This window comes from Mercenaria mercenaria, chromosome 14 (assembly GCF_021730395.1).
Source record: "Mercenaria mercenaria strain notata chromosome 14, MADL_Memer_1, whole genome shotgun sequence".
NCBI classification, from domain to species: domain Eukaryota; kingdom Metazoa; phylum Mollusca; class Bivalvia; order Venerida; family Veneridae; genus Mercenaria; species Mercenaria mercenaria.
The window spans coordinates 53,300,988-53,445,166 of NC_069374.1; the positions used below are offsets into that span (position 1 = coordinate 53,300,988).

At 34.7% G+C, this 144,179-nt stretch overlaps 3 protein-coding genes across 6 annotated transcripts; 2 read left to right on the plus strand and 1 right to left on the minus strand.

Annotated features, from left to right (window-relative positions):
- Positions 1–40,326: 40,326 nt before the first annotated feature.
- LOC123527580 (uncharacterized) lies at positions 40,327–100,624 on the plus strand. The gene is made up of 6 exons (XM_045307147.2): positions 40,327–40,887; positions 48,902–49,343; positions 49,530–49,601; positions 63,324–63,696; positions 76,837–76,923; positions 88,650–100,624. Exons 2-6 carry the CDS (start codon positions 48,957–48,959, stop codon positions 91,268–91,270), a joined length of 3,540 nt encoding a protein of 1,179 aa, XP_045163082.2. The 5' UTR covers positions 40,327–40,887; positions 48,902–48,956; the 3' UTR covers positions 91,271–100,624.
- A 7,185-nt stretch (positions 100,625–107,809) lies between these two features.
- LOC123527579 (uncharacterized) lies at positions 107,810–115,285 on the plus strand. Of its 4 annotated transcripts, none has more exons than XM_045307143.2 (4): positions 107,811–108,629; positions 109,068–109,163; positions 109,553–109,637; positions 110,297–115,285. In XM_045307143.2, exons 1-4 carry the CDS (start codon positions 108,233–108,235, stop codon positions 110,823–110,825), a joined length of 1,107 nt encoding a protein of 368 aa, XP_045163078.2. In that variant the 5' UTR covers positions 107,811–108,232; the 3' UTR covers positions 110,826–115,285. The 4 variants fall into 4 exon arrangements, with proteins under 4 accessions (XP_045163080.2, XP_045163081.2, XP_045163078.2 ...); XM_045307144.2 differs by having other exon boundaries at positions 109,556–109,637; XM_045307145.2 differs by lacking the exon at positions 109,068–109,163 and having other exon boundaries at positions 107,810–108,629.
- An 8,163-nt stretch (positions 115,286–123,448) lies between these two features.
- LOC123527578 (uncharacterized) lies at positions 123,449–143,264 on the minus strand. The gene is made up of 5 exons (XM_045307142.2): positions 143,182–143,264; positions 131,833–132,063; positions 128,911–129,338; positions 127,734–127,853; positions 123,449–126,644 (listed from the first exon to the last, which is right to left on the minus strand). The coding sequence occupies exons 2-5, from the start codon at positions 131,954–131,956 to the stop codon at positions 126,111–126,113; spliced, it is 1,206 nt and encodes a 401-aa protein (XP_045163077.1). The 5' UTR covers positions 131,957–132,063; positions 143,182–143,264; the 3' UTR covers positions 123,449–126,110.
- Positions 143,265–144,179: the final 915 nt, after the last annotated feature.

The window sequence follows — 144,179 nt, forward strand, 5'->3', positions numbered from 1 at the left end:
AGGTTACTCTAGTACTTCCAGTTTATAAAACATGCAGAACTACCTTAAAAGTCTGAAAATTAACAGCTATACATTTAAACATTTCACATTTACTTTTAAGGAAAATTCTGGTTGTTAGCTCACCAGAGTGTCGTAGGGTAAAATAACTGTACATGTGAATCTCTTTAAAGTTTTGGTTATTTTACTGAAATACTTATACAAAATGGTACTTTTCGTTTTGTATGTTAAATGTCGGGACGCCATTTTCGAAGCAGGGGGAGTATGTCGTAGGGTAAAATATGTGAATCTCTTAGTTTTGGTTATTTTATTTCATTTTCCAACCCGCCCGCTTAGCTCAATAGATAGAGCATCGTTCTACGGATCTCGAGTTCAATCCTCGGGAGGGGCGTATGTTTTCCGTTTGATAAACAACATTGTGTCTGAAATCATTAGTCCTCCACCTCTGATTCATGTAGGAAAGTTGGCAGTTACTTGCGGAGAACAGGTTTGTACTAGTACAGAATCCAGGAACACTGGTTAAGTTAACTGCTCACCATTACATTACTGAACTACTGTTGAAAAATGGCGTTAAACCCAAAACAAACAAATTTCATTTTCCTGTTTTTTTTCCTGTCTGGTGTTCCTTACTTTGCGAAATATTCCAATACTTATGACTGGTCCCAGGGAAATAAATCATGACCTCCTATATTAATCTTCCCAATATTTTGGCATGTGACTCATTTTAACCAATCACGATCTGTTCACTTCAAAGGTCAGTCTTTTGAAACGTATATATTTTCATACTCTGCAAAAACAGGAAAACGAAGTAAAATAACCAAAACTTTAAAGAGATTCACATGTACCGTTATTTTACCCTACAACATGAGCAAAAGGCTAATGGTGAACTTCTGTTACCGCTCAATGTCCGTCGTCTGTCAGGTGTCGTACGTCCGTCAACAATTTCTAAAAAAATCTTCCTGAAAACCACTGGGCAGAATTGCACCAAACTTCACAAGAATGATCCTTAGGTGGTTCCCTTTCAAAATTATTCATAGAATTGAATTTTAAAACAAGGTCTATTCATTTAGTGATTTTGAACCCGTGGTAACGTGCCGCGTGGAAGTCCGACACCTTACTTCTACGCTACCATGTCATCGATTAACTTTACATGTTATTCTAGTCATGTAGGTACTTTCAGGACACTTAACGAAAACGCCCGAAAATATTGGCGAAGATTAATGAGTGCCAGGACAATACATCAATCTTTGAAGAAGTACAAAATTTACAATGTCATGCAATTATTTACACACATTTATTTTTATCTTTTATGAAACATGTTTTGTGTTAATTTTGTTCATTTATAGGCCGAGATTGGTAGCCGTGGAGAACTTTTCTGTGATTGACATTAATTGTTAAGAAATTACCCCCTGACCTCAACTGACCACAGCATGACTTCATGCTGTAACACATTCTCTCAGGGGCCTCCGTGGCCGAGTGGTTAGAGTCGTTGACTTCAAACCATTTGCCCCTCATCGATGTGGGTTCGAAACCTCATTTGGGGCGTAGAATTCTTCATGTGAGGAAGCCATCCAGCTGGCTTACGGAAGGTCGGTGGTTCTACCCAGGTGCCCGCTCGTGATGAAATTGTGCACGGAGGGGCACCTGGGGTCTTCCTCCACCATTAAAGCTGGAAAGTCGCCATATGACCTAAAATTGTGTCGGTGCGACGTTAAACCCAACAAATCAAAATAAAAATAAACATTCTCTCAGAAAATTAATGGTTTTATTACCTCCAAGAATTTTCTTGAATCTGTGTTTCCAGGTACATAGAATTAAACTGAATCAAAAGTACAAAATAAACAAATTTCAGAATATTTGATACAGTCATGTATATGGGTAGATGCATTTACATTTCACACATAATTTGCAGTGTTGATATTATAATGGATATTAAGGTGATGCATATATTATGCAGGTCAATCCAAGAGATTAATAGTACAGTTTGGATCACTATGTTGTCAGTGATTGCAAGATGTTTATAGCTCACCAGACCAAAGGTGCAGCTTTTAGTCTGTCTTTTTTCCGTTGCCTGTTGTTGTCTGTCCACAATAGTCCTGTGTGCACCATAGCGCGCCTATTTGTTATTTGATTTTGACCAAGATCTGTTTAGGTCTTTGAAGCAGTTATATCGGACCGTGGCCGCCAGAATTTTGGCTCCTGAAATGACATGATTGTATTACCCCACTTCCCCCACTCCTTAGGTTAAGATCCATGACAGTTTGTTCTTCTTTTATAATTGGCATATGCACAGTTTACATGGACTTCAATGATTATATCAAACTGGTAACGGTCTGAATACAAATTGTGAATTTGTATCTGTGACAGATGTGTAAAATGTAGACATGCTTCTAAATGAATAAAAAGTATTGTTTAAAAAGGGACTTATTTTCACTATAGACAAATGTCAGTCTAGTTTGGTTTTTATCTCAAAGAAATGGTGCAGCGGTTATATTGTAATCAGAATATAGACTAGTCAAGTATTAGAAGGGAAATGTACTAAAGTCTAGGAGCTAGTCTTGGTTTAAAATGTTTGAGACAAAACGAGATGCCTACATGTAGACAATATATATTAATTACATATTACATTTAAGGTGGAATGCGCCCCAAATTTTTTTGCCGAATTTAGTCCTGAAATTTATATTGTATAAAATTCAAGATATATGCGATTGAGCTCCGGTTGTACTTTGTCGCCATATTGTTCGTGTTTTTTTGATATTGTATCACAAACATGGCCCCTGACGTCACTTTTCGTGCAACGCCCAGTTTCGGGTGCTTCCGGTATTTTCCTTCCCTGCACTTTGAATGCCATATCAATGAAAAATATCAGAGACGATATTGTGACGTCAGAACGGAAAAACTCACATCAAGTTTTGTTACAAATTTTGCCTTAAAATGCAGTTTATAAAAAATTGACTCGATAAAAAAACGTAAAATGTTGGTATGTTGTTCCGCAGTGTATGTACGTCTAGTAGGCACATAAATACTTAGGGGTCACCGACTTTGATTTTTTTTTTTACTCACCTGAGCAATGCTCAGGTGAGTTTTTCTGACCGCTCAATGTCCGTCGTCTGTCGTCTGTCTGTCAACATTTAGCTTTTGTATGCGATACAGGCTGTATTTTTCAACTGATCTTCATGAAAATCGAAAATGGGTCACCTAGGGTAAAAAACTAGGTCACTAGGTCAAATCAAAGAAAAACCTTGTGTATGCGATAGAGGGTGTATTTTTCAATTAATCTTCATGAATTTTGGTCAGAATGATTACCTTGATGAAATCTAGGCAGAGTTCAAAAATGGGTCATATGGGGTCAAAAACTAGGTCACTAGGTCAAATCAAAGAAAAACATTGTGTATGCGATAAAGACTGTATTTTTCAATTAATCTTCATGAATTTTGGTCAGAATGATTACCTTGATGAAATCTAGGCTGATTTTGAAAATTGGTTATCTAGGGACAAAAACTAGGTCACTAGGTCAAATAAACAAGAGGGCCATGATGGCCCTATATCGCTCACCTGTTATCATTGCACTTGAGGACAAGAAGGTCCTCAGAAAAAATATCTAAGTCCGAAGGACAGGAACAACAAAGAGAAGAAATTTAACCAAAAAGAAAAAAAATTCTTACAAGGTACAGATATGTCAAAATACACCTAAAAATTGGAGGTACCATCCATGTTGTACCACAGAAAAGTGGTCTTGGTTTTTCCCTACGGCCAATAATAAAAAAGTTACTAAAAATAAGCTATTTATAGTAACGTAAAAGGGAAGTAATTAGAAAAATAAATATTGTAAGTGAATAAAAGAAGGATCTACCAAATAAATCTGTTGACATAAATGAAATTTCAGATCAGTATCTTCATTAGTTACGGAGATATACCCCTTTTAATTTGAAATAAAGGGAGGTAATTTGACATAAAATCAGGCCATAGTTATCTACCCTGATTGTCTCAGTCCAACTAATAACAATAATGAAATTTCAGATAAGTCCTATAAGTACTTACTGATAGAAATCCATTTTGATTACAATCAGGGGAGGTAATCAGATATAAAATAACTCTGGAACCTACAATTGGATCTGATTTGTCATGGAATCCCAGATTTATTGTTGTTGAAGATATTTTGGAAGTCTGTATCAAGTAAAACCATAAATGAAGTCTCTATATGGCTGCAAAAGCCAAAATAGCCAATTTTGGACCTTTAAGGGGCCATAACTCTGGAACCCATGATGGAATCTGGCCAGTTGAAGAAAGGAAGCAAGATCTCGTGGTGATACAAGTTGTGTGCAAGTTTGGTTAAAATCAAATTATAACTGAAGCTGCTATTGTGCAGACAAGGTCAAAATAGATAATTTTGGCCCTTTCAGGGGCCATCACTCTGGAACCCATTAAGGGATCTCACCAGATCAAGAAAGGAATCGAGATCTTATGGTGACACAAGTTTTGTGCAAGTTTGATTAAATTCAAATCGTAAATGAAGCAGCTATTGTGCGGACAAGGTCAAAATAGCTCATTTTGGCCCTTTCAGGGCCATCACTCTGGAATCCATAAAAGAATCTCGCCAGTTCAAAAAAGGAACCAAGATCTTATGGTGATACAAGTTGTGTGCAAGTTTGGTTAAAATAAAATCATAAATGAAGCTGCTATTGTGCAGACAAGGTCAAAATAGCTAATTCTGGCCCTTTCAGGGGCCATAACTCTGGAACCCATATTGGAATCTGGCCAGTTCATGAAAGGAACCAAGATCTCATGGTGATACAAGTTGTGTGCCAGTTTGGTAAAAATCAAATCATAAATAAAGCTGCTATTGTGCAGACAAGGTCAAAATAGCTAATTTTGGCCCTTTCAGGGGCCATAACTCTGGAACCCATAATGGGATCTGGCCAGTTCAAGAAAGGAACCGTGATCTTATGGTGATACAAGTTGTGTGCAAGTTTGGTTAAAATAAAATCATAAATGAAACCACTATCGTGCAGACAAGGAATTGTTGACGCACGGACGGACGCACGGACTGACGACGGACGACGGACGAAGGGTGATCACAAAAGCTCACCTTGTCACTATGTGACAGGTGAGCCAAAAAAAACCTTGTGTATGCGATAGAGGCTGTATTTTTCAATAAATCTTTATGAATTTTGGTCAGAATGATTACCTTGATGAAATCTAGGCCGAGTTTGAAGGGGAGGTTATCTGCAATCAAAAACTAGGTCATTAGGTCAAGAAAAACCTTGTGTATGCGATAGAGGCTGTATTTTTCAATTAATCTTCATGAATTTTGATCAGAATGATTATCTTGATGAAATCTAGGCCGAGTTCAAAAATGAGTCATATGGGGTCAAAAACTAGGTCACTAGGTCAACTCAAAGAAAAACCTTGTGTATGCGATAGAGACTGTATTTTTCAATTAATCTTCATGAATTTTGGTCAGAATGATTATCTTGATGACATCTAGACTGAGTTTAAAATTGGTCATCTAGGGTCAAAAACTAGGTCACTAGGTCAAATCAAAGAAAAACATTGTGTATGCGATAGAGGCTGTATTTTTAGCTCACCTGTCACATAGTGACAAGGTGAGCTTTTGTGATCACCCTTCGTCCGTCATCCGTCGTGTGTCCGTCCGTCCGTCCGTCCGTCCGTCAACAATTTCTTGTCTGCACGATAGTGGTTTCATTTATGATTTTATTGTACCCCCCGACAACAAAGTTGTAAGGGGGGGGGGGTATACTGGTTTCAGGTTGTCTGTCTGTCTGTCCGTCTGGCCGTCTGGCCGTCTGTCCGTAGACGCAATCTTGTGCGCACCATCTCTCCTTATCCCCTTGACAGAATTTAATGAAACTTCACACAAGTGATCAGTACCAACAGTAGTTGTGCATGGGGCATGTTAGGTTCTTTTAGAAAAAAAAATTGCAGAGTTATGGGACTTTGTTTTTTTGTTACTATACTATATACATAGACACAATCTTGTGCGCACCATCTCTCCTCATCCCCTTGACACAATTTAATGAAACTTCACACAAGTGATCAGTACCAACAGTAGTTGTGCATGGGTCATGTTAGGTTCTTTCAGAAAAAAAATTTGCAGAGTTATGGGACTTTGTTTTTTTGTTACTATACTATATACATAGACACAATCTTGTGCGCACCATCTCTCCTCATCCCCTCGACAAAATTTAATGAAACTTCACACAAGTGATCAGTAACAACAGTAGTTGTGCATGGGGCATGTTAGGTTCTTTCAGAAAAAAATTTTGCAGAGTTATGGGACTTTGTTTTTTTGTTACTATACTATATACATAGACACAATCTTGTGCGCACCATCTCTCCTCATCCCCTCGACACAATTTAATGAAACTTCACACAAGTGATCAGTACCAACCCTAGTTGTGCATGGTGCATGTTACATTCTTTTAGATAAATATTCTGCATAGTTATGGGACTTTGTTGTTTGTTACTATACTGTATACATACAGTCCACATAATTATGCAATCTTGTGTGCGTCAAATTGCAATGTACTGTGTCAGTGCATGCGGGGGGTACATTCATCACCTTTAGTGATATCTCTAGTTTTAACCAAACTTGCACACAACTTGTATCACCATAAGATCTCGGTTCCTTTCTTGAACTGGCAAGATTCCATTATAGATTCCAGAGTTATGTCCCCTGAAAGGTCCAAAATTAGCTATTTTGACCTTGTCTGCACAATAGCAGCTTTATTTATGATTTAATTTTTACCAAACTTGCACACAACTTGTATCATCATAAGATCTTGGTTCCTTTTTTGAACTGACCAGATTCCGTTATGGGTTTTAGAGTTATGGCCCCTGAAATGGCCAAAATTAGCTATTTTGACATTTTCTGCAGCTTTATTTATGATTTTATTTTAACCAAACTTGCACACAACTTGTTTCACCATAAGATCTTGGTTCCTTTCTTGAACTGGCCAGATTCCATTATGGGTTCCGGAATGATGGCCCCTGAAAGGGCCAGAATTAGCTATTTTGACCTTGTCTGCACAATAGCAGCTTCATCTTTGATTTGAATTTAATCAAACTTGCACAAAACTTGTGTCACCATAAGATCTAGGTTCCTTTCTTCAACCGGCCAGATCCCATAATGGGTTCTAGAGTTATGGCCCCTGAAAGGGCCAAAATAAGCTATTTTGACCTAGTCTGCACAATAGCAGCTTCATTTGTGATTTGATTTTAACCAAACTTGCACACAACTTGTATCACCACAAGATCTTGGTTCCTTTTTAGCTCGACTATTCGAAGAATAGTCTAGCTATTCTACTCACCCTGGCGTCGGCGTCGGCGTCGGCGTCGGCGTCGGCGTCACACCTTGGTTAAGTTTTTGCATGCAAGTACATACAGCCATCAATTAAAGGCATATAGCTTTGAAACTTATTTTATCTTTTTCTAGGTCAATAACCAACCTCTCTGGGTCAAGTCCCATAACTCTGACATGTATTTTGAGCAAATTATGCCCCCTTTTGGACTTAGAAAAATTTGGTTAAAGTTTTACATGCAAGTTACTATCTCCAAAACTAATGCAGATATTGATTTGAAACTTCACATGTGTCTTCGGGGTTATAAAACTAGTTGATAGCAGCAAGTCCCATAACTCTGACCTTCATTTTGGCCAAATTATGCCCCCTTTTGGACTTAGAAAATTCTGGTTAAAGTTTTGCGTGCAAGTACATACAGCTATTTCTAAAAGGCATATAGATTTTAAACTTATTTTTTCTTTTTCTAGATCAATTACCAACCTCACTGGGTCAAGTCCCATAACTCTGACTTGTATTTTGGGGAAATTATGCCCCCTTTTAGACTTAGAAAATTTTGGTTAGTTTTACATGCAAGTTAATATCTCCAAAACTAATGCAGATATTGATTTGAAACTTCACATGTGTCTTTGTGGTTATAAAACTAGTTGATAGCAGCAAGTCCCATAACTCTGACCTTCATTTTGGCCAAATTATGCCCCCTTTTGGACTTAGCAAATTCTGGTTAAAGTTTTGCGTGCAAGTACATACAGCTATTACTAAAAGGCATATAGATTTGAAACTTATTTTTTTCTTTTTCTAGATCAATTACTAACCTCACTGGATCAAGTCCCATAACTCTTAGATGTATTTTGAGCAAATTATTCCCCTTTTTGGACTTAGAAAATCCTGGTTAAAGTTTTGCGTGCAAGTACATATAGCAATTACTAAAAGGCATAATTACAGATTTGAAACTTTTTTTTTCTTTTTCTAGATCAATTACCAACCTCACTGGGTCAAGTCCCATAACTCTGGCATGTATTTTGGGCAAATTATGCCCCCTTTTGGACTTTGAAAATTCTGGTTAAAGTTTTACATGCGAGTTTCTATCTCCAAAACTAATGCAGATTTTGAATTAAAACATCACATGTGCCTTGGGGGTTATAAAATTAGTTGATAGCAGCAAGTCCCATAACTGATATGCATTTTGGTCAAATTATGTCCCCTTTTGAACTTAAAACTCTTTTAATATTTAACCTTTTTGGGTAATATTTTCCTGCTTCTGGGACAATATTTCGTATAGTCGAGCTTGGCTGTCTTACGGACAGCTCTTGTTTTTGAACTGGCCAGATTTCATTATGGGTTCCACACTTATGGCCCCTGATAGGGCCAGAATTAGCTGTTATGACCTTTTCTGCACAATAGCAGCTTTATTTATGATTTTGATTTAATCAAACTTGCACAAAACCTGTGTCACCATAAGATCTTGGTTCCTTTTTTGAACCGGCCAGATTCCATTATGGGTTCCAGAGTTATGGCCCCAGAAAGGGCCAAAATTGGCTATTTTGACCTTGTCTGCACAATAGCAGCTTCGTTTATGATTTGATTTTAACCAAACTTGCACACAACTTGTATTACCATAAGATCTCAATTCCTTTTTATACGCCCGAAGGGACGTACTTTGTTATCGCCTCGGTGTCCGTCTGTCTGTCTGTCTGTTGATTAGCAATTTCCCTTCCGCTCTGTAACTCTTGAACCCCTTGAAAGATTTCAAAGAAACCTGACACAAATGTTCACCTCATCAAAACGACGAACAGAGCGCATGTTTTGGATGGCTCACTTCAAGGTCAAGGTCACACTTAGGGGTCAAAGGTCATATGACTTTGTTTTGTGTGTATATTGCTCTGCATTTTTGTTGCATTGCAGTGCTCTTGTTTTTATTTGGCAGATCCTTCTTTTGTTCACTTACAATAATTTTTTTTTAATAACTTCCCTTTTTCGTTACTATAAATAGCTTATTTTTGTAACTTTTTTTATTATTGACCATAGGGAAAAAACAAGACCATTTTTCTGTGGTACAACATGGATGGTATCTCCAATTTTTAGGTGTATTTTGACATATCTGTACCTTGTAAGAATTTTTTTTTCTTTTTGGTTAAATTTCTTCCCTTTGTTGTTCCTGCCCTTTGGACTTAGATATTTTTTCTCAGTACTTAGATTTATTTTCAATTTCTTCACTTTTTTGTTCCTGTCCTTTGGGCTTCATCAGTCAAAATTTTGCTCCTATCCTCCTCTAATGTAATCCTTCGGGCATGTATTGCCCCGCTTGGCAGTGCTCTTGTTATGTTATTGTGTCATTGTGATGGTTCTCATTTGTCATTGCTTTCAGTGATCTTCTTGTTCTTTTCAGGAGTGTTCATGAGGGATACTGCCGCCAGAAAATAATGTTTTTAAAAAATCTGTAGGATTCTGCAAGGACAGAATTGTACCCATTTTTAGCTCACCTGAGCACGAAGTGCTCAAAGGTGAGCTTTAGTGATCGCCCTGTGTCCGTCCGTCCGTCCGTCGTCAACAATTTGACTGTTAACACTCTAGAGGTCACATTTTTGGCCCAATCTTAATGAAACTTGGTCAGAATGTTACCCTCAATAAAATCTTGGACGAGTTCGATATTGGGTCATCTGGAATCAAAAACTAGGTCATCAGGTTAAATCAAAGGAAAAGCTTGTTAACACTCGAGAGGTCACATTTTCGGCCTAATCTTAATGAAACTTGGTCAGAATGTTACCCTCAATAAAATCTTGGACGAGTTCGATATTGGGTTATCTGGGGTCAAAAACTAGGTCATCGGGTCAAATCAAAGGAAAAGCTTGTTAACACTCTAGAGGTCACATTTTTGGCCCAATCTTAATGAAACTTGGTCAGAATGCTACCCTCAATAAAATCTTGGACGAGTTCGATAGTGGGTTATCTGGGGTCAAAAACTAGGTCACCATGTCAAATCAAAGGAAAAGCTTGTTAACACTCTAGAGGTCACAATTTTGGCCCAATCTTAATGAAACTTGACCAGAATGTTAATCTTGAAGATCTTAAGGTCCAGTTTGAATCTGGGTCATGTAGGATCAAAAACTAGGTCACCAGGTCAAATGAAAGGAAAAGCTAGTTTACACTGTAGAGGCCACATTTATGACCATATCATAATGAAACTTGGTCAGAATGTTAATCTTGATGATCTTAAGGTCAAATGTAAATCTGGGTCAGGTGGGGTCAAAATCTAGGTCACTAGGTCAGATCAAAGGAAAAGCTTGTTAACACTGTAGAGGCCATATTTATGACTGTATCTTCATGAAACTTAGTCAGAATGTTAAACTTGATGATCTTTAGGGCAAATGTGAATCTGGGTCATGTCGGGTCAAAAACTAGGTCATGGGGTCAAATCAAAGGAAAAGCTAGTTAACACTTTAGAGGCCACATTTATGACCATATCTTAATGAAACTTTGTCAGAATGTTAATCTTGATGATTTTTAGGTCAAGTTTAAATCTGGGTCAGTTGGGGTCAAAAACTAGGTCACTAGGTCATATCAAAGGAAAACCTTGTTAACACTCTAGAGGCCACATTTATGACTGTATATTCATGAAACTTAGTCAGAATGTTAAACTTGATGATCTTTAGGTCAAGTTCGAATCTGGGTCATGTCGGGTCAAAAACTAGGTCACGGGGTCAAATCAAAGGAATGGCTAGTTAACACTTTAGAGGCCACATTTATGACCATATCTTAATGAAACTTGGTCAGAATGTTAATCTTAATGATCTTTAGGTCTGTAGGTCAGGTGAGCGATACAGGGCCTTCATGGCCCTCTTGTTCAATAAATCTTTATGAATTTTGGTCAGAATGATTACCTTGATGAAATCTAGGCCAAGTTTTGAAAGTGGGTCATCTGCGGCCAAAAACTAGGTCACTAGGTCAAATCAAAGAAAAATTTTGTGTATGCGATAGAGGCTGTATTTTTTCCATTAATCTTCATGAAGTTTGGTCAGAATGATTGCCTTGATGAAATCTAGGTCGAGTTCGAATATGGGCCATCTGGGGTCAAAATGTAGGTCACTAGGTTAAATCAAAGAAAAATTAGTGTATGCAAAAGAGGCTGTATTTTTCAGTTAATCTTCATGAATTTTGGTCAGAATGATTTCCTTGATGAAATCTTGGTCAAGTTCGAATATGGGTTATCTGGGGTCAAAAAGTAGGTCACTAGGTCAAATCAAAGGAGAAGCTTGTATATGCGATATAGGCTGTATTTTTCAATTGATCTTCCTGAAATTAAGTCAGAATGATAATCTTAATGAAATCTAGGCTGAGTTTGAAAATGAGTCATCTTGGGTCAAAAACTAGGTCACTAGGTCAAATCAAAGAAAACCCTTGTGTATGCGATAGAGGCTGTATTTAGCAATTGATCTTCATGCAGTTTGGTCAGAATGATAGTCTTGATGAAATCTAGGTCAAGTTCGAATATGGGTCTCGTACTCTGGGGTCAAAAAACAGGTCACAGGTCGAATCAAAGAAAATACTTATTTATACTCAAGAATTTTGCTCCAATTTTAATGATAATTGGTCAGAATATTTTTTCCATGAAATCACTAGGTCAAACATGTTTACACTGTTAAGGTGTGCTATGGTGTATTTCTCAGGTGAGCGACCTAGGGCCATCTTGGCCCTCTTGTTCAATATTTGACGATATTTTACCCCTACCCAAATAAGACATTACACGTTTAATCGTCATTTTTTTAACATAATAATCTAAAGAATATGCGTTAATTTAAAGAACATGCGAAGCTGCATGTATTAACGGTAAATTCGGAATGAATTGACATGAACGTATTGAGAGACATATGGTGAGATTCGCTAAGAAAGTGTTAAAGGAAAAAGTCGGTTTTTAAACAAGTAATAACATTCAAGTGATTACGGACCTGAAATATCTTAACGAGATATTTGATAAAGGGTGTAAATTATGTAAATGACATTTCGCATCTAAGGATATTATCGAAAAATACTTTTGATCATTGGTTAATCAACATGTATTATGTGTGTTGATTAATTGAAATGACTTATAATTATTTAGATTTGAGAGTTCAGATTGTGAATACGAAACTACAGTTTCTACATCTATATCCCGGGCATCCGAAGAAACGGAAACGGCTTTTACTTTTTCCGTACTTCTTAAATGTGAAAGCTGCAACTGGTGAGAGTTTTATGAAATATTTTCTAGCATTCATTATTCAGAAGTTTCCCGCCAAGAAATTAATTATTTGCATTAGACCAGCATTTGTGCTTGATTGTAATAAAAAGACACCGTCTCAAGAATAAATTCTCTGCGTCTGACCAGCTGCAATACTTTACAGTCATTTGAAGATCTTTTTTTTAAGAATAAAGTCTGTTTGTTGGAGTAGCTGCTCTGCCTTGCTATGGCCTCGCTGTCTTTGTCTCTTTGTCTCTCTCGTGCGGAAGGTCGGGGCTTTAATCGCGAGTCGTTAACCAAGGATATAAAAAATGATACCAGTTGCTAAGCATTATGCGTATAGAACAGACTCCTTTCTCATCTCGTAATCTCGTGGAGACTGGTGTCTAAATTGGTAGAATTTGTTTCATGATTTACAATAAATTAATACGTGTAAAAAATAGTAATTTCATATCAGATATAGGATCTGGTATACTGTTTTCGTGCTGATAATACATGTGAAATGGAGCAGCAGTCCGGCATGCGTCGATGAATATTTCTGGTAAAATCAGACAAACCCTCATATCATAAAATTACATAAGAACGAAAATTCTAAATGTTTAAAACATGTTTAAGTACCTATTTTCACGAAATTAAATCATCACCTGACCGCATATTAGCTTTTTTACAAAGCAAAGTTAGCATTTTGCCTTAGACTGAGAAGATTAGTAATATCTATTCTTCAAGCTGCATTTTGAAACCATCAGTAGGAATAACAAATGGATGATAAAAGTGGATATATTGTCCATAAGTATTTACCTGGCCCTCAATAGAGAAATAACCACTGCGTAAGTATTATTTATAGGAATTAAAAATATGGCATGTGCAAGTAGCTACGGGGACAAAACTATTAGCCATCAATCTCGGAGCTGTGTGTCCTCAGTCTAACATCCCTTTTCCAAATTTTATCTCCAAATTTTACAGGACGGAAAATTGATACACTTATTTCTTTTTTATGGTTCATTCATTGAAAGAAATATACTTGTGTTCAAGATATTTTGTAGTAAGATCTTTAAAGGTATCTAAGATAAAAAGACAAATTACTCGGGGACCCGAACATAGAAACTACAAGAGGAATCAATTAGAATTCGTGAAAATCGTCGCAAAAAAATATTGTAAGAATAAAAGCAAATACGGTGACACTTCATTATAAAAATGGTCTGCGGTAATTTCGTACCCGTGGTAGCCTGCGTGGAAGTCAGACGGTTAACTATAAAGGTTACATGTATTTGTGTAATTTTAGATCTTTTCAGGATACAATATTGCGTAAAGAAACGAAAACGGACGAAAATATTAGCGAAGGTTGATGAGTGTCAGGTCAAATACTTACGGACAATTGTACAAGATATACATTTTGTCAAAGGTGTTTTCTTTCACTAGTACATGGCATCTGAAGTTGAGATCGAATATATCGTGAAAATTTCTTATAATAAATACATCTCGTTTTTAACACGAACGTGAATCGTGTACGTTGAAACACATTTTTTTTCTAACGTCATATAGCCACAAACCATGTGGGGTGAGGGTAAAGTTAAGTTATATTGCAAAAAAAAATAAAGTCGGTGACCCCTAAGTATTTATGTGTCTACTAGACGTACACACATTGCGAAACAACATACCAAAATTATACGTTTTTTTTATCGAGCCGATTTTTTTATAAACTGAATTTTAAAGAGAATTCCGATAATTTTTTTCCTTTCATAGAATTTTTTTAAATTCATATATATGATAGGAAAATGTGTGCTGAAAACAATGAACAAATAAAAATAATAGGTCACCAGGCTTGTTTTTGTGAAAAATTGCTTTGAACACACCCACTGTTGCTGAAACTGCCAGCGATTTTTGAACATTTTCATAATTTTCTGCTTTTTTTATAAATACCAACCAAAATATACATCTAGGCAGCACAATACGGTTTTTTTCTTATTACAGATTTTATCATATACTTACTTGATATCATAGTCATATTTGTAATACTCTATCCTTACAATGATGGGTACAAATGGAAAAAAAATATTGTTTCATATTTACTTTTGTGAACTTTTTTCAATGAAAAATACCCATAGTGAAGAATATTTTTTTAAATTTTGAAAAAACTCTTTCATAGAATTTTTTCCTTTTTTTCTTGTGTATAGATAATTGTATTGTGAGCATAAAAATGGCTAAAAATGTATGGGGTCACCAGGCTAAATTTTATGTTAAGACCGCTAGAATACAAACACCTGTTCGGACGGAAATGGCGCGAACCTGCCCAAATTGATTACATGTATGTCTGCTAAAAGTTTAAAAAAAGTTTTAAAAATTCTTAATTCTTTCTATAATTGCATACTAAATAATCTGAAAGGTGATATTGTCTTATCAGTACTAAGTCAACTATCTTACATTATATGAACAAAACTGTCTTTATACTAAAATGCGATGTGAAAATACAAACACAAAAATAGCAAGATACCTGTCAGGCATGATACTTGTCAATACAACATAAACCAGTATCAACATCTGATTACTGATATAACTTATCAAAAATGTTATTTCATTCAAGATTCCTCATATTTAAGGTTGTCTGTAACATGTTTCAACAAATGTTGACTTCAGTTCAGTTTTCCATAGAAAGTGTCGGCTGCGCAGAAGGATGCGCATTAAAAACTATAGGAATTCCCTTTAAGGCAAAATTTATAGCAAAACTTGATGTATTTTTTTCCGTTCTGGCGTCACAAAATCGTCTCTGACGTCCTAAGCGTCAATTTCATTTTACTGGATTTTATACCATCGAGTAGTATTTTCTGCTTGCAAAATGAACATTATTTTGTATTTTTCATTTATACGACATTCAGAGCGCGGGAAGGGAAAAATGCCGAAAACACTCGGAACTCGGCGTTGCACGAAAAGTGACGTCAGGGGCCATGTTTGTGACACAATAGCAAAAAACACGAAAAAGTAAATCCGTAACTCAAATCGCAAATATCCTGAATTTTGTACAGTATAAATTTCAGGACAATATTCAGCAAAAAAATTTGGGGCGCATTCCACCTTAAGATTATTAATATTTTAATAACATGTATTCAATTCCATACAGTAAATGCATGATAACCTAGTTAGTAGACCGATTTCCAAAGAGAAAAATCTGTGAATGACCACAAGAATTTATACAGATGCTCGTATTCAATACCCTACAGAGCAAATTATAATGATTGAAATGCTGGAAGATCGAGAATTTCATCACCCGAGCCTAACAGGAGTTAATGATAGATGTCACTCAAAAGAAAGTTCTCCAGGGCTACTAGTCTCGGCCTTTAGATATCCAATGTACGTATACAAATATTTCAACATTCTAAAACATACATTTAGAATGTAGATTCAAGTTGTAGAGCAACACAATTTTCACCGGGTATATTTAGCTAACTGAATAAACGGAATGTCATCGTCAGACTCCTGATATGTCATAATTAGAATGATAATGATTATTTTCTTCATTTTCAGAAAAAATCACTAGCAGACGACATACATTGTAATTGTACTCTTTTGAAAACGAAAAGTCAACTGTAATAGGAACGAAACACAGCGGAGTTCGTCTTCTTTACATGACCGCATAAATGCAAACATTCATTTTAACAAGGAAACTAAGTATTAAAACAATTAAATTATAAAACCTAAGAAATAATAACAAGTATGAAAATTAATTTTGCATTTGTCAGAGGATTATCAAAAATTAACAAGTACATGACGCAATCAGTATGTTCTCGGTGCTGAGACTATGTATACTCGTCGATCGTATACTAGGGAGTCCTGGTAGCACATGTATAGGTTATAGCTTTGTATCGAGAAATATGCACGAGTTCTCAGCGGAAATATTGCGCGACTTTAGGAGAACGAGTGCATATTTCCCGATGCAAAGATAATAACCTTTTTATTACATGCACATTTACACGTATAAATATAATGTAAATATCATAATTTTGTTCAATAGCCTGAACAGGATTGACAATACTGAACTAAATAGAAAAAATAGTGCAAGAACAAACACTGAATTACGTCACGCACCTGATATGAAATTCAGGCTTTAGTACATAAATGAAATCAAAACGAAGAAAGATTCAACATCAGTAACAGGAAAAGTTTATGGTATTTTTTGATTTATGTAAGTTATCTACTCATGCAAAAAAAAAACAAAAACAAAAACAACAACAAAAACAAATTATTAATATACAAATAACGAATTAAGTGATTTATAGTTTAGAATATAACAGAACATAACATGGAAGCTGCACAGGTCGACCTAATTTATGTTGTATTTTTTTTTCTTTGTACATCAATGAAAGAAATATGTATGTTCGCAGGGATGAGGATACGATGATACATGAATGGTTCATGTATATTAACTTATTATTTAAGTAAAATACAAAGAACCAACGATTGGCAAAGATAAATATGTGCCAATGTGCTAATTATATACGTGTGCTAATATTGCTTCTTGCAATTGCTTTATGTTTTGCAAACTGACGTATATGTTATTTCTACAATAAAGACTATAATCATAAAAAGTAAAAATTATTATAACAATTATAGTGTTTTACGGCCAAAAAGTATTGAAATAATCGAAATATACGAAACAGAAATCATATACAATATCTAGAATATAGAAAATAGAATTTGAAACATTTAAATGAAATTGACCAAAGTATACTCAAAGTTCATGAATCATTAATAGCATGGCAATCTCATTTTGATATTGCATAATAGCATTCAGGTAAAGCATATTCCACACAACTGCTTTTAACAGAATAAGCTAGACTTACAAAGTCTGTTGAGATCAAATAATCTGTAATAATATTCATTTCTTCAAACTGACACTGATATTTTCTCAGAAAAAAAACAACAACATTTTCTCTCTAGGCTCATCTCAACGTTAGAGACAGAGGCAAAAGATATTGTAAATGTTTTTAGAAAGTGGTCAGAGAGGACTGATGAATATTTTCAGATCTTTGTATGTTTCACAGCATTTGTAAAAAGTAGACCGTAAGATATTACTTAGTTATTCGGTTAATCAAACAAGAGCTGTCCGTAAGACAGCCAAGCTCGACTATTCGAAATATTGTCCCAGAAGCAGGAAAATATTACCCAAAAAGGTTAAATATCAAAAGAGTTTTAAGTTCAAAAGGGGGAATAATTTGACCAAAATGCATATCAGTTATGGGACTTGCTGCTATCAACTAGTTTTATAACCCCAAAGGCACATGTGAAGTTTCAATTCAATATCTGCATTAGTTTTGGAGATAGAAACTTGCAGGTAAAGCTTTAACCAGAATTTTCAAAGTCCAAAAGGGGGCATAATTTGCCCAAAATACATGCCAGAGTTATGGGACTTCATCCAGTGAGGTTAGTAATTGATCTAGAAAAAGAAAAAATAAGTTTCAAATCTATATGCCTTTTAGAAATAGCTGTATGTACTTGCACGCAAAACTTTAACCAGAATTTTCTAAGTCCAAAAGGGGGCATAATTTGGCCAAAATGAAAGTCAGAGTTATGGGACTTGCTGCTATCAATTAGTTTTATAACTCCAAAGACACATGTGAAGTTTCAAATCAATATCTGCATTAGTTTTGGAGATAATAACTTGCATGTAAAACTAACCAAAATTTTCTAAGTCTAAAAGGGGGCATAATTTGCTCAAAATACATGTCAGAGTTATGGGTCTTGACCCAGTGAGGTTGGTAATTGATCTAGAAAAAGAAAAAATAAGTTTCAAATCTATATGCCTTTTAGAAATAGCTGTATCACGGGTATGAAACGTTGCCTGCGGCACAAAATGTGCCGCACTGAAATGAAGGCATTGCGCTTCCGACGGCGCAGGCATTGCGCAGGATGTTTACAAAAATAACGAGCAAGGTGAGTAGAATTGAAGGTTTTTGGTTATTGTCTTTTTACAGTAAAGTTTTTTTAGAAATCGGGGAATACAGCGGGATGTAGTTGTGTCTTGCCGACAAATCCATGCCCAGTTTGTGAAGAAATATGTAATATTGTTACTTTGCGCGTGTTTTTCAACAGATACAGTAACGTGAAAATTACAAAAGCAGTGAATATTCCGAGTCATTTCACCTCCTGCTGAAAAAGAAATGATGTATTTCTGTAGTATATTATATAAAGACATGACATCTGATTGATTGAGATAAACTACATGTCACGAAAAGGCATATCCCCTCGTTCTGCCGACTTTTCAGTCCAGTGCCGCAGGCATCTCGATGGTGCCGCAGACATCATGAGAGGCGCAGTCATCTTGAATACTATTGTAGTCAGTAGTACGTATAATTTCGACCTTCTAACATGTATTGAAGTACAAAAATATCAATAACAATGTTGTTCCTCCAGTTATTGTAGAAGTAAGACAAATCTTCTCAATCCGAACTTTGTAATATTAATAGCTATTTTAAGAAGTTTGCAATATTTTTTATTGCTCTTTTAGGGGATGGGACCAGGTGCCTCCCAGTTGAGAAAGTCACATCATTTTGTATCGAATTTGGATTATTTTCTGCTAAAAAACATTATTCAATTACCAAACATTCTCATTTGTAACAATTATTGATGCTTAGTTCAAAGCAAGGTATGAAAACCAGCATTGGAGCACAAAAACTGTCATAACTTTTGTCAGTTTTGATGTTTTTGTTTCAGCATCAAGTTTTGTTGTTGTTGTTTTTCTTTACAGTTTGGGCGTACTATTTTGATAAACGATGAGTTGAATTTCGCCTTCCTCCCCCAACCCCCGAAAAAAAAACAACAACAAAAAAAATGGCGAAAAATCACTGTTTTGGCTTTCCGAAAAAAAGGAACGGCAAAAAAGACACACACAAAAAAAAAAAACCCGTAAAAACATGAAACTTCCCTTAAAACGATACCGTTCCCAAGTTTTGTGTGGAAAAGAAGCAATGAAGTTATCTTGATTATATTATATTTTCAGATGGATGCACATGCATTCAGTGTATATTAAAAGGAAAAAGAAAATAATTTCTCCTTATGATTAGACGAAAACTTTATGTGTACAGTCGGTGCACAGACCTAAATCATAGTTTAACGACAAAGAGTGAGTAAAATACGTTAATATTTTTGTAGAATTTCAGAAATAATTAGAACAAGTTAAGCCCCATTTGGACAATTTTTTCATTGGTTCTTTTCTACACAAAACTTGGGAACAGTATCGTTTTAAATATTCTTCATTCGTATCTAAATATCTTGACATAACAGTAAAATTTGTGCTGATATAGTATGATATACTGTTACAGAAAAACATGGCGCGAGATGAGCGAGAGAAATTTCATGTTTTTATGTGTGTGTGTGTGTGTTTTGTCTTATTGTGTTCCTTGTTTTCGGAACGACAAAACTGCGAATCTCACCATTTATTTATATGAGCGGGTGGGGTTGGGGGGGGGGGGGGGGGGGGGGGGGGGAGTATTGAAATTCAGCTCACCGCTAATAAAAAAAAGTACGCCCAAACTGTAAAGAAAAAGAAACTCGATGCTGAAACAAAAACATTAAAATTAGTTGAAAAATGACAAAAGTTATGACAGTTTTTGTGCTCCGATGCTGGTTTTCATACCTTGCTTTGAACTATAAGCATCAATAATTGTTACAAATGGGATGTTTAGTAATTGAATATTGCTATTTTACGGGAGAAAATGAATCCCAAATCGATACAAAATGACGTGATTTTCCCTGGCCCCATTCCCAAAAACAGCGAGAAAAAATACTGCAAACTTCTTAAAATAGCTATTTATATTACAAAGTTCGGATTGAGAAGATTTGTCTTACTACTACAATAACTGGAGGAACAACATTGTTATTGATATTTTTGTACTTCAATACATGTTAGAAGGTCGAAATTGTACGTACTACTGAACTGACTACAATAGTATTCAAGATGACTGCGCCTCTCACAATGTCTGCGGCACCATCGAGATGCCTGCGGCACTGGACTGAAAAGTCGGCAGAACGAGGGGATATGCCTTTTCCTACGCATGTATTTTATCTCAATCGATCAGATACCATGTCTTTATATAATATACTACAGAAATACATCATTCCTTTTTCAGCAGGAGGTGAAATAACTCTGAATATTCACTACTTTCGTAATTTTCACGTTACTGTATCCGATGAAAAACACGCGCAAAATAACAATATTACATATTTCTTCACAAACTGGGCATGAATTTGTCGGCAAGACACAACTACATCCCGCTGCATTCCCCGATTTCTAAAAAGGTTTTACTGTAAAAAGACAATAACCAAAAACCTTCAATTTTACTCACCTTGCTCGTTATTTTTGTAAACATCCTGCGCAATGCCTGCGCCGTCGGAGGCGCGATGCCTTCATTTCAGTGCGGCACATTTTGTGCCGCAGGCAACGTTTCATACCCGTGTAGTTAGTAGACCGATTTCCAAAGAGAAAAATCTGTGAATGACCACAAGAATTTATACAGATGCTCGTATTCAATACCCTACAGAGCAAATTATAATGATTGAAATGCTGCAAGATCGAGAATTTTATCACCCGAGCCTAACAGGAGTTAATGATAGATGTCACTCAAAAGAAAGTTCTCCAGGGCTACCAATCTCGGCCTTTAGATATCCAATGTACGTATACAAATATTTCAACATTCTAAAACATACATTTAGAATGTAGATTCAAGTTGTAGAGCAACACAATTTTCACCGGGTATATTTAGCTAACTGAATCAACGGAATGTCATCGTCAGACTCCTGATATGTCATAATTAGAATGATAATGATTATTTTCTTCATTTTCAGAAAAAATCACTAGCAGACGACATACATTGTAATTGTACTCTTTTGAAAACGAAAAGTCAACTGTAATAGGAACGAAACACAGCGGAGTTCGTCTTTTTTACATGACCGCATAAATGCAAACATTCATTTTAACAAGGAAACTAAGTATTAAAACAATTAAATTATAAAACCTAAGAAATAATAACAAGATTAGTATGAAAATTAATTTTGCATTTGTCAGAGGATTATCAAAAATTAACAAGTACATGACGCAATCAGTATGTTCTCGGTGCTGAGACTATGTATACTCGTCGATCGTATACTAGGGAGTCCTGGTAGCACATGTATAGGTTATAGCTTTGTATCGAGAAATATGCACGAGTTCTCAGCGGAAATATTGCGCGACTTTAGGAGAACGAGTGCATATTTCCAGATGCAAAGATAATAACCTTTTTATTACATGCACATTTACACGTATAAATATAGTGTAAATATCATAATTTTGTTCAATAGCCTGAACAGGATTGACAATACTGAACTAAATAGAAAAAATAGTGCAAGAACAAACACTGAATTACGTCACGCACCTGATATGAAATTCAGGCTTTAGTACATAAATGAAATCAAAACGAAGAAAGATTCAACATCAGTAACAGGAAAAGTTTATGGTATTTTTTGATTTATGTAAGTTATCTACTCATGCAAAAAAAAACAAAAAAAAAAAAAAAACAACAACAAAAACAAATCATTAATATACAAATAACGAATTAAGTGATTTATAGTTTAGAATATAACAGAACATAACATGGAAGCTGCACAGGTCGACCTAATTTATGTTGTATTTTTTTTTCTTTGTACATCAATGAAAGAAATATGTATGTTCGCAGAGATGAGGATACGATGATACATGAATGGTTCATGTATATTAACTTATTATTTAAGTAAAATACAGAGAACCAACGATTGGCAAAGATAAATATGTGCCAATGTGCTAATTATATACGTGTGCTAATATTGCTTCTTGCAATTGCTTTATGTTTTGCAAAACTGACGTATATGTTATTTCTACAATAAAGACTATAATCATAAAAAGTAAAAATTATTATAACAATTATAGTGTTTTACGGCCAAAAAGTATTGAAATAATCGAAATATACGAAACAGAAATCATATACAATATCTAGAATATAGAAAATAGAATTTGAAACATTTAAATGAAATGACCAAAGTATACTCAACGTTCATGAATCATTAATAGCATGGCAATCTCATTTTGATATTGCATAATAGCATTCAGGTATAGCATATTCCACACAACTGCTTTTAACAGAATAAGCTAGACTTACAAAGTCTGTTGAGATCAAATAATCTGTAATAATATTCATTTCTTCAAACTGACACTGATATTTTCTCAGAAAAAAAAAAACAACAACATTTCTTCTCTAGGCTCATCTCAACGTTAGAGACAGAGGCAAAAGATATTGTAAATGTTTTTAGAAAGTGGTCAGAGAGGACTGATGAATATTTTCAGATCTTTGTATATTTCACAGCATTTATAAAAAGTAGACCGTAAGATATTACTTAGTTATTCGGTTAATCAAACAAGAGCTGCCCGTAAGACAGCCAAGCTCGACTATTCGAAATATTGTCCCAGAAGCAGGAAAATATTACCCAAAAAGGTTAAATATCAAAAGAGTTTTAAGTTCAAAAGGGGGAATAATTTGACCAAAATGCATATCAGTTATGGGACTTGCTGCTATCAACTAGTTTTATAACCCCAAAGGCACATGTGAAGTTTCAATTCAATATCTGCATTAGTTTTGGAGATAGAAACTTGCAGGTAAAGCTTTAACCAGAATTTTCAAAGTCCAAAAGGGGGCATAATTTGCCCAAAATACATGCCAGAGTTATGGGACTTCATCCAGTGAGGTTAGTAATTGATCTAGAAAGAGAAAAAATAAGTTTCAAATCTATATGCCTTTTAGTAATAGCTGTATGTACTTGCACGCAAAACTTTAACCAGAATTTTCTAAATCCAAAAGGGGGCATAATTTGGCCAAAATGAAAGTCAGAGTTATGGGACTTGCTGCTATCAATTAGTTTTATAACTCCAAAGACACATGTGAAGTTTCAAATCAATATCTGCATTAGTTTTGGAGATAATAACTTGCATGTAAAACTTTAACCAAAATTTTCTAAGTCTAAAAGGGGGCATAATTTGCTCAAAATACATGTCAGAGTTATGGGTCTTGACCCAGTGAGGTTGGTAATTGATCTAGAAAAAGAAAAAATAAGTTATAAATCTATATGCCTTTTAGAAATAGCTGTATGTACTTGCACGCAAAACTTTAACCAGAATTTTCTAAGTCCAAAAGGGGGCATAATTTGGCCAAAATGAAAGTCAGAGTTATGGGACTTGCTGCTATCAATTAGTTTTATAACCCCGAAGACACATGTGAAGTTTCAAATCAATATCTCCATTAGGTTTGGAGATAGTAACTTGCATGTAAAACTTTAACCAAAATTTTCTAAGTCCAAAAGGGGGCATAATTTGCTCAAAATACAGTTCAGAGTTATGGGACTTGACCCAGAGAGGTTGGTAATTGACCTAGAAAAAGAAAAAATAAGTTTCAAAGCTATATGCCTTTAATTGATGGCTGTATGTACTTGCATGCAAAAACTTAACCAAGGTGTGACGCCGACGCCGACGCCAGGGTGAGTAGAATAGCTAGACTATTCTTCGAATAGTCGAGCTAAAAAAGAAAGGCGATATTGATTCTATGTTTGAGTACTTAGAATGATCCATACCTGACAAAAGCATATTGTTATTTTCTGACCAGAACAAATTTGTACCAGCTATAATTGAGCCGTGCCATGAGAAAACCAACATAGTGGGTTTGCGACCAGCATGGATCCAGACCAGTCTGCGCATCCGCGCAGTCTGGTCAGGATCCATGCTGTTCGCTAACAGTTTCTCTAATATCTATAGGTTTTGAAAGCAAACAGCATGGATCCTGACCAGACTGCGCGGATGCGCAGGCTGGTCTGGATCCATGCTGGTCGCAAACCCATTATGTTGGTTTTCTCATGGCACGGCTCAATTATTCATGAACACATCAATGAATGGGTTTATAGGTTAATCATTATAATTCTTTTAATGAGCGATTCTCACACTGGTTGATGTAAGATATCAAAATACTATTACAGGGCAATTTCAGTGACAAATATTTCATCACGGATTAAATCCCGCCCATAGAGTACTATCCTGCCCCACGGCCTCTGTCTCAAGCTAAGGACTGCTTAGTTACTGCATGTAACAAAATATGTTCCGTGATTTTGTGCCATGTATTTAAGTAACTGCTTTTGCAATGGGATTAGTATCTCAACAACATATTATTTTTATAATGTTATACCCTGTGAAAAAGCAAATAATGTTGACATTGAGAATGTGAAGGAAAGGTACGACCACTCTGCGTAAATTTGCGCAAAGGTAGTACCAACAGTTCTGTGATGACTGAGAATGGCTCAACTGAATGTGTCGGGAAAGCCGTTGTTGATAAGCCTCAGTAATTAGCCGCCCCTAAGACTATAGAAGAAGTAAAAATATATAAAGTATATGTAAAGCAGAAAATTTTTAAATTGAGAAGTCATTTCGTGCGATTTGGCGTGTATTTGAAAGTTTACTGATGGGTAGATATGTGACTCATTTTGCGCTTTTTTCTGTGAATGTACATAATGTCTTTTAAGTTCACGCAGGTGGAGGTATGGGGGCGGCCCCCAGAAAATGTTTAAATTTAGAAGTCATTTCTTGCGATTTGGCGTGTATTTGAAAGCTTATTGATGGGTAGATATGTGCCTCATTTTATCGCTTTTTTAAGTTTCCGCAGGTGGGGGTATGGGGGGCCTCCCCCAGAAAAGTTTTAAATTAAGAAGTCATTTCGTGCGATTTGGCGTGTATTTGAAAGCTTACTGATGGGTAGATATGTGACTTATTTTTTTCGCTTTTTTTTCTGTGAATAGTACATAATGTCTTTTAAGTTCAGATCAGTAAGTTAAGATAATGATAATAATACAAAAGTAATATCAAGAAAGACATACTATTTTTTTTAAATATTTGACAGATGTGATGTGCATAGAATAAGGTCATTGTTGTTTATGAAATAAAGTTTACATTGTACCATCTATTAGAAATTAATGTAAATTTAAACTGTTATTTTTATGTATTTCATTCCACTATTGTGAAAAGGTATAAAGCTATATATAATCATTTTTGCATAAAAGTAATCCTCTGGGTTTTCTAAAAATCATATAATAAGATACAAAGAATAATTACATGTATATGTACACAGCTGAGAATATTTGGCAAGTAATGCCTAGTTTACATTTGACCTGCGATGTGTCTTTGGAGCCCGTAGACTGCCCGTATCCTCCTTTCCGTGCAGGAGGCGGCAGAACAATTTTTGTTCACGGGCTCCGCAGCCTCTACGATTTTGCTTAGTGAAAAGTTATACAAATTAGAAAATTCGAAAGCCCGTAACTCGTAGACGTGTTGCAGATGGCATTGCAAATCCCTGCACGGGCATCTTTAGGATGCCTTGCGCTGATCGTGCAGCCAACGCGCGATTTTTCGTGGATATGTTGCCCAAACGAAATCGTACGGAGATTGTAGACTCGTGGGACATTTGCACGGCCCTCGCACAGCCGCAAGGTTGTCGCTAGCTGCCCGTGCGGTACCCATGAAAACGCACGAATACTAAGCAATCATCGTTCGGCAACCATACAGCGGCCACACCATCCACATTTTTCAGATGGTTATATATAAATGGCCATCTCCGACATGTTTTCATTATTTGTCGGAGAAATGATAGTTTTCCTAAGACTCAGAGCGGCATACCTGCTGTTGCAGTTGAGGCAGGTCAGGAGAAGAGAGCAGATGATTACAAGCCTGGTCGTTCTTGATGAGCAGCAGGCCCGACAGAGGCACAGGAAGAGGACGGACACCCTGATGCAGGAGTTGATGCCGGAATCCTATGGGGACTTCTAAGCTTACCTCATAATCGAGCCTACCATGTTTCGGGAGATGGTAGACAGACTGACCCCCAGAATTTCTAAGCACGTAGACTGCCGTCCAGGCTTTTACCTTCTATCTTCTCCGCGCAGCCTCTTCATGCACGGAAGCAGTACGGGCTTCGTACGATTTCCGTACATAGAACCAGTACAAAAATGGCACGATGCTTGTATATAATGTAAACACATACGCCGTAGCCCATAGCCATCTACGATGCCCAAAAATCCGCAAGGAATTATCGCGCGCCGCCCGGGTTAAATGTGAATTAGGTATCAGCTATAGAAAGAAAAGAAATAACGCACGATAAAATAAATTTTCTGTTTTAGCAGCTGTAGCATGACACTGTATTTTTCTTACAATATATCTACAATTAAAAAAATATACTGAAAGGAAAAGGCACAGCTGTAAAATTTGATTTCATATGCAGTTCATGTAAAAATTACAAAATAACTTATGTTAGATTTATTTCTCATCAGGTTAGTTGATAGATACATCCAACCTTCTGTAAAATCGCCAGATTCAACATTGAAACGTTAGGTAAAAAGCTGCCGGTGCTCAATCCATTGATTTTTGAGATATAGACGGTAATCAACAGACTTTTTACAAAGGTTACAGCGTCAATATTAGTAAATATATGTAAATTGGCGAGCGTAGCGAGCCGAAAAAAGTCAAAGACTGGGCTTTCAAGGGTATTTTGGTGTAATGAAAAATGCAAGCTTTGCCGAAAAAGGGGGGTGCGATCGCACCCGTCGCACCCCCCCCCCTGGTTACGCCCTTGAACTTGTGAAGGTAGTGTAAGGATATTACAGACTATAGCTGGTAAAAAAAACACCGTGTTTGCTTCATTGTGGATAACATAATAATTATTGCGGCGAGACAAACGGCACATAATTCTTACTTGGAAATCTGAAACTACAAAATTTAATATTTTACAAGAAAGTCAGGTTCCGAGAACATATCCATCAAACCACATAGGAAAATGAACGAAATTCATAGTTGTTTTTTTTTTCGAGAAACGTAGTTTATCAAATGTAAACCATGGCTTACGGACGATATATTAGGATTAAAAATCAACTATGAATTTCGGATGTGGACTGCGTTAACGAACGTGAACCCCTGTATACGACCGTGAGCCTAGAACTTGATCAATAGTTTACAGACGTGACATGTATGGAAATCGTCCAATAATTACATGAACCCAGGTTCGCAGTCGAAAAACTAGGATTAACGATGGATAAACTAAGTTTTTTAAACTTAAAAGCATGTACATGTAAACCTATTCTTTCGAGCGAAAACAAAGGATAACACCGTAAACCATAGTTCACGCTCGTAAACATAGGTCCACGTTTGTAAACCCAAGTTAAAGTTCAATCGAGAATCCTAGTTTATCGAACGTTAACATGGGTTCAAGAGCGTAAGCTATGGTTAACGCCCGTTATCCTATGTTTTCGCTCGAAAATATATGTTAGTGTTCTATAATCCTAGTTTGTAATTGTCTGATAATTGGAGTGCGGCGAACCATTGTTTACGGGCGTGAACCTATGTTTACGACCACGAACTTGCGTTTACGAGCGTGAACTATAGCTTACGAACGTGAACCTAGGTTTGTTCACGTTCAGTAAAATTGGTTTCTTGAACAAAACTATGATTTTTGGTCGTAATCCTATGTTCATGAGCGTGAACCTTTGTTTACGGTCGTAAACCCGTTTTTCACGGTCGTAAACTTAAGTTCTCGATCGTTAAGATATGTTCACGTTCGGAAACTATGGTTTAATTTCGTGAACCCTGGATTGCGCCCATAAACAAAGGTTCACACTCGTGAACTTAGATCAACGATCGAAATTCATAGTTCAATTGAAAAAAAAAATTAAACCTGGGTTTACGGGCGTAAACTATGGTCAACGCCCGTTATCTTATGTTTCGCTCGAAAATATGTACAAGTATTTGAATAACTTGGTTTTACGTTCGAAATAACCTACTTTATCAAATGTTAATTCTAATTTTTCGACCGTGAATATGGGTTCACGTTATTATTGGGCGAATGAAGTGCCATAACCGTTTATATATGTCTATAAAGAAGTGATAATAAACTTTGTATGACATAATATCAGATAAAGTATAAAGGTTACAAACACAACATCAATACTTCGATATGCAAAGCCTTCCCCCCCCCCCCCCACCCCCCACTCCCCAACACACACACACACACACACACCCGCGCTTCCAACACACAAACACATCATGCATGAATGTATGAACACTGATCAGATTTTCTTGTCGGTATCAGGGAAATTTTGGGCTCGAACCCCGCTACAAACTTGACTGTGATTATTGTATTATTAGTCCTGTTCCTTCCCTAATACGATTATCAGGAAAATTGACAGACCCATTATAGTGTACCTTTTTTTGAAGTGTGTTCTATTCCACCATAAGACTATAACTTTTTTTCAGAGAGGCGTAGGTTCGAGCCCCACTAGGACCAAACTCTGTTCATTAAATTTCTTTTTTCAAGTAAGATAAACTGTTTTTTATTGTTGTTGTTTCAATACTTATTATCCATGTTGTATTTGTATTAGGTAATTTTTGTATTTAACAGTGACTTATAAGCCCATGGGGCTGAGTTTTCTTTTTTGTATATCTAAATGTACTTTATGTTTATATAGTATAACACAAGTCACTATAATAAATTACGTACTTACTTACTTACTTACTTATCCATTTCTTGCTGTTTAAAATTGAAAGGTCTTTGTTACATTTTGTAAAAGTTCTTCATTTTGCATTGATTCTTCAGTTTACAAAGTTTGGAAGATCTGTAGGTACGTTTTACTTCTGCCCTATGGTTCTTTTTGAATGCAGAGAGAAAGGCTATAATTCTTAAGAGTTGGAGCTTAATTTCTGTCCGATTAATTTCTCTTACTCGAGGCTCCCAAGAAAAATTGTTATCGGCAATTTCATTTTGTGCTTTATAATTGTTACGCAATACTTTGAGGTTTCATTTCGAAAAATATGAGGTAAAATGACTTCGATCGTTTTGCGCAATGGCTATCGCTTTGAAATTTGTCTCTCTTTCAGCTGGAGGAAACAAAACAACATAATTTATACAAGATTAACAAAAAAAAAAAAAATCAAACAACAACTGAAGCACAAGTTTTATATAAGCAGAAATTTGTATTTTAAATCTTTTGGCAATGTAGAAAGGGGTCTCTGTGAAGTTTTGTATAAATGAGGACAGCAGTTCTGAAGAAGACGGTGTTTACAAATTGTGGAGGGACACACGACGGACACCAGGCAATCACAAAAGCTCACTTTGAGCCTTTGGTGCTTAAAAGATACTAGCAGTAAGCAAACAATATTGAAATACGTTCTATACTTTATTTATGGAATTGTTGGAAGCAACATGAACCCGTATCCTATTTCAGCTTATTATCAATTTTTTCTATTGTTCAGAATATGTACAGTACCGTTTTGAACAGAAAGATTAATTTAAAATTTAGAGTCTAAAATGTAACAGTATCGGACATGTTGTTGCAGGTTAGTAGTGATTTGCACCGGTTAGAAATTGTTGCCGTAATGCAGGGTAAGAGTTAATGACTGTATAAAACAAATAACCTTTTTGTAAAAACAAAACTTAAGGAAAGGAAACTTAACAAAACAGAAATAATTTAACTTAAAAATAACTGTTCAAGTGGTACGCATAAAACCCGGTGGTGCTGTACTTATAGAGGTTATAGATGACGAACGCGTTGTCATTTTACTCAGTGTCACACATGACTCAGTGTGAAGTATTTTCAGCCTTTCCTGCAATCAGCACCACTATTACAAAATCTCTCATTATGGCTGAAAATACCGAGAATACCTTACCAAGCAATCCGACTGGTACATTATTCAGGCGGCATAAGGTCGTACGAGTCATAAAATCGTGCTTAATACGGCACGCCGAAAAAAGTATCAGAAAGTAAAGCCGTGTTTTATTTCTATTTATACACTCTGGTGGTTATTCGTCGTAGGAAATAATTCACTCGGGCTACGCCCTCGTAACATTAAATTATTATGCTCATCGTAACCGCCCATCGTGTATTAATAGTGTTAAAACACTGTTTTGCTATAAATCATTTCTTAAACCTATATCCTGCTTACAAGGTATACTGCAACCCTTAACATGATTTAATATTGAGTAACATTTTTGCAAGCATGACTTAACCGTGTTCTTATTTTCAAATTCAAATTTGCATTTATTTACAATTTATCTTGTTAAGGGTAACTAGAAGATGTTTATCATTTGCGAGAACATCATCTGTCATGCAAGACGTTGGTATTTTTGATTTTTTTCCAACAGTATCATTTGAAAGGCTAGAACGCTAGCTATCATGCATAAAAGTAGTACACTCAGACTGTGAATGGGAGATAATTAAATGTCACAAATGGCAAAATGGGAGATAATTAAGTGTCACAAATGGCAAAATGGGAGATGATTAAGCGTTACAAATGGCAAAATTGAAGATTTAATTTCTTACACAACAAAACAATTTAAAGAGATTTTTCTAAATTCTGTTCAACAATTTTAAATAATTGTAACTGTCAAAATTTATTTCGTATATCACTTAGAAAGTAAACATTTTTTTTCCTTTTCCTAGTTTGTGTGGCTATAATTAGATTGAGGTGTAAAAAAGTTTGTTATTTTAGACAGAATTATATTTTAACAACACTTCAAGATTTACTGCACTAGTCCATGGTTATACTGTTGTCTCCCTTTGCTGAGCTAAATGTACATACATTATAACCTAAATTCAATTTTATCCTTCAGTTACATTATAAATTAATCGAGTCATTAATACAAAACTTATCTCAATTTAATCTAAGTTTTCTTTTTGTAAAACTTTCTATATGATGTAAGGCATCTATTATAATATTTCGCATTTACTAAAATTAAATAAAAGGGTCCTTTGATGATGATATGTGACTCGTCACGTTATTTGAATAAGATGCATTCACAACAAAACATTGGAAAAAGAGACTTCCTCTCTGTACGTAAAGAAGCCCTATGGTTATGACGTATCGGTGTTATTTTCATGAAATAGCAAACCAAATAAATTCCCCTAAATATATTCTGTTTTCGTAAATCGGCTATTTAACACCTCAAAATTATTTAAACACAAATCAGTTTAAACGATAAATGAGCCGTGCCGTGAGAAAACCAACATAGTGGGTATGCGACCAGCAAGGATCCAGACCAGCCTGCGCATCCGCCCAGTCTGGTCAGGCTCCATGCTGTTCGCTTTTAAAGCCTATTGGAATAGAAGAAACTGTTAGCGAACAGCATGGATCCTGACCAGACTGCGCGGATGCGCAGGCTGGTCTGGATCCATGCTGGTCGCACACCCACTATGTTGGTTTTCTCATGGCACGGCTCAAATATCTTTTACGTTTTACATTCAAGAAACGAAAATAAGCGGCTAAGGTGTCTTCCTCTTTGCGTACGTATTCTACACCTGCGACTTGAAGTACATCTTCTTTTTGCCTGTACTTAAATAAGCCCCTAGGTTATCACCAGGGACGTAACTGGGTGATATACACATGTGTGTACAATTCAAATTTGGCACCGGGAAAACGCACACACGAACAAGTACACAAACCGTTGGCCATGTTATATCGAAGACAAAACGAACGGATAAAGGAATACATCGGGCACTGCCCAGGAAGAGCCAGTGGCAACACATATGGACGACACACTATTTATAACTTTCTTCTTTCTTAATCATATACTGCTAACATCCAAGCAATTTTACAGATGAAAGCTGGTCTTACTGACAGTGCTTTTTCTTTCTTTTTGTAGTTTGCAGTTCTCGTGATCATATGAGCCGTGCCATGAGAAAACCAACATAGTGGGTTTGCAACCATCATGGATCCAGACCAGCCTGCGCATCCGCGCAGTCTGGTCTGGCTCCATGCTGTTCGCTTTTAAAGTCTATTGGAATTGGAGAAACTGTTAGCGAACAGCATTGATCCTGACCAGACTGCGCGGATGCGCAGGCTGGTCTGGATCCATGCTGGTCGCAAACCCACTATGTTGGTTTTCTCATGGCACGGCTCATATATTTTCATCAATGGAATAAATATTATTGTAACCAATAGCGGAAAAGTGAACAAACCTCCATACTAATTTGTGTCGATAATATTGTACGAGGGGTGTTCAAATACGAATGCAACTAGGCCAATATCTCGCTTTTAACTACGATTTGCACAAAATATGTACATGTATCGCATAGAGGGCTGTGTAAGCTCTCCATTGATACAAGTTTAAATCTGTTCAAACTAGCTTTGACAAAAGCTCGATTAACACTATCTATTCGTGTAGGTTATAACACACTAAATAGTTAATCCTGTATTAAATAGACCTATTTCCAATGACCGCAGCACGCATCAGGACCCATTTTACATGTCTGTAACTTACATTTTCTTGAAGAATATTGTTAGTGCTAACTAAATATCAAAAGAAAAGTGGGGGTCATGTTTGATGCAAGAAAAATAATTTCAGTCAAGCACACAAACTGCAAAATCAGCTAAACAATGAGACCCCAAATTATACTGGTGGTGTATGATCTAAGTTTCCACGAAAAATTTTGTCATGTTGTTATTTCATTATGAAAATGCTACCTACATGTCAAGCATAGATCTGTCATGTGATTTTAGCAAAAATAAGGAAAATAGCTCTACAGAGCGAAAATGCTGAGGGCTATTTGTATCCGCCAATATGCGACTTACATTTTTTTCGCGCCATTTTTCTATTTAGTGTCTGTATGCATGTACACTAAAGCTAAAAATGGTTGGGAAAAGGTCTCCTTTCACTGACCAAATACAGTCCTTTATCAAGAACCGCTGTGCTCTTGGTATACAGGCGAAAGACATATCTAATGAAATATGTCGTGTTTATGGGTACAGTGGACTTTCCTTTTCATTTGTCACACGGTAGTGTAAGAAATTTAAAAGTGGTGTAGAGTCAGTAAAAGATGTGCCTCGTGTACGCCGTCCGAAAACTGCGACTTAGCCAAAAATAGTTGAAATAGTAAAGGATTTGATTGCTACTGATGCAAGATTTACAAATAGACAAATAGCTAAATGCGTTGGTATTCCAGTAGGGGCTGCTCATGCAATACTCAGACGTGATTTAAAAATGAGAAGGATAAGTGCCAGATGGATACCTCATCTTACAAAAGGGCAAAAACTTGCTGGGCTAAGAATCGCCAAACAATTGTTGAAACAGTTCCATAAATACAACAATCAGTCTTTCGTAAATATCATCACTGGCGGTTCACTTTTATGAGCCCAAGCGAAAGAAACAGACCAAAATATGGGCAACCAAAGGAAGCCAAAGACCTTGCATAGCGAAACGCACCACGAGCGACAACAAGGTTATGTATGTAATTTTCTTTACAAATCAAGATCCTGCTATTCAAATTGCCGTATGAAAGGGTAAATTTGTAAATGTCAAGTTTTACAAAGGCAAGACCCTTCATAAATTAAAGAAATATTTCGCAAACCGTTGACCAGCAGCTGGTCTCCGTGGTGTCAGGTTGTTGCATGACATTGCTTCGTCACACAACCTTTAGCATGCTTACGGCAAGTCATTTTGCTTTTGCGACATCAGTGCTATGCAATAGGTTTAAAATAAGATAATACTACTGAAAAAAAGTTTATTACCTGTTCATTATGAATTCATAATTATCAGGTATCGGCACATTAGTTAAAGTATCTCATTTTGAACAAGGTAGTTATGGATGTGCAAAAATTTATATATATTTTCTTTTGTCTTGCAGTGGAAAATTGTCATAACACAGACTCATTTTGATGGAATATAGTGAACTCTGGTATAATTCAAATGTGATCATGTCTTTTTGCCCTACGCGGAGTTTGCATGCGCGAGATTTAACTATCATTTCTAAGGATCGCGCAAAGTGTAAATCCATCTATTGTTTATGTTAACATACAAGTAACAGTATGATTCAATACGTTAAAAAAAGAAAACAATGCATGTATAGCTTAGCATAGTATAAATATTTATTACAAGTTCAAAATAAAAGTTTAGCCAATGATTTATATTTGATATGCATGTAAGGCCTAAAAATCTTTGTTTCCCGTAACATGCTCAAAATACTAGGGTAGGTAGGTCGGAATTTATTTCTTTTTATTAAGGGAGACTTTTCGGAAATTATTTTTGTGTAAAAAAATGAATACAAATACGGCGGTTATGCCTTTAGAGTTAATTTTTAACACCACTGACCATGTTTAAAGCATAAAAAGTGCAGTTTGGTAATTTTCTGTCAAAAAGTTGAAAAAAATTTTTTCAAGGCCATAAAAACATTTAGGGTCTTGTTAGGGATTTTATTTAAGGTGTGCCTTCTAAGTTTAAATTTCAACGTTCTCATAGATTCGAGACTTTGTTATACTGACTTTACAATATTAGATATATGTTCGTGCCAATGTCCATATTGTGAGAATTACGCCAAGATGTTGTGATGTACGACAAATTTTAACTGAGTATTTTCAAACAAAAGTCTACGAGCGAAAGATTAGGACATTGTCTACGAGCGAGGGAAAAGAGCATAACTTCTGTTTTTATAGGATTAAATGTAACGAGCCATTGCTTTGACTATTCTGATATTTTTCTAAGGTCAGAAGTTAGGGAAAGATCAATTTCGTGTATATCGGAAGATGAAATCGTGTTGTACTTATAAATGAGCCAGCGATGTCGTTAACATATATATTAGAAAAAAGGAGAGGACCTTACACTGAGCTTTAAGCTCTTTAGAGTCTGAGAAAGAGGACTGAAGGCAAACATTTTGGCTGCGATTGGAAAAGTAGTGCCATAGCAACCAGAGTTCTGTGTGGAAGTTCATTCTTTTGACATATTTCAAATAAGAACACCCAAGGAACATTTCTGTGAAGTTTGATCAAAATTGGCCAGGTTCTTGAGGAGGAAATGCTGTTAAAGGAAAGTGTGGACGGACGACAGGCGGACTTTGTGCTCAGTTGAGCTTTAATCAACTACTGTGAAATCATTAATTTTCGTGGGGGACTAATTTTCGTGGATTTCGTGGTTGAGTCAATCCACGAAATTTAATCCCAACGAACAAGTAAAAATCCTATTCACTTTATGTTCAAAAGTTGTAATCCACGAATTCATATCCCCACGAAATTCCCACTTTGACCAAAACCACGAAATTTCATGCCCACGAAATTAAATGATTTCACAGTAGTGTCAACCTACTTGTTATATTAGGTCAGCTTATGTTGCTGAAAACATGTGTGAAGATTGATACATTTGACCAAGCAGTTTCTGATAAGCATGCCTACATGCAAATTTTAACCAAATTTTCTAAGTTGAAAAGGGGCATAATAGTTCCTTTCAGGTTTTATAATTGTGCGAATTAGCTGATCAATATAACATTAAAATGTCCTTGCCAATCGTTTCCTACAAACATATTTACGCATTAATGATATTTTCATGGAAGGTTTCGTCAAACCAAAGTATTTTAACCACCATGTTTTCGTAAAAGTTCGCTTGCCTATGCTTCATGTATTACACATCTCAAAAGGAACTCTTATTATATTAAATGTCCGTTTAAATATTAAATACTTTTTACGTTTTACGTCTAAAATACGAAAATATATGTGGCTAAAATGTCTTACTAAAAGTAAAAAAAGAATGTATAAGGGCTTGTGATACAAAATAGATATATTTCATGAACGTTTGGCAGATCTTCACTTTTGTTGCTGGTAAGCATACTGGCAGAAACCTCGATCGCCGAATTTTCACTTGATTCAGACACTAACCTCTCTAAAGTTGGTTCACTGGTCTGCTCTGTTGTAAACTATGGTTGTACCAGTCAAAAAATAAATATAAAAAAAACAATAAAAAAATTATATATATATATATATATATATATATATATATATATATATATATATATATATATATATATATATATATATATATATATATATATATATATATATAAACAGATCAAAAGATCTTCAACAAACAAAAAGAATTTCGCGGCCCTGCATAGACTTAATTCACTCAAACATGTCTAGATGAGTCCGCTCTACTGAAGTCAGAGGCCAAACGAACAAACCACACTGAACACAATTGATGAAACCGCTCATTCTATGAAACCATATGACAGTGTGTGTGTTACCAAAAGCTTATCTGGTACTTTAGCCTGCCAAGTGTAAAGCACCCATACATGGAACTTTTATCCCAATGTTAGCAATTTTTAGTTGGAGAAGCGGGGACTCGAACTCACGACCCCTGGTTTCGTAGTCAGACAGTGTTACCACTGGACCGCTGCGTCCGCTCTGATATGATGTTGTTTTGAAAATTAGGTCCGGTAGGATTTTGCTATACTACGTTTTTTGTCACTTTTGTTATCTCTAAGCTTTACTGTCTAGAGGCTTCGTTACACGTGACACCATTATCGGCATTATTTAAACATACTGTTTTGACTTCTTGCCATATATTATTTATATTGTTAAGGTATTAGGCCCCTAATAGTAATGTTTAAAAAATGGCAATTTTGCTTGTTATATTCTTACAGTAGACCGTGCTTCGCACTTTGTTGCAATTAAATTAAAAACTTTTACCGTGCCGTTTATTATATTAAATTTTGTGTAATTTATGGTATTTCCTGAAGCTGAAGTAGAGACATATTTCAAGGTGGCGGCCTGTATCCAAAATGTTTGCAGAGATTTCATTATACAATTATTTTTTATGAAACAATCATCAAAGTATTGGTAAACAATTATAAAACTAAAAAATATAAGTGCCAGTAACATATTTTCTAGGGTGCTTCAAGTAAACGGATTTAATGAGACAGAATTCTATCTCCGACATTGAAAAATTAAGGTCAAATCCTGCGGTTCTGTTTTCAATTTTGCTCACTTCATTCAAAGCTAACTGTAGGCAGAATTAAAACTTACCTAAATTTCTTCCACGATATGTAATCTAAAGAACGAAGGCAAAATAGAGAACTTTTACCGCACGTAACTCAGTATTTTTAAAGACGTCTAACTCTACCCCTTTTATTTCGGAGGTAAATTCACTTTGAACAGCAAGAAATTGCTTATCAAATGAATATTTTCCATTTTTGTACAATAAATCAATAACAAGTCTTGAAAGAAGTAAAAACTTACTAGAAAAAAAGAAAATAAGGAAAAAAATGTTGGTCCCAATGGGGCTTGAACCTACGCACCCATGAAAATCGCAGTCAAAGTAGGTTGATGACAGAAACTGAATACTCTTCAAAGAGGAGATACTGTATTATGGGCCTAATACCTTAAGAGGCAACCGGAAAATATGGCGTTTGATCCGCGGTGTCATGTCTTTGTAACGAATATCTCGCTGCAATGTAACCGACTAATGTCTGAAAATGAGCTTTTTTTCTGTATATTGTAATATTTGATTTAAGGAACTATTTCTTTGTTTAAGTATACAACTAAACTATATTTTCATGGAGAAAATGAATATTCACGACGCCTATTCCTTTTTTAAAATACGTTCTCTGTACAGACATATTTATACTTTAAGATACTAAACAAATATGTTTACTTCCCCAATTATATTTCAACGATATATGTTCGTCGCATAGGCCATTGAAAGGTTAGTGTAAAATCCACGGTATCTTTACATCGACATTGGTTACATGATTGTTTATTTACCTTGAACGACAACATCAGATTTCATGGTAAACAGTCTATTTTGTGACACACACGTCAAGCAAACTACCTCCTTATTAGGTTATCGCGCTTAACTATGTCAGCGGAACTGTAAAACGGGTGTCAAAAAGACCTTGATAATGAAAAGACAAAATTATGCACACGGATGTTTGTAGCTTTTCGAGGCTTTTGTGGTTTTGAAAGCTGTACTTTTTTTTATTAAAGTTTGCAATATTATCAAGCTTGTAACACAGTCGAATTACTAATCATGGAGTTAGGTCTATTTCAATGCATAAAATCTACATTCATTATATATTTGTATAGAAATAAAAACAGTGTGTGCACTGTTTTATTTTCAACATTAAAATCAATAAAGAAACTGGCAGGGACATTTCAAAATTGCAAAGCTACCGCTGTTTTAAGATTACAGACTACCTGACTGACTTATCCCAATGCCATGTATTGACTTGGCTCTCATATGGGAAATATCTTATATGTGTGCGTCGATGATCAATACAACGTTAAAACACTAGTAGGGAAATATGACATACTAGCACTGAATGTTCATAGATTCTCCGCTAGTCATATCAACAATCCTGTCAAAATTGACGAATTATCTTTGGATCTGCATGAAATTTTACAGCTGTAAAATACCTGTATTTTTGTTCATGATGATTTCAAATTTATGCCTGTAGATTTGATATAACAACATTGATTTTACAGTTGTAGATTTTAATTTGCAGATGTTAAACAACTGTAAAACAGATCGAATTTTGTAAATGAGATACAGCTGTAAAAATCTCACAGCTGTAAAATAAAAAAAAAAATACAGCTGTTACATTGCCTCAAAGTTACAGCTGTAGAAATAGTATAGGTGTTGAAAAAGAGGACATTATTCCAAGGGACGAAAGACTGTGAAGTGTAATTCTGTAGAAAGGGTAGCAATTGCTATTAAAATGGAAATAAGTGAAAACAATATGAAATATGTTTACAGTATAGCATAATTTGCAAAATTCAAGAGTAGATACAAAGTAGAAACTAACTATGCGTCAGCTGTTGTTTATAAAACTTTCGTTGTCGTAAAAAACATAATATATGACAAATCTGTGACTGTTTCTTTTATTCAATTATAGTACTTTAAAGAGTTAATGACTGTCACTTATACATGTCATTTTACAAGTATATTACATAACGAAACAGTTGCCATTACTCCGTAACGGTTAAAATTCCAACATTTTAGAAGATGTTGTGTGTTATCGAACTTCAGTTATACCCCACCAAAATTAATAAATGATGGCCGACTGTATTCATGTTTCCCTCCAAAAAAGTCACAGCTGTAAATTTGAGACATGTTCATTTTACAGCTGTAACTTTCGGCTGTAATTTTTACAGCTGTATTTTTGAGAACTTCATGCTTACACCTGTGAAATTCAACTATATTTCTGGTCATTTTCCACGTCTTTTAGAAGTAATTTCAAGATACAGTTCATTTACATAGGTTTTACAGCTGTAAATCTGTTCCTGTTTATGTACACGTTTTCTTTTATATCACTTATGGTGGGGAATAAGTTTAGGCATTTGAGCCGTGCCATGAGAAAACCAACATAGTGGGTTTGCGACCAGCATGGATCCAGACCAGCCTGCGCATCCACGCAGTCTGGTCAGGATCCATGCTGTTCGCTTTCAAAGTCTATTGCAATTAGAGAAACCGTTAGCGAACAGCATGGATCCTGACCAGACTGCGCGGATGCGCAGGCTGGTCTGGATCCATGCTGGTCGCAAAACCACTATGTTGGTTTTCCCATGGCACGGCTCATTTAAGCTTCGTAAATGTATTATTGTAAAATACCGTTGTGTAATATTCCTATTTGCGTAGTTTTAATCAGATTGAAGGTAAATAGGTACTATTTCATTGTTTTCGATGCTTTCTATGGTACTACTTTCTTTAAATGAGATAGAGTTATGTTACTAAGTCCCTGAGTGTGTTTATATATATAATCAAAGCCTTGAGATGTCTGATAGTTGCGGGTTTTGCTACAGTTATTTTCATTTTAAATGCCAATCTATAAATATACATGTATAAGAAACAAATACTAATGGGCCTAATATCTAAGATACATTTGTTAACTCTGCCTGACCTTACATGAACAGCTGGAGGTCAGTGATGTAACCATGGGCTGGAATACCTAATCATTGACAGATCTTACATAATCTACACGACCAGTGTGAATGGATAGAGGATGAATAAGAACTGCTTGATCATTGATAATTCATCCGCATTGTTCATGAATGGGACTACTTTGTGTAGCACATGAACAAATTCCTTTGGATGTGATTTGGAATCAAATAAAGATGCTACATGATTGTCAGAAATACATTTAACTTTGGTAGTAGGATAAACCCGCAACCAAAAATCATTACGCCATACCGTATATATTTGAAAAGAACATGCGCACAAATAAAGCGCTGACTGTAAAGAAGACACACTCTTTAATCCATGTTAAGCTGTTCTGGTGGTACAAACTAAATTTACATAGTTTTACATATATTTGAAGTCAAGGAAAACGTAATATCTAACTTATATGGTATAAATTCTAGTGTTTAAATTACATATTTTCTTATATACTGCGTTAACACGAGGACATTTCTAAGTTTTTTTGGAATAAGTGAATACAGTAAACAAATCAGCAATGCATTGGGATTTTTGGAATTTTGGAATTCTGAGGTTCAAATGAATAGTGGACTACGCAAGCATAGCTCAGGTAAATTTCTTTGCACATATCTCAATCTGATTTACATGTACACTTGCATAGCATGCTGGGGGCTTCTTTTGAGAACCTATAATTTGATTAATCCCATTAAGTAACTTATTCACATGTTCCATGTAAATGATAGTATTGGCGTTAAATGACTCAAAGTTGTGTTAATTTAAAATATGCGTTTTTGTACGTGCACATTTTCGGAGTATTTCTTTAATTTTATCGAAAAAAAGTAGAAGCGATCAAACAAAATTGTTATCTTAAATTTCGAATAAAATGATATCTCTCGTGTTCAAAATAAACTTAATTTCCTATCAGATAATTTAGCAAAATATCAAATGTTGCGACAGAAGATGTTTTATTAGCTCACCTGGACACAAAGTGTTCATAGTGAGCTGTTATGATCTCACTGTGTCCATCGTCCGTCATGCGCGCATGTGTGCGTGCGTGCGTCCGTCAAGTCGTCCGTCGTCAACAATTGTGTTTAAAAACTTTAAACGACATTTTCTCCAAAATCACTGAATGGATTTAAATGAAACTTGGCTTGGATGTTCCTTGGATGGTCCTGTACCAAAATTATTAAAGCGGTTTCGCTTGGTGGCACATATGACCACCAGCTAAATATAGAAGAAAAAAATCTCAAATGATACCTCCTCCTAAATCGATTGTCTGATTTCGAAATAATTTCGCACAAATGGTCCTTATGTCACCCTCTATGAAGATTGTTCAAATTATTCAGGTTAAACAAGAAACATGGCTGCCAGAGAGCGTGTTCACGTTTCCCTATACGTACATAGTGGAAATTTTAAAAATCTTCTTGGTGATGTTGCTAGTTCGAATTTTAAATAATTTCACCCAAGAAACATGGCTACCAAAGGGCGTGTTCACTTTTCCCAATAAGTACATAGTGGAAATTAAAAATATATCTTTTTGTGACAATCTGCTAGTCCGAATTTAAAATGATTTTACACAAGTGGTCTTTGTGTGACCCTCTACCAAGATTGTTCAAATCGTTTCAATTCAACAAGAAACATGGCCGCCAGGGGGCGTGGGCACTTTTCACTATATGTAGCTAGTAGAAAATTTACCTTTTGTGACATTCTACAAATATTATTCTAATTATTCCGATTCGTCAGAAAATATAGCCACCAGAAGGCGTGGTCACTTTTCATAAAGGCATTTCCTCCATAACCGCTGATGGATTTTAATGAAACTTTACACAAATGATCTCTAGGTAGCTCTCTGCTAAAGCTGTTCAAATGGTTCGGGTTTATTGAACATATGGGTTTTTGGTTAAAATAGTTTTTTAAGCTATCAAACATCAAAAATCTTCTCTAGAGCTTTTATATTTGGCATGTGATATAATTAGGCTCTCAACCATATCTATCCAAATTATTGACCTGGCAATCTCAAAAATGGCCAAGCCCCTGCGTGTGAAATGTACTAACGATCGGCGTATAGTATAAGAAACTTTAAAAATCTTCTTTTCTGAATCATTAATAGCTAGAGCCTTGATATTTGGCTTGTGATATTGGAGTTTTATGTATACCGTAATTGTTTGTATTATTGCCTCATAATATATGGGTTCAAATATGTGTGTGACATCAGGTGTTTAAAACATTGGCTAACACAGAAGAAACCTAATTGTGTTTGTACCATTACATTATATAATAAGAGGGTCATGATGACCCTGGATCGCTCACCTGAGTAATATGAGCTACATGTTTCAAATGTCAAACTGATGATTTTTAGAAATTTTTTGGAAGATTTTTCGATGTACAATCAAGTAATCCCTGGGGCATGGCCAATTTTACCTCGGGGGTCATGATTTGAACAAAGTTTGTAGAAGTCTACTAGGCAATGTTACATATAAAATATCTAAGATTTAGGCCTTCTGGTTTATTTTTAGCAAATTTATGAAGATTTCCCTTTGTATAACCAAGTAACCCCTGGGGCGGGGTCAATTTGACGCTAGGGTGTCAAGAGTTGAACAAATTTTGTAGAGATCCACCAGGTAATGCTACATGTCAAATATCTAAGCTCTAGGCCTTCTGGTTTATTTTTAGAAAATTTTGAAGATTTTTCTATGTACAATCAAGTAACCCCATGAGGCGGGGTCATTTTGACCCCGGGGGTCATGATTTGAAAAAATTTTGTAGAAGTCTACTAGGCAATGCTACATGTCAAATATCTAAGATAAAGGCCTTCTGGTTTATTTATTTTTTTTTTTAATTTTTGAAGATTTTCCTATGTAAAATCAAGTGACCCCTGGGGCGGGGTCAATTTTGACCCCGGGGGTCATGATTTGAACAAATTTTGTAGAGGTCTACTAGGCAAAATATCTAAGATCTAGGACTTCTGGTTTATTTTTTTCAAAAAATTGAAGATTTTTCTATGTAAAATCAAATGACCACTAGGGCGGGTCAGTTGTGATCCGAAGGTCATGATTTAAACAAATTTTGTAAAGGTCCACTAGGCAATGCTACATTTGAAATATCTAAGCTCTAGGCCTTCTGGTTTATTTTTAGAAAATTTTTGAAGATTTTCCTATGTAAAATCAAGTGACCCCTGGGGCGGGGTCAGCTTTGACCCCGGGATCACGATTTGAACAATTTTAGTAGGGGTCCACTAGGCAATGCTACATGTCAAATATCTAAGCTCTAGGGCTTCTGGTTTTTGAAAAGACGATTTTTAAAAGATTTTCCTATGTAAAATCAAGTGACCTCTGGGGCGGGGTCAATTTTGACCCCGGGGTCATGATTTGAGCAAACTTGGTAGAGGTCCACTAAGCAATGCTTCACACCAAATGTCTAAGCTCTAGGGCTTCTGGTTTTTGAGAAGAAGACTTTTAAAGTTTTCCTTTCGGTTGCCATGGCAACCAGAGTTCCGATTAAATTCAATTCTTTGAACAATTTTTAAAGAAAACCATCAAAGAAACATCCCTGTGAAGTTTCATCAAAATTGGCTTTTGGTTTAGGAGGAGATGTTGTTTAAAGGAAAGTGTGGACGGACGACGGACGGACGTACGGACGGTACAACGGACGGACGGACGGACGGTCGCAGGACGGTGAGCGATCACAATACCTCATCCTGAGCACTAGGTGAGCTAAAAACACTTGATTTTTAATTCTTAATTCGAATTTGTAAGTTTTATTTTGTGTGTTAAATTTGAATAAGTATATTGTCTCTTGTAGTTCTAATTAGAACGGTCATTTACATTTGTTTTATGTTGTATGTAAATATTTACTTGTGTAAATGAATGAGACATAAATAAAATAAAATACTTGAAGCCTTGTACACAGGTGCTCGCTTAAGGGTCATCGGGTCTTGCTTTTCTTTTATTTAGCATAATCTGTCGATCTGTGCGACTTATATTTCGAACAATGTTCTTTACGTGTACAATTAATAACAAATAAAACTGAAATACTATATCATCCTTTAAAGGTATAAATATCTGTAACATATATATTAAAGAAAATATGTAACTCGCCATTTGTTATTTAGCAAAATGAACTTATTTCAAATTAAGTATGCAACTAGATCTACACCGTGTTGATACTTCGATTTTATTTTCTGTTTGTTTCACGATTTTATATTTTCCAACAAAAAATTATCAAACAATTTTGGTTTCATGATTTTATTTATCCAAATTAAAATGTATGATTTCGGGATGTTATTTCAATGGGAGAGGGGCGTGCAAAAGTCGCACGACACCTTTGTGCTTTGTTCTTGCATACCAGACAGGGATTTCCGGTATTTTTACCGGTGCTGGAAAAATCCATCTTACACCCCGGGGTGTAAGATGACTCTCGTGCTGTAAATGACGTATTACGAACTACATACATGTAGAAGACTTATGTAGTAATTTATATTTTATTTAAAAACGGAATAAAAATTCAATACCTTGACAGTTCCTTTTGGTTCCTGATAGTATATTTCTCGATTCAGATCACCCTCAAGTGACCCATTTATTGCTTGGGGTCATCAGGTAATTATGAGTAAACAGTCCAGGAAATATGATCTGATAATTTTTGAAGTATTTTGTCCTATATAACTCAAACAAATGATAACAAATGAACCTCCAGGGCGTGGCCTCTTGTCATCCTAAGGAAATAATTTGAACAATCTTATTAAAGATCCAATAGGTGAGACTACATACCAAATATCAGAGGCCTAGGCCTTGAACTTTGAGACAAGAAGATTTTTTTCCCTATATAAGTCTATGTTAAACTTGCGACCCCCAGAGCAGGGCCTTTTTTCACCCAAGGGACATAATTTTAAAAAAAAGGTAGAGGAACACTAGGAAAGACAAAATACCAAATATAAAAAGCCTTGGCCTTGTAGTTTAAGGCAAGAAGTTTTTTCCTATATAAATCCATGTAAAAATTTAAGACCACCGGGACAGGGCCTCTCTTCCCTGCATGGGCATAATTTTAACAATTTTGGTAGAGGACCACAAAGCAATGCAACATACCAAATGTGAAAAGCATAGGCCTTGCTGTTTCAGAAAAGAAGATTTTTAAAGTTTTTTTTTTTCCTATATAAGTCTATGTAAAAGTCGAGACCCCCGGGACAGGACTTCTTTCCACCCCAAAATCTTCTTGTCAAAACCAGAAGGCAAAGGGCTTTGATATTTAGTATGTGACATTATCTAGTGGTCCTCTACAAAGGTGGTTCGCATTATGCCTGTGGGGTGAAAATTGGTCCCGCTACTGGGGCCTCAAGTTTTGAATAGACTTGTTTAGGAAAAAGCTTTAAAAATCTTGTCTTAAACAACAAAACATAGGCCTTGAATATTTGGTATGTAGCATTCCCTGGTGGTCCTCTATCATGATTGTTCAAATAATTGCCCTGGGGTGAAAAGAGGCCCCGCCCCGGGGGACCCAATGTTATAAAAACTTATAAAGAAAAAAATAAAATAAAAATCTTCTTGTCTGACACCACAAGACCTAGGCCTTTGATATTTGGTATTTAGCTTTGCCTTATGGTCCTCTACCGAAATTGTTCAAATTAAAACCCTGGGGTGAAAAGAGGCCTACCCCGAGGGTCCCAAGTTTTACATAGACTTATATAGGAATTATCTTTTTTAAATCTTCTTGTCTGAAACCACAAGATATAGGCCTTTGATATTTGGTATGTAGCATTGCCTTGTGATCCTCTACTAAGTTTGTTCAAATTATGTTTCTGGGGTGAAAAGAGTCCTCGTCCCGGGGGTTCCAAATTTACATAGATACATAAAAAAACTTTCAAAAATCTTTTTTTCTGAAACTCCAAGGCCTAGGCTTTTGATATTTGGTATGTTGCATTGCCTAGTAGTCCTTTACCATTTTTTTCAAATTATGCCCTTGAGGTGAAAAGAGGCCCCACCAAGGGGGTCCCAAGTTTTACATAGACTTACATTGGAAAACAAGATCTTCATGTCTAAAAGCTCAAGGCTTAAGCCTTTGATATTTGGAATGTAGCATTACCTAATAGTTGTCTAACAAGATTGTTCAAATAATGCCCCTGGGATGAAAAGAGGCACCGCCCCGGGGTCACTTGTGTATGAGTTATATAGGAACAATACTTAATTAATATCTGATCATATTTCCTATATAATTTAATTATAATTACCTGATGACCCCCAAGTTATTAGGGGTCACTTGACTGTGACCTTGATCTACTAACCTACTGCCTTGTTTATTAAGATACAGCTTTGAGATTTTGATGACATGTTTTGAATGTACAGTTTTGCACACCGATCATAACAGCATAGAAATTTGGACCACATCAGTAACTTTTGATAAATAGTTCACTACTCATCTTTAATGTTCTTAGCCCTAATCTACTGACCTACTTTCTTGTTTTTGAAGCTACAGCAAAGGGATTTGTACATTTTCTAAACAGGTTTCAGTACTTATCTTGAAGAATCTTTACCATGACCTTCCCGCTCTTTTTCTATGAAGCTTTAGCAAAGAAATTTGTTCAAGCAAGCAGTTAAACTAAGGTGAGTGATATAGGGCCTTCATTACCCTCTTGTTTATGATAATATCAAATATTATCCTACAGTCTAAATGATGATATCAACTCGGCTAATGATTTAACATGTAATTGCATGCCTTTTTAAAATCATATGATAAGTTAAATATGGTAGAAAACGAAAACTTATACAGAATATTGAATATTTCTAAAAAACATTTAGTACTTATATTTTGATAATTCCAAAGTCTATCTCATTCGGTGTTTTACCTAATTTGATACACTCAAACTCGTTTTTATGTCGCCAGAATAATTCGCCCTCGTGAAATCATTCCGTGGCGACACGGTTATGCGACAAATTATTTCGATTCTCATATACTGTTAATCTAAAACAATAGATAAAATATACTAGTGCTCTTTGTTGGTCGCAACAGATACTATGACGTCACCGCACGTTAACGTGACGCCATCCTAGCGTTAACGTGTTTAATTAACAGAGACATTTTTAATCATGATAAATGGCTACAACCTGACTGCGCAGAGGTGTGTGTATTTTAGGGCAAACAACGTCAGAAACATTCCTTGTAAGAGCAAGTGCATGTCTAGCTAAGCTGTAGGCTACTACATATGGGGGTCTGATTCAAATTATTCTATATATCTTAATATATTATATAGAGGATATTTGTTTGTTTTAAGCGCTCGTGAAAATATTTGAAATTTTCTCACTTATCAGTGAGATATATTCCATATTCACGTTTTCTGATCACTCGATATCCGGCGTCCGTCGTCTGTCCATCAACATTTAGCTGTGTGTAAGCGATACATACCTGTCAAGACACGCATTGCGCGTGTGTCACACGTATTTCGGCCCTAGATCACGCTCACACGCCTACTATTCTAAGTTATACGCATTTAAAAGAAATAAAGCAATGATTTTTTTTGGAGAAAATTATTGAATCGAACATGTGACGCGACGTTGGCACGGTGTTTTCATACCGTATAATACAGCTTTTACATTCACCGGTGCAACGTATTATTTTTACCGCATGAATAAATGTCACAAAAAGTAAACATGGAGGGAGACTATTCAAAACAAGATCTATTTTGTGTAAAAATCTAAATTTTCCATGTGAGTGTGTTTCCGGCTTTTAGGGATCATCGCCCTCCAGACATTCCACGAGGGACAACCTTCCCTTCGAACCATGATCACGCTCGTGGTCTTTGTGGATCATTGACAGTTATGGCGATAGAGGCTGTATTTTTCAACTGATCTTCATAAAATTTGGTCAGAATAATAGCCTTGATGAAATCTAGGTCAAGTTCGAATATGGGTCATCTTGGATCAAAAACAAGGTCAAATCAAAGAAAATAATAGTTTTTGCTCCAATTTTAATGATAATTGGTCAGAATATTTTTTCCATGAAATCACTAGGTCAAACGTGTTTGCACTGTTATGGTGTATTATGATATGTTTCTCAGGTGAGCGATTTAGGACCATCTTGGCCCTCTTGTTTCGTAAAAAGGACCTCTAATTAACATTGTCTTCATATGATTTTCTATCAGCTTTAGTAATCTGTAAGTTATGCTCGCCACTATTGCCAGACAAAGTCTGCTTTACTAGTTTAGTAGTTTGTCTAAAAAAGGTTAACAAGACATAAGTAGGTTTTCGAAAAGTACTTAGTATATCTTATTTAAAATTATTAACTACGAGCATCAGTGTAATTACAGTTCCCTCAAATGCACGATATAATTACGCTGTGGTACAAGACGTTAAAAGCTCCTTCAAGGAGTATTTCACATAAACAAACATGTACGACTATTGACTTATGTGCAGCAACACGCCAGAGATCTTCTGATAGGCAGTTAGCTGTACATGTAGCTGTTAAATTATCATTAAAATATCAACGTGAAAAGAATACTTACGAGAATATTTTTGGAGCAATGATCCTATATACTTAATTTCGCTAGCTTCATACATTCCTACGTCACGTTCGTTAGAGATTCTCTTGATAATGGTGAAGCAATCCAACCATTTAATTAAACAACATTTGTTTTTCAGCAAATATGATCAAACAATACTGATTCGTCTGATAGTATGAAAATAAACAAGTAGTATGGCTTCAGCAGCGCCATCAACCGAGCGGGTTTATCTTTTCCGCCTTCTAACTCTAACTGTAGATTGCGGCACTACAGTCATTAGGAAAATATTCGACCATAGATGCTCAAATTCTCCACTAACGGTGCTCCTAGGTAACGAGAAGAAAACTTTAACTCGCCTAAAAACACAAAAAACAATTACGAAAGTCCAGTTCGACTTGCTGTATCCACAAAGTGGTCCGGCTCCAACATCAGCCGACTTCGACCTTACTCTTTCCATCTGCTTGCTGAGAAACCTGGGATCCTGTGGTTTGAATAGGAAGTTTAACTGGAGTTCTCCGCCTCTCCCAGGGGACATTTCACTCGAGGCAGATATATGTCGACTTAGAATGTTTCGAAACGAAGTAAGTCTTATTACCTCTATGCCAATAAATACACAACTTTACTAGAATAATTACCCTATGTAATTTATTTAAAACAAATCTATACGCTCTGTTAGTTTTATTTTTCCTAAAATACTAATGGAAATTATGATTAACGTTTATTTATTTCAAACCAATATCTAATTTGACAATCATACTCGTTTGTAGCTGGCGCATATATCAACAACGACGGGGATAACGGAAACATCATTTCTTAAAAAATGGGCTGACATCGAGCAGGTTTGTACTTATATTTAATCTTGTTCTTTACATATTTCTTCCCTAATTCTGGTGAATTAATTATCAAATTGTTAAAACATAAAAATGCCTGTACACATGCAAAATGTTTAGATATGTATCCTATATCTAGAGTTTCTTTATAGTTTTCTTACAATACTTGAGCTTATATTTGCGGAAACCAATAAAATTAACCTATACAAAAAGAGTAAGCAAACTCGTTTTTTTATTCAGCATACTCGAGCTTTTTGCCTTTTTATATATATACTTACTGTTTTCAGGCATACTAAAGCTTATGTCATTATGAATTTACCTGTCATACTAAAGCTTATGCATACGTAATTTTTGATAGATTTATATGGTAAATAAAGTCTACTCATACTTAATTTACCCAACATACTGAAGCTTTTTTCAGAATAAAGTTACCAAGTATACTAACTAAAGCTTATTTATGCTTATTTTGTCAGCATAATAAAGTTTCAGCATACTAAACTAGTTTTATAGTTAATATATCCAACATACAACAGCTAATTTCATACTCATTTTACCAGCTACTAATTTAAAAGCTTATTCAACACTTAATATACCAAAAATACTAAGCTTTATTATCTTTTTACCTAGCAACTAAGTTTTTTCTATTCTTAATAAGCCCAGCATATTAAAACTTATTGCATTCTTGTTATACCTAGCACAATAAAAAAGTTGCAGATAGATTTCCTGGAAATACAGAACACCCCAAACACATCCAAAGAGCATCGGAAACTCATTTCGTACTTAATGTACCAAGCATACTAAGCTTATTAACACCAAATATACCCCAAAACACTAAAACAAATTTCTTCCTTTATTTACATAGCATGCTAAGCTTTCTTTACGCTTAATAAACCCTGCATATTAAAAACGTATTTCCTACTTGATATACCCGGCACACTAAATCTTATTTCGTATTTATCATACTAAACAGAATTTATTTACGTAGCATATATAAGCTTATTTATTGCTGAATAAATTCTGCGTGTAAAACGTTTTTTGGTCTCCTATAGGTATAACACCGGAGTGGGCTATCGGAATGCACTCTCTCCGTCTGTCCGTCCGTCGTTCAGTCCGCAAATGTGTATCCTGCAATAGTAATGAGTATTATAGCGCTTTTGGCACAGTTTGACCTCATTTTGACCCTTACCCTTAACCTAAACTGACCAATACCGGCAAACTAAAAACAAAACGGAAAAAAAACCAAAACAGGTTTTTACAAAGCACTGTAAAAACCTCCGGTAATTTGTAATAAAACATTTTTACCAAACTTTTGCCAAATTTCTGTCACGAAGACAGCAATGTGTCAGTGTCTGCCACTTTGGCAAAACTTTGGCAGGTTATTTTAATTGATAAAGTGTAAAGGTATTGGTTTTATGTTTAACTAGTAACTACATTATTAAACTCATACTGAAAAATAATTTACAATAGTTTTTAACCTTTTTTTATTAAGGTTTAGCGGTATATCACAAAACAACAGATTTTTTTAGCAAATGAACTGCATCTTGACACACAACTTATTTGTCCAATACATGTTTTACTGTACTGTCCCACGGAGTTGGACACTTAAAACATTTTAAATAAGTTGTCCCCCTTTAAATAAGAATGTCATTTGTAAAAAATAAATGTAAACAATTGTCAAAACGATGTTTTATCTAGTTATGTAAAGTTTAAACACACGCACGATGTTGCAAATGCATCAAAACGAAGACATCTAACAGCTTTTTAAGAATGGTGAGTTTGTAAAGGCACTGGACTGTCCAGAAGTGTGGCCCCTTCATGTAGTCCCTTTCCCGAATTCAGTACGTATATGAATGAATTGACAATTGTTTTGTACAATTATATAAATGTTTTATATGCTGTTATATTTTCAAGTAAAACAATGCTTTCTTTCTATGATTTGATGACGTTAAAACTTTTTTTCTCCGAAACATGGACCTATACCTTAAAATAGTTTATAATTGTTAGTTCATTAAGTTTTACATTGTTCACTCTCAGTATATTATACAATAAATCATAAATGTTTATACCATTTTCCAACTTTTTTTATAAAAAATAAACAATAATAACCACACAATACACTTGTTTTGTCTTTATATTGTATGCTGTTATACTTTACTCCAGGTATATATTTGATTACTTCTTTGGTGGTGGTAAACGGAATGGGTCAAAGTATCTTTTATTTACATATCATATCCAATGTGTTCCGGGCCGAACAGAGTCGTCCAAATTTATAATTCCCCATTCAACCGAAGACTTTGTGTTTGGTATAGTGTAACTTTCCGAAGACTTAGTCTTTGATCCTTTTGTTTTTGGTAAATTATTTCTACTAAATACACCCTAAAGATTTTCATTTTTAATTGTTTTACCCATTGTTCAATTTCAAAGTTAGAAATAGGTTTATTTATAAATTTTACTTTTTTTACGATAGGAATTCTTCTGTAAGGTCTTCGTTGCGAATCAATCTGTATACCCTTGCCTTTTCGGTTGCTTGCAACATCCTTACCACTTAACAAGGATTTAATCAAAGGTATTCCGAGACTAGCAACCAGCATACCTAAAAACCCACCGTCTTGTTTAAGTTTATGTGTTAATTTAATTACACCAGTTCCCCTTAATTGTTTTCTTTGATTAGGTGTTAGATATGGTGATATTATATTTCTTTTATCATTAGCTACCGAAATCATACCATTTCCAAGTAACTTACTGACACTAGTACTGGCAAGATCGGACAAAGCTCCAACGCCTAACGGTCCTAATATTTTTGTTTCAAGTTTTCAAAATTGGTCCGGAATACTTCTTTTATCTGACTATCTGTCAAATAAGATTTCACTTCAAGTTCTTTAATACAATCAACCACTGCTTTTATTTCTTCTTCAAGTTTACCTTGTAATTGAACTATTAATAATGAATTGTTTTTAAAATCTTTTTCTTATTCTTCAATATTCTTTACTTCTTCTTGTAGTGTCTGTTTAATACTTTTAATATCTTCAATATTATAATCTTATAAACACTTTGATCTTTTTCAAAACACAAACCGCCTTGAAACTGCATCACTGGGTTTATCTGGATTTCCTAGGTTAATTATTCCATTACCTCCCATATCTAATGGTCCGTTCCTTATTTTTATGAAGATATGAGTCCATGTCCTTTTTAAGGTTTTTGATTTGTTTTCTAGTGGTATAATCACTTAAATCAATATCAAATTTAACTTTACTTATACTGTCGGGTTCACTTATTTGTTTTACTTCGTTGAAAACTCCCATTATATAACTATTATATAATTCTCGTAAAGTTTATTCTTAAAAACTTCCTTGGTTTGTCAGCATATAAGAAATCATATTTTTGTTTTGTTGCATTAGCAAAAGCATCACGATTTATATTTTGTTCATTACAAATAATATCATTTTCCTTTTTACCTGGTCTTTCAAACAGGATATAGTGTGAACAGTTAATTCGGATATCTTTTGGTGTTTTATAGTAGTACTGACTTAAATAGATAACAGAACAGTTTTTGTGACGTCATTGAAAAAAGTATTTTGTTATTTCATTTTGAAACTTGTTTTCTTTATATATAAAATCATCAAATATTACTACTTCTGTTTTTTTCTGATTCCAGATCATTAACATCAATTATTTCATTATTATAAAATTCAAGTATTTCATTTGGATCTACTTTAATTTTTTCTTCAGTTTCAGTTAAGTGGTCTATTAAATCCTGATATTTAGACTGTTCTAGGTTTTAAGCATACAGGTATAATTTATCATAATATACAAGAGGTTTTCGAAGTATATGCATTAGTGTAGGAAGATCCACTTATTAACATTCTAAAACATGAATCTGGCATAAAAGGATAGAATTGCTCAAAGTTATTAGATTTATCGTTTTTATGTCCCCACTTTTTTTTTGGGGGGGGGGGGGGGGGGGGAGGGATATAGATTTGCTTTTGTCCGTCCGTCTGTCCGTCCGTCCTTCTGTGCCCGCGAAATGATGGTTAAGTGACTTCATAACGGTACTTTCTCTTTGATGTCATTCATTCCGTTCTGTTTATGTGACCTTTTTTCTTTTTATGTGACTCATAGAACAGTAGAGAGAACAATGAGGGTGTCACATAAATACAGTTTCGTTAGAACGTCCACCCTTCCGTCCGTCCTTCCGAAAATGTTGTGTCGCGCATAGCTCTGAACGTATTTGACGTAGAGTCACAAAACGTTAAAAGAATGTTGGTCAGCATGTGTAGTTGTGCACCTGGGGTTTCGCGTCTGGATTCGTTCAGTCATGTAGAAGTTATGGCCCCTGACTTTGTAAAAATTGGTCATTTTAGTGTTGTGTCGCGCATAGCTCCAAAAGTATATGACCTAGAGTCACAAAACTTTACAGGCATGTTGGTCAGCATGTGTAGTTGTGCACCTGGGGTTTCGAGTCCAGATTTATCCGCTCATGTAGGAGTTGTGGCCTCTGACTTAGTAAAAAATTGGTCATTTTAATGTTGTGTCGCGCATAGCTCCAAAAGTATTTGACCTAGAGTCATAAAAGTCTACAGGAATGTTGGTCATCATATGCAGTTGTGCACCTGGGGTTTCGCGTCCGGATTCATCCAGTCATGTAGGAGTTATGACCCCTGACTTAGTAAAAAATTGGTCATTTTAATGTTGTGTCGCGCATAGCTCCAAAAGTATTTGACCTAGAATCACAAAAGTTTACAGAAATGTTGGTCAGCATATGCAGTTGTGCACCTTGGGTTTCGCGTCCGGATTCATTTAGTCGTGTAGGAGTTAAAGCCACTGACTTAGTTAAAAATGGGTCATTTTAATGTTGTGTCGTGCGTAGCTCCAAAAGTATTTGACCTAGAGTCACCAAAGTTTACAGGAATGTTGGTCAGCATGTGCAGTTGTGCACCTGGGGTTCGCATCCGGATTTATTCAGTATTGTAGGAGTTGTAGCCCCTGACCTGGGAAAAAAATATCATTTTAATCTCATGCAGTGGTGTCCCATGGACACATTTCTAGTTTGTATCATAATTTGGAATTTCTATTAGATAATAATATTACATTATCTTACATTATCTTACATCATTATATAAATGCTAGCAAAACTTAAAGAAATGAGAGAAATAAACAACCTAGTTGAACAAAAAGTAAGAGCTAAAAGAGAAGAAATAATGAGAGAAAAAGTAAGCTACTGGTCGAGAAATGTATAGTGAAATTTATAAACCAATTACAGAAGGAATAGGAAGTCAAAAAGAAGAATTGTCAAGTCAGTAAAAAGCATAACCTGGAATCAAAGAGCAATTAGCGTTACTTCCAAGAAGGTTTGTTGATAAAATACAAGAAGTAGAACAGCAACAAAAATTGACAGAGCTATTGAATGAACCAGCCCCGGAGGAATTACAACAAACAACCATTATTATCACCATTACCACATAAACTAGACAACAAAGAGATTGATAAAATACCGGAAGATTATGACAGAGAAAAAGAATTTGATATATTAAAAGAAGATGAGGATGATACCACCGAAGAATCAGAAGAACAAATAGGTGAAATGTCGTTTGATCCAGTGGTATTAAATAAAGGGATTGATTTAATTTTTTTAGATAGAGAAAGATATAACACACCACAAGAAGTATTTAACTTTTTTCACAGTAAATCTAAAAATCCTAATGAAAAAATGACAAGGGAAGAAGTAGAAAATAGCGTAGAATATGTAACAGAGGAAATAAAAAAAATTGGGTAATGAATTTGGTGCAATAAGTAGAAAGAAAAATCCCACAGAACTCGATCTGAAGCAAAAGGAAGTAATTGTAGCCAAGTCAGATAATTATAAAAATATAGAGAAGCGGTTAAAATATTCTTAAATAAGGAAAATATATGGAAAAAGGAATAAAACATCACAAATGAAAACAAAGTTTTCCTAAAAAAAACAAAGGTTCTAAATCCGTATAAAGATTCACCAAATGGACAACATGGTAATTTATTGATTGATCTTAATAAACTTTATGGTCAAAAACAAATTGGTTGCTAAAGATAAAAAACTAGAAATGAAGTAATAAACGTTAAGGTAGATAATGCTTTAATTGATTTGATTGATAAAAGATATAACAAAAATAAAAAAAATAATAAGAATACTCCAAGCGGTTTTACAGTCAGATTCAGCCGTTCCTTAATTTTAGATAAAAATAAAACATATGCTGTTGGTTTGGATAGTATTAACACTATGACTTACTCTTGGCATAATATTAGTGATGAAAATGACAATAAAATAATTCGTTATAATAATGTTTAAGAATGGAAAGATATAATATTTACAAATGGTTCTAACAGATATACGGACATTAATGATTATATCAGAGAAACACTAATAACCAATGGTGATTTTGAATTTGATAAATCAGACATTGCCCCTATAAGTTTGGAATTTGATTTTAACAGTTTTAACCAAATCCAGTATCTTTTCAGGAGCTAAGGGATAATCATTGTGAAGATCATGTAATTCTTTTGGATATTCAAGATCACATCCGATTTTTAAGTTGGTTTTACCTTTTGCAATTAATTTCTTATATTGTTTTAAAGTGACCCATTTAAAATTTCCTGAGGGCAAAGGTCGGCACATGGCCCAACCGCAGAGGTTACTGACCTCGAGGTACAGGTCAAATGAATCTATGAAATCATATGGATAAATACCTTTTGTTTTTTATAAATCAATATTTTATTTTTATTTTTAAATTCTTGAGAAGTGTACTTAAATTCTGGAATATTTGTTACTAAGTTATCTAATGGTTAAGACATAAATTGAAAACTATCTATAAAAATTAAATCACTTACCATGAATGCCATATATCTTTCCATATTATTATGAATAACATCTTTTTTAAATTTTCCTATTTGTTGCATAATAAAATGACCATCATAACCTTTTGAATTATGAAAAAATAGAGAATTTTGTGTGTTAGTCTAAAATTAATATTAGTCTTGATGAGCACTTCCTTTAAATTTTCTTGTCATATGACAGTGATCTCGGACTGGATTTTCATTTTTCTTATATTCTTTTCCACAAATATGACAAGAGGCTTGTTTTTAAATAAGACTTCATCTTTTTAGACATTTTCAAATCTTTTTTAAAATTTTCATTAAATATTTCCTTACAATACTCTTCTTCCTCAAACATTTTTTCAATAAACTTATAAACTGCATTAGGACCCCTGTAAACTTGTGTTGGTTTAGTATATTTATCGTCATAACAACAAACAACTTCTATAACCGTAACCACAATCTATATGTTTTTGATATAGTTCAGTAAATGGAGATTCAAGTGATGGTAAAACAATAGATATTTTTCAAGTTATTGATTCAAAATCAGCATAAATTACAAAACGTACGGCTAAGCCTTTATAATAATTTTTAAAATGTATTTTACCTCCCTCTTCTGGCATTTTTACAGCTTGGACACCATTAATAGCTAAACAATTTTGTATATGTTCATTAAATATTCTTTTGTGTGGAAAAAAACCAAACAACATTGTAAACATTATTTGCAAAATGTTTTTTTTTTATGTTAATATTTTTTTTAAACATTAATCTGTTAAAGTCTTTTATCCAAACATAATGGTTTTTCTTATCTTTATTAATTAACAACATGTCACAGTGTTCTTTATATTGATATTTTGGAATGTACAATGGATAAACATTATTATCTTCAAAACCAAATATATTAAATGAAGTATCATTCTGTTTTAGGTATTTAAATTAATGTTACAGGATACTTTATTCCTTTATTATTGAGTTTTTCTATATGCTTTTTTATATTTTGAAACTCTTTGAGGATCTTTTTCAACAGGAAATCTGTAAGCTAAATGACACCATTTAAAACATTCATTATCATCATTTTTTATATTTATTAATCCTTCCATTGAATTTTGTAATGGTTTTTGTAATTCTAAATAACTAGAAACAGCTAATTGATTATTTGATATCTATTTATATGATAAGCATCAACTGACTCTATTCTCCAGCCACTTCCTTCTTAAATCCAATTACCAATCCTATTTATTATTTCATCAAAAGCTTGACGTAAAGTGTTTTCTATTTGGGATTCTCTAATAATTAAAGCATTTGATTGAAAATAAGCTGATTTATATATTGTATCTGTTTTACTAATTTTTGCAAAAATTATTTTTAAAACAACATTTATTTTTATACCTTTTAAGTTTTTAGTTCAGTTTTAAGAATATCAAATGAGTCTTCTATATCTAAATGCAGTCGAGCAACCAAAGATACCTGCTGTATTTTGTACTCCTGTATGTACTCTTCCACAAAACTTGTAACATTTTTCTGTAAGCAGCAGCAAGTTTAGTTAAGTGATCTATTGTTTCTATTTCTGTTCCATTAGACATTTTAGATTTTTATTACCCATTTATATAACATATTTTTTAAATCTAATTTAAATATAAAATTTCTTCCAATTCACTAAATGGAACCCAACTATTAAATTTTTCACTATAACCTTTCCACTTTACTAAAGCTTGATTGTTCTTATAGTCTCGTCTGATAACTTTTTCTATTCTAAAATCCTCTTGTTTAGTAGGCAAAAGTTCTTGCTCATGAAATGAACCCTGAATTATTTCATTATTCAAATCTTTTATAGTGTATGTTCTGGGATTTTTGTTATTAATTCCATAAATTATAAATATTTCCTCTGTCCAGTTTGGTGTATATCCTTTTTCAAAATGTCGTTTAAGTTTGCTTAAGCGAACCCGATCACCAATTTCAAATTTTGGTTTACTCTTTCGTATCTTTAAATTACCATATAAATTAAAGTCAGTACCTTTATTTAAGTTTTTTGCTGGCTTCAGTCTGTGTCATGTTTATACTAGAATGTTTTGTTTTGTTATATTTATCAACCATTTCCTGCAAATTATCTAAATAAGTGTATTATTTGCTGTAAAATATTTCCACATTCTTTTTAAACTTCTACTAGATATTTCGATTACTACAGATTTTCCTTCATTAAATGTATGATACATGTTTATCTCACTTTTATTCCAAAATGATTCAAACTTTTTATTATAATTTTTTTTTCATCTACCCATACATTTATAGGTGTTCTACCTTAAGGCCGAGCGTGAAGAGGAGCTAAAGCTCCATATGAAGCTCCAAAATCTATTTTTTTTCAAACGCTTCAGTAACAGATTCTTCAGTTTTATTCTTTAATGGAATAACCCGGGCATATTTGCTAAACACGTCAATAACGGTTAACAAATACTTTACACCTTTATTATATTTTGAAAAAGCTTTCATATCAACTAGATCAGCAGACCAAGTATCATCAATAGCACTAACTATCACTCTTCGTTTCATAAATTTTCGTTTAATCGGTTTATGTAATTTTTCTGCTAATTCATCACTCCATGTTATTTTGGGGGTCTTTTTGAGTGAGATTTTAGCTCCCAAGCTCTTACGTCTAAGTAAATTCTTTACCCCCCTTTTCCCGTTTTTTGATATTTTTCCGAGTGAGCTTCCAGTTCCCGAGGACCTACGTCCATGTCCAAGTTTGTATTTCGTTTTAATTGCTGGTTTTACAAACAAATGTTGTGTAATCTTTTCTCAAAATGTTTTTGATTGAGTGTTATTTAAATTGGAAAGCATTTACTTGTCACATATACCTTTTTTACACCACTGTCATAGCAAAATTATAGTCCATGCATACTGCGTCCCAGGCACGTGTCTAGGAGGGGGGCCAGGGGGCCCGCCCCCCCCCCCCCCAGCTGGCTGGCTAGTTACGATTTTTATTACTATGGGCCCCTCAATGAATAAATTTATACACCAGCGCAACTGGCTTGATTTGACAGCAATACACAGGCTAAAGAGCCATAAAACTGTGTCCGGTACCCAGGCATGTCACAGGTTAAAGTTTATCTGTACATACCTCATTGATCGGAGAAACTATTATGTTTTTACTCTTTGGAAGTGTTATAAAATGATCATAACATTATTGGTTTTGTGAAGTAAATCTTAAAATGAATCTGTGACGGTCCAGTTCATTAACAGCAGGTCCATTATCTAAAGGATTTCCTTGTCCACAATAGTTATATCCTGGGAGTGTTAAACCTTTCTTAGATAATAAAGGTAACATTGCTTTATGAATATCTAAATTACCTCCTGTACGTTTAACAAACTTTCATTCTTCCACAAAATGAACAGGTAACCATTATCATTTTTCTCCCGCTTTTTTTTTTTTTGCTGTAACAAAATACAGATTCATATTATTAGTAAATTTTCTTTCTTTGAACAATATATTTTATTTCATTCTGTAAACTCATTCGTATTATATGTATTTAAAATCATTTAATTTATTTATTTATTTATTTATTTTGTTGGGTTTAAGGTCGCACCGACACAATTTTAGGTCATATGGCGACTTTCCAGCTTTAATGGTGGAGGAAGACCCCAGGTGCCCCTCCGTGCACTATTTCATCAAGAGCGGGCACCTGGGTAGAACCACCGACCTTCCGTAAGCCAGCTGGATGGCTTCCTCACGTGAAGAATTCTACGCCCCAAATGAGGTTTCGAACCCACATCGATGAGGGGCAAATGGTTTGAAGTCAACGACTCTAACCACTCGGCCACGGAGGCCCCTTAAAATCATTTAAAGACTAATGATGTAGTTACTAATCAAAAATAATAACAATACCTTTATACTTTATCAATTAAAATAACCTGCCAAGTTTTGCCAAAGTGGCAGACACTGACACATTGCTGCCTTCGTGGCAGAAATTTGGCAAAAGTTTGGTAAAAGTGTTTAATTACAATTTACCGAAGGTTTTTACAGTACTTCGTAAAAAGCTGTTTTTTTTTTTTTTTTTTTTTTTTTTAAGTTTACCGGTATTAGTCAGTTTAGGTTAAGGGAAAGGGTTGAAATGAGGTTAAACTACGCCTAAACCGCTATAATACTCACTACTTGCAATTACTCAACATAGTCCAAGTTAGATTCATAAAGCTTGATATGTGGATAGAAAGAAATATGTCAATTATGTACATACATGACTTATGCTTGTAGGTCATAGGTCAAGGTCACTGTTGATGATCAAGTAAAATTGTTTCCACTCCATAATTTTTATAAACATTGATGGATTATCTTAGTACTACACACTAACGTTCTTAACGTTGAAAATATTTCAACACATGATCTATTCTTGTCGGTTAAAGGTCAAGGTCATTGTTTAAGATCAAAATTTGTTTCCACATTTAATTTCTTACATCTGCAAACTACTGTTTCACGAGACCAGACAATATGTCTCATATATGGCCCATGCTTGGAGGTCAAAGTTCAAAGTCACTATGGAAATAGAAATTCTGTAGTTTTTGTTCTTCCGGTACTTCTAAATGCAATTAAGGCTGGTGGTGGACTATAAAGACCGTTCAATTTAGGTCACAATCCACCGTAATTTTTTGTTCTGTTGTATTCGGTGTATTTTTAGCTCACCTGTCACATAGTGACAAGGAGAGCTTTTGTGGTCACTCTTCGTCCGTCGTCCGTCAGTCCGTCCGTCCGTCCGTGCGTGCGTGCGTGCGTCCGTCCGTCAACAATTTCTTGTCTGCACGATAGTGGTTTCATTTATGATTTTATTTTAACCAAACTTGCACACAATTTGTATGACCATAAGATCTCGGGTCCTTTCTTTAACTGGCCAAATCCCATTATGGGTTCCAGAGTTACGGTCCCTGAAAAGGCCAGAATTAGCTATTTTGACCTTGTCTGCACAATAGCAGCTTCATTTATGATTTGATTTTAACCAAACTTGCACACGACTTGTATCACTATAAGATCTTGGTTCCTTTCTTGAACTGGCGAGATTCCATGATGGGTTCCAGAGTTATGGTCCCTGAAAGGGCCAGAATTAGCTAGTTTGACCTTGTCTGCACAATAGCAGCTTCATTTATGATTTATATTTAATCAAACTTGCACAAAACTTGTGTCGCCATAAGATCTCAATTCTTTTCTTGAACAGGCCAGATCCCTTAATAGGTTCTAGAGTTATGGGCCCTGAAATGGCCAAAATTAGCTATTTTGACCGTGTCTGCACAATAGCAGCTTTATTTATGATTTGATTTTAACCAAACTTTCACACAACTTGTATCACCACAAGATCTTGGTTCCTTTCTTGACCTGGCCAGATTCCATTATGAGTTCCAGAGTTATGGCCCCTTAAAGGTCCAAAATTGGCTATTTTGGCTTTTGCAGCCATATAGAGGCTTCATTTATGGTTTCATTTGATACAAACTTCCAAAATATCTTCAACAACAATAAATCTTGGATTCCATGACAAATCAGATTCAATTGTAGGTTCCAGAGTTATTTTATATCTGATTACCTCCCCTGATTTTAATCAAATGGATTTATATCAGTAAGTCCTTATAGGACTTATTTGAAATTTCATTATTGGCATTAGTTGGACTGAGCCAATCAGGGTAGATAACTATGGACTGATTTTATGTCAAATTTCCTCCCTTTATTTCAAATTAAAGTGGGTATATCTCCGTAACTAATGAAGATACTGATCTGAATTTTCATTTATGTCAACAGATTTATTTGGCAGATCCTTCTTTTGTTCACTTACAATAATTTTCTTTTTAATTACTTCTCTTTTACGTTACTATATATAGCTTATTTTTTGTAATATTTTTATTATTGGCTGTAGGGAAAAACCGAGACCACTTTTCTGTGATACAACATGGATGGTACCTCAAATTTTTAGGTGTATTTTGACATATCTGTACCTTTTAAGAATTTTTTTTTCTTTTTGGTTAAATTTCTTCCCTTTGATGTTCCTGTCCTTTGGACTAAGATATTTTTTTCTGAGGACCTTCTTGTCCTCAAGTGCAATGATAACAGGTGAGCGATATAGGGCCATCATGGCCCTCTTGTTGTAGCGTATTGATAGTTTTGTTTTGTCGTGCTGATGCGCGCTCCATGACAGCAAAATGAAACAAGTGAATATAGCCATGATGCGTTTGCGCACGTACTGGAATGCCGCAATGAAAGGTGATGCTTAAGCTGGGCGCACACCAAATGCAACATAAATAATTTACAAAAAAAGATTAGTATCTTTCTTGCATTTCGGTGTTATCTTGACATAAAAACACTTAATAGATGGCCGTCTTTATTCTATATAAGAGTGACACACTTCAAAGGGCTAAAACACCCTTTTAAATGCCTTTAACTTGCATTCTTTTTTAAACAAAACATTGTCAGTGCTCAAAATAAATCAAGAGGAAACGTACAAGTCATGTATAATGATCAGTCAAACAAACACTATACAAAAGGAAAAAAGAAAGACCTACCGTTATATTTGTGGTGTATGACCCGAGTTCCCGAGGGTATTGTTTTTATTTTGAAATGAAACTGCTACCAAATTATCATATCAAACTTAGACCTGTAACAGATTTCAGCAAATAAATGCTCAACAGTGAATTATTTCAATCCGCCACTATAATGCGAAGTTTATAATAGATGTTATTACAGACAATCATAAATTGGGTGCAAAAACATTAAATGAAAATGAACATGTGCACGTTCTATATATATCTAAATTATATTTATCAGCACTCGATTGGAAAATATGATGTAACATTGGTTTCCATACAATACTGCTAAAAAAGATATTTGTTAGAAACTTTGTCATATTTAACCCTCAGGCCCTCTACAGACTGAACGCCTCTCTTCCAAATCCTGTTCAAAATCTGCAGCAAACCATTCACGACTATAAACATAGTCCTCTAGATCCCGCAACAGAAGAAAAAGTTCAAAAGGAAATAGAAAAGTGGCAAAAAATTGAGAAAGAATTGGCAACTAAAGTACAACATGTGCAAGAAAATATGCAAGCTGTGACAAAACAGATTCATGGCGTACAAGAAAGTGTTGACATGGTAAAAGGTGATATGACTGACATGAAAGAGGATATTGACGCCGTTAAGGATGACATGACAGACATAAAAGAAGATGTTGATGTCGTAAAGGTTGATGTTCAGCAAGTTAAGAACGAACTGGAACTACTAAAAGACACAAAAGGTAAATAAGAAAACTAAATTGATATTAAAATAATATTTAGCCAATTTTTGTGTATAGTTTTGTCATTTTGGTTTTTGGCAAGGTAATGACTTTGTTCTGTTAATTATATTTGATGTATATTACCCAAAAATGTGTAAGTTTTCCTGTTATAACTTCTCTTCGTGTAAAATACAACGGTACCGAGTACATCTGTCACATCAGCATGTCAGTGATTCTATAAAACTTACCTAGAAAGCATGTACTATTGCAAACTTTATGAGTACAGTCGGGCAGAGATAGTATTCGACAAAGCTAATGTCAGCGAGGATTTATAGCTTTTGCATCTAAATAACTTAAACTAAAGATAACAGCCAATATGTCTGTCGAAATCAAATTGACCCTGAAATATTTATTAAATGTGTAAATATTGCGTTTTGTTTGAATTGCCTATTAAATGGAAGATTAATTCGTAAAACAAATCTAATGTAATTCGATTACTTAACAGTACCGATTAATTCATACATTCGGCAAAATATACTTATATACAAATTAGCACTTTGTATACAATGGAATTTTGACAAGAAAACCGTGGTTTGATCAATTTTTATAGATTAAGAATTTTTTGAATAAACTGATCTATGATAGCTGGTACTTTGCTTGACAGGCTCGAAATAATTTTATAATAGTTAAATTCGAGTTAAATAGCCAGTGATAACCTCATTGCGTGGCTATCTGCAATGAAAAGTTAGTACAAAATGGGCCTTGTTTCACGATATTGGATGTTTAAGCACCACTCAGATTCTTTGTGAATCAGGACATTAGAGCATAAAATAGTTCATCATTTAGAGATGCTACTAGTCTTTGTTACTTAATATAAGTGACTTTACACTTTATACTTTATAAGTAAACATTTTACTCACAATTATCATATATCACAATGTGTGTGTGTGTGTGTGCGCGCCGTGTGTCCGCGTGTGCGTGGACTTGTGTGTGTGCATAGAACGAATACAAAGCAAAATAATAACATACCCGGCTTGCTGACTCTGTTTACTTACTGATACATGTTATCAAATTGATTATAACAAATTTAAAATAATGTTAGGAATCAGTAATCACCTGCAAGAGGCACATATAGTCATATCTTTCTAAAAAAAACAACAATTGGGAAATGGGAAAAGTGGTCTTTATTGACATGTGTTCTGTCATTTCTGATAAATTTACACAATTCATGGTTAAATTGGAAGAACAAAAGTGGGTTTCATAAGTAGGTATTTTACCAGTGACACTTATTCGGAAGTAGACTTTAGCACACAATTTAACTGCCATTTAAATGTGATAGGTTGCACGTAAGCAGTATTTTATGACATTTTCGCTTTTCGTATTCTTATGAAAATAGTTTAGATACCCATCATGGGCTCGACTGCGCATACGTGAGTGTGACGTCAGAGTAGATGTCTGGCCATTTGGATTCTTCCTACGATATCAGGCATCTATATGTAGAATGACATTAGAAGTTTATTTTTAAAAAAGAGTTGTTTACTTTATAGAATGTATTACTGGACATAAAACTGACATCAAGGAAGTATAAGTAGCTGATTAGTAAACCCAGTCTAGTGCATTTTGGTGTACATTTTGGGTTAGGTACTCGCCTCTAGACGGATGAGAAAACAAAACAAATATGATAGGAAAATATGATTTAAAATGCCCTAATATTATATTTACTCACAATATATAATCATATAGATTTTAGATGAATACACTGTATACTGATACAAATTAACCAAAAAAAAATGATATTAAGTTAAAACACTATCAATAACAATTTTAAATAAAACATCTTTTAGCAATTACTCTGAATAAAACAGGTCTAAAATACTTAAATTCATATTTGTTTTAGTGTCGATTCTCAATCTTCTGCGACTAAATGATTTAAATGTTAAGTCAATTAATCCTAAACTCGCAGGCATAAATTTATATATAGCAATCAGTTTTTAGACGTATTGATTTAATACCGGACATTCAGTAATACTTTTTCCCTTTACAATTTGACGCAAGGTCATAAATGTGTTGATCTAAGACAGGATGGACGAATAACAAAATCAACGAGTTTCATTAATATTCATTAATTATTCTCTTTATAAATTGCATCAATAGCCGTACTGCAGAAAGTCTTAATCCCCGCCTATACAAGGCGTGCATGGGAATTTAAAATGGTCTCGAAGAGGGTTAACGGGAGATGAAGTCAACCTCGAAATGAAATCACTCATAGGTAAAATACAAAATGTCTCCCTTATGGATCAACTGAAGATGACTGTGTTTGGTATTCTACGAAATGGTTTGGAGACGTCTTTCAGCTCATGGTGTAAAAGCAGAAAAGAATCACTCATTCGTGCACAAAATGAATGCAAGGGATCACTTCTGCGTTAAATCTGTCCAAGGAATCTTGCCCAATCCTAGTAGCTATCTAAACTGATTACGAATGATTTCCCAGGGTTAAATATAATAAATACAGTTAAAGCAGACTAGTTATTTAGTTAATAGTATGATGCTTTCTGATTGGTTGCACACATAAAGGCAAGTGTACTTGTAAGCGGCATCCTAACTTTTCAGGAGTAGAATGCACTCGCAGTCAAAAGTAATTTTTTATACGATTGACATACACTGTAGTTCACAAACAAGTATGTAAAACATTATAACCTCTCTTTAAGAAAAGGCGAATCTATTTGCAGTTTTAGGGTTAGATTTTTTACGAACCACAATATCTATCAAATGCACATGCATCATCAGAAATTATAGATAGCATAGATTATGGAGTTATACGCACTAATTTACAAAAAGCAAAATCCAGGAAAACAATTTACCTGTTACCCCTAAAAGTTAGCTGCATTTTGTAGTCATTTGTGGCATAACACTTTAAATACCAGTTTACTTGAGAATCGGCAAGAAAAAATATCTGTCACTTTTCTGCCACGAAGGCAAATTTTAGCAGCGTTTCGGCAATAGCTGGAAACTTTGTATAATTTATGAATTTACTTTCAATAAATTATAATTTATTAAAGCAAATTAAATTCAACATAAAGCAGATACCTAATGAGAAACACATTTTGGGGTTCTTTAGAAAACTTTGTGTTTGAGTTTAATGCTGTAAAATGACATATTTTGGCTGGGTCAGAATTTCGCGCATTTGATACTTTGAGTATGGTCGCAAGTTGTAGTATTCTCTAAATTGTAAAATAGTATCATACTTGAATAAGAATTATACTTATGGTGAATATTTACGCGAGGATTAATTTAGGGCGAGATGTAGGGCCTCGCGAATAAAGCGAAAATTAAGATCTCCAGAATATTTCTGCTTTAACAGATAGGAAATAATAGTATATTAATTCTGTCTTAGACCACGACACTTTATACTTTGCACAATAAACCATAAAACAATCTGCCATCCTGTAAACTTTTATGAAAAATAAACAACAATAACTGCACAATACATATGTGTTGTCTTGATGTAATACTTAACTCCTGATTACCGATGCTGTAGCAGTATATATTTGATTGCCTCTTTTGGTGGAGGTTATCCAAACGGATCAATATATACGAAGGCAATGTTTTGACAGTTGTTTTTTGCAGTAGTTATAGTATAAATGATGCATAATAAGTGACAGTTTTAAATACATACTTGAAGGTGATTTTGTCACAAATACATATGTCTCCCCCATGTATACCTTTAGCTCTGGTGTCCATTTTGTGCAGCGAAGCGGGACTTGTCCGCAGCATGCACATCAAGGCTTGGTACTGATCGCTTTTGTGAAGTTTCGACGAAATCTGTTTAGCAGTTTATCTTGTAAAACCCGACAAGTTCTTCTATGTATAGCTCTTGTGGCGGTTTTGTGCTTCGAAGCGAAACGTGCCAGCGATATGCACAACTAAGGTTGGTACTGATCACTCCAGACAGCTGTTTGGTCTGTGGAAACTGGACAAGATTTTTCTATTTTAAGCTCTGATGGCCATTTTGTGCAGCAAAGCGGAAGATGCAGGCAATATGCACAACTAGGGTTTGTACTGATTAGTCACGTCGAAGTCCTGACAGTGGACGGGCAGACGGTCAGACAGACGGCGAAAGCAAAAAAAATATGTCTTCCCCATAATAATAGATAAAAAGTAAATAACAAATATATTGTTTTAAAGAGAGAAAATTTACTGACAGTATATATCATCAATAAGTAACAACTAAAATGATGAACTGATGTTTAAAGCAACATGTGCAGTTCATTTTGGGTATTGAAGTACCAAGTAATGGAAGGAAAAAGATATACTTAATTATAAAATTAGCAATTATCATGAAATCTAAACTCGAACTTGGACGCGCAATAAACGGAAGAGGCGAGAAGCCTTTAAGATAAAATTGATGGCTAAATCCCCCGAAATAAACTTGAGTGATGAATTAGCAGAAGAATTACTTACTAACTTAACAGAAATAACTAAAACACCGAGTAAACGTTAACAATGGATGAAACTGATCAGCCGACCTAGTCGACATATAAGTGTTTTCTAAGGACAATAAAGATATAAAGTACTCATTATCTCTTATAAATGTTTCAGCAAGTATGCTTGGGTAATTCCATTAAAATTCAAACAGGAGTTTATAACAGATGCATATGATTATGTAGATGCAAACGGAAGAATTCCTGAAAATTTATCGGTGAAAAATTACGATAAAACTTATCATACCATTTTTTCCCAAAAATATAAAATAATTATGTATCACACATTAAATGAGAGAAAGGCGGTAGTCATAGAAAGATATAACAAAAGTCTTAAAAACCAATAATGTGGAATTATATTGCAATAAAAGTACTTGTACATGTTAGAATAATTTCAAATGGTAAACAAATTTAATAACACAAAGCAATTTAGTATAAACATGACACCAACTGTAGCAAGTAAACATTCAAATAAATGTATTATTGAGTAAACCGAAGTTTAAAATCGGAGATTTAAGGCCTTTAGTCTGTATGAGCGAATCAATGGGCATTTTGAAATAGGTTATACACCTAACTGGAGAGACGATTTATTTGTAATAGTGGAACACAAACCAAAGAACAAACAATATGAAAATTAAACAGAATTTTGCTTACTAAGCAGAAAGGTTTTAGAATAGAGAAAAGTTATAAAACGAGACTATAATAAAAAAAGGCCATAGCAGAATGGAAAGTTTACATTGACAGTTAATAGCTTGGCTTCGTTTAGTAGCCTTGAAGTCTTGAACTACTATAAATGATTTTAAAAAATAATATAAATGAGTTCAAAAGTTAAAAACAACAGTGGAATAATAAAAAAATGACATACCAATTAATTACGCACTTAAAAAACGTGCAGTCGCTTTCACAAAAGTTTAAACAATTTGCGAAATACTGCATTACAAATAATGGGTTGTTTGGTTGTTTTAGCACTATCTCCTGCTATTCCTGTATTTGTTGTATTTTTTTACTGGACGTGTTAAATGGTAGACAGTATAATAATTGAAAAATATATTGAGATATGGTAAAAATAGGGAATTTTTAAGAATACCGTATTGCTTTTTTTTCAAAACGTAATTTATGGTGTTTATTTTTATATTTTCTTCCGTAAGTAAAATATATCGAGATTGTTAACAGACGTACTGATCTTATGATTACAGCAAAATAACTTGCATTCTTCATGACATTGTGATATGAATAATAAAATATCACATATAAAGATACGAAAAATAGGTACATATTAAACCTAAACTTGAACAAATATCTAGCAACGAAATAAAAGAACACATGGCTGATGAATTTATTTATTTTATTTTGTTGGGTTTAACGTCGCACCGACACAATTATAGGTCATATGGCGACTTGGCTGATGAATCAGAAAGCAATGTAGATCCTTATCTTTTAAGGTAGTAGCGGCGTAATTGAATACCTCCTTTTTTGAAGAGTATCCAATTCCTACCAAAAACCCACTTTTACTGCAATTCTCAGTGGGTGGGGGGTGGTTGTGTAGGTTCAAGCCCTATTGGGACCGATTTTTTCATTTTTTCCCTTATTTTCGATATTTTCTATTAAGTTTTTACTTCTTTCAAGACTTATGCTGGATTTATTGTACAAAAATGAAAAAAAAATTGATAAGCGATTTCTTGCTGTTCAAAGTGAGTCTACTACTTAAACAGAAAGGGTAGAGTTACACATCTGTAAAAAAATATTCAGTAACATGCGGTAAATGTTCTCTATTTTGCTTTCACTCTTTAGACTACATTTCGTGGAAGAAATTTAGGTAGGTTTTACGTCTGCCCCAAGGTTATTTTAGAATGAAGTAAGCAAAATTTAAAACAGAAACATAGGATTCGACCTTATTTTTTTAACGTTGAAATTAAAATTCTGTATCATTAAATCCGTTTACTTGAGGAACCCTAGATAAAATGATATTCATATTTTTTTTGTATGTTTTATAATTGTTTACCAATAGTTTGATGATTGTATTGTTAAAAATAATGGTAAAATGAGTTCTCTGCAAATGGTTTATATATGGGCCATCACTTTGAAATTTGTCTCTACTTGAGCTAGGGGAGATACCATAAGTTATACAAAATTTATAAAAAACGGCATGGTAAAAGTTGTTAAAAATTACAAAACAGTGCGAAACATGGTCATCTTTAAGAACATACCAAGCAAATGCCATTTCGTAAACATTGCTATTACACCTTTACTACCTTTAATGAAAAATTATTAGAATGAAGTGTGTTCTTTTAATACCAGTGTGTGGAACAAAATACTGAAAACAAAAACATATAAAAGCACTTAGGCAGCATCCAAAAAAATTTGAATACAGGGTTGATAAAATGTGCTCAGAAGCTAAAACTCGAGTAAAATGTGGAACAGCAAAAACCCTTGGAAAAAAGATATAAATTTGGATATTCTGAGTCAGAGTGAGTTTTGCTAACAGAATTGATATGATTCACATTTATATGCCTGTGAGAGATATTTTGAAATCTTCAAATGAATACTTTAAAAACAAATGAAATTAAAATAGCATATACGCTTCACCCCGACGCTAATGAATTCAAAATAAAAACATAGAGAGACTAGCATTATCTGCATCTAAAAGCTAATGTCTTACTTGTAGCTAATGTTTTTTGCAAATTTTAGGAACTCTACTTGGAATATTATTAACTTGATTCTTGCCGATACTTAAGTAGTCCCGGGTTAGCTTAGTATGCAATGTTAAAAATAACTGGAATTAGTCTGGATTTGATATTTTATATTGATATGTATCTTTATATTGTATTGAAAGGAGGAATAAGTCATATAGTTAATCGTTACAGCAAAGCAAAAAATAAATACATGAAAGAATATAATCCTTAATTGAAAAAGTAACTGACGCAAAAAACTTCTATGGATGGGCCATGAGCCGACATTTAAAATTGGCATCGAAAAACAACATCTTATTTGACTGAAAAAAAGATCAAAATTTTATTGAATGTGATCTTGAATTTTCAAAACAACTGCATAATCGTCACAATTATTAGTTTTTAGCTTCTGAAAAGATGCTTGTGGAAGATTATGAATTTAAAAGAACTGCAAATCTTTAAACAATAAGTTTGACAAAGTAAAATGTAATGTACATAAGTTTCTTCGGTAGAATTTGAGAAAATGGAATGATACTATACTAATGATGAACAGATTTTAAAGAAGTATGTACCCAAGTCTTCATTTGTTTACAAAACAATGCTTCTAACAATTTGTTTAGTATTAATAAAATTCCAGAAGGTTAATAAACAGGCCTGAGTGCATATTGGAATTATAGATACTTAATGTACGATTTTTATTACAAGTAGAAAACCCTGGCAAAACTTTTACTGACACTGATAGTCTCTGTTACGAAATAAGTACCAAAGCTGCCTATACGGATGTTCACAAGACAAGGATATAATTAAAACAGTGATTATAGTCAGACTCAGAACTTTATTTCGAAAATAATGTAATGATTGGCAAATATAAGGATGAGGCTACTTGCATTCCCATTGTTGAATTTGTTGGATTGAGAAGTAAAAAAATGCATTCATATATATTATTAAATGAAGTAAAAGTTAAAAAGTGTAATGGTACATGTATTAAAATGTTACCGGTTAAGAAAATATAAGTACATAAAAAATATAAAAAATACACATTGTTAAATAAAAGCCTAAGTTCCTTTTACGTTATTAGAGAGTTTGAGATTTCATCCTTCGCCTTCGTCTTCAACGTCTCTCATATATATTTGGGATAAAGCGTCACCGATATGCGTGTATTTTATTTATATCAGACATTGTTACTAAAGTTTTCCATGTAATTTCAAGTAAGACTAAGACTTAAGGCTTTATTGCTATGTGAAATAAAAAGCTAAGTTTCAGAATTTCAGCTTATTAAGTTATTAGATTATCCATATGTATAACTGGTCTAAATTTGATGCGAAACACCATCGATAAATATAAGAATATTTAAGTTTTGTTTGGCTTATGATTTTAACTAAATATATCGAACTGAACCTGGAAGTATGAAGTTATCAACTGATTTTGAGAAACTTTGAGATGTTGTTCAAACTTTAACTTCTACGGCATATTTATGTACTCAGGCGGTATTGATTATACCAGATGGGCCTTTTTGTCGTATGGAGTGAAGTTTTGAACGTCCGAAGATGTGATATCACGAAAGTCAAAACTTCAGTCTTTGTACATCTACTCTGTCCACATACTCGGCATCAAAAACTGGAATCTGGATGGAGGCACATGGCATACCAATCATTTTACTTAAAAAAAATGAATGATAACGCGCGATTATCATATGGTATAACTTTTTATTGTAACTTCCAAATAGAATCAGTCCGTTTCAGCCGGACACTTAATAAGAAAATTGCGTTTTAATTATAAACATAACATTGTACTAGTAAGACGGATTTTTCTTTCTGAAATATCAGACAATTTCAGATCTATGATATCATGATGCGAGAAGTTTCCTGTTAGCCGTATGGGATAACTCCATTCTTTACATGCACGGACCCAGAGCATTGCAGAGGGGAATTTTAGGTCAATCCCCCATTGCATCTTACATTTTACGAAGAATATCGGTCTTGAAACTCGGTGTTACTACCCCGCCCCCGCCCCAATTCCCCCTGAATTGGTGACCCCACTCTTTAAAGTTGGTGTCCCTCTAACCAAAATTCCTTGATCTGCACATGCTTTACTTATGAAATAGTATATTCAAACAAATACGTGTATATGCCCACATGCTATTTTGTGCGACAATTTTCGTCTCCACCTAACAGTTCTTGACTGTTCCGCTAGACACATGGTGACTTGGCACGATTATATTGTGCTGTCTGAGAGTTTGGCATTATACAGAGTCAATCTGAGTGTCATGATGCCAAAACGTATGCTATCGCGAGAGTATCTTACATTTGTTTCAAATCGCTTGTTACATGTATAATTCATTAATTGTGTATATTGGCTCATGTTATCAACATACCTTTTAAAAGGTTAGATTTTCAACAGGAACAGGCTACAAGCAAAAAACGCGTCTATAAAGAAATTCCACGTAAAAAGTGCCATTTCAAAGTAAAAGAAAATTATGAAAACTATGAAATACTAGTTAACAGCCTTTTGTGTTTGCTTTATCCCATATATTTAACTTAACTTCAAAGTATTTCGAGAAATTCATTTGTTGTAGTTGATGTCTCATGTTTTTGTTTTTAAAAATATTAACTGTAATATATTTCAAGAACACCATCAACAATAAAATAAGTTGATATGATTATCATTTTTATTTTCTCTCATGCATGATTAACAATCGTATATTGTATACTGACATCAATTTGTATAAAATGATCTTTTGCAATAGCACTGATATTCATGCGATGATTATGTTAATTGAAATGTTTTTATTTAATTTTCATTTCTGAAACCTCATGTAAAAGTCCTGCACTTTCGGACAATTGATATCAAAATGCACGAGAAAAACAATCATAATTACAGATAAATTGAATAGGCGAATTTAAACAAGAAAGGTTCATTCTAAAGTTTGAAATCTCAAGGAATTTTAATCGATCTTCAACTTCATACGTTAACTTCGCAAGAGATGTTGAAGGGAAAGGCGAAGGTTGAAATCTCAAACTCTTTATTCATAAAAATAGCACGCGCTTTGCAATTGTGTTGTTAATAAAAGTTCTACGTCATTTATGGTGATAAAGGATACATTCACATCAATGGTATTAATACCTTAGCAAATGGTTTCAGGAAGAGTCCCTTTAAAAGAGCTTTACGTGATCTTTCGTTTTTGTTACTTTTTGTGATAGTTGCTTATCTCAAGGATTTACAAGGGCATTTACGAACATTCGAAAAGAAACAATTCATGCTTAGATTCCTCTAACTCTTCTTCTGATGGAACAGGAGAAAAACCACACCAGAATCGCTGGGTGAACCGCTAGTAACATTACCTGAAAAGAAATCAATTTTGCCTGTACAAACCGATGACAGAAATGGCAGAAGAAAAAGTGTCGATAAGTTTGTTTGAGCAAGAAGAATATAGGACACAACCAAAAGTGTTCGAATGTCTTCATAGTATATCAAAGGATCCTTAGGAAAAATTACTAGGGAGAAGGTGGACAATATTATAAAAGGTGGAACCAGTGATATGTAAAATATTAACAGCTCATACAACACAGAAAGCTATAGGACACATAAAAACTTCGACAGAAGCTAAGAAGCTAAGAAAGAAAAGAAGCAAAAGATTTAAAAAATAAAGTATATAATTTGATAAAATACAAAGACGTGATCAAAGCTATTTTTAAAAAATAAAACATTCTCGAAAATGAAAAGAAATCACAATAAATCCCACTATGCATAAAAATTCCTACAGTTGGTAAATAAGGTAATTTATTAATTGATTATTATAAACAAGTAAAATAAAATATATAGACAAAATAAACTAATTGCTTAGGGTGAAGTCGCTGGAGAAGAAGTACTGAATTTAAAGGTAGATGATGATTTGATTGATCTACTGGATAAAAAGATATACATAATAATAAAGTACCGTTGAATGTTTAAAAGACTTAATGTAGATATAGGATTGCATATCAATAGAATATCTATAAAAAAATATTAAAAATAAAGATCAGAGGCTATAGGTCTTATATTTGCCTTTGTTATCATCGTATATTAATCAAAGAATTGGAAATTCTTATTGTTCATTTTTCATACAAATGTTACTGGATGGCGTACAATTGTATGTTTATTGCACAAAGTATTAAATGTCAGTAATCCAAGGCAGAATAAACATACTATTATTTCCTACATCAAAATGGAAAACAAAGTTTTCTTAAGATCGATCCACAGGTCCTGCATCTCATAAAATATTTACTTTCTGTTTGATTTGTTTTAGTTTAATGAATTATAATTCATTGAAAGAAAATTCATAAATTATATACAATTTAGAGCTACTGTCTTCGTGGCAGAAAGCTGGCTAATTTCGATAAAATTTGCTTTCATTTCGTGGCAGTAATATGGCAGATAATGTTTCCAACCGGTTCTCAAGTAAATTGGTACTTCAAGGTTTAAGGCCACTAATGACTCTTCAAATAGTTGGTAAATCGTCTGTATTAGTTTAAGGGTCAGCAGGTAAGTTGTATTTATGGAACAGTTAAGTATCTTTGCACAAAAGAAATACTCGATCGTATAAATATACTTTCATATCAATAAAGGGAAGTAATCACACAATTTAATAAACAGTTATAAAACTTACATTTCTAACAGTGATCTAACTCTATGCATTGGGCGTTTTTATGTTAAGTAAAATCTAACAGACAAGAGTCGTAGAACACGAAATGCCCACCTTGATGCATTCAGTAACTGCATAAGGAACAGAAATTATTTGGTCGTGGTCACTGTGCACTGGACATTTAACGTACTGACCCCAGTTCAGTATTAATGGGTCATTTACCAGTAATAAGTGACCTCTGTATCAAATGTGATCTTAAACCAAAGCATTCTCTAGTTATGTGACATTGACCCTTTAATCTTCTGACTGCAAATCAATAGAGGACATCTCTTTCCTATTAAGTTTCGTGATCCTAGGCCCAGACGTTCTCAAGTTATCATCCTGATACGCTTAAACTGTTCCTGGTCACCTTGACCTTTAACCTACTGGCATCAAAATCAATAGGGGTCATCTTCTGGTTATGATCACCCTCCCTAGCAAATTCGTGATCCTAGGCCCAAGCGCTTTCAAATTACCGCCCGGAAACGGTTTAACTGTTCTGGGTCACTGTGATCTTGACCTCAAACTCTTTAGGGGTTATTTTCTGGTCGTGACAAACTTCCTTGTCAGTTTTCATGATCCAAGGCAAAACATTTTTGAGTTATCACCCGGAAACCGTTTATATGTTTCGGACTACCGTGACCTTAACCTTTAACTTTCTGACTTTCAAATCAATAGATGTCATTTGGCGGTCATGACCAACCTTCCTTCCTATCAATTTTCATGATCCTAGGCCAAAGCGTTCTTGAGTTATCATCCGGATACCAATTGGTCCACATACTGACCGACTTATAGACAGACAGGCAGACAGACCAACCGACCGACATCTTCAAACCATATACCACATAATTATACAGAAAGCTAATAATATCACAGAATGTTGCTAAGATGCAATTGATCTCATTTGAATGACTAATTAAATAGATATACTTAAACTTTCTTACTTGGTAATTATTCAGCATCGCTCTGAAAAAGAGAATATCAGTAAGGATTAAAAAAACTTGAAGATCCAAACTGCTCTTATATATGACAAATTCTTAAATTCCTAACCCCCACCCCCTTGTTATGATCATTTGCGCAAGCAATTTGAAATGAAAAAAAAAGACAAAAAGAAAAGTGATTAAACATATTCAGGCTGAATATTAAATTGAAAATAAGATTTTCCAAACATTTGCATTGACAGTTATATATATACTACATATTCTGGCTGGTAGTTTTGTTTGTAAAAAGGCTTCAGTTCAATAAACGCTGTAAAACACAGAACGAGATTTTGTCCCTACTACCTATGATAGCAATGACAGGAACTTACAGCAACTGTTATAATAATATGATATTCGAACCCTTTTTCCAGGAGGATCTGAAGAAACAGTAAAAAAGAAAACCCCTAGTGTATTCGAAAGATTTTTTTTAAAAAGAGACATGCGCCGGGAAATGAAAGGTAAGTTATCTTTTGATGATTCTATAAGATATGATTATACCATTGTAAGTAGAAATTGCATTGTAGTTGAGCGCGTGCCTACGTATCAAATGGTCACATACTGTACATAAAAATAACTCACCAAACTTAAGTGGTAAAGTACGCGACATAGGATTCATACCAAATACATGCATTTTATTTTCCTTTGTAAAATTTGAACAGCTGATATTTTTTTATGATGCAGTTACTTGCTACAGAAATTGGTAATTACTCTTGTTTTTATAAAGTATATCTTATAATTGCGACGTCACAAAGATGACCATTTTTGCCATTTGTTCTGTCACGTTCAAACCCGATAAAATTAGTTTAATTTGTGCTCATATATTTAAAAGCTACAGTTTTGTACCATATATCAGTGTGTTTGTAACAGAAGTAAGTACGATGCTATATAGGATTTGTTTCTTTAAATGGCAGAATGCAAGATAGAAGAACGAAAGACTACGTGAAAATAACGATTTTAGATAAAACAGAACATTCGTCAAATTTACTGAAAAAAACTGCTGCCAAGATTTTATATATTCATGGCAGAATAATTTCAAACTAAATTTCAGAATATCAAGAAATTTTGTCCTTATGCTTTTTGCTATTTTAAATAAGCCAATCATACAAAACACAACTATTAAGGATGGCGCTGGCAAGGTCGCCCAGTCGCAATTGACACATTTTCATATTTAAAACTTTTTGTACACAATTAACGGGAAACAAGTTTATGGAATATTGAGAGATAGAAAAGCTTATTGACCAGCAAGTCAGTGCACGATAACAAAAATATGCTTCTACGTTTCGTTTAATAACTATTGACTTTACTTCCCTTTGTTGTTAGTTTAAATATCTTATTCATATAAAATTTAAACCTGGTTGTTGAAACTGGATGTCATTGTTTGTGCTTACTGTCTTCCATGAATTGCAGCTTTAGATTGCAAAGTTCATATATTAATTATGCACAATTCTAAAGTTCTCTAAGAGTAGTATAATGATCTTTTTACATTTGAAGATATCTTTGATAAAATTGATTTTATTACCAAAATGTGCTTTTCCTGTGAAAAAATACCTGTCAAAACCATTTTTTTGAAATACTTTTCTTTTAAATTATCTTTAAGCATTTTAGTTACATTTTGTTGTATGTATTCCAACATTTTCTAAACAGTTAAGAATATGGGCGATCATCATTTGTTTTGGTGTTTGCAAGTGAGATTTCATTAACCTATCTTCTCGAAGAACCAACACCTCATCTACTTTCTTAGACTTTGTATCTATATGTAATTGTTGCAATATTCATTTAAATGCCGTTGGTTTAATGCACTCTGAACGTCTATGAAAATTAATGTTTTATTTGATACATGTATAACAACAGGTCTTTTTTAATTATGTATTTATTTTACCGATATGAAATGTATATATCAATTCAAAGAACGTCTTTTTTCGTTCATAATTATAGTATCATTTATTAAGTATATTAAATTTACCATTCTTAGAAATTCTTGAAGTTGGTTCAAAATTGCTGCCGGGCACCTACTGTGATGCCATCCTCGTACAAGCGCAATCGTGTTGTCAAAGATAGTGCTATACTACTTTTTCTTGTCATTTGAGGTCATGAAGTTCATTCTATTTTTTATTTAGAACTTCGCTTTAAAGCCGGTGCTAGGGGGCTTGAGTTGTGATTCACATTTCATCATCACATTTCATTTTCTCCGATGAATAAACTCAGTCGAACCGAGTTTGCTGTTATATTTGCTTTCTATTCTTTCAAAGTATCGTCTGATAAATCGTAAATGTAAGTCTATTTCCATTTGACAAAAGACATATTTCTTTCTGATGTATTAAGCAAATTAGAGACAGATATTCACAGCTACTCTGTAAGAATATTGTCAGATATAGAATTATTATTTAGCATGTGACTTCAAGGTTGTGTACCTAAGACTTTAATTGGAATTTTACACAGCAAGACAAGATTTATAATCATTATCTTAGTAAAAATTCTACTTTAAGGTCTTAAACGGTTGTCTCGATCGTATGTCAGAAAATATTTGACCAAGAGACATGAAACTTTATGCGAGAGTATTACAGCATAGGCCTACTAAGTTTTAGAGCTTTGAAATTGTTTGGGCTTTCACTCAGCAAGACCTGAGCAGAGAACCTCGCCTTAAATAATTATGCATAAAGGTCCTAGAAGGTTGTGCCACAATTATCTCAGAAAGTATTTGACTTAAAGTCCCGAAACTGTACGAAAGGGTTTTGTAGAACCGCATACCTGATATTTGATTTACTTCCTGTTCCCAAACCCTTCACAAAAATACTCTTTCAGATTTTTATTTCTTGGGTTGTTTTTTTCACCTACGCTGATATTGGCCTTTTTTGTTGGTGACCTGACTGAAGCCGGCTGGAATTGCCCTGAAAAGGGACCGTTTGTGAGAGGAGCTACCTTGATTGACGGTCTGCGGATAGACGGCATGCAGACAAGACCCCCAAAACCCTAAGCTAAATGTGGGGTGCGGGAGGGGAGGTGCACATTAACTTTACGACAAGGGACAACGACCTGTCGGAACTGTCCTTGCCTCTGGTATTTATTGTCACACAACCATGTCTCTTATTTAGTCCAGGGAGCTTATGGTCTCATTGGCTCTGACAGTGACTCACTTTAAAGTTTTACCGCTTCAGTAGCCTAGTGTTTGAGTGCCCGCTTTCAGTGCGGGAGGTCGTGAGTTCTATCCCTATTTGCGTCATACGAATTTCTAATTTGAAAGTTCGTATAGACGATCAACAAATTAAACTTCCAACCATGTACTGGATTCCTAAATTACATAAACAACCATATAAAGCTCGCTTCATCGCTAATTCAAGCTCTTGTAACACTACAAATATTTCAAAACTATTAACATCATGTCTAACTGCTGTGAAAGCCCGAGTGAAAAGCTACTGCGATAAAGCATATGAAAACTCTGGTTAACACTTATTTTGGTCGACAAAAATTTCTAGCGAAATACTGTATTAGTTGAGAACTAATAATTATAAGGTATCTACAGTCAGTACATACGATTTTTCTACTTTTTATACCACTTTTCCACATAATTTAATAAAGGACAAACTAACTGCCCTAATTCAAAAAACTTTTGTCAGAGAGAATACTACATTTCTCGCTTGCAATTATGATAAAGCTTTTTTTACTAGCAATATTATTAAACATTATACCATGTGAACCTGTGACGAAGTTTGTAAAGCCCTTTCATTTTTATTGAATAACATTTACATCAGATTTGGGAATGCAGTTTTCAGATAAGTAATTGGTATTCACAAAACAAATTGTGCACCTGTTGTCGCAGGTTTGTTTTTACATTGTTATAAAAGATACTTTATGTTAAGCCTTTCTCCAGATACGCAGGCAGATTTAATAGCTGCTTTTAATAATACATCACGTTATCTGGACGATATTCTTAATATGGATAATCCGTTTTTTTGGTCAGTTGATGGGTACTATTTATCCTAGGGAGCTTCAGTTAATTACAACCAACAATTCGGATACTGATCAATGCTTCATTTTTAGATTTACATCTATTTATGATGATATTACACATACCAAACATTATGGTAAGAGGGATGATTTTAATTTCAGTGTTGAAAATTTTCCCCATTAGGATGGGGATGTACCTCGGGCTACATCTTATGGGGTATATATTTCTCAAATTATTTGGTGTCTTAGAGCGTGTAGTCATGTCAAGGATTTCAATGAACGAAATCAATATATTACAAATAAACTTCTCCAGCAAGGCTACCGTTTTTACAAATTTTGTAAATATTTTGCTAAAATCTACTATCGTAATTCTGATTTAGTTTCAAAATTCAACAGTAATTTAAAGACACTTCTGCGAGAAGGTATTTCTAAACCCGTTTTTATGGGGATGTGGTTTACAAACTAAGATCTTGGGTCATGGTAAATTCCCAACTGTATTTAGTAAAATTATGAAACGTTTTATATAAAGAGGTTATGAACCGACTGTTTTGAGACAAACCGCATGTTTTAAGTGTTCAACCCGTTTACAGTTGGACACTACGCTTCCCTCTTGGATTGTGTCTGACGGAAGAGGGGGAGGACTCTATGATATGCAGTTCTTAAATCCTACCAGGACTGAACTGTTTTGATATCTGTCCTGCAGCCTGTTTCATCGGGCTCTTGAGGGTGTTTCTCTTGTTGCTCTGTCTTCTGAAAAGACATTGAGTACATACATTTTTGGTTCTTAAGGTTTGCTTATTATATATTCATACACGAGCATTTTTTGTGTTTTACATACCATGCCTTTTTGTTTCCATTACGCGTGTTAGAGATTCACCTGGCGGGGATAACTTTTATTTACACTGTCCCGTATCTTTGGAACATGGTGGGGGTAAGAGTGAGGTTGGGTGCGCATCATGAACCAGTTTAAGCTCCCCAGTGGTGTTTTTGCCACTTTTGTCCTGTATGCGAGAGTGTGTGTTTACGGGTGGTGTCCGTTGTGGCTTTCATTTTGTGGAGGCTGCGTTTTTGGTGCGTGGCATTCCCTATTTGATAGTTGTCTTTGTTTTTTAATGGTACAAGTAGCTTTTTCGCTTAAGGCTCAACATTTATAGGATTGTGACAACGACTGGTCAGGGTGGTGTCAGTATAATGTAACTGGGTGGGGTATAATGTCACGTGTGTACGGCGTGATATTCCTGCGAGGCAGCACTATAAAGTTGGGCATTGTACTCACTGCTACAAGTAAACACCGTCGTTTATATGACAGAAAATTGTTGAAAACACGTTACATCCAAACACACACACACGCCTACGCTTTTGGATTCAAACTTATTTGCATTTCTGGCGACAGTGCGATGGTAACATTACAATAGTGAAACGCGACAGTACAATTGTGAAGTGCAACAGTAGGAATAGGTACAATGAAACCTCGTTGTGCATAGAATTATCATCAAGTAGCTTGCTATCCATTAGACGACAAGTGAGATCAAAATTCAAATAAGGGAATATTTAGTCGGGTGTGTTTTTACCCGGGAATGTTGTCGTTTATAATTTTGACCGGTACGTCTTCGGACTGGAAACTACTAGTATGCTCCGTAAGAAATAAATGTTTGAAACATATAGAATATCCTAAAAATGAAAATATTCCAATCGATGGATTATTTATAGATGCAGGAAAAACTTTCTTCAGTCCAAAAGAAAGTTCATGTTCCTGGTACTATTTTCACATTGTAAACAGATGACAACAGTTGCGAATCTCTTTATGTGGATTATTTTCAGTCATATAATTTACATGTATATCTTCTTTTGGAAGATAAAAATGATTCTGCATGACATCATAATCTGTTGAGCACACTGACTAACATATCGAAAACAAAACGAATTAATCAGAACATCAATATACTAATCAAGATTAACACAAGATGCTGACAAAAGTTCCTTTAAGCATCACCACTGGCTAGCAAAATTATGCATGCGCAACCGCTCCGGAATGTAAAGAAATTGTATACATGTCAACATGAAAGATGAGGTATTGTATCTGAAAAAAAAAGAACAAAGACATATATCAAATAGGGAAGCCATTGATCGTTATAACCTATAATACAACCTTTAGCAGGCATATGGAATCAAAATTTATGAATAATATAATCATCTTTCTAAAATTTAATAATTATCGATAAAACTGGCAAAATACCACACTTATGAATTAGCTTGAAACGATGTGACATATTTTATCATTGGCATATATCTCAAAATCACATGAATGAAAACAATTTACAGTGTAAGAAATTTAATAAATCTACACTGAAGAACTTCATCTATACATATAATGTTCTGCTACCTTTCACTAAAATAAATCTTATATTCAGCGTTTTGGGTTTTTCACTATGAAAATTTAATCTGTAATAAATTTTTATTGAGCGTTCCAGTAAATCATCGTCAGTCATTATGCTTTATCATCATTGATTATCCGCGTCTTTAATTCGTCATTATCTTTGCTACATAGCTTTTATTCGTGATATCACTTATCATAATTACCAGTCGTTAACGTCGCACCGACACAATTTTACGTCATATGACGACTTTCCAGCTTTGATGGTGGAGGAAGACCTCAGGTGCCCCTCTGTACATTATTCCATCACGAACGGGCACCTGGGTAGAACCACCGACCTTCTGTAAGCCAGCTGGATGGCTTCCTCGCATGAAGAATTCAACGCCCCGAGTGAGGCTCGAACCAACCTCGATGAGGGGCTAGTGATTGTAGTCAGCGACCTTAACCACTCGGCCACGGAGGCCCATAATTATCATCTTCGTACATCAATACTAATGACATCGTGCTGATCATCAGTCATCAGACATCATTATCATCTTTTCAATCATCATCGCCATCTGTGAAATCATCAGTCAGAATCTGTCTTATCCGTTATTATCATCTGCCATCATTATAAATATAAATCAACATCGTCATCATTGTTACTCATATTCATGGTTATGAGCCATCATTAGTATTTATTGTCAAACGTTTCATTAAATCATTATTCCCATTTATTATTACCATTCATCACCAGCAGCATTATCAGCAGTTTTTATTCATTTATATGATAGAAAGATGTTAATTCATAGCATATGAGAAAAACACATGTGCTCACTTTGTAGGAGGAGTATCAGACGATATTTTATGGCTCCATGGTCTGTATTTTTTTCATAATAAAGTTCAAAACTTCATAATGAAGACAAAGAATGGTAAATCTATTTGTTTATTTAATTAAGAGCAACATAGATGGTAAATTTTAAAACACAGAGAATTGCAACAAGCTTGATATTTGTCATTAGAATTTAGCACACATTTAAACTTGTAAAAAGTCCAATTGTTTAGGTGGACATTTTTCAAACTTTTGTTCGAAATAAATCAAGAGTATTTAAAATTGGAAAATAATCCAATTGAACATTAGATTTTTAGAAACAGTTTATTCTCTCTAGCATCATTTATTAGTCGCCTACCAAAATTGATCAAATTATACCATAGGGTAAAATATGGCTCAGCCCCTGAGTCACATTATTCATATAGACTTATATGGGGAAAATCTGAAAATTTTCTTGTCCAAAACCAGAGGGCCTAGGGCTTTGGTATATTATACGTAGAATCATCTAGTGGTCCTCTATTAAAATTGCTTAAAGTATCCTTCTAGGATTATCTATGGCCCCGTCCCGGAAGTCACGTGGTTTATATGTACTTATATAGGAAAACACTTTGAAAATCTTCTTGTCCAAAACCACAGGGACTGGAGCTTTGATATTTGTTATGTAGCATCATCCTTTACCAAGTTTGTTCAAATTATCCCCCTGGGGTTAAGTATGACTCCGTCCAGACCCGGGTAAAATGGTTTATATAGACTTGAATGGGAAAGAAGAAATATCTTTAAAAAAGATGGGCGGCGTGATGTAACTGAAGAACAAGTTATATATGGGCAGAAACCTGTATTTTAAATCTTTTGGCAATGTTGAAAGGGACCTCTGTGAGGTAATGTATAAATGAGGACAGTAGTTCTGAAGAAGACTGTGTTTAAAAATTGTGGATGGACACACAACGGACACCAAACAAGCACAAAAGCTCACTTTGAGCGTTTAGTGCTTAAAAGATGGTAACAGTAAGCAAACAATATTGAAATACGTTCTATACGTAATTTTTGGAATTGTCGGAAGCAACATGAACCCTTACCCTACTTCAGCTTATTATAAATTTGTCTATCATTCAGAATATGTACAGTACTGTTTTCACCGGAAATAATAATATAAACATTTAGACTAAAATTTAACAGTGTCGGACATGTTGTTGCAGGTTAGTAATGATTTGCACTGGTTAGAAATTATTGCTTTACTGCAGGGTAAGAGTTAATCACTGTATAAAACAAATAACCTTTTTGTAAAAACAAAACTCAAGGAAAGGAAACTTAACAAAACAGAAATAACTTAACAAGAAAACTTAACAAAACAGAAATATGTCCGGATGAACAAATGAATATTTGGTTACGCACACCTATTCAGGTGGTACGCATAAGTACGCTGTAGTTATAGAGGTTATAGATGACGAACGCGTTGTCATTTCACTCAGTGTCATACATGACTCAGAGTGAAGCATTTTCGGCTTTTCCTCCAATCAGCGCCACTCTTACAAAATCTCTCATTATGGCTGAAAAAACCGAGAATACCTTACCGAGCAAACCGATTGGTACATTATTCAGGCGGCATAAGGTCATACGAGGTCATAAAATCGTGCTTAATACGGCACGCCGAAAAAATCTGAAAATCTTTTTATGAAAAAACACAGGGCCTAAGGCTTTGATATTTGATATCTAGCAATGCCTTATTGTCCTCTACTAAAAGTTTTCAAATTATTAACCTAGCGGAAAAAAAGGGTCTTGTCCCGGGGATCCCTACTTTCACATAGATTTATATAGGAAAAAACTTTGAAAATAATCTGATCAGACATCATATGTCAAAACAATAAAACTAGATGCCCACGGGCAACATGTCGAGCCCGCCAGCTGTCAAAAGGACTAGGAGTACATGACACCCTGTCTCACTGAGGCAAACATTTATGCTAAATTAAAAATGATTGCAAAAGTTACAATATAAGTTATTTATAGTAACAACAAAGGGAAGTAAATATTTGAAAGAATCTAAGTCCACATAAAAATCCTTACCAGTAGAGATCAAAATACACCTCAAAATTGGATGTAACTATCATATTGTACTGCAGAAAAGTGGTCTTGATTTTTCCCTACGACCAGTAATAAAAAAGTTACAATATAAGTTATTTATAGTAACAACAAAGGGAAGTAATTCTAGGTTCTTGCACATGACACTCCGTCTCATGATGGTGAACAATTGTGCCAACTTACATCAAAGTCCTTACATGCATGAAAAAGAAATGCTCCAGACAGTCATTCTTGTATCTGACCTTTGACCTCTAAGTGTGCCCTTGCCCTTAGATCTAGGGTCCTGGTTCTTATGCGTGACATTCAGTCACATAGCTGTGAACATTTGTGCCAAGTTACATCAAAATCCTCCCATGAATGAAGAAGAAATGCCCCGGACAAAGTCATTATTGATTTTTTGAGTCGGCTAAAGGCTGAAAGCCTTTTGACGAGTCCTTGCTATCCAACGATTCTCTAAATGGACCAAATAACACAGTGAAGGGATGTAGTTCCATTAGATTTCTCAAACTTCAAACAGTTCACTGCATGAATGAAGTTAAGTTGTGTCATTTCCCTTTGCTATGACCAATATACGATGTAATCTGTCATATTTATAACTTGTAATTGTGCAATACTCGAATGTAACTCATTAAGCATAAATGACATATTTAGAATTGCGCAGGCTTACAAAGCTTGGGTAACATCCAGCGAAAAACAAAAAATAGTTCCACAGGGCTCCAGATAAGATGCGTATTAGCGTAAATAACGTATAGAAATAATGCAAATACGCATGTCTAATAATTTCTAAGCGTATAAAAACGTATATAAAATTACAGAAACGCACACAATGCTTTTTTAAAAACAAAATCTGAATCGTCTGGATGCGTTAGGTAACATAGCCGATCAGCCTTAATTTTCCCACATTGAACGTAAACACGCATCGTATGATTTCTATAAACTTTGCGTGGGTTGAATTTTGCGGTCAGTAAACGGATAAATTATCGGAAGAAGAAGCTCTTACTGGTGACTATACTGTCAGTACATCAATCATTAGCCATTCAGGCCTTTGATTAACCTTTGACCTCCAAGTGTGACCTTGACATTTGAGATACGAATCTGCGGTTTGCGCATGACACTCCGTCTTACTGAGGTTAACATTCATACCAAATATAAACGAGACTGATCCTTGTATGTCAAAGTTATATTCCGGACAAAGTCATTATTGAATTTAACCTTTGACCTCCAAGAGTGACCTTGACATTGCAGATACGAACCTGTGGTTTGCATATGACAATTCGTCTCACTGAGGTTAACATTCATGTCAGATATAAACGAGACTGCTCCTTGCATGTCAAAGTTATGTTCCGGACAAAGTCATTATTGAATTTAACATTTGACCGCCAAGTGTGACCTTGACATTTGAGATAGAAACCTGCGGTTTGCGCATGGCACTCCGTCTCACTAAGGTTAACATTCACGCCAAACATAAACAGGATTGCTCCATGCATGTCAAAGTTATGGTCCGGACAAACAATTCCGGATGGACGCACGCACGCACGAACGCATGCACAGACGCACGCACATACACCGAACAGCCATTTGGACAACAATATCTTCGCAAGCTGTTTCGACAATAATCCATTTTGTTGTACATAATGTTTCCAAACTCATTTATTGATCCAAGGTCCCTAAACCATAATCCAAACAAACAAAAACAGAAGTTCCTAAGTCACTTAGAAAGGATAGTGAAATTAGTGTAACGCTATACTCTGTCTGGCCTGAAAGGGCGGATTGACCCTTATTAGATTTAAACATTGACTGAAAATGAAAAAAAAAAACAAGAAAAAAAAAACCGTCATGATTCGTGGATGCTTTATTTTTTCATGCTTCCAGTAACAAACACCACAATATTCTTAGAATAGGAATTTTCGGAAGCGACCTAGTGGCAAGAAAAATCTTCCGAGAGCTAAGCGCTTTTTAAGGTAGAAAAACGACATATAAGAAATTAATAGCTTCATACGCTCGCATTGAAAAACGTATGAAAAATGTTTCCTTTTTATTTTCCCCATGTTTCAATACACTACCATAAAGTTAGACACCTGTCAGGAGACAATTTTATAAACCAGCTGTTCTTCCATTTAACGCTGGTGGTAGCGTAATGTACTCGGAAGAGTAGAATAAATAAATTTTCAATGAAAGATTTTATGGAAGAATCAACATGGCAAGATCCTTTTTGTGTCAAGGTTTGATACTTCATTTTGTGTACACATGAAATATACAGGACATTTGGACAAGTGCAATTTGACGTACTCAAGATTTTTTTAAATTATTTGGACTGTATGTATATAGACTCTATGTATATTCTATTTAACAAAAATCAAAGTCCAATCACTCTGCAGAATAGTTTTCTGAAAGACCCTAGCATGCACCCTGCACAGTTAATGTTGGTACTCATCACTTATGTGAAGTTTCATTAAATAGTTCGGGAGGTAAGGCAAGCACAAGATTGCATATGCAGATTCTTTGTATATAGTATATTAACAAAAAAAAAACAAATACAACAAAATACTATAACTCTGCTGAATATGTATTTAAAGTATTTAAAAGAAAGTAACAAAGTAACATGCACTATGTACAACTAGGATTGGTACTAGTTATTTGTGTGAAATTTCATTTCAATTAAATTCTGTACAAAGGGTTCAGGATATAAGGTGATCACAAGAAGTTTGTCCCTATGATCAATCAGACACGTACGCGTACATATGTTATAACCAATATAATATACAATGAAATAAACGACAATGAACTTCTTGTTAACAATGAAACATTTTGCATAATTTCATGAAATAAAAACTGCAATCCACACATTCGTCATCAGGAACTTACTTATGTTTCGCCCTTTAAATATGCTCTTCCAGAAGGAAAACTCGTCGTTAAAAGAATTGTATAATTTGTTACATACGTACAAATATGTTTAACGATGTTTGTTTTTATTTCAGACCTGAAAGAGGATTTGATTGCTTTCTACAGGCAACAGTATCATACCTTGCCTTTATCACCTTTAATAGAAGAGCAAGACACTCCTCTACTTGAGTTTTACGTCATGCCGGACATAAATTCAGTGGAAATTCAGAGGTCGTTTGGAGGTGGCAATGAAATTAAATCAAAGATCTCCTCCCTGCGCGATGTCTTCTACAAGAAAAACAAAACGTGTCGTGAAATTTACCTTACAGCATATGCCGGGTTCGGGAAAACTGCATTTAGTAAACGACTCGCATTGACGTGGTGTCAAGCAAAAACCCGTATCAGAAGTGAAAACAAACTCTTTAAGGAGGAAGATATTCATGCTATGTCAGCGTTCAAATTTGTGTTCTTGTTGTCATTACGTGATTGCTCTGAGGAATGCGACATTGATGAGATGATCGTGAAACAAATAATTTCACGGCTGGCACATACTTCTGTAACGTTAAGCAACATAGAAACTATTCTTTCTAAGGAAAAATGCTTGGTAATTCTGGACGGATTAGACGAGTGGATACACCCAACAACCACCTGTAAGCAAGGACCAAGTGACTTTCCGCACAGAAAAGCTAGGGAATGTACAATCCTCACAACAACTAGACCGTGGAAGATGAGTGTTATCGGTTTAAGTTCGAGTCAAATAGATCAAAAGTTGGAACTTGTCGGACTTAATATAACGTCTGCAAAAGAGTTAAAGAAAAATGTGATGTCACTTCTCATTGGCGAAACTGACAAAGATAAACACATTCAGGACTTTAATTCCACTGTAGAACATAAAGATATTTTGGAATTAGAAAGTACTCCACTCTTACTGATGTATCTTCTATGTTTATGGTGTGACGGAATAGATCTAGGAAGGTCTAAATGTGTGTTATACTGCCAAATTGTTGAACTGCTCCTGAAACGAACGTTTAAAAAATATCCAGACATGAAACAGACGCACGAACCTTTACAAAGTGATATCCCACAATGCTTCAGTGAACATATGTACTTGAAAAAATATTACACACTTCTGGAAGCTTTAGGACAATTAGCGTTTGAAACATTATTCAGTAAAGAACGTGAAAGCACGCTGGTATTTAGTCAGTCGGTCACTGAAATGTATTTAAACAGAGATGATTTGAAACTATGTCTTCTCTCAGGAATATTAACCCAAAGTAAAGAATTGAAATTAACCAGTCAAAGTTCTAAAGTTTCGTTTTCCCACAAAACTATACAGGAATATTTCTGTGCACTGTACATTAGTTGTCAAAATGAAAATGATGTCCAAAATTTAGTCCAACAAAACTTTACCAGTGTACAAAATATTCTTGATATGTCGAAAGTGTTTGTTTTTATCAGCGGAATGAACGCAGAGCTCACGTCTTTAATATCACGCGAGTTGATGTGTGTGATCAATGAAGATCAACTAACGAGAAAATACAGATCTATGACAGATTACGATTACATATACGTTGATCCTCTGAAAGACATACAAAACATGTACATTTCTTGTTTGAAAGAGAACCCGGACAATACTTCTATTTGTTTCCAGGATTTTATTATCGATTATGACTATCAAAAAGAAAAACACTTCTTGCATTTAAAATGGCTAGCAATACACAATAAAATTAATATGCAGTCAGTATTAATCAGCACAGGTGTTCAAAGTTTACGTGAACTTATCGATCAGTGTGAACTCTATGATCCTGTCAACATAAAGAAAATATTCTACCAAGGGGAATATGAAGAAGCGGAAATTATTCGGTTGTTGACAAACAAGTCGTTGGAATGTGTAACTGTTATATCAAGTTCATGGCAAGGTAATAACTTTATTTGGGAACATAGTTCTTGTTCCAGTGAACTGTCTAAAAGATTTCAGAATATTTCTCAGTTACAAGCAATTTATATTGCTTGTTTCGAGATGGAACACGGTGTGCTGAAAGACTTTCTGAATTACATTATGAACAGAAAATCAATGGCGGAGATTAGATTGTACAACCTACACTGTGTCACACACGGTCTTTCCTGCAGAGAAATTAATTTAGACTTTTCCCAGCATTCAGATCTGAGGTCGTTAGCTTTGAGCTATATTCACGTGTCACAATTAAAAGTGAACGTATCGTCGTTAGAGGACTGTCTTGTAGGACATTTATCTAAACCCGGTCTGGTGACGTCATACCTGAGAGAGCTTCCAGCAGCCAGTAATCTACACACATTTAGATGTAATTCTCTGAAATCTTCTGGTGACATTGAAACAATGCTGCAGACATTACCATTGTTAGTTCAAGTGAAACGCGTTAAGTTGTTTAATATCACCCTAGGTGAAAGGTCAATGTCACTGTCACCCGAAATGGTAAATATTAAAGATGTTTTCTTGAAGAAGGTATCAATGTCTTGTTCATCATTACGTAATCTAGTAAAGGTAGTAGAGAAACTGCCACAGTCAGTGACAGTAAGAATGCGAGATTGTAACATAACACCGGAAAGAAAATTTTCATACCTTAAAAAGTATATAAAAACATCGGAGAATTTCGTAGTCACGTTTGATGACATCACTCGGGTCAACGAGTCCAAGTTTGTGTTTCAAACAACTGAAGCTAGAAGTCGAGTACATTAAGTAACCTGACTGACACTATAAACATTGTTTATTAAATACATGTTGCATGAAACGTAACTGAGTGACATGTGACAGGTTTATTCTATCGGAAAAAGTGTGTAAATAATTTAGATATATAGAGTTTGTTACTAAACTTATGTTCCAGTGGATTTGTCTAGAAACGAACACGAAGTATACAACCAAATAGTCAAACTACGACTACGATTCTTTAATAGGTCTTACCATGACGATTTTGATAACAAAATTTGTCATTTCTTTTCAAAATTATGGACTGCTTCAAGATACATGCGGAGTTCATTTAAAATGTATAATACACAGACAATACATGCATCTAGTTCCTGCAACCCTATAAATTACCCTACTGTTTTTAAAAGACTGACAATTTTATCTTAAAAATATGATTTAGAATGCCTCTAACAATTGTAATGGACTATAAATATAAATGTTTCACGGAGAAATCGTGTCCAATTTCCCTAAAATATCATAAAGGATACTTCATGTCGTTTCTTTTAAGGGAATGTTCTTTATTCCGATGATCATTTTCGACAGATATTATAGATCCAATAGCACTACTAGTATTCAAGTCAGTCAAGAAGTATTTCAAGAATATTTAACGGATGTTTATTTTTGCAAAATATTATATAACTCCAAATGACCCTGCCCGCTTAGCTCAATAGGGAGAGCGCAGATCTACGGATCGTGGGGATGTGAGTTCGAGCCCTGGGCGCCGCTGTGTTCTCCGTGACGATCTGATGAGAGACATTGTGTCTAAAATCATTTATCCTCCACCGCTAATTCGTGTGCCGAATTTGTCAGTTACTTGCGGAGAAAAGGTCTGTACTCGTACAGAATCCAGGAACACTGGTTAGGTTAACTGCCCGCTGTTCATAATTGAAATACTGTTGAAAACGGAGTTAAGCCCAAAACAAACAAACAAACACCCTCAAATGAAATCTAAACCACAATGCTTCCCTGAAATGTCTTACTTTTTTCTAACTGTATTTGATAAAAGCGTTATCGGGCCAAACTTCATAAAAATTTCTTTCTTCAAAGAACATTACGTTTTTGAATAATTTGACTACCGGGCCTGGTATTATGCTATTTAATTGACCTGTCAAAACATGTTCCTGGCTTTCATGTTAATCTTATATAGGATCGAACAGAATATAATAAAAGCCGGGTCCATTTTTTGACAGGTCAAATAAATTGGACAATAATTACTGTACAAAATACAATCGCAGCCATTTAAACAATTCGAGCATGAAGTTTTGTTACATTAAATGGATATTATTATGCCAGTAATGACCTTCTTTTAGGGGTTTTAGCATGCTTGCACCTTAAGCCTGACAATAGACCAACAGCAAATGGCACATTTTATATCGTTGATAAATGTTGTAAAACCTTGCTAGACCCCTCGTGAGAGTATATGATGGAATGCCTCTCTAAACATTTTGCGGTCAGTTTCCACGAGTCAGTTGCACAGCTTTTTCTTTTTCATATGAAATATTTTCTACATTTTAAATAGCGTTTCGGATACATGAGGTTAGGTAAAGCAATTTGGGCACTCGACAGCAATCTAAAAGGCCCTTAAAACGTAGAACTCAGCGAGACACATAGTTCCAAGCGGGAGTAGGTACAGAAGGTGTCCCCTCCACTCGTGTTAGTGGGGAGTCAGGTGGCCTCCTCCTGGAAAGTTTTGAAATGTCTGTATGAAATGGTGGCCTATGTTGCATTTTTTGGAAATTGAGAGACACAGTAGGTGATACTCCCATCATTTAAGGGGTCAAGGTTCTCCCCCTAGAAACAACTGAAATATAGGTATGAAATGGTGAATTCTTGTGCATGTTAGTCTGAATTATTAGGTACGGAAGGGGTATTCCAATAATTTTAGGAGTCAGGGTTTCTCCTCTTGCAAAATTTTGAGATCGAGGTATGAAATGGAGGCCTTTGGTGCATTTTTTGGTAGAATTTTGAGAACATACTATTCCTTTGCCAAAATAGTGTATTACTTTGTTTTGGGTTTAACGCCGTTTTTTCAACAATATTTCAGTCATGTAACGGCGGGCAGTTAACCTAACCAGTGTTCCTGGATTGTGTACCAGTACAAACCTGTTCTCCGCAAGTAACTGCCACCTTCCCCACATGAATCAGAGGCGGAGGACTAATGATTTCAGACACAATGTCGTTTATCGAATAGTAACGGAGAACGTACGCCCAGCCCGAGAACCGAACTCACGACCGTGCAATCCGTAGACCGACGCTCTACCTACTGAGCTAAGTGGGCGGGTAAGGTACAACTTTAAGAATATGTCACTCCTCAGCCAAATTGAAATGGGGTTCACGGGCCGGGCCTGGATCCGGGCGTGCTAAGTGCAAGTTAAACGTTGTAACTTCTGCTCAAACAATATGCATTACTGGGGACGACGTCTTATGGCCCTTTGGGTAATTTCAGAAAAATTTGAAAGCAAAAACATGATTATCAGATTAAGTCTGTGAAATGATTATTTAAATGTGCATTTGTTTAATAAATAATAAATTCCTTCATTTTATCGGATAATAGATATAATCAGAAATTCGGATGAGTAGTTATCAAATAACGAGTACGTAGGTAACTAATGAAATACTTTGTTTTATCATTCTCATATTAGGCATACTGTGAGTGATATAGGTTTGTTATCTTTTTTATAAGCATTCAGCAAAGAATAAACAAAATGTGTTTGTTTTGAGTGGATATGGAATACCACATTGTGAACTAATAAAGTTTTAACATTAACACTCTCGCTACCTGCCCGTGAAAATGTTTAATTGCATCACCTCTCAATGAGATATATTCCATATCCACTCAAAACAAACAAATATACCTATTTTGATTCTAACACGGCATTAATTTAAAAATATCCGGAACTATAATGAACGCGTAACTTTGATGAACGCATGTCATCAATTCATTTTAGCGTAAAAAAACACAGGCAAACTACCCGTACTTCCCCATACAGAACGTCAGTTACAGTTACCACTGTCACCAAAAGGCATTTTCATCAAAAATTTTATGTCGATGTCGATGTTCATGAAATTTTATGAAAATATTTAATTTGATTAAATTTTGGTCAAGTTCAAATATGGGCCATGTTAGGCATGTTAGGAATGTTAGGCCAAAAACTAGGTCACATGGTTTCATCAACGAACAACATTGTGTATTCAATATGGGCTGCATGTTTTAGTGGATCTTCATGAAATTTGATCAAAAGTTTGTCGGGTCACAAACTAGGTCACCCGATCAAATCAAAGAAATACCTTTTGTAAGCGTTAGGGGCTGTTCTTTAGATTGAATATTCATGAAATTTGATCCTGCCGATCGTTTGGGTGAAAACTAGGTAAATTTCAAACGTGGGTCATCTAGGGTCAAAAAAAAATAGTTCAACCGGTCAAATCAAAGAAGTACTTTGTTTTAGCTGTTCTCAGGTGAGCGACAAAGGAACATTTGGCTTTCTTGTTTATCCTGCTGATGCATTAAAGTGAACTTATAAAAACTAAGTTATGAAAAATACTTCAAATCTTTCTTTTCCATAAAAATCACCTGATATTTCGTCACGTGATAACATGTTATTTGAAATCGGGGCTTGTCCAAATAAATCGCTGTAAGGAGTGTGATGTGTGATTGTTTACAATAACGTCATGTCGTCCGTTAGTCATTTACCGCAAGCCTTTCCCGTAACAGTATAAAGGTGGCTCCCCTAAGTTTTCATATATATGTGACGAATCGTGTTAGAATAACAATAAAATGTTTAAAATTGGTAATATGTAATACAATTAACGGCAAAAAGGCGTCAGTCTGGACAGGGGCAATTTAGGCATACACACTGACGTTCGTGCGTACATTATTCTAAAATAGGATAGAAGTAAAAAGTATATACATTTAAAAATGTGGACAGTCCCAAAATAAATGTTAAACAGTTTCTATATTCATGTAGCAGAAATCACAGAGGGTTGATGGTACTAATAATTTACATGTAAAGAGATATTTATTGGTTGTAAATTTCTCAATAGTGTATCAATTATTGTTGAATATGGAATGCTGTGTACTTAGCTGTTCCCAATTTAAACTGTCATTTATAAAAGTTTTGTTTCATTTTTTTTTTCATATTTACAAGTTCCTATTTTATTATCCTTCATCTGTATCTTATATAAAAACTGATTTGGCTTTCACAGCTCTTTATCTTTATTTGTTATAATGATTCTTCTCTGTGTTGTGTAATAATTCTTTGTTGAGTTTGTTTTTATAACATTTAAGGATGCTTGTTATTAGTTTACAGTAATCAAGAAAGTCTTGTTCTTGTAATCGATACAGAGCCTTCGTTTCTGTGAATCTGTAATATTAGAGATGGTACCTAAAAGTTCAAATTCGTCTTTACATATTTTTTCAGAGTGAAATGATAGGTAAGGCATGTATTAAATACATGTATATTTATGGTTTTCCTCCTCTTTATGTAAAAATAGAAATATTTGATATTTAAAAAAAAATGATTTTCTGAAAATATCTAAAGCAAAATGGACAATTCTTGTATTGATCGCTTTTCAATGATTTCAGGCTTTTCCCAATTATAGTCTGTATCAAAAATCTCAACAGTTAAATAAATTCAGTAGGGTATAGTATAAGTTTAGTCAACTTTCAACACTTTGAAATAGCCTATCCTGAACTTCCTTTTGTCTTTTAAAAGTCAAAATCCAAGACTAGCCAAGAGTCTAAAACTAATGAAAAAAAGTGAGTGAAAGAGAATTATTAGTAGCTTATCAAAACCATACCAAAGAGAACCTGAGAGAAGTTATTAAAGATTTTATAATATAAACAAACCCCTGCGCCATTTTACCATCAATAATTTCCACTCATGAATGCACTCAATTCAGGAAATAATTGTTGATATAATTGTAAATGAGAGACCCCAACTAAAAGTTGTGTAAACAGTTTAAGTTGTTAATTAATGTCTTATCTGTTACCCGATTATTTTGTTTACAACAATAAATAAACACCTTATAGTTTGTTTAAGGTAGCTGACCTGTAACGAAAATCATCAAATAAAGTAATCTCCACATCGCTTTTCAGCATTCATTCGTTCTTCATGGAGAGCACAGTGATCGTGAGAGTTCCACCTGGGAATGTCTGAGTTATTATCTAGTTATTATTTATTATCTACCATAAAATGTTGTAATTTCTACCACTACCTTAAAATGTTGTAATTTCGTTTGATGACAATGACTTTTTGTGTAACATTATTTGCAGCAAAGTACATTATAAACAGCAAGAGAAATGCTTCAAAATGACTAAAGCATAAGAAACACTTTCAAAATAATTCATTGAAATGAGAATATAACCAGTCTAGCTACGTTGTTAAACAAACTTGATACCAATTTAACTTCTTTTGTAATTTCTCTTTGTTGGATATATACATTTTATATTTTAGTATATAAATTTTGTGTAAACCAATGTATCATCATTGATGATTGAGAACAATAAATAACTTTGGCTTAAGGATGTGCGAGCGCTTTTTTTCAGGATATCCGCCATTTTGAAAAATGTTTCTTCGAATATTGCTTTCCAAAATTGAATGATAAATAATTAAAATATGGTTAATAATGTACCATTTAACCAAATCAAATAGATTCTGATTTTAACGAAAAAAAATGTCAACTTAATTTTTGGCTGGAATTTGCCTAAAAATGACGTATGTTTTACAATGGGGTAGGGGTAGGTAATTTCGAATACCTATGAAAGTAGACAAGGTTAGATTTTGATAATTTCTTGATTGATACATATAATAATCAGCTATGATTGGAATAAAAAAATCAATATAGTATTTTATTAGCCCACCATCATCAGATGGTGGGCTATTAAAACCATTCCGTGCCCGCGAAATGATGGTTAAGTGACTGCATAACGGTACTTTCTCTTTGATGTCATTCATTCCGTTCTGTTTATGTGACTATTTTTCTTTTTATGTGACTGTTAGAACAATAGAGAGAACAATGGGGGGTCACATAAAGACCGTTTCGTTAGAACGTCCGTCCGTCCGTCCGTGCGTCCGTTAACAATTTCTCGTTATCGTATCTCCTCAGAAACTACCGGGGGATTTTGACCAAACTTTGTCAGAATGATGTATTGGTACCCTAGTTATGTCCCTCTGAAAATCAGACTGGTTCAACAATTTGTAAGTGAGTTATGGCCCTTTGTATAGTTCTATAATTTACATAGATTTATATAGGGAAAAACTTTAAAAACCTTCTTGTCCAAAACCACAGAGCCTAGGCCTTGATATTTTGTATGAAGCATCATCTAGTGGTCCACTACCAAGATGCTTCAAATTATTTCTCTGGGGTCAAATTGGCTTATATAGACTTATATAGGGAAAAATTTTGAAAAACCTCATGTCCAAAACCACAGGGCCTAGGGCTTTGATATTTTGTATGTGACATTATCTAGTGGTCTTCAACTAAGATTGTTCAAATTAAATCCCTAGGGTCAAATATGGCTCCGTCTTGGGGGTCATATGGTTACCATAGACTTATATAGGGAAATACTTTGAAAATCTTCTTGTCCAAACTACAAAGCCCAGGGCTTTGATACTTGTAATGTAGCATCATCTAGTGGTTCTCTACCAAGTTTGTTCAACTTATCCCCTTAGGGTCAAATATGGCCCCGCCCCAGGGGTCACATGGTTCAGATAGACTTATATAGGGAAAAGCTTTTAAAATCTTCTTGTCAATAACTACAACATTCAAATTTAGACCACATGTATATTTTTGAGTGGCAAGATAAACCTTGACATGAGTTGACCTTGATTTTGACCTAGTGATCTACTTTCACATTTCTGTAGCTACAGCCTTCAAATTTGGACCACATGCATAGTTTTGTGCAAAATGAAATTTGACATTGATTTTGATCTAGTGACCAACTTTCACATTTCTCAAGCTACAGCTTTCAAATTTGGACCACATGCATAGTTTTGTGTACCAAAACAAACTTTGACCTTGATATTGACCTAGTGATCTGCTTTCACATTTTTGAAGGTACAGTCTTCAAATTTAGACCACATGCATAGATTTATGTTTCGAAATTAAATTTGACCTTGATTTTGACCCAGTGACCTACTTTCACATTTCCCAAGCTACAGCCTTCAAATTTGGACCACATGCATGGTTTTATGAACCGAAACAAACTTTGACCGTTACATTGACCTAGTGACCTTCTTTCACATTTTTGAAGGTACAAACTTAAAGTTTCGACCACAAGCATAGTTTCGTATTCTGAAATAAACGTTGACCTTGATTTTGACCTAGTGACCTACTTTCACATTTCTCAAGCTACAGCCTTCAAATTTGGACCACATGCATAGTTTTGTGTACCGAAACAAACTTTGACCTTTACATTGATCTAGTGACCTACTTTCACATTTTTGAAGGTACAAGCTTCAAATTTGGACCACATGCATAGTTTTGTATTCAGAAAACAATTTGACCTTGATTTTGACCTAGTGACCTACTTTTACATTTCTCAAGCTACAGCCTTCAAATTTATACCACTTGCATATTTTTGTGTACCGAAATGAACTTTGACTTTAAGATTGACCTACTTTCACATTTTTTAGCCACAGGCTTCAAATTTAGACAACATGCATAGGATGGTGTACCTAAACAAACTTTGACCTTGACATTGACCTAGTGACCTACTTTCACATTTTTGAAGGTACAGGCTTCAAATTTGGACCACATGCATAGATTTGTGTTCTGAAGTGAAATTTGACCCTTGATTTTGACCTTGTGATCTACTTTCACATTTCTTAAGCTACAGCCTTCAAATTTGGACCACTTGCATAGTTTTGTATACCGAATTAAACTTTTACCTTAAGGTTGATCTAGTGACCTACTTTCACATTTCTCAAGCTACAGCTTTCGAATTTGGACCACATGCACAGTGTTGTGTACGGAAATGAAATTTGACCTTGAGGTAGTCAAGTAAGTCTGGAAATTTGGAACACTCAAAAATGGCACATTGGTGGGCGCCAAGATCACTCTGTAATCTCTTGTTTTTTCTATATAGAAAATATAAATTAAATAAAAAGGAACAAAAATATCAAACTTAACCAGTTTTTGACAGTTTTTTCTTAATAAATCTGCACGGTGACCACATCTTTTTTCTTTCCATTTTTAAAATCTTACCGTTAGAATTTTTTGAAGATCTAAATACAATTTTTCTATTAAAAATAAAGTTGGTTTGGTAATTATGTCAACATGTAAGAATGAAAAAAATTTGTTAGTGACATTTATGGTTATATAATATTTACATTACCTTGTATTGATATTAACCTGTGTGACATGAAATCCCTATAACATTTAAAAGGATATTACATGTTTTATAATGTACCACCATTTTTTCAATTTAAAAAATCAGAAATGCTTAAACATTGGGTGAAGAAAATGCCTTATAAAATTAAAACGAGTGCGGTGAACTATCTTTTTTCTTCTCTTGTTTGTCTTGGAAACTAATGTTCTTCAAGCTCACAAAGTATAAAAAAAATCTTAAGGTTAGAAAAAATTCGACCCTACATCCATAAAGATCAAAACTTTATAATGTTTCTTGATGTCGTAAAATTTCTTCAATGAAATGTATGCATTATTTTACTTTATTTTCATGCACTGCTAAAGCTTCTATCAGGGCCTCACTACAACTTCTAAAATAACTGTCAGTGTAAGCCATGAGAAAAGTGTACATGTTGTATATTGAATACAAAGAGATTTAAACAATGTTGGTCCTATTTTGTCTGCCTGATCAGTCTTTACTTTGAACCATGAAGTAAGGATATCTCTTAGGAAAATGTTACCTTTTGTTTTATTCTCAATGTCTTTCGACGTCATATTACATTAAAAAAGAAATTCATTTTCCATTTTATTTCATATTTGTTCATACAAACATTTCCATAAAACTCTGTTTTCATCTGAAATAAGTCTTTTGATCCAGCATACCTGAGAAACACTGGATATTTATTAATTTTAGATCCCCTTTTTCATAATAAGTTACTCGTATACTGTTTTATTTTCTCTGGCTTATTCTCTGTAGTTATGGGTGGATTTAGTAGAATTGTAAAAGAGTATACAAGTTTTTGCAATGCTAAGTATTTAACAACTGTTACTTTACCTAGAAGTGTTAGTTTACGATGCTGCCGTTGTTTTAGGCAATTTTTAAATTCTAAAAGTTTAGACTCAAAAGTTTAATGTATTATTCAGTTCAAGATTTGTGTAGAATGACATTCCAAGGATTTTTGTACATACTGATGTCTAAATAAAATAGTTGTATACTGAAAACACTGTGTTTGAATTTTTTAATGTTCCTGCTGTTAAACCTATGGATTTTAATGAGTTGAACCGGAGGTCGGATACACAACCAAATTCAGAGTTTATTTTAATGAGGCTTTCAAAAGACTTTTTTAACAATTGTTTATGTATGTGGCGTCATCCGCAAAAAAATGTTTTAATTCAGTGTTGTTAATTGTGATTCCTGTTATGTTCTCGTTATGCGCAATTTTTCTTGTCAGTACCTTCATACATATAATGAATAAGGTGGAGGATAGTGGACGTCCTTGTATTACATGCTGGATTGAGAAATTTTCTGATAAATAGCTATTGCTTATGATCAAACTGTTTGTTTTGTTGTAAAAAAAAAGAGTTTAATCCAGTGAATAAGCGATTCTCAGAAGTTTAGATAGTGTAAACATTGATACATAAAGTCGTGGTTAAGTTTGTCGAATGCTTTTTTATAATCTTAGAAGAATAGAATTCCGGGCAATTAATGTTTTTCAAGGTACTCCAAAATTTCAAAGAAAATACGTACATTTTCCCTTGTAAAGTGGCCTTTCATAAATCCATTTATATCATTAAAGGTAATATTTTATTCAGAAGATTTGCGGAAGCCGTGTGTTTTGATCTGTCCAATATGGCCTGCCCTAATCAAAAAATGTCAAAAACATCACGTAAGTTTTCAGTTAGAAAGTGATACAAACGTGCAGATTATGGCAATCAAGAAGCGAAAACGAAACTTTTAAATGATCTTATCAAAACTCTTGCAATTGTATCGTCAAAAATATCAGTTAAGAAGAAAGAAGAAACATTTTCACATATCTTGTCATCGGGCTCTGAACTAAAAGTGTAGTATGTTTGTCGAAAAATACCATCTAAAGTCAGTCACATGTATCAAGTGTGTAACGGTTTGGATACAAATAATTTGAAAACAGTTAACAGTTTGTAATTGGAATCTAGTATATGCACCGGTTTGGACAGCAACTTAATTTCATATTCCTGTACGGCAGATCGGTATCAAAGTTGATAAAACCACATTTATCTCCTTCAGTTATTTCTGGTATATCAGAGGTAACCTTTTGCATGGATTGCATAAAGTCTAAAAAAAAAGAATAAACTGTAGTTCATAAAACTAAATATCTGAGGTACAAGGAAGAACTGTGTATAAACGAACACTAAAACTAAAACTGAAAAATTTGATGTAACGCCTATTTTTATACAATGATATATTCAATGGCGTTATACATAATAATAATAATAGCTATTATAACAATATAAATAATGACAATAATAATAATAACAGTCATGACAGCACCCCTCCCCTTGAGGTCATTTTACCCCCATGGCCAATACCAGTGCTTAAAGCACCTGGTACGCCCAGACGAGCTGCATATAGAGGTTTAAAACCCCCCCCCCCCCCCCCCCCCCCCCCGCCCCTGTTAATGGTGCCATGACAAACTATTTAAGAAAGAAATACTACACATTGCCCTACTCATAGAGCCTTACCAACAAGTGCGTTTATTAAACAAACCTTGGAGATATAAATGTTGAAATGTAAAATCTTTTACAAAAATGTAAGAACTATCACCTGCAGCTTTCGCATGATACTAGTAAACAGTTATCAAAAATTTAAAACAATGAAGCGAAATCTCTGAAACACAGTATCTTAAGATTATTTTGAATGTGTCAAGTGATTTACTTTTGCGTAGTTCGAACTGCAGTTCATTCCAAAGTTTTGGACCAATAGTACAGAAACTTTTATTATTGAATGTTTTGCTCTTGTTGTATGGAACAACATAACGACATTCAGAATTTTCAGACGATCTCAAACCTTGTCTACTAGGAATATACCCTGTAAGCAATTCTGTTAAATACAGCGGTATTCTGTCAGTGTGACAGTTATACGTGAAAGAAAGTATCCTGAACTCAATTTTTGCTTTCACCGGCAACCAACTTAAAAAGTGTAAGTGGTACAATGCTTGTTTAGAACTGTCAAATTTCCTCCAGTTGTGGACAAGTTTTGCGCACATGTTTAAATACGTTGCATTTTACACACCTCACGGTTAGCTACACCATACAGTATGGCATTGCAATAATCCAAATATGAAATAACTAGAGACAAAACTAAACTTTCATATAGTTCGACGTTTTATCAAAGTTCTAAATTTCCTGGTAGAGCTTTCCGCAAAATATCTTGCGGAAGGTTTTACAAGTTCACTGTGGAAGTATTTTCGGATGTTCTTAATTCGTAGGTAATTCCATTCTTTGTGAGAATCTTTGTTCATAACAGTTACTGCTATATCAACCACACAGATGAGTCATTTTCCGAAAAGGTTATACCAAAGAGCTATAAAAATTAATCATACTTCTCTGTTTACACCTGCATTAAACTGATGCCTCTTGAGTTTCAGTTGAACAGTCCTTCAGTATTAACCATAGTAAGTCTGTATACGTTTTGTATTGGTACTGTTTAGTTTCTCAACATGACCATTTCGGCTACTCCCGCTTCATAGCCTTAGGTATTGTATAATCACCCCTTGGATATGTTGCCTGCTTTTTAATGTTGTCTTTTGACAGTTCCTGTGATACGCAGGCTCCATAACCTTAGATCCCCTTCCTAAATTCCGGTGTGTTTAGTTCTGCCCATTGTTTTCTCGTTTGGGGCAAACCCATTATTTTATCTGGGGACCAAACGCCGCTCCTCATGGAATTACACGCCTCAACACGTGTATCAGTGAAGGTTCCATGTTCACCGCCGTTTGAATACATCTGCGGATGTCTCTAAAATTGCTCTCTGTACTATTAGCATGTGTAAATGTTGAGTTCTGCTTGGCCCGGGGCTGGAGGGCGTGGACGGTAGCATGCATTTCCGCTACCGTCCATAGACAGGCTCAATCGGACCAAGCCTGCAACATTTTCGTTTTTGTCGTGTTGAGCGACCTGTAAAGTTTCCATTTTTCTCTATTACAGTGAAACACCGCTCGCTCGAGGTCGCAAGGGGATGAGCAAAATGCTCGAGTTATCCATGGTTTCGAGCGACCCAAACATTGACCAACATACGAAGAAAGTTGAAGTTTGTTTTACGAATTGTCATCGAGACCATTTGCAGAGGAAACGGTGATGCGTAATAATAACACACTCGTGACATTTAAAAAAAACGTATTACAAACGTTATTTATGATAGCTCGTAAGAAACAGCTATGACATTTTTTTATTTGAAATACTGTAATCGAATTCACAATTTCTTCTCCAAATTAAGATCTCATTTTATCGTCTCAATTTTATAAAAAGGCTATCTTATTTCCTGTATTTGCATGCAAACAACTGTTGATTAAAATATTAAGATCTCATAATTATCTTCTCGATCCCGCAGAAAAAAGTAATAATTAATAACAATTTTGATCAATAAAATTTTTCTTCCACCTTTCATCAATAATTAAATTCATTATCAGATCAAATATACCGACAAACAAACATTTAAGATAGTCGGGGAATAGACCATGCAATTCTCACGACGTGGGAAAGTTTTAAATTAACCGATACATTCTAACCGCCGAAGGTGTGAAAATTTTTTACACCTCTGCTCGAGTTTGCCATAAGCAACAAAGAGTAAATTTATACACAGGGACCAGGTGTCATGCTCGAGCGATCGAGTTATCGATGCTCGACCCAGCCATGGTAATTTCACATAGAAAATAGAAGGAAATCGGCCGGGACCACATGAATTGCTCGAGCGAGCCCGGGTGCTCGAGTCATCGATGCTCGAGCGAGCGGTGTTTCACTGTATATATTAACATGAGAACTATTTATCATACAGCCTTCAAGCTTCACATCAAGATTGGTATTTTATAGTAAATTGGCTGGTGCTAAATGAAATCAAGGTTTGGGGCTAGTATAACTGTTAAAGAAGGGGATAGCTCGTAACTAACATGTGATAAAAAAGAGCCACCGGCGCGCTTAGGAGTTTGGACTACGAAGCCGAGATCAATCCACTTCCATTTGTGGAAAAAATGGCGACTGCCTAGCCTTGTAGTATTTAATAATAAATTATGAATATTTAAAAGCAGAATGTATATCAAAAACTTTTGTGTTTTCACTACCAGTCATTGAACGGGAATAGCGTTAAAATGAGAAGGTTTTGTTTGGGAAATCGTAGTACCGAGGCCAGTACTTTCAAAAAGGTTTCGATAGGTTTCGAATCATTTGCATGATATTAACACAATATATTGAATAAAAAAAACTTACGCCCTGATATAAATTTGTTTTCCTATCTACTTTCACTTTCGAGCTCAAAACGATGTAGCGCGATCACGTGATTGGGCACAGATATACATAGTTAAATGCATAGCATATATTGTTCTAATTAATTGACCTGTCAAAACATGTTTCTGGCTTTCGTGTTAATCATATGTATGCCTGAGCAGAATATTATGGAAAGCCATACAGATAAAGACGACACATAGAAAGTTGAAACCACAACATAAACAGTTGAAACACAGAAGACAGCTATGGCTTTCCATAGAGTGCCCTCTTTTTTAAACAAATGGAGGAAGACCTTATATCTGAAGAAGCTTTTGTGTGTACGAGCCCTCCGTAAGGATTTTAATTTACCCAACATACAAAACTTTTTCACCTATATAAGAATACAGCTCGGCAACAAACAGGACTTTGAATGAGGTTAATTAAGGAATTAAATAAGATATTTAGAATATAATCACTGCAAACAATAGGTATTTATAACTTAATGAAAATATTTAAAAAATCAAGTTTCTAATACCATTACTTTTTGAAATATGACAAAGAAAGTTTTACTAGTTTCCGTGATTACCAGCTTCAGTAGCCGTTTCCATGGTTATGGCACACTGCTAAATTTCTACGACCGATTTTAAGTCAGTTCTTTCTTTACTTAATTGTTTTATCATAGTAAAACTGTTTTGTATGATGGGTAAATTAAGAGTGGCATATATTTGGAAAGATTCCTCGTATATTATACTGATGCCACAGGCCAAGTGTAATTAACATCCATCAAACTCTTCTTAAGAAGAAGCCGTTTAAAAGTTTATCATTCAGCTGTAGCAGCCCCTAGGAACCATTTAAACGAACTTGAGAGAGGATCTTATAGAATGCTATAAATCAAATATGGTTTGATTCTGATAGTAGATGTCTTTGTAAATTGTGGACGACACACGGTCCACTTATATGCTAAAACCTCACTCTGAAACTTGAGTTCATGTTAGTGAATAAGAAATGGTATTGCTCTAACTGAAAAAGGACAAACGTATTGTGAACGGGGTTTCTGCTTTTCAAATAATCTTTGCCCTTGTTTTCCGTGGTTTAAGTCAGATTTGTATCATAGCTCGGTGTTTTTTCTTAACAAATTTGGTGCAAGTAAATTGTATACACTGAGTACAGGATGCGGTAACTAAAAGTGTGCAGGTATTTAATACCCGCACGCTAGTTACCGCACTGTTGGATAGGAAAATATGCCAGCATGTCTGAAACAGTAGACAGCGAAGTGTATTTTATTGATTTTCTGCTCTCGCATTGGTTTATTATCCCCCGCCGATGAAATCGGGAGGGGGGTATTGAAATGGCGTTGTCCGTCCGTCAGTCCGTCAGTCTGTCAGTCCGTCCGTCCGTCCGTCCGTCCGCAGCCATTTCTCAGTAACTACTTGGTAGAATTTCATGAAACTTGAAATAAACATGAACCAACATACTGCGATGATGCCCGTCAAGTTTTTTTTTTTGATTGGTCAATTTCCCTCAGAGTTATTGCCCTTGATTTAATAAAAAATGTCCATCTGCAGCCATTTCTCAGTAACTAACAGGTAGAATTTCATCAAATCTGAAATAGACATGAACCAAGATACTGCGCTGATGCCCGTCAAGTTTTTTTTTTGATAGGTCAATTTCCCTCAGAGTTATTGCCCTTGATTTAATGAAAAATGTCCGTCTGCAGCCATTTCTCAGTAACTAGCAGGTAGAATTTCATCAAACTTGAAATAGACATGAACCAAGATACTGCGACGATGCCCTTCAAGTTTTTTTTTCGATTGGTCAATTTCCCATATAGTTATTGCCCTTTAATTGTTTAAAAATCCACAGATCTGTACATAACAAACCAACCAATTGGAAGAATTTCATTAACCTTCTTTCATTCTTTTCCATGAACATTTATTATAAACATGTGATGTTGTGTACCTACACCTGGTCACCACCTTACCTTGGTCACCCCCGTCCCCCTCACCCCCCCCCCCCCCCCCCCCCCCCAATTTTTTTTTTTTTTTTTTTTTTTCATTTGTCGTTTTCTATCAATATTTATAATCAACATGTAAACTGTTGTATCCTCACCCCACCCCCCACCCAAACAAACCATTCATTTTCTTTTAATTTGATTTTGACTAATGAAATTATTTGCTTCTTGGTAACATTCTTAACTTTTTGCTGGATATATTTTTTTGCCGTTCCTCAACTCTGACCCTTTCGGCGGGGGATTCCAATTCATCGAATTTGCTTGTTTTACCTGGGCTTTACAGATTTGTAAAGCAAGGATTTTAAGTACTCGCTGAACTGCTGTATATGGCAACGTGGAACGCCTACAACTACCATATATGGATGGTTATGATACAAAACAGAAAGAACATTAAAACTCTCGTGTAAACGATTTATACTCGGGGGCTACGCCCCCCTCGTACAAATCGTTTACCCTCGAGTTTCAATGCTCTTTCTATTACATATCAACTAATTACCTCGTTCGTTCACGTGAGCAAACGACTTCTCGTTTTAATCAATAGACATATTAAATCATGATCTGTCCTATATATAGCAGCATGTTCGTTAAGGAAGATAAAGTATACCGGCGGCTGACGGAAAAGGCCGACAAGCTGCGACTATTTGGCCTTTATGTTACGCAGTAGTATATTCTACTGGAGTTGCGGAAATGTCCGGTGTTTTACGATCAACTTTTGAATTAACTCTCATAGAGAACTTACCCTTACGTTCCTCATATGCCTTATACATGCCTTATCGACAAAGTGCAGAAGTGCGCAATGTATATAAGGCGCACTGTACTTGACTTCAGTCATATAAAATTCTATCTTTACTCCTGCATGCAATATTTAACAGTTTCTGTCATCTTGTCAATGGTGGTACTTGAAACACTTGAAATTTGTATGAAAACAACTCTAGCATAAGATAAATAGACATCCTTCCGCACATTGCGGATGTAGATCTATTCATCACTGATTCAGTGAAGAATTATATTTTTTATGCGTAGAAAAGTGATTTTGTTTTTCTCGTTACTTTAATTATAAAAAAGATATTTTTTAAAATAACTATTCGACATTTATTTAATATTTAAGCAAAAGTATAGACGGCCAATTAGCTTGGATTGTCTGTGCTATGGTGACATGTGAGGAGTACAGTCATGTTTAATTTGGATTTAAATGTACATGTAAGATTAACGAGGAATTAATAACACGTTGTAATGGAGCAAAAAGTGTTGTTTTTTTCTATTTCCTCAGTTTGTGAAACGTATAAAGTGAAGAGAAAATAAGCAAAACATGTATGCAATATAAAACAGTTAGAAGCAACTAAGTAACATCAAACAGATACAAAATGTCGACTGTATATAACTCAGCATCGATAGAAAGTACAGACACGACTGAAGTGACAACTCTAGAAACTGGTAACGTAAATTATACATCACAAGAAACTTCAACCTTTACGGACACTACAGTGACTACAGTGACTGGATTCATTACAGAAGTAACGGACACCAAGACAGAACCAGTTATAGTAACAGATGTAACCATAAAAGGAACAACCACTACAAATCACACAACAGGTGTTTCGTCTACCAGCACCAGTCATGATATTGTTACGGATGTTACATTTTACAGAAGTTCGCAACAGAATACTGATAGCACATCTACAATTTTAAGAACTACAACCATCAACATGGAAACAACGACAGCAAGTGATTTTTCAGATAATTCAAGTCAAGTTTTATTCGGTAAGTGTGCACAGTGCATATTTAGAATAAGATATTGCTTTAGCCAAAATAGGCATCCCAACATGTAAAGTCTTTTTAAAGAAAGTATATAAAGTGATACAAATTTGAAAACAGTCCTTATGCCTTAAAGCAGCTTTTTTGTTGGGTTTAACAGCACACCGACACAATTATAAGTCTCGGGTAGAACCAAGACCTTCCGTAAGCTAGCTAGATGGCTGCCTCATATGCAGTGATTGCAGTCAGCGACCTTAAACACTCGACCACGGGGGACCCCAATATTTGAAACTTAAACAAGGGCATATAGTACATGCACTTCACGCAGTTTTTCCAGATGGGATGTTATTTATACAGAAAAAAAAGTTTTTTAATGTGTTTACATTTCTAAAGTGAAATACAGTATATCTTTACTGCCAACAGCTTTGGATCTTTATTTTTTAGCCAACACGACTTCCAACTCGTCTGTCATTACCGGTACCAGTGTTGACTCTGGCGTAGAAATACATAGATTGTGTGATAACTGTACAACAACAGTTGGTATTTATCTTTCAGTAATTGAAGTTGTTATTAATCAAATATAAAGACGATACAACTCAAAAATGCATTTGACCGCAAAACAATATGTAGTACTTATAATACAGTTATAAGTTAGTACGATGGGATCGTCCGTGTAATATATTTGAAAAAATACCCAACAGAATGGCAGTTTAGTGTCAAATATCGTCAATTGTTTACGCACGTCTGTCTGTATACCTCTGGAACTCTCTGACAAGTTCTATCTTTCTACTCAAAATCATATGACGGCCCCTGATTATGTAAAGTATGCTATTTGTTGGGTGGTGTGTTGCTACAAAGGAATTTTTTTTTATTTAAAAAAAAATGTTAATAATACTTGAAAAAATAGATCCATCTTTTGTCTGTTTCAGTAGTTGTATCCTGTGTGTCAGCTGGCGTAGTATTATTGGTTCTGTTGATGTCAGCGTTATGTTTCTTCCGTCTACGTCATAAATGGTAACGTATCATGTCATGTTTCAAAAACATATCTGAGCGGCGCCTTGGGAAAACCAACATAGTGCGTTTGTGACCAGCATGGATCCAGACCAGAGGATCCATGCTGTTCGCTTTCAAAGCCTATTGCAGTTAGAGAAACCGTTAGCGAACAGCATGGATCCTGACCAGACTGCGCGGATGCGCAGGCTGGTCTGGATCCATGCTGGTCGTAAACGCACTATGCTGGTTTTCTCACGGGTTTAAAGGGACAAATATGAACATCAAACTTTTCTGAAACAGATAGCAATGTACATTTTTTCATACATATTAAAAAAAACTGTTACACTACGGCTGTTGCCAGAAGACACATTTATACAAAAGAGTTACAGCTTAACAAAGCTAATTCCTCAGATTTAAAAGCGTCATTTTTGGACTTAAATTTAATAATTGTGAATAGTAATTTAGAAACAAAAGTATATCATAAAAGAGACGATTTCAATTTTGAAACTGTCAACTTTCCCCATCTTGACGAAGATGTCCGTCGAGCGACATCATACGGTGTCTATATTTCCCAACTTATTCATTTTGCAAGAGATTGCTCAATGTTAGGATTTTAATGATAGAAATCTTCATATCACCAGGAAGCACAAAGTAAGAAGTATCTTAAAATTCTGTTTCAGGAGAGCAAAGATACAACTAGAACGCAAGAAGACAGATATTTGGTCAATGGCAACTTACAATAACACAATAATCAATGAAAATTTCGCCGATTTTCAGTTGGCACCGCCAACTAACACAGAAATGAGGAAGTCCTCAGGTTTCTCGGAGAATTCTATCCAGTTTTACGACCCTTTCACGAGTGACGCACCACAAACGCAGTTTTCATCTAATCAGGTCGTCATGCGTAGCAACACACTTCCGCCGGAAGAACAATTTGCCAATTCCACGTTAAGAAGGAATACTGTCAGTGCTCCTGATGAGCTGGAATTGTCACCTCAAGCGTTCAAAGGACCGGATTCGCTCGGTTTTAGTGATAACAGATATACTTTAAGAGGTCGCTCGTCCACATTTACCGTGGGCAGAAAACAAAATGTAGACCGACACGTTCTGCTGAGTCATGAAGAACTGGTTGAAGACCAGTCAGCTGCTGAAAACATTGGTGCAGTATACAAGACGCCAACAAGTAGCTATAATATGACAGAACTCTAACCCTTACCTAGCTAAATTTCTATAATGAACTTGTCCATCTTCCAGTTTGGACAGTACCATTAACTGTTAAAAGGGTAGCTTAGCAAAACGATACTGGCTGCAGGGGTCACACTGGGAATTTTTTTCTCTGAGCCACTGCTTTTTCCAAAGATGAAATTATGAGGCCAACAACGGGGAAGCGCATAGCATTGACGTTCTTGTAGGACTACATTTTATGTACCAAAGTACTCATACCACTCAAGAAATTAATTTAGTTATAACATATTTCTTAGTAACCCTTTAAAAAGCTATTTAGAAATCAATTTTTGTTAACATCTAAAATTATCATTATTATAAATATCTGCCATTTAAAGGGAATTCCGATAGTTTTTTATGCGCATCTTTCTGCGCAGCCGACACTTTCTATGGAAAACTGAACTGAAGTCAACATTTGTTGAAACATGTTACAGACAGTCTTAAATATGAGGAATCTTGAATGAAATAACATTTTTGATAAGTTTTATCAGTAATCAAATGTTGATACTGGTTTATGTTGTATTGACAAGTATCATGCATGACAGGTATCTTGCTATTTTTGTGGTTGTGTTTTCAAATCGCATCAGTGTTGTTCATATAATGTAAGATTATTGACTTAGTACTAATAAGACAATATCACCTTTCAGATTATTTAGAATTCAATTATAGAAAGAATTAAGAATTTTTAAAACTTTTTTTTAACTTCTAGCAGACATACATGTAATCAATTTGGCCAGATACGCGCCATTTTCCGTCCGAACAGGTGTTGTATTCTAGCGGTCTTAACATAAAATTTAGCCCGGTGACCCATACATTTTTAGCCATTTTTATGCTCACAATACAATTATCTATACACAACAAAAATAGGAAAAAATTCTATGAAAGAATTTTTTCAAAATTTAAAAAAAATATTCTTCACTATGCGTATTTTTCACTGAAAAAAGTTCACAAAAGTAAATATGAAACAATATTTTTTTCATTTGTACCCATTAATGTAAGGATAGAGTATTACAAATATGACTATGATATCAAATAAGTATATGATAAAATCTGTAAAAAGAAAAAACTTTATTGTGCTGTCTTGATATATATTTTGGTTGGTATTTATAAAAAAGCAGAAAATTATGAAAATGTAGAAAAATCGCTAGCAGTTTCAGCAACAGTGGGTGTGTTCAAAACAATTTTTCACAAAAACAAGCCTGGTGACCTATTGTTTTTATTTGTTCATTGTTTTCAGCACAAATTTTCCTATCATATATGTGAATTTAAAAAAATTCTATGAAAGAAAAAAAACTATAGGAATTCTCTTTAATAAAAAAAATTCTGAACATGATATTTAAAATAAAGATGTCAAAAAAGAAGAAATTTTGTTTAAGCAGTGTCTTATTTTGCATATTGCCTATAAGTGGGTGGGGTTCGATGCCTTCTCATGTTTTATTCTCGAAAAATACTTTAAAATATGAGCTCCTTTTGCAACAGTTTTTATATTTTTCTTAAATGTAGACTCTTTATTGGCTTTTTATTTAAGACTGCACTAAAAAATCTCGTCAGAAATGACAGAAATTTCCAAAAATTAAGGTCGCGAAAATGGGTGACAAATACGGAAAACGTAAATTAGAATTAAATTTTTGATAAAATACCTATGTTTTATTGCCTTTCTATCATCATATCTGTTCAATACTTACAATTTCTGCTTATCTAAAGCATTTTTATTTGTTTTTGCCCAAACTTACCCTCGGCAACTAACATGATAAGAAAATTTACTACAGATTGTCTAACGGCCGATTGTTCATAAAAAGGTATCAAGTGCACAAAATGATGGTTATAATCTAATTATCGCCAATTAACTGCCTGGTCAAATAAAAGTTATGTAAATTGGCTTCCTCCCTTTCAATAACAGATGTTGTTTGTCTACACAGATTATCGATTTTTCACACCTTTTGGTTCCTAAAACTGGCAATAATCGTAGTTTTGTAGACAGACGTAGCTTCGGGCCATTTTCGCCACTTAGAAAATTTTGGAGCCACATTTAATTTTTTGTCGCAAATGGCTCAAGTGGCGATCGACAGCGTGACCCCTGCTGGCTGAATAGCGAACAGTGCAGATCATGATCAGAAGGCACGGATGTGCAGGCTGACCATGACCTACACTGGTCACAAAGGCAGAATCAATCGTGTCCAGTATGGTAAGGGTTAGGCGGTTTTGTAAAGGAGTTTTGGGCGAGAGTGGTGATTTTCTAAATCAGTAGAAATTAATACAACATATACTCGACAACTTTTCTAACTCAACACCTGTGTTTCTGTTTTTATCTGTACCAAATTTTGTCGGATTTGAACGAAATTTGGACAAAATGTTAAATGATTACTAACATAACGCATTTAGCCGAACCAAATACAGTAAGGTAACCCTTAAACAAAAGTAGCATAATTAGTAAATCCCATGAAAATCATCATCAACCTACGAAATGGTACATACGTCAATATCTTTAATATAAACTATAAATTTCGTATCAGTTTCGTGACGTCACTGACAGGTAACATTTACATTTACGGATGGTATGGCGTCAAAGTAAATCACGTAGGTAACAACTTTTTCAAATTTAAACAGCAAAACTAGAGAATGGAGACCAACCTTGGCATTGGTCAACTGAAATACAATGCTAAGAATTAGCCAAGTAAATGCTGTAGATGTGAGACTGTTTTTCGGCGACGCTGTCTAAATTCGTTTTCGTTACCTATGCCACGTGACTTCAGTTTGCAAATCAAACTACTTGATAACGCATTATAGATAAATTATCAAAATGGAAGATTTATGCAACACTCTGCCTGATTGGACGAGAGTGTCAATTTCTTTCACTCTGTTGATTGTGCTACGCTGAGTGAACTGTAGATAAAGCGTTTATCCTAAACGACGCTGTTCACAGTTTTAAAGCTAACTTTGGCTCAGTATATTTAGCAAGAATATTGATATATCTCAAAATGATAAATGACTTTAATAAATATGATAAAAACCTGTTCAAATACCAACATATATCAAATTAAAGAAAGAGCTGAATACGGTCTGCGTATCACATGAATAAGGGTGTGATAAGAGTCTTTTATGTAGAGAAGTGCTTTTTAAAAGATTTTCCTTGTTACAATTGTCGTCTGTATATGAAAAGGTTTCTTGCTTTTGTGACTTATTCAGATTGCATATTAAAATGAGTACTTGTTTGCTATGATATATTTGTTATAAATTTTTTAACTGATTTATTATATATGAATATTTTTCTTTAGTATGGTATGCAAATATTGAACTCAGTTGAAATCTGTTTTATTATATATATGCTATATAATGACTGTATCTCATTACACTGAAATGAAGGTACGCTGCATTCAGTTTATCTATGTGATATGACTACGGTCAAACTTTGCTTATGAAACAGAAATATTGAAATAATCACAATTGTATGTTTTGCTTGACCTTCACTTTTTTATAGGTGTGACGTCATTGTCCAAAGATTCATGAATAGCGAATATGCTATTTGTTAAAGTAGGATCAGTTGGCCTATTTTAGAAATAAATAAAAATAATAAATAAAAAATCCTTTAATTGATTTTTTCTCATGTATTCTAATCAAACTTGATTTGTAGCATCTTTATTAGGCCCGCAGCCAACTTTGTTCAGCTGGGACATATGACCCCTTTTAGGGGCTGCTAGAGCTAAAACTAGAAATATACCTGCCTTTATACAGCGTCTCATGAACAGTTTGGTGGATCTTTGTCATAAGTGGTCTGGAGCATCATTATAAGGTCCTCTTCCAAATTTATTTATATAGGAACTTGGACCACTATAGCTAAAAGTAGATACATGTATGCCTTTCTTCGCATTAACCATTAAAATGTAATGGGTTTTTATCAAACTCGATGTGTAACAATATCGTAAGGTCTCCTGCTATTTAGTTACAAATGGGGATAGGGACCAATTTAGCTAAAAATATAAACACGTTTAATGACCTCTTCTCATGAACCGCTTCATGAATCTTCATCAAACTACTGCTGTTATTATTCGTCTAAGGATAAACGAAACAAAATTGCAACCCTACGAAACCTTTGCGAAAAATTAAAAGAGAAATATTTAAATTGTTAAAGTGCGGTGTTTTGTTTTGCAATTTGAAAAATGGTAGATGAAAGATGAATGTTAGATGAAAGATGAATGTTATATGAAAAATTCATAAACTTCTTTCCTTATTACAATTCGCCGACCATCATTTTTAAAGATATTTCTTGTTCAATTTGACTTTGCACCCAGATCATCAGTCCTCGAAGCCAGAAAAAGGCAGACACAGTCTGATGAAATAACAGCAAGAACTTAAAAATAAAAGAATAGACAATTCTAATTCATTTTGTATTTCATGTATTATACACCTTGTTCTACATTTAATGCATTAAAACACAATATCGAACACATAGTATGTTAGATTCATTTGCAATAGAACATTAAGGTGTTCCAACATAACTGTAACCTTTGAGATAATCATAAAATTTCTGCCAATAATAACTTTGTATTCTCAAACAATTAAACACAGATAAATAATAAGTTGGCATCCCAAATGAATCATTTGATGCCAAGGATTTGAACTAGAGAACACCAGGTGCACAACTTCACATGCTATATAACACTCCTTTAATGTTTTATTAGTAAGGTACATTTTGGACTGAAACTTTATTTCAGCCGTGCCATGAGAAAACCAACATAGTGGCTTTGCGACCAGCATGGATCCAGACCCAGCCTGCGCATCCGCGCAGTCTGGTCAGGATCCATGCTGTTCGCTAACAGTTTCTCCAATTCCAATAGGCTTTAAAAGCGAACAGCATGGAGCCTGACCAGACTGCGCGGATGCGCAGGCTGGTCTGGATCCATGCTGGTCGCAAAGCCACTATGTTGGTTTTCTCATGGCACGGCTCATTTCTTTTAGTAAGTCAAGGGCAAGTTAACTAGAGTTGTCATAGGAGTGATTAATTATACCCCCACAATATGGCCTTGTCACAGAACTAAGCCAATGTCAAAGCCAAACTTGCATGACCCTTGACCTACTGACCAAAAAATCAATAGAGGTCATCTGCTAGTCATGATCAACCTCCCTATGAAGTTTCAAGATCTTCCACCCAAGCGTTCTCAAGTTATTGTCCGTAAAAGGTTTAAATGACCTTTGACCTTTGGAACTCAAAATCAATATGGGTCATCTATTGACATGACCAACCTCCAGATTAAGTTTCCTGATCCTAGCCCCAAGCATTCTCAAGTTATTGTCCGAAAACTGTTTAAATGTTAGTTTATACATAATTTATTTTAGGTCGATTGTGAAGGAAGTTCTACAACTTTCACCCTCGACACCTCATTCCTGATGGAATCCATCGCCACGAGGGTATGAGAGAAGAGGCCAGTTTCTGCCCTTTTAATGCTGAGCGCCAAGCAAGGGAGCCACTGGTACCATTTTTTATGTCTTTGGTATGACGCGGCCGGGCATCGAGCCCACCACCTCCCGCACTCGAAGCGGACGCTCTACCACTAGGCTAGTGAGGCAGTTAAAATGTTTAAATGTTCCGGGTCACTGTAACCTTGACCTGTGACCTATTGACCTCAAAATCATTAGCGGTAATCAGCTAGTCTTAACCAACCTCCCTATCAATTTTCATGATCCTAGGCCCAAGCATTCTCAAGTTATCATCTGGAAACCGTCTAACTGTTCCAAGTCACTGTGACCTTGACCGTTGACTTACTGACCTCAAAGTAAAACTTGACCTGTATTTCATGATGTTACACCTGTGTACCAAACTTTATGATCCTAGGCCCAAGCGTTCTCAAGTTATCATCCGGAAACCATTTAACTGTTTCGAGCCACTGTGACCTTTGACCTACAGACCTCTAAGTCGAGCTTAACCTGCATTTCATGATGTTACACCTGTGTACCAAAATTTATGATCCTAGGCCCAAGCGTTCTCAAGTAATCATCTGGAAACCATTTAACTGTTCCGAGTCCCTGTGACCTTGACCTTTGACCTATAGACCTCAAAGTTGAACTTGACCTGCATTTCATGATGTTACAACTGTGTACCACAATTTATGATCCTAGGCCCAAGCATTCTCAAGTTATCATCCGAACCCGTTTAGGGTCACTGTGACCTTGACATTTGACCTACTGACCCCAAATTCGAACTTTCGAACCTGTATTTTCTGATATTACACCTGTGTACCAAAAATTCATGAGTTTAATATAATCCGGAAACCATGCAAAACCAATGGACCGACCGACTGACCAACCGGCCACCAAGCTTACTCCTATATACCCCCCAAACTTCATTTTGTGGGGGTATAATAACTCTGGTCTTGCAGAGTGAAACACGAAACAACTTAGGTGCACAAATTCACATTCTTAATTATAATTATATTCCTAAATGGTTTCATGACTCTAGGTGAAACATTTTTAAAGCATTATGAAACACAATCTTTGATGAACTTCTATGTGTATTTTTCACTAAGTCAAGGACGCTAACTCTGGTCTGGCTGGGTGAAATCCCAAACCAACTACCAGCTGCACAACTTCACACACTATAATTGAGCCGTGCCATGAGAAAACCAACATAATGGCTTTGTGACCAGCATGGATCCAGACCAGCCTGTGCATCCGTGCAGTCTAGTCAGGATCCATGCTGTCCGCTAACGGTTTCTCTAACTGCAATAGACTATGAAAGCGAACAGCATGGAACCTGACCGCGCAGTCTGGTCTGGATCCATGCTGGTCGCAAAGCCAATATGTTGGTTTTCTCATGGCACGGCTCATATAACAATCCTGTGAAACTTTTTGACTCTAAGTCAAATACTTTTTGAGATATAACTGCAACTAAAACTGTCATTTATGCATATTTTTTACTTACTCACGGGCCGTAACTCTCTTCTGATGGACAGAAATCCTAAACAAAACCCCAGGTGCACAACTTCACAGGCTGAATAATATTTTTATTTTGTTTTTTGACCCTAGGTCAAATAAGTTTTAAGATGTGTGACACAAACTTTCATCTCCTTTTATGCACATTTTTTACTAATTCAAGGACTGTAACTCTGGTCTGGCTGTGTGAAATCCCAATTAAAACACCAGGTGAACAACTTCACATGCTGAATGAAAATCATGTAAGGTTTGATGACTCTGGTTCAAATACTTTTGCATGACACAAATTGCGATGGATAGGTAGACACAAGGGGTCATAACTCTGTTACTGATGTGTGAGATCCCAATTTAAACATCAGGTGCAAAACTTCCTGTGAGGATAACAATATATAATACAGGTTGATTTAGTGAAAAATACACATAAAAGTGCATCAAATAATATATAATACATGCCAAGTTTAAAGTAGCTATTTAAATTTTGCTTTGGACATAGAATATGAAGGACGCAATTGACCTCTAGCTCCATTTGTGACCTTGACCTTTGTCCTGCCCACCGGATCAATGCTCTTTGTATATCTTCTACCCCCACCTACAATTTGTTATCCATTTGGGTTTTACAGCGCACCAACACAGTATAGGTTATATGGCGCCAAACAGGACTACAAATTTTGGTTTCACATCTCATTTACATGTACATCGAAATAAAAACATGTATGGAATCAAAATTTGCATACCTGCTGGAATCACAGAGTTACAGCAAAACCAAGTGTTAAGACCCTATTAGTCTCCTCTTACGATCATGCAATGGTAAGGCAGTGGTTCCAATTCTTTTCATACATAGATTGTCCCAGAACCACATGGGATCCCCACCTAAAAATATATCTAGTTTAAAGTCATTATATAGAATGATTATTGAGTTATAATCTGAACAAGAAATATGATGGCCAAGTGCATGTGCCCTCATATGATATGCCTGTTGGAAAATAAAACAAAATGCCCTTCAATTGCACTAGGTAGCAAATAACACAAACTATAACATCAGTGGTATTACAGAAAATTTGCAAACAAGAGGGCCATGAAGGCCCTGTATCGCTCACCTGACCTATTGGCCTAAAGATCATCAAGATAAACATTCTGACCAAGTTTCATAAAGATATGGTCATAAATGTGGCCTCTACAGTGTTAACTAGCTTTTCCTTTGATTTGACCTGGTGACCTAGTGTTTTATCCTAATGACCTAGATTCAAACCGGACCTGGAGATCATCAAGATTAACATTGTGACCAAGATTCATGAAGATACATCATAAATGTGGCCTCTACAGAGTTAAAATGTTTTCCTTTTATTTGACCTGGTGACCTAGTTTTTCACCCCAGATAACCCAATACTGAACTTGTCCAGGATTTTACTGAGGATAACATTCTGACCAAGTTTCATTAAGATTGGGCCCAAATTGTGACCTCTAGAGTGTTAACAAGCTTTTCCTTTGATTTGACCTGGTGACCTAATTTTTGACCCCAGATGACCCAATATCAAACACATCCAAGATTTTATTGAGAGTAATATTCTGACCAAGTTTCATTAAGATTGGTCCAAAATTGTGACCTCTAGAGTGTTAACAAGCTTTTCCTTTGATTTGACCTGATGACCTAGTTTTTGATCCCAGATGACCAAATATCAAAAACATCTAAGATTTTATTGAGGGTAACATTCTGACCAAGTTTCATTAAGATTGGGCCAAAATTGTGACCTCTAGTGTGTTAAGAAGCTTTTCCTCTTATTTGACTTAGTGACCTAGTTTTTGAACCCAGATGACCCAATATCGGACTCGTCCAAGATTTTACTGAGGGTAACATTTTGACCAAGTTAAATTAAGATTGGGCCAAAATTGTGACCTCTAGAGTGTAAACAAGCTTTTCCTATGATTTGACCTGGTGACCTAGTTTTTGACTCCAGATGACCCAATATCGAACTCGTCCAAGATTTTATTGAGGGTAACATTCTGACCAAGTTTCATTAAGATTAGATCAAACTGTGAGCTCTAGAGTGTTAACAGTCAAATTGTTGACGACGGATGGACGGACGATGGACACCAGGCGATCATACTTCGTGCTCAGGTGAGCTAAAAAACCTGACAGAATTGTACTACAGTAGTATATGTAGTACTGAAGCAAATGTAGCAGAACTTTACATCATATTAACAGCATAGAAACTAACAATATTGCAGCATATTTAACAGATCCTAAACTGTATTGCAGTAAATCAAGAACTAACAGTATCATGGCAAGTATAGCAAATCTTGAAACAGTATTGCAGCATATATAAGCAGATCCTATTGTAACAGTATTGCTGCAAGTATAGAAGAAACTAACAGCATTTCAGTAAATATAGTAGAAACTAACAAGTCGTAAAGGGCCATAATTCAGATAAAATACTGATCAGACTTATTGCTCTTGGCTTACATATTCATCTGATGATGATTATCAAGTTAAGTGGACCTTATCAAAAGTTTTAACCAAGAAATTCAAGTACAAAAGGGAAATACTCTGACAAAATGCAATATACAAAATATCAAAGGCATAGGCCTTGAACTTTCAGAGAAGAAGATCTTTAAAGTTTTTTCCTATATAAGTCTATGTAAAACTTGAGACCCCAGGGCAGGGCCTCTTTCACCCCAGGGGCATAATTTCAATAATTTTGGTAGTAGACCACTAGGCAATGCAACATACCAAATATCAAAAGCATAGGCCTTACAGTTTCAGGCAAGAAGATTTTTAAAGTTTTTTCCCATATATGTCTATGTTAAACTAGGGAACCCCGTGGCAGGGCTTTTTTTCACCCTAGGGGAATAATTTGAACAATTTTTGTAGAGGCCCATTATATAATGTTACATACCAAATACCAAAGCCCTAGGCCCTTTTGTTTTTGACAAGAAGATTTTCGAAGTTTTTCCCTATATAAGTCTATAGAAACAATGTGACCCCCACAGGGCGAGGCCATATTATATCCTAGGGGGATAATTTGAACAAACTTTGTAGAGGCCCACTAGATGATGCTACATACAAAATATCTAAGCCCTAGGCCTTATGGCTTCAGACAAGAAGATTTCAAAGTTTTTCCCTTTTTCCCTATATAAGTCTATATAAACCATGTGACCCCCCCAACCCCCCGTTCAGCCATATTTAACCCTAGGGGGATAATTTGAAAAATCTTGGTAGAGGCCCACTAGATGATGCTACATACCAAATATCAAAGCCCTAGGCCTTGTGGTTTTGGACAAGAAGATTTTTTAAGTTTTTCATTTCGGCTGCTATGGCAAGAGTTCTGTACAGAATTCAATCCTTTGACCAATTTTTAAAGAAGTTCATCCAAGGATCATCCCTCTGAAGTTTCATCAAAATTGGCTTGGTGGGTTAGGAGGAAATGTTGTTTAATGGAAAGTGTGGACGGACGCCAGAAGGACCCCCCGACGCTGGACGGTAAGTGATCACAATAGCTCACGCTGAGCCTTTGGCTCAGGTGAGCTAAAAAGTGCACCTAAACAAAATAATCAAATTTTCTAAGTATAAAAGCGAAATTTTTCTGACAAAATATAGGTTAGAGTAATGGGTCTTTGTGTACTTACTTATATAATGATGATAAACAAGTTTGCAAAGTTTTAAAGCTGTAGCTCTTATAGTTTTTGGGAAAAAGTGGACCTAAACAAAACTTTTAACCAAGAATATCAAAAAAGGGCCATAATTCTGATAAAATGCCTTTTCATGTTATGATTCTTAGATTACATGTACATATTCATCATGATCTAATGATGCAAAACAAGTATGCAAAGTTTCAAATCGGCAGCTGTTGTAATTTTTGAGAAAAGGTGGATCTAAACAAAAATTTGATCGACATTGACACCACTGCCAAAGATCATGTGACAACAGTACCTCATACATTTTTTTGGAAAAATCAGACAAGCTAAAAATGAAAAACTAAAAAGGAGTTTTGAAGAAAGCATAGCCTATAAGGCAATGAAAGTCTTTATTTTGTTGATTTCTTGTGTTCTCTGACCAAATTCATATTCCTGGTTATATTTTTATCTACCAAACTTAAAGACATGCTATGCTCACCTTCCACTAAAATACCATATCACTACATCTTAATTTAAATGTATGAAAATCCTTATCATATATATTCATTATAATTGAGCTGCGCCTTGAGAAAACCAACATAGTGGCTTTGTGACCAGCATGGATCCAGACCAGCCTGCGCATCCGCACAGTCTGGTCAGGATCCATGATGTTCGCTTTCAAAGCCTTTTGGAATTAGAGAAGCCTTTAACGAACAGCATGGATCCTGACCAGACCGTGCAGATGTGCAGGCTGGTCTGGATCCATGCTGGTCGCTAAGCCATTATGTTGGTTTTCTCATGGCATGGCTCATATACTTTGCTAATTATATACATTTTATGTGTTAGTTGAGGAGCAGTGACATGCCATGTACAAACAGCCATTTGTTTAAACAACTTCCAGTGTTTTTAATGACATGACATATTCATACTATGTTTAGTAATACACAGGGCTTCCATTAAGCGGCGTCCCGGCGTAAAATACGCCAAAAATTATGAACCGTACGCCAAAACACAAAGTCAGAGGCGTACCAAGGACTTCCGATATTTTGAAATGACGACAAAATCAACACATCGTGACGTAACCTCACTTGAATGACGTGATTAGCTCCGCCCCGAAATTAATCACAGCGGTTTAACTCTTGATTGACAGCCTCGTAAAAACTGCCGGGACTGTTTGAAGTGTGAGACTAGTGTGAAAGCATCGTGTTTGATAGAAAATCTGTAAATTAATGTAAACCGTTATCCAGATCAGTTGACATGTGCAGAAGGCGTTAATTGCCCACAATAAAACATTACATGCATTTGGCTCGGATTAAGTTGGTGAAACAAGCTCCGAAGTCGGAAGACAAAGTAACTAATTGTGGAAAATATATTGATAATTTCAGCACAAAAAACCTCAGCAAGTAACTATTTTCTTCTAGCAAATGACAATTCACATCCAGTTTAAATTAAAACATTTTTTTCGATCGGTAATAAATTTGCTACTTACTTTGGATTTTCGTGAATGGTAAATCCTATTTTTACAGTATTTTTAGAGAGAAAAAAACCCAACAAAACAAAACATTCAATTTTTCTCCGATTAAGAACTGATATCTTTGACACATTTTGATGACACCAGCACGTGGCTTCAAAGGAGGTGTCGGCAAAATTTTCCATTTATTGATTTTCTTTGATGTGGGATGAAAGTTAACGGTTGAGGTGCTAGGTGAATACGTATTTGAGAAATCTACTCATAAGATAAAATGTACTTTAGATTTTTTAAGTGGATTTTCGTTGTGTACTGAACAACAGTAATGTCTGTTGATTTTTAATTAAAATTGACTGTTGCTATACGTATATAAAACATATCATATTTTTTGTTATAATAAAATGTTTTCATATAATCATTCTAGTGGTCCTTTTATTCATTAACTTTAACATTGTTCTGACCAATAGATAGAATGATCGACAGTTGCAGATTATGATTGATTGATGCTTGATGATGATGTTATTGAAGTGTCACTGACCAAACGTGCGATTAGCTGTTAGGACTCTCCAAGCATAGATGTTTAATGGAGGACTCCAAAATCTGCATGTTAGGCAGTCCTGACTCCATGAAATTGAATCCTAATGGAAGCCCTGCATGTACATTCATTAGTGTGTAGTAAACCTAGCACACATTACTCTATATACACATACCGGCATATTACACATAAACATGTGTCGTTCATGTGTACACAGATTCTGTGTAATATTTGTGCAAATGTTCAAAGATGAAATTTGGGCATAATATGTCATTATGCATCAAACATCCAGTCTTCAACTATACTAGCAACCCCAGCTGATTTTTAAATGTTATGAAAATGATTAAACTTTTTCAAAATAGATAGTATTTTAACATTTTCTAAGACCTAATATAACATGTAGTACTATGAAAGGGGTATTTCGGGTTCAGTCAAACATTCAAAATTATCCACATAAAAACACATATTCAAATATATATATAAATGTTCTACTAAAATCTGTTAAAATATTGTCAACAAAACTTTGTTTGGATATGCCGAGACAAGACAGAAGTAAAATAAAAAGTAACAACCTTTAACTTGTGAAAACAAAACTTAAATCATCACACACAAACAAAAATTATAATTTGACTAGTATACTGAAATGTGTTTCCAAGAACTTCTCTACCGAAGTCTTGACCTTTCTACTAGCACCCTCACTTTTTAATTAGCTTTTAATAGTGAACACAGACTTGCATATATATCAATAAATTTTTTTAAAAGAACATGTTAGATTTTCCAAGTATTCAAGTTCTACTGAGAACACAACTTTATCATTCATGGGGTTAATGCAAAAAGGTACCATAACCTTCCTTAATTATCAGCACTTGGTACATTCTTTGCCTTAATCCCGTGTATTAATCCATTAATACTGTTTACAAGGCTAGAGTTGTATCTAAAATAGGCCTACTGTAAAAGGTTATTAAATGAAAATTAATTGCATTTTTATTGTAACAGCCTTTTGGATATATGTGCAATTAATAAATCAAAACAGAAAAGGATATTTACTAGTTGCAGTGTAAATGCAATCTACCATTCATCAAGGGAATTCCAGAAGTCATATTACAGTATGGCCAGCACAAGTGAAACTGTGAAAGATCGTGTTTTGACAAAATGAAAGAAAGTTTGATATTACAGTGAAACAAAACACGTTTTCATTTAAACTTGTGCCTTTTCAAAAGTTTTAGTTGAAGTTTACCTCTTTAACTCATACAATGTCACACTGCCAACCTGTTCATGTCCAAAAAAAGGGAAGCTAGTTACAAATGTATACGTAAAATTCATACCTCAATATGTAGGGATACATCTTTTATATATGTCTGAAAAATCATGTGTACCTATGCTTGTGCTAAGTTTATTTTTAGATCAGAATTTCCAATTATTCATGACTTATATTCTTCCACCTCCAAGACTAGTTCTGGAAATGAAATTGAATTTTTGTTGTTGCTGTGACCCATAATGTTTTATCCCAACAAACAAGCAGCATTCCCATTCATTTTATTTTCAAAAAGTTAAAATAATTCTACATGAATTATTATCATAATCTTAATTCAGTTTGTCACTACAAGCCTTCCATACATAGGCTTTGTCTATGAAAACACATTTCTACAGCTTAACCCTTACAGTTCAGTGATAAATAGAAGTCCAGAAGTTAGTTTCACTTATAACAAAATTCATTATTTGATGGAAAAGTGCTGTAAAATCTTCATAGAATTTTAACAAAAATTAATTGAAAAGAGATTACTGTGAAATCATTTAAATTCGTTGCCATGAAATTTTGAGCAAATGTGAAAAGGCCTGTTTCGCACGGGCTTTAATTTGCGCATTTTCAATTTAAGAAATGAAAAATAACATAAAAAATAATAATAATAGCCCGGTCTTTAATTTGCACATCAGTCCTAGCGCGAAATATGCAAAAATTGGTCCTACGCAAATAAAAATGATTTCACAGTATCCCAAATAAAAAAAATAACAAAATGAAGTGATTTCATATTTAGTCAGTACAAAAATCACTGATGAAACTCTGCATCTCAAATTCCATGAGAATGAGCGTTTTACTTCAAGATAACCGAAAGTCAGCTAAAAATGGTATACTGTGCAAGTGTGTTCTGGTATATGAAAATGTCTACAAAACAAGCAACTAGATTCCGTACCAGTTTAAACTTGTTCTCCGCAAGCAACTGCCAACTACCCCACATGAATCAGAGGAACAGGACAAATGATTTCAGACAAAATGTCTTTTATCATATCATCATAGAGAACATATGCCTTGCACAGGAACCAAACTAACATGATGACACTATAATCTTGTAATCTACGCTCTGCCTATTGAGCTAAGAGTGTGGGTCTATCCAAAAATAGCTTAACAGTCTAATGCCTGACTATCATACAAAGAGTCTGAAACTCCCAACAATTATGCAGAAATAAGAATCCCCTTTGAGACAGGGGAAAAAATTTTTTTTTATAAGGTGTGGTCTCGACTTGGACAACAGATTAGAAATCTCCAGTTTGAATGGCCAGAACTTGATCTAAAGCATTCTTATCTGTCTAGGAGAGACTTTTGATCATTTTATGGTAATGCCTTTGTTCAGTTGCAAGATACAAGAGGTACAAGAGAAGCATTTTTTTTAAAATGGTTACCATATATCCCATTTTTTTTATTGCGACCTTTCAATTTAAAATCTGACCTTCAACTTGTACCAACAATCCAAGAATCTGTGTTCTTTGTGTTCTCGTGTTCGGTTTTATTCACTAGCTCTATGCCAAATATTTTTTCTGTTGTTGAATAATCATTATTATCATAGGAAAATGCCTTTCCAAGTATAACGTTTAAAGCTGACTGTTCATAATGGTGGCATCCCGTGTATAAATATCTAGGTTTCGGCTGGTAACAGTAGCCAGAATTCTGTGATCCCGTCGGACTTATACACTCTTCCACTAAAGCACATTTAATCCACGGTAGCATAATATTAGATTGTACAAAATCTGTATTATACACAATTAAATGTGACGTTTTTATTGCCCGATGGAAATAGTAGTGTTCAGGCTTCTCCTCGAAGTATGTGAACATTTTCGGGTACGTAATACTAGATGTGGTATCTTTGATTGTCCAGGCAGCTATGCCAGCTTCTTTCGCTATTGAAATGACTGTCGATATTTCTTTAGTGAGGAAATATTCATGGGGATTAGACCATATCACAGCTCCGTATTCTTTTAAACTTTCCTGTAAAATAAATAAGACTGTAAAACCTGAAGGAAGGTAAGTAATCTGTACAAAAGTCAAAGTATAACTTCAATCTGTCCACTTGTAAAGCCAGTGCACAAACCAATAAAATATTGAAAACTCTTTTCTACGTATAATGAACACACACAGGAACACCTTTAAAATAAGTAAAGACAGTGCTCTACAAAAATGTCAAAACAACTGTGATTATGAAGACCACCAGCCTAAATATAAACAGTTTCAGAGTATTTTAAAGACTCATAAAGACTTTGTTTATAATTTTTGTTACAAACATAAAATACACAAGTTTTTTGTTAAATATTTCTTTCGATAACTGTTTTCTCAATACATGTGAATGGTTTGAATATTTGGTTCAATAAGTAGAAAATATTATCAAATCTATCATTTTTGATTACCTCCCTTTCGTAAAAGATCATGCGCAATACTGAAAGTAGTTCATTTCTAACCATGTCGTAACACATACTCTCAATTTGGTCAGCTGAATTATCTATTTTTAAAATGAAAATTAAAAGCCTTGTGGGACTTTAACATGTGAATACAGACCATCTGCAAAGAAAAGATTTTTTTCCTTCTGCCAGGTTTGGTCTTAATACACAGTCAGGGGTGTAACTGTTTCAAGTTATCACAGTTTATAACCCATTTGTTATTTCATAAATTTTCATAACTTGTTTCAGTTATCATAAAATATTACAAAGCCCTCCTGTGCCAATTTCTCATTTTGAATGAGACTAATGCAATTATTTCCTGAATCCTTGACCTTTTATCTTTCCAGCTAATTTTTTTTACGCAAGGCTGATAAAGTTTTACGCAAAAGTTTTAAAGCTATAAAACTCTTAATATCCCATTATGCTTATCAGGTCATGCTCAGACTAAAAGAGAATTTGATTAACCACAGTTTGCTACTAATTTCACTTTAAAGGTCACTTTGTGAGAAGAGCAAAAAGACTTTTTTGGAATAACTTACCTGAGTTAACTATATTTTATAACTAATACAGGTTATAAAATGCTTGAAAAAGTAACTGAAACAGGTTACATAACTTAGTTACACTCCTGACTGGTAATACTAACCTGAATACAGATTGGCACATAGCTACCAAGTCCCTGTGAATGAACATGGGAAGGGTACTTGTTATAACTGAATGATTTCACTTCACAGTTGTACTTTGTGGAATTGCAGGTTTTCTTCAACTGAAATTCAATTTGATTAGTTGCAATAAAAGTCATAATACTGATAAATCAAGTAAAACATTCTAAAAATTTGTAATTTGTAAACAAGTTCTTTTTTTATTATTTGGACTTTACACAATTTTTTAACTTTCTTTTTATTAATAAAAAAAATTGTGCAGAAAGGAGTAAAACGTTGCAATGTTCCTGAAATACTGGAGAAAATCAATTTTCTTCCTGCTTTCTTACCAATATCTAACACTTATTTTCACTCTCTTTACCATTATTCAATGTCATATATTATACACTTTATGCCAAACTTGGTCCAAATGAAAATGTATGCAGAAACAAGGAGCTGCGTTCAATAAACGCTTGATGCCCCTGGTGGCATCCTTGTCGATACAAAGCAACCTAAGTCCAAAACGAGGTCAAGTTCAAGGTCAATGTCAAACTGAGGTCAGGTGATGTCTGAAGATGAGGAATGGTTACAGGTTACATGTGCATTAGTATCATTCTAGTTAGGGGTATTGATGCTAGACCAAACGGTCCCATTTGGTTAAACTCGTATGGACGGATGGACAGGACAATCACTGTATGCCTCCTGCATCAGTAAATGCTGGGGGCATAAAAATCAATCAAAACTTGACATTACTTCCAACACTTACATTATCTTTTTGTTAATGACTGACAGTTAAAATGTACTGTGAAATCATTAATTTTCGTGGGGGACTAATTTTCGTGGATTTCGTTGTAGTGTCAATCCACGAAATTTAATCCCAACGAACAAATAAAATTCCCATTTGTTTCATGTTCAAAAGTTGAAATCCACGAATTCGTATCCCCACGAAATTGCCGTTTTGACCAAAACCACGAAATTTCATGCCCACGAAATTTTACAGTATTAAAAATTAGTAATTTACCAAAAACAGTGCTTTTTAAAATCAAGTAAAGGAATGAATGTCAGATCAACTGATCACAGACTCATAACTTAAATACTGTTTAACCTTAAACACAAAATTTATATTATTATCATTCTAATAATAATTAAAGAGTTAAAAACAAAGAAAACAAACAAACATACTGTTAAACTATCCTTTCCTCCCAATCCTAAATCATAGAACACAATAAATTTCTCTGGTAAATGTTTCTTTACTGATGCTAAAAATATTTTAGTTTGTTCAAATGCTGAGGAAAATACTGGAACTACAATAACAGGATCCGTTTTCAGCACTGCCGATTTGGATTTATTTAGAACCGGCTTAACTGTTGATGTCGGAAATCCCAATATGTCCAAGTATTTATGATCAACTTCTAACATTTTTTTCTTTGTATGTCGGATATTTGATGGAATGTTTTTGATATTTGAGATCTGCTTGTGTGTTTCGGAAACAATCGTGTGTAGACTTGGAGAAGGGTCGATCAGAATCCACAACGTCGTCATGGCAGCAAGCAGGAATAAAATCACCGCATAAAAATTCTTCGTCTTCATTTGCTCCCTCAGTGGCTTTCCTGAAGAAGATGGGAGTTTGAAATGGAATATAAAATCGCAAAAGAAGTTATTCTCGTATTTTTATCCATAAAATAACTAGCTACCGGGTATTATCGGAAACCGAAGTGTCTACTTACTGGCCGAATAACAGACTGACATACTAACAGATATTACCAAAGCGATATACCCACCCTGTTTTGAAGAGAGGAAAATAAAATGGGAAGCATACAAATTTAATGTACATTGTACGAGTAAATGTACATGTATGACTGACACTCCTAGCCCACTTCCCATACAAAATTTAATGCACATTGTACGAGTAAATGTACATGTATGACTCCTAGCCCAGTGGTCCCATGTTTAAAACCTGATCGCAACAAACACTGATTGCAGTCTCTAAAATCCTTTAATACCATTAAGGTTAAAACATTGGTTTTAATTTGATATGAAAGAAGCTATAACTGACAGTAAATACTGCAACTAATACTATGAAATCATTACTAAACATGGGGGACTTATTTCCGTGGATTTCATGACTGCATCAATTAATGAAATTAAAGGCACTGACCTCCAGATTTTGGATAAAAAATGACTTTTCTTTCAAATTGAAGTTTAGTCATATTATAAACATTTGAACACGAGTTTTTGTTTCTAAACTACTTTAAGAAAGCCGAATCAAGAAAAAAAGATGAATGCGTCAGGAATCAAACCTAGACCGCGGCTGCAATAAAGAAGTTTTCCACTGTAGTTACCAATAACGCTACAGAGGATTTAGTGTTTAATGCATGTTAAATACAGATATTTATAATCGAGGCAGTATACCTCAAGTAAAGCATTACAAATGTTTTTCGATTTTCATCGTAAAAATGAGTAAATCCAACTAATTCTCATGTATTTCCATAACATAATATCTGTCATTAAATAAGTTTCAAATCATTCTTAAGAAATACAGCATTAATTTTCAGATATCTAAAGAAAGTCCTTTTTTGTAGAACGATCTGGATGCCAGTGCCTTTAAACCTCTAAGACCAAATAAAATTCCAATTCATTTTATCTTCAAAACTGGAAATCCATGATTTCATATCCTCTCTAAATTGACATTTACTCAAACTAAGAAATTGAACAATTTTATAGAATTTAAAATTTACTTTCTGTTGTAACTTTCCATACAATCAATGTAAAATAAATACGTTTTCTAAAAACTAAATTTATGAAAATGCCAACATGATTCCTATAACGTTTACTGCTTCAAAAATATTTTCACTTCTTATTTTCCAGATTTTTTTATTTTCTTTTTTTTCTGAAAAATCATTCAAGGCCTATTTATACTGTTCAGACCTCTTTTAGGTCCTATTAAGTAGTAAGATATGAATAAAATGCAATAAAAGACTTCTCACAAAATTTTTAACTTGCCTGCACCCTGTGAAAAATGTGGTTTATTTCATATCATTCTTATGTTTCTAAATACTTAAAAATTATCATCTTACCTTACAGTTTTCCCTGCTGTGAATGGTGGAAACATTAGATTAGACAAAAATATCTGCTGTTACCTTCATTAGATGCACTATAACATTTATATTGTTTGTATTTTACCTTAAAGACTTTGCACTTTAGTTAAGTATGGATTTGTTTGACCTTTTTACTAAAGCAGATTATAAAGAGATTATTAAGGATAACTGCGACTCATTTAATTTCGAGAGCATTATCAATTTCAAGGTTTTGACCAATACAGAAAATATGTTGTGATATAACTTTTTGGATTCCATATTTTTCGGATAAAAAAAGAATAGGGAATTATATACTTTTGTGGGGGGTTAATTTCAAATGGCATAACCAAGAAATTCATGAAAAACAGTCCCCTACAAACAATACTGATTTTACGGTATAAGTCTTTGATGGCTATTTGAATAAGGAAATATCCTTTAAATAAACTTTTTATTTGTCTAAACCTCAAAACAAAGATGATGTTTTCAAAATATATTAAAGTGTAAATATATTATATAAGTTTGTCTAGAGAATTGAACAAGATGAACATGAAGGCCCTATCATCATCCTGGCTCTACCAGTTGACATTTTTTCTTTCTTTTTTATGTTGGGGTTTTAATGTCACATATACACAAGTAAGTAATATGGTGACTTTTCAACTTTGATAGTGGAGGAAGACTCAGGTGCCCCTTCATGCATTTTTTCATCACAAGGGGCCCCTGGGTAGAACCACCAACCTTATGTAACCTGCCCTTTCTAATTTTGACCAAGCGAAAAATATGTACTTTTACAGTTTATTTTTATATTGACCAAAAGTGTGTTTTTATAGATTACCTGAAATTGTGAAATGTTTGGACTTTAGTAAAAAAAGAAAATTCTATTGCAACAGCTAAAGAAAGCATTTTCTAAATTTGAAAAAATCAACTCAAATCTGGATAAGTGCTGCTATAAAATGACGAATATGTTTCTATAACTTTGAATGTTGGCTATTAAAAGATGCTGGGTACATAAAACAAATGAAATTTTTACCTCTCAGTGAATTAATGACTGAATATATCTCTCGGAACATTAAGTTACAGGTGTTCTGATGTCCAATACATTCAGTTATCTCCCCTACACCATTAGTCACTTCGTCCTGAACTTTATCCACCATTCATTCTACGTTGATAAACACAGTCTAAATTTCTTCCATTCACTAGTCTACCATGGGTCATGAATAAGACCAGTTTTCATAATGTTTAGCACCCATCAACAATGAATCTGGAATGATGAAAATAATGAATTCCTATACATAATACAATGTATATTGTTTTGGTACATCGTAGCAATAAATTAACAGAAGTTAAACAAGAGCACCGCCTTGCGAGTGCTGACGCTCATCTGATTTTTTTTGTATTATAATAGAAATATTGTCCTACCCATGATTTTCTAAGTCTAAAAAGAGCCATCATTCTTGCAAAACGCAGAACAGAGTTATGTTTCTTGATGTACAGCGTCCGCTTATGATGGTGAAAATCTGTTGCAAGTTTTAAAGCAATAGCTTTGATAGTTTATGAGAAAAGCTGACTTAAACATAATACTCAACCAAGAACTGATTTTCTAAGTCCAAAAGAGGCAATAATTATTGCAAAAAGCAGGATGGAGTTATGTTTCTTGATGTACATGGTCAGCTTATGATGGTGAACAAGTTTTGCAAGTTTCAAAGCAATAGCTTTGATAGTTTAAGAGAAAAAGTTGATCTAAACATAAAACTTAACCAAGAAATCTGATATTTTTTAAGTCCAAAAGGGACCATAAAAGCAGAATGGAGTTATGTCTCTTGCTGTTCAGGGTCAGCTTATGATGGTGAACAAGTGTTGCAAGTTTTAAAACAATAGCTGAAAAGCTGACCTAAACATAAAACTTAACCAGGCAACACCGACGCCGATCAAGTGATGACAACAAGTTGAATAACTCATCATTTTTTTTTCAAAAAATCAGATGAGCTAAAAATCAAGTTTTCTCCAATTGTCTTTCCAACCTACTTGGTACAAACATTGACAAATTATGTTGTATACTTGATTATGGCATGAAAACCCAAATCAACATGTGACATGAATTTTTATGCCCTTAATGCATATTTTTGACTCGGTAAGGGGCCATAACTCTGCTCTTGCAGAGTGAAATTCAATACAAAATTTAATTTATGTAAGTGCACAAAGTCTCACATTTAATTATATCCCTAGGCCTACATGGTTTTATGACTTCAGGTCAAATATTTTTCAAGTTATATGCAACACAAACTTTTAAGAACTTAATGTGTATTTTTCACTATGTCAAGAACCATAACTCTGGTCTGGCTGAGGGAAATCCCAAACAGAACACCAGGTGCACAACTTGACATACTATACAACAATCCTATCCTGTTTTACGACTAAAGTAAAAAACCTTTTAAGATGCATGCGACACAACATTTTATGCCATTTTATGCATATTCTTACTATGCCAAGTACCACAACTCTGATGTGGCTGTGCAAAATCCCTACTAAAACACCAGGTGCACAAATTCGCATGCTGAATGACAAACCTGTGAGGTTTGTTGACTCCAGGAAAAACACTTTCTGAGTGTGATATACTGACATAAATTCTGATGGATGGATGGACAAGGGCAACTCTTAACTGCTTCTCTCACAGTCACTACCACAAAATTTTTGGAAAGCAAAAAAAACGTTGTTAAAACAAGAGCTGTCACAGAAGACAGCATGCTGGACTATTTTGTTGCCGGATAGTGAAACTGGGCACGTCTGAGGAAACTGGAGCTGTCACTGGAGTGTTTAATGACTCCAATGGTGGATGAAGATATTGTACAATAGCTTGAAACTGTGTCAAAAATATTAAGTACCGGTAATCTTGCAGAGTGAAATTCAATACAAAATTTAATTTATGTAAGTGCACAAAGTCTCACATTTAATTATATCCCTAGGCCTACATGGTTTTATGACTTTAGGTCAAATATTTTTCAAGTTATATGCTACACAAACTTTTAAGAACTTAATGTGTATTTTTCACTAGGTCAAGAACCATAACTCTGGTCTGTCTGAGGGAAATCCCAAACAGAACACCAGGTGCACAACTTGACATACTATACAACAATCCTATCCTGTTTTACGACTAAAGTAAAAAACCTTTTTAGATGCATGCGACACATTTTATGTTACTTTATGCATATTCTTACTTTGCCAAGTACCACAACTCTGATGTGGCTGTGCAAAATCCCTACTAAAACACCAAGTGCACAAATTTGCATGCTGAATGACAATCCTATGAGGTTTGTTGACTCCAGGTGACTGGTCAAATACTTTCTGTGAGTGTGATATGCTAACACAAATTCTGATGGACTAATGGCCAAGGGCAACTCTAATTGCTTCCCCTTAGCACCACAAAAAATTTTGGAAAGCAAAAAAACGGTTGTTAAAACAAGAGCTGTCACAGGAGACAGCACGCTCGACTATTTTGTTGCAGGATAGTGAAACTGGGCACGTCTGAGGAAACTGGAGCTGCCACTGGAATGTTTAATGACTCCAATGGTGGATGAAAATATTGTACAATAGCTTGAAACTGTGTCAAAAATATTAAGTAATATTTTAGAGAGGTAAAGATAAAGTGTACCAAAACACTATATAAGTATAATTCTAAGCAAAGAAGGGGGCATAATTCATAAAATATTGGTGCATGAGTTATGCACCTTGTGTCATCTGAGTGATGACTGGAACAACTACAAATGCATTTTGTAATAACTGAGATATAGTGAAAATGCATCAAAATTAACCTTAAATTCTAAGTAAAATGAGGCATAATTCATGAAAAATTGATGCCAGAGTTATGCACCTTGTGTCATATGAATGTGGGTGATGATTTTGAACATAATTTTTAATTTGAATCAAATACATTCAGTAATAACAGAGACAGAGTGAAAATTCATCAAAACTTTAACCTGAAATTCTAAGTAAAAAGTGGGTATAATTTATGAAAAATTTGTACCAGAGTTATGCACCTTGTGTCTATGCACCTTGTGTCATATGATTTGGGTGATATTGTTGAACAATTATTTTAAGTCTGAATCAAATCCATTCAGTAATAACATAGATAGAGCGAAAGTGCATCAAAAATTTAACCTGAAAATCTAAATCAAAAGGGGGATAAATCATGAATCATGAAGTATTGGTGCCAAAGTTACGGCCCTTAAGTCAGATGATGTGGGTGATGATGAGGAATAATTATTTTAAATTTGAATCAAATCCATCAAGTAATTACAGAGATAAGAAATAAAAAAAGAAAGTGTAAAAAAAACACCTTTAACCAAGGTGGGGACACGAAAATTTAAAACAGTTGCTATCCCATCAAAACATGACTGACATGGATTTGAAGGCCAATGCCTGTGCTACAGAGTTTCTGCAGAATCTCCAGGAAATCTATTAATTACTGACCATTTCTATAAAAACATAGCATTTTTTGCCACTGGCTATTATACAAGAATACGACTCCTTAAAAAATTACAATACAAAATGTTGTCTCTTTATCAATCAATATTTAAACCACTATTGAGCACTGTAGGTAGATGATTTAATCAGTCAGGCATTTATGTGCACATTCCTGTGTTCTATTGATTGCTTTTTACATAAACTTTAGAGATAGTACCTAAGTTTTTCAAATCACAGGTTTGAAGTTAAAAAGCTTTGAAATGAAGACAAAGGTCCATATATTTCTAAAAAACAGAAATATAGACAATATTTTAACCAGAAGTGTGGAGTTATGAGCATTTAATATTTTCATGTTAACGAAAATTTTGTGATCAAGGAAATGTAACTCTTCTTGAACATGGAGAGCATAAACATCAAAGGGACATAATATAGTCAATATTTTCTAATTAGGTGCATTTGATTTAACATTCAGCTTTGATCTGGATTGCTAAATAATGATCCATGATACTGTGTGCTAAAAATTTAGAACATCTGGAACAGTCTATTAACAGCAAAACAATGCTTTAGCAGAATCTAAATAGTTAAGCTCTAACTAGGACTCGAACCCAGGACCTCTCATACCTAAGACAGACACTCTACCACTTCCCTATAACAGCAGTAGGTAATAGCTATGCAGTTTAATTGCTGGATTACATTGCGTGAACTGGAACAATAATCGGTGAACTCCGGATTATCGGCGTATTCGCTTTGTTACCTAACGGCAATTTTTGTGTAAAGAAAAAATATAATCTAATGCTGCCAACGTTATAATCGGTCAAATCTGCCCAAATTTCTCTGACGTGTTGTTCAGAGTATGAACTTACTAAGTGGTAGTACCAGTGAAATATTACTTACACTGAATCTTTTATATTTGCCCTTTTTGCAGCTGTCGAACGGCAAAGACGGTGAGTTTTGGCCAAATATAAGTAATTATTTTCCCAGTTTTGAGAGGATTTCAACTGATGGGAAATTACAGTTACAAACTAAATACATTTCTGCAACACATGGAGTCATTAGCATTCACTGTCAATCAGTATTATGACTAAGATCGACTGTCATTCATTCATTTCAAAGTTTCATAGACAGTGTCCGTTGTTTACATTTTTTTATCGTAACCGGTGCACTTGTAAAAATCACTTTAGTTTGAAAAATCAAAGTATGCAAAGAGCTATGGTACGGTCTCTATAAACTTTGATAAAGCAGAGATTAAGAGATGTTTTAATTAAATGACTCTTGTAAGTGTGCTGACTGAATAATAAAATGATTGTTTATGGCGAGTAAAGGAGCTTGAATAACTAGATCTATGATTACTGGGAGTCTGTATTTTCTGACGACTTCCGGAAAATTCATTGTTTAGACATGTACTATGATGTAGGCAAGTTGAAATTTATTCTGGAATTTGTCTTATTAAGATGGAGTAATTTTGCATAATAACTTAAATAAGATGGTTTTGAATTGCTTTCGTACACATACTGGCTCTCCCAAATGTCTGACCATTTAATAGTGCCAGGAAATATCTAACCAAGATTCTCTGGCTGTGACACCAGTGAAAAAGAATGTTTGTAAATTCAATACAGATGGATTACAGTTGAGTTCACTTGTGTGAAAAAATTTGATAAGACATCAGAAAATACCGACAGAAATGACTTGACCAGACATCTTAAGGGTGCTGTACACAGCTACTGCTAGCTTGCCTAAGTAGTTGTTCAGTTCACCCTAGTCCAAATAATAGGACGTTTTGGGCCATTGTGATAACTTTTGACTGTCACTGTCTAAAGACAGAGGGATGACAACCATTATATATCAGATCATAAAATAAGTCATCCTGATAAGCCAAATGAGTAAAACTAAGTTTAACCCAGTCAGCTGATTGTGTGACCAAAGCTGAAGTTATGCTTGCTAACTTTATTGCAGAACATAACCAAATCTGTTCAAGCTGCGAACCATCTCGGTGATCTCATGAAAAAATGTTCCCCAACTCCTGGAGTCCAAAATATGTCAACAACTTGAATGCAAGAGAACAAAAGTGACTGAAATTGTTACAAATGCTAATGCACCAATGTATGATAAAAGAGTTCAGAAGTTATGTAAGGAAAATTAGTTTTCAGTTCTAATGGATGAGTCAAATGATAATAAAAGTATAGCAAAATCCTTTATTTAAGCTACCGCGGTATGTTGATGTTTAAGAAATTCCTAAATACTAGCCCAGCATCAAAGATGTCAACTATTTATGACTCCTAAGTCAGTTTCTAATTGGCACTGATCAACACTTGCATTTAAAATGTCCAAAAAAGCTGCATTATATGCAGATACTCATTATTACAGGGTTTGTTAAAATGTCTTGTATTTTCATCAAATCTCCTGTATTTCGGAGACAAATCTCCTGCAAAGCAATGTCAAAAGGTTGGCATGTCTGTCCAAATGGTTTATGTCAGAGACCAAAGACAATCACACAGAACAGAGATCTATGCACTTTCAGTTTCAATACATGTTGCGAATTTCTGCAATAACTCATTACAAAATTTGTCTCATGCAATGATGATTCTCACAAGTGACACAGTCTTCAATGATTTATCACAAAATATTGCTGCATTTATCAAAAAGTTATGTGACTGCAAAGATCTTGGTTTTCTGTTATTGTCTTTCATCTTATAAACCATTGGGATGTGATTATGACCATTTCGCATTTGATATTGACATATTTTGCATTTTTGCACAATTGCTATTGGTTTTATGGCCAACTCTAGCTATATAAAGCTAGATTTAGCTATATACTTAGTAGCTAATTTGTGACTTTTCTGGGACCTATCCGAGTTAGTAAAAAAAATTCGACATTCAGATTGTTTTATATTTGTGACTGGCAAGCTAAACGTCAAAACTTTGAAAGACCAAAATAATGGAGGATGAATCACCGTACACAGTCATGTAAATTTTTTCACTTATTGGTTTTATCGCTTGCGCATATTGGCATGTATACAAGGTAAACGTTTATCATGTACCGTACATACATAGTTTTAAATCACCAGAAAATTCGTAATTTTGGATATTATTTGATAATTTTTACATAAATCAATGAGGAATTGAATCCCCTTTTGATACATGTAAGTTTTATGTGAATTTATGGCCAATTCGTGAAATAATCGGCATTTAAACCTATGGCATGTAAAGCGTCGGCAGCGATGAAAATTTCATCGGAAATTGCTTCAACTATTTTGGTCTTTCTAGTGTTTGATGCGAGTGGGGATATTGCCCATATGAAAAAATTATCTCAATATTTCCTAGGATCGCATCAAATTAGTTGCACTAGGTCCAAGTGTCAACACATTGTACCACTAAGAGATAATAGTGATCTGGTCCTTTCTTGCAGCAGTGTACTTGTTTGTCCAGCGTGACTGTTTCTGCCCCTTATATTTTTACACATATATAAACAGACTTAAGTAGAAAAATATTTGATAATGTGTCTGTGGTTTGAATTTGATGAGAAATTGCAATAAATTGGATCAGTTATCTTTTTTTGTGTCTGACATGATATCTTATCTAAGAATCAAATTTTAATTGTCATCTCTCAATTTTGGCATATGTGATAGTCATTTCTTATGATGTAAGCCTATGGAGGCTGAACACCACTAAATCTGGCTGTTCTTTATTTCATATAAATCCAATTACTTCGTAACATTTTTTTCGACATCTTGCCACTATTGATTTCGGCAAACTTTCGTTTTATCGGCTGAATAATGCATTGATTTATACAAGACAATTAAAAGTAAATCTTTAGTTTCGTATTCACACAAGTTTTTGTTAGTAAATAACAGGTATCATTACTTATTCACTAGGAAATCTATTACCGGACGGCTGGAAAATCCCCTGAAGATTTTCTAGCCGTCCGGTATAACGCAGGCTAGGCGTTCAGTTCCCGAACGGCTAGACACTTCCAAAAGAAAAGGGGGTGTTAACTGTTATATAAAACAAGAGCTGTCCGTAAGACAGCCAAGCTCGACTATTCGAAATATTGTCACAGAAGCAGGAAATTATTACCCAAAATGTTAAATATCAAAAGAGTTTTAAGTTTGAAAGGGGACATAATTTGAACATATCAGAGTTATGGGACTTGATGCTATCAACTAGTTGTATAACCCCGAAGAAACATGTTAAGTTTCAATTCAATATCTGCATTAGTTTTGGGGATAGTAACTTGCATGTAAAACTTTAACCAGAATTTTCTAAGTCTAAAAGGGGGCATTATTTGCTCAAATTACATGTTAAGAGTTATGAAACTTGACCCAATGAGGCTGGTAATTGACCTAGAAAAAGAATAAATAAGTTTCAAAGCTACCGGGTATATGCCTTTTGGTAATAGCTGTATGTACTTGCACGCAAAACTTTAACCAGGGTTTTCTAAGTCCAAAAGGGGGCATAATTTGCCCAAAATACATGTCAGAGTTATGGGACTTGGTGCTATCAACTAGTTTTATAACCCCGAAGACACATGTGAAGTTTCAATTTAATATCTGTAGTAGTTTTGGAGATAGTTACTTGCATGTAAAACTTTAACCAGGATTTTCTAAGTACAAAAGGGGGCATAATTTGGCCAAAATACATGTCAGAGTTATGGGACTTGACCCAGTGAGGTAGGTAATTGATCTAGAAAAAGAAAAAATAAGTTTCAAATCTATATGCCTTTTAGTAATAGCTGTATGTACTTGCACGCAAAACTTTAACCAGAATTTTCTAAGTCCAAAAGGGGGCATAATTTGGCCAAAATGAAGGTCAGAGTTATGGGACTTGGTGCTATCAACTAGTTTTTTAACCCCGAAGACACATGTGAAGTTTCAATTCAATATCTGCATTAGTTTTGGAGATAGTAACTTGCATGTAAAACTTTAACCAGAATTTTCTAAGTCCAAAAGGGGGCATAATTTGCTCAAAATACATGTTAGAGTTATGGAACTTGACCCAGTGAGGTTGGTAATTGACCTAGAAAAAGAATAAATAAGTTTCAAAGCTATATGCTTTTAAATGATAGCTGTATGTACTTGCATGCAAAAACTTAACCAAGGTGTGACGCCGACGCCGACGCCAGGGTGAGTAGAATAGCTAGACTATTCTTTGAATAGTCAAGCTAAAAACTACAGTTCGTTAAATACAACCCGCTGAATTTACTACTTTTTGCTTCTTTCAATTTCTCTTTCTAGACATTATATTCTTGCACCGCCATTTTTACCTAGCATGCGACAGGAACATGCCGATTTCGATAGAATTAAAGTGATACATACTAAAACGTGGTAGCGTAAAAGTAAGCACGTTGCTGTTGAGAAAAGGCACTAGGAAAGGAACAAGAGCTGTCAGTTGAACTTGACATAATATAAGCTATGACTAGTAAGAGTAAAACTTTAACATTACAATAAGCATATTTTAAGTCGAAAAGGGGCCATAATTCAGTAAAAATGCTTGATAGAGTTGTCTGCTCCTGTTTACAGACTGAGGTCATGATGGTAAGTAAGTATGCAAAATATGAAAGCAATATCTCAATGGACTTTGAAAATATTTGGGGTGGTATGCAAACTTTAACATTTATTCTAAATCGAAAAGGGGCCATAATCTAGTCAAAATGCTTGATAGAGTTGCCTCCTCCTTTTTAAAGACTGGGGTCATGATGGTTAACAAGTGTGCAAAATATGAAAGCAATATCTCAATGGACTTTGAAAATATTTGGGGTGGTACGCAAACTTAACATTTATTCAAAGTCGAAAAGAGGCCATAATTCAGTCAAAATGCTTGATAGAGATGCCTCTTCCTTTTTACAGACTGGAGTCATGATGGTAAACAAGTATGCAAAATATCAAAGCAATATCTCAATGGACTTTGAAAATATTTTGGGTGGTTCGCAAACTTTAACATTTCAGGGGAGGGCCCCTGATAATGTTGTTATAACTTCTGGCCCAACCCTTTTGTATATTTACATTATTGTATTTATGTATGCTTGTTGTATGTGTGTGTATTAAATATGTATATATATCCCTGTTTCTCGTATTCTCAGGGTTTCTCATATTCTTGTTTTTTGCCTTAATGTTGTCAAATAATTTAATGTTTGTTATTTTCTAGACAGGAATATAGTACAAAACTGACACACTGAAAATTTCAAGTGATTTGAACACATATTGACGAAATTATCAGCATTTTACTCAATTTTCAAAAAAGTCCTTATTCTTTCTGGTGGGGTTAGCAAATTTGCCATAAAGTATTGATTATGCAATTAATTGTCATATTTCTTGATGTATTTACTACAGAATATTTCTTTTTATTACACAATGGTAATTTTAATGTTTTAAATTCTACAACTTATTTGTGATGAAAAGTCAAATCTAAATCCATAGGAATATGAGAAACTCTTGGTCCATTTCTGCGGGTGAGGGTGGTATCAAATACAGTAACAAAATAATTTAATGGGATAATTTCTGTAATATTTTAGGAAGTGTCTAGCCGTCCGGTAACCGGACGACTAGCCTGCGTTCTAGTCGTCCGGTTACCGGACGGCTAGCAAATCCTCAGGGGATTTTCTAGTCGTCCGGTAATTGATTTCTTAATGAATAAGTAATGATTTTATATAGTTTTAAATGTTATTTACTTAAAATATCAATACTTATCTGATTTTTCAGTCGATTAAACGCAAGAGATCGTGTTTGTTTACAAATCCGTTGATATTCTATTTTTAGAAATGATAAAACATTGATCGCCGAACGTCCGTATAGTCTATAGTATGCTATTTTGTAAAAAGTTATGTTTTTTTTCTAACGGCCTTAACTTTAATTATTAAAACACAAATTTATATATATTTTTTGAAGAATGGAAAGCTTAAAAAAGCAATTCATTCATTAATTTTGACTATAATTATTTCAAAATAAAATGGATTAATTATGAACACTTAACTACTGTTTTTCTTAAGGTTTTGAACATCACGCTGCCGCTTTTGAAATTAGATGTCATTTAAAACAGTTATTCATTAAAAAATATTTAAATACTAAAAGTTGAAAGTACTTAAAAAATCCAGTGAAAAAGTTGTTAAAATTTAAAAATTCCGTTCCCATAAAAGCCTCCAGATGAACAGATTTTAATAAGTGACGTCACGTCGATCTCGCCATTACTGAGTTCGGCAAACTTCCATTTTATCGGCTGAATAATGCAATGATTTATTGTAAATGTTTGTAATATGTATTTACACAAAATTTTGTTTGCAGATAAGTATCGATATCTTAAGTAAGTAACATTAAAACTATATAAAATCATGTCTTATTCATTAGGAAATCAATTACCGGACATCTAGAAAATCCCTTGAGGATTTGCTAGCCGTCCGGTAACCAGATGACTAGAACGCAGGCTAGGCGTCCGGTTACCGGACGGCTAGACACTTCCAATATTTTATGACTCAGTCTGAAAGACAAGTGATTTTTCTACAAAATAACACCCAAATGCTATTTATGAAATGGTTATCTGTTACTGGGAATGAAAACAACACCTTAGGCCCCCGAGAATATGAGAAAACAGGATATACAATAAAATATGATTAAACTTTAACATTTGTGTGACGCTCACGCCGGGGCGAGAAGATAGCTCCCCTATTCTTCGAAAAGTCAAGCTATAACAGATTAGCAATATTTTTATTTGGACTACTTGTGACTAGACCAGCAGAGGCTTAGATTCTATTTGGTAGTGATCAGCCTGGAAAAATCAATAGCTGGGCCTGTTTATTTTTACCCCTCCCACTTCTTTCAGAATGTCTGGTTATCTGCAGATTTCGAGTGCAGTGTATGTAGCTTTAATTCGAATAGATTTTCATACATTTAACACAAATAATCGTTACAGAATACTGATCTAAACTCACATTTTCTTTCCCTGTTATAAATTTAGAAGATCGTAAAAAATCTTTCTTCAGCTAAAATGAAGAGCTGTAAAGGGCAATAACCGATGCCAGTGCGGTATAAAATCCGTACACTTACGTCATAATTTGTACCGGTTTACATCTGCATTCAATGATTATCAAAACATATCATCTTACAACATAAGAAAAAAATGAATAAATTGCATACTTACTAACATAAACTGTGTCACAGCAAAGAAGTATATTAAAGTCTTCATAAAAATGGTCAACTTTCTGTATAAGTTGAGCTAGGTCAAAATAATGTGTCAGTGTTTTTGATAAACACTTAAACTGGATGCATCCAAATAAAAAGTGTATATATTATATAATATTAGTACACATTAACGTGTATAGGCCTACATATGTACTATAACTGTTTATAATTATATCTACTTTTCTCTTGAATGAGGGTTATTTCGAAAATTTATACCCGTAAGAAGTTATGTACGTTCTACATTTTAAAACAAACTGAAAATGCTCCCGTGAAAATGGTTGTAATGAGACGCACTGGCAATAATGAAAAAGGTTTAGACAATGGAGTTTAACCCATACAGGAATGAAGGGGTCTTCGTGGCAGAGTGATTAAGTGCACTAACTTCAGATCACTTGACCTAGAACAAGTAACATGGACGTGAAATTTGTGGTTTTGAACAGAACCGCTTAATTTCGAGGGGATATTAGTTCCTGGATTTCCAGTTTTGAACCTTAAAAAGATTGGAATATTATTTGTTTTAGCTCACCTGTGGATTTGTAACCTTGCTTGGGGTGTAGTATTCGTCATGTAAGGAAACCACCCAGCTGAATTTAGAAAAGTCGGTGGTTCTACCAAGGTGGCCACATATGCCTGAAATAATGCACAGGGGGGAATTGGGGTTTACCTCCACAACCAAAAGCTGAACAAGTCTGCAGCCGACATATTTGTGTCGGTGTGACTGTAAAGCCAGCAAAAGTATAAAGGTGTG

What these genes read in the sequence shown, in the direction of transcription:
- LOC123527580 (XM_045307147.2), top strand. Translation starts at nt 48,957, where the DNA reads ATGGCTTCAGCAGCGCCATCAACCGAGCGGGTTTATCTTTTCCGCCTT. An exon ending in AATGGGCTGACATCGAGCAG is followed by an intron (nt 49,602 to 63,323) that starts GTTTGTACTTAT and finishes TTTAACCCTCAG; the next exon opens with GCCCTCTACAGACTGAACGC. An exon ending in CATGCGCCGGGAAATGAAAG is followed by an intron (nt 76,924 to 88,649) that starts GTAAGTTATCTT and finishes TTTTTATTTCAG; the next exon opens with ACCTGAAAGAGGATTTGATT.
- LOC123527579 (XM_045307143.2), top strand. Translation starts at nt 108,233, where the DNA reads ATGTCGACTGTATATAACTCAGCATCGATAGAAAGTACAGACACGACT. An exon ending in TTCAAGTCAAGTTTTATTCG is followed by an intron (nt 108,630 to 109,067) that starts GTAAGTGTGCAC and finishes TTTATTTTTTAG; the next exon opens with CCAACACGACTTCCAACTCG. An exon ending in TTCCGTCTACGTCATAAATG is followed by an intron (nt 109,638 to 110,296) that starts GTAACGTATCAT and finishes ATTCTGTTTCAG; the next exon opens with GAGAGCAAAGATACAACTAG.
- LOC123527578 (XM_045307142.2), bottom strand. Translation starts at nt 131,956, where the DNA reads ATGGTGGATAAAGTTCAGGACGAAGTGACTAATGGTGTAGGGGAGATA. An exon ending in GAGGAAAGGATAGTTTAACA is followed by an intron (nt 127,854 to 128,910) that starts GTATGTTTGTTT and finishes ATTGAATTTCAG; the next exon opens with TTGAAGAAAACCTGCAATTC. An exon ending in ATGTGCCAATCTGTATTCAG is followed by an intron (nt 126,645 to 127,733) that starts GTTAGTATTACC and finishes TTTATTTTACAG; the next exon opens with GAAAGTTTAAAAGAATACGG.